General features: G+C 44.4%; 3 protein-coding genes across 6 annotated transcripts; 1 reads left to right on the top strand and 2 right to left on the bottom strand.

The window, feature by feature from the left end:
• Positions 1-25,436: 25,436 nt before the first annotated feature.
• MOGAT1 (monoacylglycerol O-acyltransferase 1) lies at positions 25,437-46,267 on the bottom strand. The gene is made up of 6 exons (XM_054207578.1): positions 46,039-46,267; positions 36,134-36,312; positions 35,517-35,718; positions 32,757-32,931; positions 28,879-29,078; positions 25,437-25,794 (listed from the first exon to the last, which is right to left on the bottom strand). Exons 1-6 carry the CDS (start codon positions 46,130-46,132, stop codon positions 25,640-25,642), a joined length of 1,005 nt encoding a protein of 334 aa, XP_054063553.1. The 5' UTR covers positions 46,133-46,267; the 3' UTR covers positions 25,437-25,639.
• An 822-nt stretch (positions 46,268-47,089) lies between these two features.
• On the top strand, positions 47,090-86,231 carry FARSB (phenylalanyl-tRNA synthetase subunit beta). 3 transcript variants are annotated; one of them, XR_008467241.1, is made up of 18 exons: positions 47,090-47,205; positions 48,060-48,115; positions 49,248-49,402; positions 49,948-50,020; positions 50,495-50,610; positions 50,941-51,091; positions 52,327-52,435; positions 54,614-54,684; positions 55,998-56,059; positions 56,144-56,195; positions 57,741-57,802; positions 58,223-58,430; positions 58,857-58,937; positions 61,843-61,935; positions 62,905-63,022; positions 69,641-69,793; positions 79,928-80,245; positions 85,958-86,069. XR_008467241.1 is itself a non-coding variant. In XM_054207576.1 (17 exons), the coding sequence occupies exons 1-17, from the start codon at positions 47,148-47,150 to the stop codon at positions 86,107-86,109; spliced, it is 1,770 nt and encodes a 589-aa protein (XP_054063551.1). In that variant the 5' UTR covers positions 47,090-47,147; the 3' UTR covers positions 86,110-86,231. The 3 variants fall into 3 exon arrangements, 2 of the variants coding, with proteins under 2 accessions (XP_054063551.1, XP_054063552.1); XM_054207576.1 differs by lacking the exon at positions 79,928-80,245 and having other exon boundaries at positions 85,958-86,231; XM_054207577.1 differs by lacking the exons at positions 79,928-80,245; positions 85,958-86,069 and adding an exon at positions 71,520-73,781.
• A 7,189-nt stretch (positions 86,232-93,420) lies between these two features.
• SGPP2 (sphingosine-1-phosphate phosphatase 2) lies at positions 93,421-130,767 on the bottom strand. 2 transcript variants are annotated; one of them, XM_054206555.1, is made up of 5 exons: positions 130,549-130,767; positions 116,393-116,551; positions 104,719-104,898; positions 101,668-101,757; positions 93,421-94,217 (listed from the first exon to the last, which is right to left on the bottom strand). In XM_054206555.1, exons 1-5 carry the CDS (start codon positions 130,765-130,767, stop codon positions 93,672-93,674), a joined length of 1,194 nt encoding a protein of 397 aa, XP_054062530.1. In that variant the 3' UTR covers positions 93,421-93,671. The 2 variants fall into 2 exon arrangements, with proteins under 2 accessions (XP_054062530.1, XP_054062531.1); XM_054206556.1 differs by lacking the exons at positions 116,393-116,551; positions 130,549-130,767 and adding an exon at positions 109,829-109,850 and having other exon boundaries at positions 104,719-104,894.
• Positions 130,768-134,643: the final 3,876 nt, after the last annotated feature.

Here is a 134,643-nt window from a genome sequence, read left to right as displayed (position 1 = left end):
GGGCACCCATGATGGTACAAGGCCGGGCTGTCACCAAGGCATCCATGGCGGTACAAGGCCGGACCCCATCCATGGTGATGGGGAGCTCCAGGGGACACAGGCCATGGCGAGGGAGATGTCCCTTCCCCTGTGCCAGGGAGAGATGTCCCCCTCCGCCAGCCTGTCTGCTCTGGGCCCTGGTTTAAAATCCAGAGCTGCTGCGAGGTTTTAAACAAAGGTGTCATTAGCGGCAGCTGCTTCCGAGGTTTGTGACGTGGATCTCTGCTGACAGAATGGAACGGAGACCGCGCATTTCACATCGGCTGTCATCAAAGCTGGCGTCACTTGGAGCAAGTTTTGGTTAGTACTGCTGGAGGCTAGGTTCCTATTTAACAATTACTGGGGGCCTCTTTTATCAATATTGACTCATCCAGATTCTGCAAATCTCTGTTCAGAATTAAAGGTTTTAATTTAACCAGCATAATACAATACTGAAAGACAAAATAAATGAGCACCTGCCGAAGATAAGCAAAATTAAAGCAACATATGGGAAAAAGGTTTCAAAGCCCAGAAGAAAGATTTAATTGCAGCGGTTTGTGTCTGCAGTGGTGGCAGCCACCGTTGCTCCAAGGGTTAGGTTTGTTTTTCCTCGGTACGTGCTCCTCTCGCGCAGCCCTCGGCGCTGGACAGCCCAGCGGTGTGAACTGCACAGCACAAGGGAGGGGTGCGCAGGGTGGAAAAACTCAGGACAGTAGTCCCAACACAACCTCACCTACAGATCATCAGGCAGTGAGTTACTTCATACCATTTATAGACACTGCAGCCAACCACCACGCACGGTGTATGTCCCACAAACAGTCCTTCCTCCTTCACCCTCACAGATAATGATGTTTCTGAGGACAAAGCAGTGGTTGCATCTATGGTCATCTGCAGAGTCCTCAGGTGGCGCTGACTCTTACTAGAAGCAAACTAACAGAGTACGTACTTCTAACCCAAAGACCAAGTCAGTCACCTCGGTTACTGGAAAAAACACTTCCAAGTGTTTAGAACTGGAACAGAAGAGATTGCCACCGGCAGTTCTGAAAAGCAGGAAAAACATTATCCACAGGAGTTATCTGAGCTATAAAGGTCATGAGCTACCCAAGCAAAAGTGATGCTAACTGAAATACAGGTAGGAGTATGGAGAACTTATATTTAAAATATTCATACTCACTAGAAGAAGTGAAAAAGGATAAGCACACTTGGAAGGAGGATAAAACTCATTTTTCAAAGATGGAAAATGTGGGCATTTCTGCACCAGGAGAGAATTCAGATGGCTTTCTGCCAAAGGATTTACTTACATCGGTAGAGACAGAGTAAACTTAATAAATATGATGTGAAAATTATCACAAGGAGAGGAGCCCTAGATTTGCGTCGTGCAACCTTTCACATTTCATTCAAGACAAGGAAGGTTCAGGATAAAACTAGAAAAGCAATTTTACGTAATAAATGGGAGATAAAGCACTGGACAGCACAGAGCTCATCTGCTCAGCATTGGATCTCATATTGAACTCCCTGTTCTTCTTTGCTCCTGGGTAATCACCGGCAACTGAGCAGTAAAATACCTTGGCAAAAGCCTCACTTTTGAGAAATGCATGGCATCCACAACTTGAAATTAAATGTGACCCTTATTAAACTGCTAGATCTGAATACTATCAAGTTTTATGAGCAGGAGATGCCAGAGAAATGTTAACTCCAAATATGGATTTTTTGTAAACTTTGTATTTCAGCCTTACCTTTATTACTGGTGCATCAATGTGCCTGCTTTAAGGTTGCCTGAACTTCCAAGTTATTTGAAATCCAAAAGCTAACTGTGTAACTAGCTATATTTATTCCAAATAGACACAGCTATTGGATGTATCCCCAATAGCCTTCAGGGTAAATAAGGAGTTCACGATGACATACCACCCAGCAAGATGTTTTTTTGAAAAATTGTAAGACCTTTGGTGTTGATGTTCCTCAGTTCTTACTGACTTTGTCTGGAGCGAAAGACCAGCTAAGTTATCCAAACTGGTACTCCATGCCTGTAAGTGAGGAGCTCGCAAGCTCCTTACAGGCACCAAAGCAGCTGAAGTACTTTCATTGCCCTGCAAATACCAACCATCCAACCTTGCCAGGATCTTCCTGCGTGCCGATCGTGAGTCAGACACTCATCACAAAGCATTTGTTATGTCCCAAGAAGCTGTCCAGCGCATGCCGTATTTTAAGATAATTTAGTTAGGAGTAAGCCATTCAAATAACAACAAAAATACTGAGAACTAACTAGTAAATCCTAACAGGTTTTGAAGCTTTCATTTATTAGTGTTTAAACCAATTTCTAAGGAGTTATGAATAAAAAGACTGAACTGTGTGCAGTCCATTAGTCTACAATGACATTTCTTAAACTGTCCCCTGTACCGCTTGGTGCTGGCGGCTGCTGGAAACAGTACTCCAGGCTGGATAGCCTCGTCCCTGGCAATCCCTGTGGCTCCTAATTCAGCTCAGCAGCAGAGATGAAAGATTATCTGCAGCCCACGCTGATTAAGCAATTTAAAATTTAGAGATACCTAAGGTTTAAAAATATATAGATGCATACACAACAACATACTGATTTAAACAGATTCCTACATGTATTCATTATTTTCTTGAGCTTTGTTAGAGGTTTCTGACATTTACATATAGCATAGGCAAAGCTTTTCATGGTATCAGAGATTTTACCACATCCTTTTGCTTAAATGTAGTTTCTTACAGAGCAGGGCTTTGGAAGATACTGGTGTAATGTGTTATTTACACTGTAACACTTTTCTTGTACAAGTCTATGTTGAGTATCCCATAAGGAAACCAAAGAATTTGGGGATTTATGGTAGACACAACAGTCACCTATACAATGATTGATAACCTATGTTTATAATTGGAAATTTGAACTGCACAAGACAAATACAATAGTGACTGTGGGAGACCTTTCCTACACAAGCTACACGCAATTATAGGAAATCACAAGTTAAAAGAGTAGCTGATTTATATTTTAAATAAAAAGGCACAATAGTACAATTACAGACAGGAAAGAAGTTCCTATATCACCCTAGAGCGTTCAGGCAGGGAAGCAGTATCTGTGAAAACATTCGTGGCTCCTACTAACCACATTCATGTATTCACAAATGCTTGTTTATTTTTTTAAAAAATTTCCAGAAGCAAAAGCTCATTAACTATTCTCACTTTCCATTTTAAAAAGTTTGAGGCATCCAGTCAAGGGGAAAAAAAACACTGCCATATGTTTTGATCAGCAACAGAGAATGAATAGCAAGTAGTAAATAGCAGGGAAAATTGCAAGTGATCTCATGAAAATAGTGATTTGGAAATACAGTCAGCTGACTCATCGGGAAAGAGAACAGAAAGCCAACGTTATATTTGGCCGATTCTAAGTAATATCCAAGGGGAATTAATAAAAACAAAACCACGAGCCATACTGAAAGAAGAGAGTCTATGAATGGGTAAATATGTGTGGAAAGTTGGCATTAATCTTTGATGAGGAGGCTGCTGCCTACTGATACTCGGGAGGAAGCAAGTGGGGAAAAAAAACCAACAGTGTCACAGATAGACCAGATGTGAGAGCTTTTAGCTAAAAATCCCTGGAGGAACACAAACAAAATTAAGTACTTCAAGAAGGTACATATGGTTAAACTAAAACCAAATTGACTTCTTATGTGAAATAAAAGAGACAATTAAAGACGGGCTTGGGTAGGACAAAACTCGTGGTCTGGATGGAATATATTTCATTGTAACCTTCAAACTTGTGAAAAATAAATGACTCTATAATTAGCAAACTTTCTCCATGACTCATTACATAATTGATCACTACAAATTAATACAGTATTACTCTAAATTAAATGAATTTTAACAAAAAAGAATGTAACGTTTTTAAACTGTGTACTTAGAACTTATTTTGCTTTAGCTACGACCAATAACCAGTTCAACAAAGGGACTTGTATCCATGGACATTTTTAATTAAACAATCAAACTGGCATTGTAATATTCTATTTCTAAAGATATCCTGCTAGTGTGGCATTTTGATGCCCTCTTAAAAGGTAGAGAGGTCTGAGCTGACACTGAAGGGGCAGGGAGAGCCAGCTGGGATGCGGGTGCTGGCAGCAGAAACAGCTTGTGTTCCCGAAGTGATCGTTCCCAGAGCTGTTAATTTGGGGGTGTTGTTTTAAAAGGTGGAAAAACATTGCTAGAGCAAGCAGTATGCGGTTTCGATGCTAAATAGTCTCCTTGTACATATCAGTACATTTGACTCATTTTTATCTGTGAAGCTTTTTGTTTCCAAATAAAGGAACGAATCAGTAAGTTGCTAAGATTAAATTGGAAAGCAGCAAACTCTGTCAACATCCCCCAAATGATTAATTATTTAGTAGAACATTTGGTAATGTGGGCATGCCCAGAGCTACTTTTCACAGAGAGAGATTGATGACATTAATAATAAGGTGATCAAAGATATAGTGTAAAATTTATCACCACTTGACACAGCTCAGCTTTGTTAATGCTTGAGTACTTCTTTAAATTCCTCGCTTCTATTTTCTCATACCACAGACACATTGCCGACCTACTGCGATAAATCAGAGTGCCATTCAAGTATTAATAGGTGACAACCCCCCAAAACTGAAATTTCCAACTAGGGGAAAGCATGTAAATGGATTAGGATCTGTAAAACAAGCTGCAAGGCACACTCTGCAACACTGCCACACGCTGGAACCGCCACGCTATGAGAAATTGTGTCACCCATGGAAGACCAGAGGCAGGATTAAAAATAGAATTTATTTCTGCTCTTGAAATTTCTTGCTCAAAAGCTGCCTGTCGTTTTCTAGGCCAACGAAACGTTACAGTGGAGCTGACAGCGTCAAAAGCAGCCAAGAGGAATCCGAAGCATCAGACAATGAACAGTGACTCGAGCGTGCAGGAACAAGGTGATCCTTATGGGCTCCCAAAGACAGCAATGTCCTGAGCGACCAGTGTCTTACAAAACAATTTAATCATCAAATAGACCATAAAAACATCCAAGCCCAGGTCCAAGGTCCATGTCTGAGCCCCCCAACTTGTACACCAGCGGCCACCCAGGCTGGGCTCCCTGGCATCTTGCTGGCTTTGCTCCATGGGCATGGATGCTTCGGATGCTTTGGGCGCAGCAGCCCAGTCCACCAACACCCCTTCCAGCCCTGGCTCTGCCGGGCACAGCACAGATTTAAGATTGCTTCTTCGTTAAAGCAGAACAAGCCACAGACCCTGTTTTTTCTTTTTAGACCGCCATAGTAAGACTCGCCAGATTTGTCTGGATTACCCTGTGTCAGCCTGATATTTGAGAAGGAAGAAGGAAAAAAAGCCACTTCCTAGGACAGACTTGCTTGCCTCTGCAATTCTGAACAAACAAACATGGTAAAGAAGTACTGTTACAGACAGAGCTGGTAGTTCTAAACTCTGTAATGTAACAGTAAGTGGCTAAAACAATCCAAGAGGACTTTCCTGCTGTAGCAGGTGAACACTGCAAAGGCTTCTGATATTTTACTTTTATTTAATGGGTTTTGTTTAGTTAACCACCGTGCAATGTTGTCATAAAACAACCGTCTGCTGCTTGGCACCTGCTTGGTGCTTGCAGTTAGTGCAGTGTGTCCATCACACTTCTGTAGGACACTTTGGAGATGCTGCACCTCCACAGCAGTGGAGTAGTAGACCCGAGACAGGCTGGTAGCGGATGGGAGAGGGGAAAAAGTTAACTATTTCCTTAAAGCCTCATTTATGACATTCGTACACATGTAAAAACAGGGATTATTCAGGGGCTTATGTGTCCATGGGTTCTTCTGGGCAATGCTGAGCAGAATGCCAGATCTGCTCAATTAGACATTTACATTGTTCCCTACTGATTGCATCAGACACTCCATACAGCTTAAGGGAACCTTCCGTCTTCAAGTTACTCCTCAGTAATGATAAGAGGAAGTTTATTTCAGTTTTCACTGATGGACATACTCCTTTGCTGCATAGCAATTACTTAGATAGAGAATATCTGGTATCAGAAACAGCAGGCAATGAAATAGAACTTCACTAGCAGCTAGATTTTATATGTCTAATAAAGAGTCATTGCAAAATTCAATACATTTTAAGGCCATCTCACTGCAATACCGGAGAAAGAGATCACTGGTTTAAAAACAAAGAAAAATAGATTCTAAATCAAATACTAATATACTTAAATACACACTAACATTCTATTCTATATTATAAAATCCTATTAGAAGACATTTTAGAAAGCATAAAAAGCATTAGAAAGCATATAGAACTTTGCACTCACAGTAGCAAGTAAAATCAGAAAATATACAGGGAATAAAAAGAAAATATGCAGAGAATAAAGACAGGAGGATTTAAGAGAAAGGTCTCATTCAAGAATTCATAGCTGGAGGTGCAATAATGAAAGTATGATTTTAAAATCCTCCTACGTCTTGGCATTATTCTGAAGTAAATCTAAGAAGGCATAAATAACTGAAGAGAGTGTGATCTCTTTGATGATTAAAGTGATACAACACTCTTGAGTTCAGACACAGGGTGGTTCGGGTTTAGGGAAAATCGGCCGGTAATATCTGGGAGCACATGGAGCGTTCATCCTCACCTGACACAGGAAAGGTCTAAGGATTAGAAGGATTAAGATTAAGGAAGACAGTTGGTGCGTGAGAAAGACTCTAACCACGCTTGCTTAACAGCACAGAGAGAGGACATCTGCGTACCGTGGTCTGCATCACTGCAAAATGTCTGCTTCGGCAGCTAATGGATCATACGCGTGTTCTTCAAAACACTGCATTCTGTACCTCTTCTCTCCCCTGATATGTCTAAGACACAAGCATTTCTAAGAACTGAAAGTAGAATACATGCAAATGTCTACAAAAATCAGGAACAACAAATACTTTGTATGTGCAGTGAATATTTTTAAGGGATTGTTCCCCTAAATCTTTCCCTTAGGAGACCAAAACTCTATCACATTTGCAGGAGAACATCATAATTCAGAGAAGTCTTAGGTCTTGAAAGGGTGATCCAGCTTAAACACGAGCGTATTTCCTCCTGCACGCTGTACGCTGGACCTTTCTGGAGACAGCCCATGCCAAGAAGTTCTAACCCCGGTCCAAATAGCCATTACCTTTGGCAAGGAGGCAAGGAACGTGAATTTATCCTCTCAAACTGTAAATAACTCACAAAATACATTTTGGGCTGGTCTTTGCTAGCCAATTAAGCATCAGAAGGCCACCGTGTGCTCAGTACTCAGTGCAGACATGGACCATCGCCTTCCTGTGAGGCAGCTGTCAGCTAACAGCACGATAGCATGGGTATTCACAGAGAACCCCTATAAACAAAAAAACATGTGTGGTTTTAATATATTAAGCTTTCACACTTATACCAGCTTGGGAAAAAATGGACATACTTTAGCTAGTGATCACCTAGTTAATCACTGTAAGATTTTTATACTGTATCTGCACATTGTTTAGTATTATTTGGGTTGTTTTTAAAGGTGTTTTGTCTCATCTATTCCTCTAGTTGAGACAAAAGCCTGGGATTTTAAATCATCATCATTAGCGCAGCTCACCCAAGGTCATGTTCCCACATAACCTGTTTTGCTCCTGGGAGACAGCGCTGAGAGCTGAATTGCAGGTACTGAGTCAGCTCCCCTTTTCTTCCAGGATGGGATGCTAACACAGGCAACAGCTTTATTTTCGCTTGTAGCAAGGTATTGCTGCTCACCATGGGAGGATCTGGCAATAATTGCTTCTTATGTAAACAACTAGAAATGAACGATGTTTTCTGGAGGCCTAAATAAAAGTCTTGTTAATTTACTGAAAACATGCATAGATGTAAAATCTTGCACCCGATACATATTAAGTCATTATACACTTAAAGTTCTATTTCACCTCTTAAGTTAAAGCAATAAGGGCAGTTAGTTTTGTAGCATGCTGATGTCTTAGAAATACCTGCAAACTATGGGGCTGGTTTAGCGTACAGTATTGTTAGAATAAATTAGAGCATTATTTTTTCCAAGATTTTAAGTCTGTAATAGACAACTAGGCTGCTCTGCTGACACTGTAATTAGGAGTGATGTAAATGTAATATGAATAATGAATGTAGTTACTGAAAGTATATTGTAGAATATCTAATCAATGTGTGAAATCTGGATGCCTTTAGGATATGATCAGCTGGAAGAACTGTCATTAGGTGTCATTTGCTTTGCTCCTGCTGAGGCAAAGAAAGCATGATACAGACCATTGAGAACTAATATTTATCAAGAAACTTATTTTTGAAAGCCCTAAACTCTCCTCATTGCCTCCTAATTTTTCTTGTGCAAGGTATACCAGATTTTATATTAAGTTTCCTCTGACTATCTCAAAGAACGGAACTCCTGGGAAAAAAGATGCTTAACTGACCCATCTTTATTTCTATCTTTAACAGTTTGCAACACCAATTCGTGAAGCCCTTTATACTTATTTATTACTCCATCTGTCTCCTCCTCGGTACACAGCACTGAAGGTAACAATCACCATCATAGTCATTACGCCGTGGAAAGAGGAGTTATTTTTTTAAGCGAGAAAAAAATCCAGCTTACAGTTTGATTTTAGAAATTCATCAGTACTAATCTGCAAACATACAAAGAATCATGCAGTGAGGAACAGATTACACCCCATCAACCTCATGTAATATTTTGATATGATATTTAGTAGTATCTTTTGCCTGGAGGAATACTAAATAGCCACGCTTTTAATTCTAAGGCACCAAATGATCTCCCAACCTGCTGAAAAGCATCGCTCCCAAAGTGCTGCTAGCCCTCACCGTCAGCCTTGGGGGAACATTTTCCTACATTTCATTTGCCAGAGTCACGTACAAAAGAAAAACTAGTCTTCATCTAGAAAAACCCTAGCAAATAAGACACCAGTGCTTGTATAAACAAAGCCTGAAATCTTGACAGGCTCCAAATCCAGAATGCAAAGGATGCAATCTTAGATTTGCTATTAACATTTCTTAGATTTTCTGTGGTGCAAGTAAAGATTTTATTTAAAAAATTTAGGCTTACAATGTGGCTTTCAAGAGACACTACCTATAGAACCCAGCCTTTGATTTAGGAAATATATATATGCTATGATATCATGGGAATTGGCTAACGTAAGTCCCAAAGAAGTCATGTTTGAAGTGCCGGCTGCGGAGCAGCCCAGCCGTGCGCTGCTGGAAACGCAGGCAGGAGAACTGCCACTGGCACGTCAAGAAGTGGGTGTTATATTTCAGCAACAGCTCTTTTAAAAGAGCACAACGAAACTGGTGCTGGGGAAGGAGAGGCCAACAGACAGGTAATCCTCCTGCTGAGCTAAACTTTTGGGTCCCCTCAAAATTCTGGGTTTTCCTTTCCTGCAAGAACTGTATTCCTCATGTACAACTTCATCTGGAGCAGGCTGTTCCCAGGACATAACTCACCTGCTCCGACTGAGCTCCCATAACCCCTGCTCTCCATCACCTTTGCCCTTTTTCTTCATCTTCACGGCTTGTTGTGGTACATGGAACATAGCCCTTGATCTTACAGCAGTTGCACTAGACTAGGATCAAAGTTTAGAGGCTGGCAAATGAGCATGGGAGACTCCAGCCACAAGGAAAAGGCCTTCTTATACTTCAAAAACAACATGCATACTCCTGCTGCCATGTAACTAAAAACATAGTTATGGTTAGACACATGATGATGAGTAACAAGGATACAGATTACTGGCTCTTGAGTGCATGGGGATGTGTTCACGCCATCCAAAATGCTGACACTGCCAGGATTCATCACTTGCTTTTAGTGACACCTCCCCCTCCGTGCTTTTATTTTTTCCATCATGAGCTAAAATTTCAGAATATGACAGTAAGAGCTAGTTATGGGTGTCCTGAACTGACAAACAAGTGGTTATCCACAGAAAGACGGATATATTTTTTTAAAAAAAAAGGGGGGGGGGAAGTTCATGCGTCTGTATCCCATCTCATCAGCACTAATTGTGGTAATAGCCCCCCTTCGTGACAGGTCTAATGATGATGTCTCAACAGCTGCATTCCCTGCCCCTTAGCTGGGCTAACTGCTGGCTGACCACTTGGGCTGACACGAGACAGGGAGGGGAGTTACAAACCGAACCCGGTTTTCCAGCTCTTGGCAGCTCTGAGCTGCTCTTGCTGTTGGTTTTCATTCGGTCCTTCAAAGGGTGACGGAAAAGACAGGATAGTGGGGCTTTGATGTCCTCCATGGTAACTCTGGGACCTGCAGCCGGTGTTGGCAGGAGGACAATTCTCACTGGGATCAGTGGAGGCACTGCTGCTCCCCAAAGCCAGTTATTTTAAGTCACATCTAAACGAGGAATTATCAGCTTAAGATCAACCTTTCTCCCCTGCAGCAGGTTCAATTAGATGCAATGCTTGGTAACTAAAAAGCAAAATTACATCCCTTGGCTTGAGCCAGACTCCTCTTGGCTTCCCGTGGGTGTTGTCTCCTGCTGAATGGAGGAATCCACAGCCTGGCCGGAGGTATGCGGGTAAATACCTGGGAGGGTGACGTGCCCCGTGCGCCTGTTCGCATAGCTGGACCCCAGCCAGGGAGGCAGGGCAGCCTCATTGCAGACGCTCCGTGCTAATTACCGCCATCCTTGCCCGCAGGAGGGTAGGTGACTCTGTACCACTTCTTGTACCACCTGCCTGGCACCCCCTTGCCTTCTCTCTAGCTCATCCCCCCAGCAAAAACAAGGAAACACACCACCAAAAACTATCGCCAGGCTCTCTACACCTCACAGCCTGCCCCCCCGCCCCAGTTTTTCTCCTTGCTCTCCGTACCCCGCATTTTCAGCGGGTATTTGGTGCTGTGGCCATCCTGCATTTAGTGGCAGCATACCCGCACCCGTGGCTGGCATCAGATACGCTGCTATGGCCCAAGCAGAGGCTAAAAGCCCATTGCAGACAACGTCTTAAAAACATGAAGAAACTTGCAATAAGGAAAACAAAACAAGACCAAATGCTCTTAACCACTGTGATTTTTTTCTATGAAGCTATTTTATGGCTGGGGTTTTTTTTAATCCATCACTAGGGCTCCTATACAGTGTTGTTGCCCATTAAATAAAAAGATTTACATACCAAAACAGAAAGACATACTAAAAGCATATTGTATTTCCTAACAACCAAATCCCAACATCTTTATTTTTGCCAGGCCCAGCTCAGGAAACCTCTTGCTGGGCTGAATGTCTAAGCACCAAACCAGGGCCTCAACAGACATCTATATTGGAGATACCACCAGACGGTGACGGCCAGCTCCAAAGAGTGAAGCCAGGCCCTCCTCTTCTCACCACTGAACTACAAAAAGCATGGGTGAATCCCCTTCCCCTCACAAGTCAGAGTATTTCTATTAACACCAGTCAGGTGAGGACTTCACTCTATGTCCAAATACCTCTGGAGTTCAGGCGGGCGCAGATCCAGGGCTGACACTCATGTCTTGTGGACATCCATGATGTTGCTCCTCAGCTTCACCGGCCCACATCTATGGCTGCGGCTCCATGGAGCATCTCCTGCGGCACACCAAGCCTGTCACCCTCAGCCCCAGCTAACCCCTCAGCTCCTCCAGCTCACTCTGCCCGTGTCCGTCTTCTCGACCAGATTTCTGAAATGATTCAGTTTAGGAAATAAACAAAAGGGAGCTTCCACCCCCCAGGGGAGAGGCACGAGCAGCAGGCGAGCAGCGAGAATGCCAGCAACCTGCCGTCACAGCCTCAGACTCCCATTACCTTACATTGCATATAATTAAGGCTGCGATTTAGCATCGCTGAATTAATTTGTTCAATCACCGCATTCAACTACATGTGGGCTTCGGCCGTGAAGGCGGGTTCCAGGTTTGCACTCTTCAAACTTAAAAGGAGAAAACTCCAGCCCAGACTCCTCTCTAGTTCTTTGTGCCTATTTCTTTACTTGCAAAGATTTCTTTGAAACTGATGATGAATTGGGAAACTTTTGAAGAATCTAACCAGAATGAAAATCCAGATGAATTTTGTGTACATATACATTTTGAAAGATTTCACTTAATTTCATCAATACTGCTGTACTAAGCACAATGCTTTTGAGAATCCAGGTATGCATTTCGTATAAAAAGGTAGAATAAGCCTAGGACTGATGGTGAGAGTGCTGGTGGAACTAACGCGCATTTAAAACATAAAACCCTTCCCTTCAGTACTAATTTGGTCCGGGATCTAGTAGAGCAATGGCAGCCATCAGGTTGCTTTATACACCAGTGAGTTAGGCTCCAAGTGCTTTACAAGAGAATTAAGAAAGCTCATGGCGAGAAAAACCATCATGCAAAATTTCTAAGAGCTATTAGGAGTGGAAATTAGCTGCAGAAAGTTCTATCATTTTATTGCATGCATGCACACACGTGTATACACATCCATGTATGTGGAACTGCTTATTTACGCATTAATTAACTTTTCACGCCTCCCATCCATGGTAGCTCCTTTGCTGCGAGCCTCCAACCAAAACCTAGGGGTGGCTGCAAAGCCCTTTTCAAATATTAATAGGACCTGGACATTATGTTCTAATTCTCTTTATTTAAAATGTTTATAGATTATTAAAATAGGAGACGTAGCTAACTGTGCTGTAGAGAAATCATGTTATACCTAAGCTCAGCCTGCCGTTTTAACAATACCACTTCTTTCAATAGCTGAGAAGTTAAAACGTATTGCCGGCAAACACGCAACAGAAAGTTATTTTTCTGTCGACAACTTAATTGAAAGTTATGCCAAGTAATAATGGAAAACCATAGCAGCATTGGCGTGACATCAAACGTCAGTCCTGGGGCATTAAAAATGTACCTCTCTACCTTTCGTGGTGAGAGAAAAGATTAAAGGATACAGAGGGTCGACTGGTGGGTTTTTAGTAAGTTCTGGCAACTGGGCCACGACTCTGGACAACGGCCAAGGGCACAGTTTTTACTTGCAATCAGGGCTATAGCTTAAAACAGAGAAGGAATCAACCCCCCCTCTCTGCAGTCAGGGCTGGGGAGGGCAAAGCCAGCAGGTGGTCACGGTGGAGCCCAGGAGCCATGACCGGGGATGGCTGTACGTTACACTCCAATTCATTTTCATATTGATTTTTTTTTTTTTAATGCAAGCGATTAAAAATCCAGCTGTCCATCTGCACTGCCCAATGACAGCTGGTTTTGCCTTCCCACAGATTAAGTCGAAGCCCATCGGTCTCCGCAAGCCATGGAGACCACTGCCCATTGATGTCAGTGCCTGGTCCAGCCCCGTTCTCCCTCCACCCATTGACTGCGAGCAATGGGTGACTCCAGCGGGCCACCGCCATGGCAAGTGCAATCTGGGTGCCTTGGTAGATAGGTCAGGCTGGGGAGGCTGTGCCCGACCGCTTCCCAGCCACCACGGGGCAGAGCAGCCCTCCCGCTGCGTAGATGAGGTCAAGAGCAGCATCAGGCCCAACAGGAATCGTGAATGAGGCTGAGAACGTCGTACCCAACAGCCTCGCCTTTGAGGAGCATCTTCGACCCCAGCACACCCCTAACGTTATGCCCTTTTACAAATACCGCTTTGCCTTAAGCAAAGGAGTTGCGTTTAGATGAGAAGGTGTCGCGAGGGTCCCGCAATACAAAACTTCACTGGGAGCAGAATCAGATTTCTTTTGATGCAACCGTGCAAGAAGCGCAATGGCGTGTGATTAGCAATTTTACATGGAAAGAGCCAATTTTATGCTCCTCCCTATTTTCTCCAGCTCGTACCATCTTGCGCCGTGAAATGCTACACAGCAAACATAGCAATATAGTCAAGAGATTATCAGAAGAATATCCTTCCAACGCTGAAAAGGATACATCACATACAATGTTAGCAAAAATGACAGTAATGCCATATAAATACTAAGCAGGTCAGCATGAATATCCAGCTGCCGCTGCAGAGGACTGTAGACAAATAGTGTAACAAACATTTTTAAAACTGGGGATTTCCATGCAGGTACCCAATCAGTAACCTTTTTCCCCAAAGGTGTAGAGTGCCAGGCTATCATCATACAAAATCAGATGAAGATATTCTTGTGGAAACAAGATACGGGGTTTAGGATTACAGTCAGTGAAACAATTAGTTGCACTTCAAAGTAATTTTATGTTGTTACATTCAGACTTTTGAGTTTCTTCTCTCAAGTGTGGCTCATTTTCTTACACACTTTTTTTTTTTACTAATGGTTTCACTATCAATAATGTGCCTGTTTCATTTTCTCATCTGTTATAGAAAAGATCAATCAAGGAGTTTATACCAGCTTTTAAAACAAAAATTATTGTCTAAAGGAGTAATCTAGGAACCGTTTCTTCTAAGATAAACTTCAATGCTTAAAAAGGAAGACCAAAGTTGGTGACAATATCACTTACTAGTTGTACCTCCACTGAGAGCGTGTCCAGGCTGAGATAAGGGCCAGAGCTTTTCACGCCCACCAGAGGTTTTCTCCAGAGGGCGAAGAGCTCAAGACACTCGTGGTAGGGCTCCTCCTCTTGCAGTGAGGGTCGCGTTTCCAGCGCTGGGTTTTGAGAGACAGGGAGATTTAGTGTTCACTGGGATCAGGCCATGAAAATACCTTACTCTCTTCTGCTTTTTACGCCCGTCTGTTATGGTTGGGTTACTGGAAGCAGGGGTCCCAGGTGCTGCAGGGGAGCAAGGGAAGCAGGGGGTGACTCTGCTTCCCTTCTTCATGGGAAGACATGGTTGTCTTCACAGAAGACTCTTCTTCTGTGATTCTGTGACCGAGCTGTACGCACCGGTACGTGCCAGCCAGTGCGGTGTCCAGTGATATGGCTAGCAGTTTGCAGCTGCGGACGCCTGGGAAGCAGTAACGATGCTGTGTCCAAAGAGGTAAACTGAGGCACAGAGGACGAGGACCTGGGCCGAATCCCACGGCAATCAATGAATGAACCCTGATTGTTTTATTACAAAATGCTCAGCCCTTTGTGAACCCGTTCGCTGTTTACCAACCCACCATCCTGACTTCTGGACCACATTTAGACTGCTGGATCAAACCCACTTTCACCTGGTTAAAAGGCCTGAGAAGCCAGCAGAAGATCTATTTCCCTATTTGAATTTGGTTTTAAACACATGAGGGAAGTTGTTGCACTGCCAGTACCTATAAGCAGAATCCTCTTGAGCTGATTATCCATGAGTAACTTCTCCCAAGGTTACTATGAGTTTTTAAGGCTGAATTAGGACCCTCTGTAGTGACTCATTCCCATAGGGTTTGTGGCATAGCGCTGAAGTCCATCATACCTAAGGTTTCTGTTTACTTCAGCAGTTCACATTCTCTCAACGCTTCCTAAGACATCTGGAGTGGTATAGGAGACTCTGGGCGATGAGAAAACTTCAAGGGCTTTGCTCTGAAACCTCCCGTCTCCGAAGACAACACTTCCTGAAAGGCAAAAAGGTCTTGAGAACGCATTCCCGCGAGGCTTGCAAGAGGACCCCAAGTCTGAAAGCCAAACAAACAAGAAGCCCACACGGTCTACAAGGCAGACGGCATCAGCCCTTTTTCCTTGAGCTTTGAAATCTTCATCTGACCCGCTGGTGACTCCTCGCTTTTGCCTCGTGTAAAACTGAAACAAGCTTCACGGATAAGACGCAGGATAACACGCTCTCTGCTGGGGGAGCGAAACCTTCTCACGTTTTCCTGCTGACTTCAAGACCTTTCCCCTGGCACCGTATGTTTTCAAAGAAAGAGAAAATGCTACAGCCAAATGCATCCCAGCCTCCCCTGCTTTTCGACTGATTCAAAGCAGATCTGAATTAGCCGCATCAGATATATTTAAGAGTTGCGGTACACCAGGGAAAAGACACCCTGCTTTGGACTTATTTCTGGAGTGCTTTTCGGGACGGACGCCTTAAAGGCTACATGATGCTTGGTCACTGAGCAAAATCCAGAACCTGAGGATTGCGGCTGGGGAAATTATTGACATGTCTGCACTAGCATTTTATTTCACCTTGGGGATGCGCGTTTGAACTGAATCTCCCAAACACAACAGTCAGAACTAGTTGAAGTTATGATTTGTGGTGAGTAAACACTACAGGAGTAAATTCCTAGGTACAGCTTCGCTCCTCACCCGGGAGCAACACTTAACGAGGGACTAGAAATGGAGCCACTTCTTCCCTAGTAGTTTGGGTTTGGTGAGAGCTGTGGATGCCCACACTGCCCTTTACGCACACCTGTGAGATACCCAGCATACCTTGACTCCTCAAAAATGACAACGCTTATTTAGGCTTGGCGGCGTGCGTTTTCTTTCTCCCTCTCACTGTAGTTTGCAGCTGAAATTTCAGCTTCGCTTTCTTCTCCCCAGCTTCCCCCCGCGCCGTCCTGTCCCCACCTTACAGAGGCTCTGCACTGCGAGATGCAGGACACGCTGCAAATTCAAAGGCCAAAAGTTGCTAAAGCGCTTATGCAAGTTAATTACTGTGCCTGTTTAATCCCACGTAATGCAGATTAGTGCTGTCAGCTACTGTAGGGAGAGCAGTTGATGTAACAGGCAGCAGGGAAACCACTCTCCTCAAGAGCGGCGGAGTCGCCTCAAGTGAGGAGACGCCGATCAGCGCCGGCAACTTCTCCCCAGTTGCTGTCAGGATGCAGGAGGTGGACACAAAAGCTGGATATGACAAACAGGCAGGTTTAAAGAAGGTATCGGACCCCTCATTTCCAGAGAAAATTGTCAGCTTTGACCCTGTGCCCCACTTCTGCACGTTCGAACGAAAAACTTCTAAGCTTCAGAGAACAGTCCCACGAAAGACATCCATAGGTCAAGACGTGAGCCAGAATGAAGTCAAGCCACTAGCCACTATTCTCATACCAAACTAAAAATCCTAACACATGTTTCTATGAAAAATGAACACCGATAGGCCAAAGAAAGTCAACCAGTTTGAACAGCAAGTCATTCCTACAGCAGGAGAAGGTGGAAACTTTTCCTGGGAACTTGAGCTTCTCACAACTCGAGTCCAATCTAATTGGATTAATTTGCAATCGTTACTCAGGTAAAATGCCCTTTGGCAGCAGCGTGTGTTTTCTTAGGCCCTGCCTATCCCCCAAAAGAGTGCAAACACAATGTGTTCAGATGGCTCATTCCAGAAGTTAATGGCATGTAATATTTCAGGATTTCCAACAATGCTCTTCCTGTTCTGGAGGGCTAAATAATAGTGGTTATCTTGATTTGTAAGGGGTAGCCAGGGCTACAGCATTTCATACAACACCACTGGTAACCCAGCTATGGCAATAACACCCACTTCCTCCACCCATGCGTTATATGACAGTTAAGCAAATATTTTCTACCTCAGCAGATTTTATGGTCAAATTACAGGCTTTTCTCTCTCTGCTTCACAGCTGACAGAACTTTGTTTGACGGAGATAGTAATGACAGAATATGTGATAAGGCTCTCTATCGCTCTCCACCACTGGCTGAGAATCAAGGCACAGGGCACTGAACTTCCACGTTTTTAAAAGCCTTTCTTATCCACGTAACACACAGATGCAGTAAAACTTTGAGCAGCCTGGTCTAGTGGGAGGTGTCCCTGCCCAGGGCAGGGGGGTCGGAACGAGATGATCTTTAAGGTCCCTTCCAACCCGAACCATTCTGTGATTCTGTGTAAAAACTGAAACATTATTTAGAAAAAAAAAAAGGCTAATTAAATGTAAATCACATAAAAAACTTTTTTACATTAGAGATCTAAATCTTTTGTATTCTAATAAATGAGATTTTGCAAGCAAAAGAGACATGGGATGAAAAGGTGAATGAGTGCCTAGCAACTGTTAATCTCACACCCAGCGTGCTTCAGCTGTTAGCTCTGATGCCTGAGGACAGACAAAAGTTCCTCTGAAACCTGCAGACATTTAACTCACAATGAAGCCTGTCCCCTTAACATCTCCCTGCTGGGACCCCCCATCTGTGGCATCGCAGTGATGCTCTCCCGGGATGGGATGCTGCTCGGGGGTGAATGCGCACGAGTCTCGGTTGCACCCAGAGCCGTTCCTGCCCACAGCTGCCTCTTCCTCACCCCTCTGCCACTTGCTGCCAGCCCGAGCTTCGGCGGTGGCCTGAGGTGAGATGCCAGGCTGAGATGCGGACGCACATCTTGTCCTACCAGCTCTGCTAAGGGAGTGCCGACGTCCCTCAGGGAGATGGGGCAGGCAGCAGAGGGGTGACGTCTCGGCCATCACGGCCAGACCTGCAGCAGCACAGGTACGAGACACCCCACGTCTCTCTGCTCGTCCCCAAGGACAGCATGAATCCAAAGGAAGAGGTGGGTTACCTCTGACTTCGCAGGAAGGGAAGGTGGGCAGATATATTCGTCAATCGTTAGCCAAGTACTCACTTCACACAGCACTGGAACAGAAAGTCACAAACGAGGGAGGGAAAAGCATCCTGCAGAGGGCAAGTACAGGACAACGGAGAGGCTCAAAAGGATGAACACACCAAAAGATAAATCCTAATAAAAAATAACCCCAAAAATAAGAAGTAAACAAGTTTCCAGTTTGAGAATATTAACTATTTTTTCACAAGGCCTTTTTTTTCTTTTTGCTGAAGATCAAAAAGCAACGATATACTTCAAATAGCTTCCAGACCAGCAACAGCTGTTTTCCGGGTTTTTTTGGTTTTTTTGTTTTGTTTTGTTTTTTTCTTTTTTTGCCTTCCTTCCATCTCCCGGCCTCAGGAACAAAAATCTCAAGCTACAAAGTCATAGAGAGAGAGAAATTTTTCAGGCAGAACATTGAACCAGAAGGAAAAAAGGCGGAAGAAGATGAGGTCGGAGCCGGGAATGAATGGATTCCAGCAGCAGCACCTTCCTCTGCACGGGAGCATCCTCCCCTCCCCTCCTCCTGTCGCTACCTGCCCTTGTCAGAAGTCTCTCCCCAGCTTTCTGCCCGCGAAGGGCCGCGTCCCCGCGATGAACACCGCGGGATGCTCGCACGTCCCTCGCTGCCCGGCTCCGACGGGCTCCCCACACCCCGCGGACAGCCCCCACGGCGTCCCCCGGTCCCCTCCGGTCCCCGCCGCCGGGACGCCCCGCTCCCCCCACCCAGCCCCGACGGGCCGCGGCGCAGCAGCGCCACCTGGCGGCGCGGACCGTGGGTGACACGCAGGTGCCCGCCCGCCCCCTGCACCGGCAGCGCCTGCCCTCGGCGTCACGGGCACCGGCAGAGCTTAAATGGGGAGAAATCCGCTGCTGTGTGACCACGGAAGGCTCCGGGGAGACCTTACAGTCCCTTCCAGTACCTACAGGGGCTACAGGAGAGATGGAGAGGGACTCCTGATCAGGGAGTGGAGCAATAGGACGAGGGGTAACGGTTTTAAACTGAACGAGGGGAGGTTTAGATTAGATATTAGGAAGAAATTCTTTACTGTGAGGGTGGTGAGACACTGGAACAGGCTGCCCAGAGAAGCTGTGGCTGCCCCATCCCTGGAGGTGTTCCAGGCCAGGCTGGATGGGGCTTTGAGCAGCCTGGTCTGGTTGAAAAGATCCCTGCCCATCACAGCGGGGCTGGAACTAGATGATCTTTAAGGTCCCTTCCAACCCAAACCATTCTATGATTCTATGACTTACAAAAAACCCCCACATTTAAACGATAGAGCCTCAGGCCTTCATTTATCAGGATGCATACATGTGGTGTATCAATCAAAGCCGATGGGTATCCGGGGGCGAGGGGGCAGGGTAAGGTTCACCAGGCACCACCCATGAAGCTGAGCCCTCTCCTGCAGCCAAAGGCAGCCTGGCACCCAGCTCCTCTGTGCTGGCTACCGGCACCATGGCCACCAGCTTCCACCCCCTGGGGTAGGGAGCAACATCCTCACCTGAAACATGTTCTTCCAGCACTGAACGGAGGTCATGCCGAAGTCACAAGCAGTGGGAAGTGATGCTCTGCGCAAGCAAAAGGGCACGGTCCGGCCCAGCCTGGCGCTCGGCTTCTGCAAGAACTACAGTGGCACAGAGTACCAGGATGCCTTGTTTTAGCTGGACTCTGGTTTCAATAGGCTGCTAACGGCCAGGAATAACATGGGAAAAATCATGAAAAAACACTTGCTTTAAATAGAAAAATTCGGTTTCCACCTTGCACATACGCAGCAGACAAATTTAGAGAAGCAGCACAAATTTTAGCAACAAATAAAACACCTAGGTTCTGCTTTAATGTGGACTCTTACTTCAGTGCATTTTAAAGCACACATACGATGTCCATATTATTATGCCTAAGAATTAGTCCTAAACAATTTCCCCAGGAATACACTATAATTCATGTCTTTACGGGACAGTCTCTGCCCTACAAATAGTTAGCGAGAATGCCAGTTTTCCAGCCAACAAACCGATTCTCTATATTTAAATATTGCTTGCTCACTGCAGAAGGAAAAGATTAGATGACTGCCGATTCATGTTAGCCAAGAAAAGCTCACGGCCAACGTGCCAGGCTCGCTCTTTGTCTGCTTATTAAATTTCATCATAGCCACTCAAAAAGCAACAGGGTTCCATTCCTATCAGCAGGAAATTTGACTGAGAATAAACTGCACGAACAGGAGGCGTTATTTGGATAACAGTTGTAACTGATACTGCTGTCCGAGACAGAAAAGAAGCCAGGTTAGATGTTGGCCAAACCAAGCACACACAGGCAACAAGTATTTCTGGATCCCAGCACGCTCTAAGGGCACCTCTTCCTCTTTGCAACGCCAAAGGCTCTGCCCAGGCTTGCGCTGTTTGTGAAACTTGCTGCTAGGCTATGGAAGGCAACCACAAAGCATAGGGTTCCTCACCTTTTTTTAGTTTCTTTTTTAGATGGATATATTTCTCTGGCATATGACTACATTAAGTGAACTAATTTCCTCCTTTTTCTCTTCTCCACTTCCTTTTCTACAGCTCTGTTCAGTCTGTCACACTGAGAAAAGGCGAGGGGGCTCCTGGGTCTGCAATACAGGCATGGCTCCAGCAGTTCAGCTGAGACAAAACTGGTAACAGCCTTAAGAAACATCAGCTGAAAAACCATCTACGTCCTTCCGTCCCCCTGATTCCCTTCAGAGTCAACTCCCTGGGTATGGGGATAACATCACTTACCTATCACAAGCAGTCGTGATCAGGATTAGTGTTGCCGCAGCACTTCAAGAAGCATGAAGATTGAGTTGCTCTCCATTCCTCATTCTTCTCCGCTTCTTGCTTTACCAGTATAACTGGCTTCTTTTTAGTATTTCAGCAAAAACAGGATGTGATGTTGATCCATTGATGAACCATGACACACCTCCCACTTACCGACACGCGGGTATTATGAGACTACTTCAAAGCAACCCGAGCCCACTTCACTTTTTATCCATTTTTCCCCTTTATAGTATACCGAGATGCACAGTGGGATCGTTCCATAAAGGAAGTATTAAAACGGTAACAAAACACAATTAGCCTTTCCCAGGCTTGGGAATTCATACCTGTCAGTGCCATACTTCTAAAAAACCCTGAAATACGTCATTGTTTTAAGATGGCTGGTTTTCCTCTTCACAACAAATACAACGCTTTCTTACTCCAGGCAGCAATTTAGTTCCCTGGTTCCTAGAGTTCAGCAGAGCCTCTGCTGAGCTTGTTCTTCTTTCTGGGCTACAGATATGAAGACTTGGACTCCTTGATGCAAGTTTCACTTAAAATTCAAACTTATCCTTAAACTTAAGTTGAATTCAAGTCCAAAAGCTATTATTTCACCAGTTCCTGAGAGGAGCCGCCCACTCTCCTGTGCTCTGGCTTCCCTGCTGCGTCCCCGCGTGGCGTTCCTGGCTGTGAGCTGCTGCAGCACGGCCCTTCCCTTCCGTGGATCCCTTCTTCCTCAGACCCTGCGGGCTGCCAGCAGGAACACGGCTCCAGATGAGCCCTCAGGAGACTGCAGCAAGCCATCCATCCATCTTCCCTGCCCCCCGATTTCTCAGCATGTTATGACCATGGCCTTCTAGCTAGTCTAATAGGACCTCTTCAGTCCAGCCAGGCTCCAAAGGTCCGGGGGATGAAGGCCTTACCCAACAGTGGTGATGTGTATTTGAATTCCAGTCAACACAAGCACACATTGGTACAAACCTTTATTATCTCACACCTCCTTGCCACAGCCACCATTGGAACAACTGACATTCATATCTCACAGGGACCATAAATACAAAGTGTAAAATATGCTTTGTAGTCCACAGTGTAAAAATTCCCGAGGACTGATGTGTGAAGAGTTTCTGTAAACAGAATTTGGCAGAGGGACGTTCACCCCCAAGGGAAGAGGCAGGCGCCGTCAGCTTGAGCCCACTGGAGAGGCAGCGTGTGCGTGGTGGAAGGCTGAGCTTGTTGATATCTACCTTATCTACCTTGTTGATAGATGACTAGCATCCCCGAGATTACCCGTGTCATTAAAAGGCACAAAGAGAAACACATCACAAAGCAGGCCCCAGTAAGTGTGGACATCCCATCCCACCAGAGATGTGAGCGCTACCTGACTCCTCTAATGGCAGCTGGCGGAGGGAAGCGTCACCATTCCTGTGAGCTGCTCGCTCTTGCTTTGTCCGGCACAAACGGCAACCGAGGAGTGCGCTGGTACTTACTCTAACGAGCACGGGCAGCCTCCTCATGGCTGCAGTGATGGTAGGGCTGGTGCCTGCACTAGCCACAGCTGGTCTACCTGCAGGGCTGTTTTACAAATCAATATACTAGCACAGAGGTAAATATTTCAGGTGACACCGTGCCAGTCAGGTTGAGAGACTGATATTCTATTTTAATAGTCCCAGATACACTAGACAATTTGTTAATAAAAGGTAGTTCAGAAGGACCATCATAAGCGATATGCAGAAGTTATTGAGCAACAATATACATTTAAGTAGCTTGGAGATTTTGTTTTCTTTTTTTCTCCATCTTCCTGTGTCACAAAGCAATGAAAATTTCAGTAGTCAGAGTAACACAATCCCTACTTGTTTTGCCTGTGCCAGTTATTGATGGTATTCAGAGCCCACAATAATTTCCGCATGGAATTCAGCCTGTTTGTAGGGTACCCTCTGGACCAGATATTGCCCCAGAATCAGTATCCACGTGTTCCCTATAAGTTTTGGTTAATTTGATCAACAACAATCCACTGTTACTTCCCATCCTCAACCCAACGCTAATGCTTTTAAATTTACATCCTGAGCTCCTATGTCATTGAGGTAATAGGTAAAGAGCAGGCTGCGAACGAGAGGAAATATCTCATTAGAGCAGATGACCTAGGAGAGAACAGTCTGACACAGACTCCAAATTCTTCTTTCATGAATAATCAGCGCTACTCATCAGGACAGGCAGCAAAATAACAAATTCAAAGGAAATTTCTCACAGCTGGCTAAGCAAAAATGACTACCCAGGGCTCATCACTTACTACAGTCCTCAGCACCCTACAGACCTCTTCCCGGGTATCAAACCTGCTGTCTTTGACCTCCCTAGACGCATGCCCTTCCAAGAGCCGAAACAATCCTGACCATAAGCTCGTGTTAAACACGCACAGTCACAGTCCTTCCTCTTCTCAGGCCCTGCTCCTAAAACCCATTTCTGCTGAACGATAAGCCACCACTCAATGTTTTCTATGCATACATAGTCCTTTCAGAGATCTTAACCTAGAGAAAGGTGGAGAGAGAGTGAAGAGGTAAGATGTCTACACCACAGTGGTCATCAGGTAGCAAAAGCCTGGGAAGGGAGGGCAAGCACACATGGCACCGAGAAAGCTCGAGTAGAGTAGAGGTGAACTGTGGGCACACTGACAGCAGTCTGTCAGGGAGGAGGGGGCTACTTCTTCAGGCATGACGAATTCCAGCCATGGCTCCCAGAAAGACATCTGCGTCCTAGAGAAAGCGAGAGCAGGATTTACTGCTCAGTGCTGGTCACCTCTGAACGACAGACAGGCACAGGAAGGAACAGCCCTCCTAAGGAAACCAACCTGTTGTTGGAGGTTCTTTTGGAGCACATCAGATCAATGTACATCCACTCTGTCCGGCAAATACTTACTCAGCTTCGGGGCTTTGGTTCATTAGGAGTCCACTCCTCGGGAGCCGAGATATTTCCAGCCTTTTCTTTAAAGGCCTTCATCTTGCTAAGATCTTTTCTTTCCAGAGTTTTACCTTTTTCCCAAAACCCCAACTGCGTTTCTTCTGAGGAGGCTGCAGCCCGGCAAGCACACAGTGTGCCCAGTGCCTCTGTGGGACCAGCGCTGCCGTCCCCGGGGCGCACCAGCGCCGAACTGTCCCGGCTGCAGTCAGCCCAGCCTGCCCTACAAGCCTGCCCGTGTCCAGTCAGAGCACGTAACTGGTGTAATTCAGGCACCAAAATTGCTTAAAGCAAATCAAACATTTTTCAATAAAACCAGATCTGCAAAATCCACGTGCAGATACAAAGCATTTACACATACAAGAATTTATCTTGTAAAAAAAAAAAAATGCAATAACGTACTATAATTCTCTTCACACACACCATCATCTCAAAGACCTAGGTATTTTTGCTGGAAAAGACGGTACACCATCTCTCAAATTTAGGCACTTGTTTGAACACAAAGCATCCTCTTAACCTGCTGCGCCCCGGAGCTGTGCGGACACTGCCTCAAGCACAGCCGTGTCGCGCTGCGGCACAGCGCGCCACAGACCGCCCCACATCTATCCGCGGAGCAGAAAAAGGCATGTATCAAGTATGCTTTCCTTGGGGAAGTTTCAGAACTAGACTGAACAAACCGAGCTCCCCTACCTTCTGTGGAAGTGCTTGGAATACCATCAATTAATCTGCCCAAGGTGCACAGTTCACATGATTCCCCCGCCAGCTCCCGCGGTACGCTTCTCCTGTCCGGTGCCTGCCGTCTCCTCTGAGGCTGGAACTACCAAACAAAGCCGCTTCATCTTCCCAACTGACAATCCAAAGCACAGCTTGTCCAAAACAAACAAAATCACTTCGCTCTCACCACACAGCATATACACGCTCACAGAAAACTCAACGTGCTGATCTTCCTCCAAAGGGAGGGTTTGCTCTGCTCCATTACTTGGACAAACCACCTTTGCTGATATCCTATTCAGGGCAGAAAGCTCCTATTTATTCTTAAATTCACACGTAAATGGCTTATAATAGCTGAAAACACATGCCTTCATTTCTACAGAAGAGCAGCGGGGTTTTTTGCTATTCAGAGAACAACCTGATGTCATGTTTAATATGTGCCAGTAAATCTCTCAAATTATAATCACGGACTTCTCAGGTTTTTACTTTTCTTGCTCGCGATCTCACGCTGGGACAATTTCCTCTGCTCAAGCTACGGTTAGGTACCATGGTGGTAAGAACACGCATGTTGAGTTTCTCATGAGCATTTCTGGTACGAATAAACCTAAAAGGACAACTCAAAACAGCTCACAGTTTCCAGGCTCACACCTTAAGGATTTATTTATTTTTTTTCCCCAAGAGTAAGATAAAAATCAATAAATCATCTAATAATCCCCTCTTAAAATTATTCCTTACACAAGGATAATTACAGATTGCAAAATACCGATTGCAGGAAAGACATCTTTCAGCATACGTTGTTTTTTTCCCCGAGATTTGGAGTTACGAATTATAATTCGCTACTCGAAGATGAGAGATTTATGCTCAGGGATCCCATAATTTCTTTTGTGTTCTTCAAACAATGTTCTTAGTTTCTGTAGGTACAGTGCATGTAGCTGTTCAATCTCTTCAGTGGTGGGGTTCAAGTTCTGTTTTACAGGGATGGGGCTTCCCACTGTAAATCAAACACAAGAGCAGCATTAGCTCCGTTGACATCTCTCTTCATGTAGAACTGCTCTCCTTCCGGTAACAGCTCCACCACCGCTCCCAGCCAGGCGGCAGAACCACGGCACAATTCTCCTGCCCCGGGGCCTGATCCTGCCTTTCACAAGCCTGAGCCCTGGCTCTGCTTCTCCACTTCCTTTTGCTCGAGTTCAGATCACGTGAATTTAAACACCCCCCCCCCCCATCATTTCAGTTTAGCAGCAAAATGAGGAGGGGGTTAAGCCCTTACTTGAAGGAGCAGGTCACAACTTCAACGTACAATCCTATGGGCCACGTGCTGTCTTGCCATCGGGGCAGTACTCCACAAGTTCAAAACAGCATTTAAAAAAAATGTACCTTCTCACCATCTTCTGCTCTGAAAGCTAACAGTATCCAGTGTGAGGGACATGCCTAAGAGGATAGTGGTGGCCTCAAGCACGCAGCCACATGAACAGGACTGAAGGAAATACAGATAGCCTCCGATTTATTCAGAATGGGTATCGCTGCACCAGCGCCAGAGATTATGTTGGCTACCTCAGCCTAGGAAGCGCATAAAACCCCCAGACCCTGGAAGGTCTCTCTGAACCATCCATCGCCCACCAGTCTCATCCAACTGAAGCGTCCTCCAGGCAAGAAGCACGGCACAAAGCCTGCGACCTGCTCTGTTGGAGTGAGAGGGAGAGGGAGCACGGGAGGTAATTCCCCAGCAGTCCAGAGGGCAGCCTCCTCCTCCGCAAAAAGCTACCACTTAAAAGCCTATGATAAGCTAAGAGAAGCTTCCCATGATCTCAGTCTTCCTTGCGTTGTTCAATCACCACAGATTTTGACACCTATTATTGCACTGGAGGCACTGAGAGCTTAATAGACCGACCAAGATTACAGAGGAAGTCTGTAGAGGAGCAGAGAGTTAAAAGCACCCCCCAGGAGCTTTTATAAAGGCACCCGAAAATCCCTTTCAGCAGATGTTGCGACTTCAAATTGGATGGTGTTGACTAACAGGAAGGGAAGTTAAGCCAGAACCGCAAAGGGGCTGATTCTGCATTTTCCTGCTGCAGCTCCAGCTGCCAACAGCTCTCGGGCCCTACATGGTGCTGGAATTCAGACATTAGGTGGCTACGGGTGAGAATGAGAACCCAGCCCTGCACTGAGCAATACCTTGGGGGGCGGGGGTGGGAAATCAATATACATCCAATACAGGATTTCCAGAAGCATTACTGGAAACATCAAACAACCCCCACCACCAAGCCCTTCTGCAGCGGTCTCTTCTCCTACGAGCAGAGACTTCTTGTGGAATTGGAAACTACACTCATCTCTAGTTTTATATGCAGCTTTAAGCAACCTGCTTAATTTAATATTTGAGAGTTGATTCTGTTTCTGAAGATTCAGAAAATTCAGTAATAATTTTCAGGAAAAACAAAAGTACTCCACTTGTCCAGCCCAAAACACCCAAACTTCATGGACCTTGGTTTTGCTGAATTGCACCTCCTTGCTTTAGGAACCACAGCTTCTGAACCAGGAGGAAACTCGCTGACACCCAGCCACGTTGTCAGCACGGGTAACCGGCTCAGGTGGAGCTCAGCGTGACTCTGCAGCTTTCAGGAGCTGAGCTAACACTTTCAGAACCGTGTTGAGCCATACCGAGACCCTCCCCAAGAATCCAAGAACACGCTGATAGCTTTCAAACATGAGGAAACAGAGACACCAAAGGTAGGGGATTTCTTGAGATCATATAAGTTCTGCTTCAAGATGTTGGTCTTGCTGATCTGAAGCACTCAAGTGCTTTAGCCATGGACCACCTCTGTCCTTGCAGTAAGCGTTACAATGATGAAGATTTGCCTCAAAGCGAAAGGCGTTTTAAGCTTCAGAACAGTCTCTATATCATCAGCCCAAGGAAAACTGCAGAAAATACGTTTCTCTCATTCCAGTGCTTTGAAAACTTTTTGGCTTTAAAATAAGTGGCATTTTTAGCCTGCCTGTGCGCAACGTGGGCTTCAAAAATTAAATCTTTTCTAAAACATTTAACTATATGCACTGATGAGACACAGAGCGACATGAAATTTAACATAAAAAGAGCTACATTTTTGCCTTAAACATTTTTGATTTGAGTTGTACTAACCATACTAAAAGGTGGGCCTTCTTAAATGTCCCTTGTGGAGTACCACTTGATGTACTTTTCTGTAGAAATAGGCTTCATTAGTTCACTCAGCTCAGAGCCTAAAAGTGTGGTTGCCAGTAGCACTAGTTAAAGCCATTCCAATAAAAAAAAAAAAAAAAAAAAAAAAAAAGAGAGACAGACATTCAGTCCTACACTCCAGTGAGAGCAAACAACCAGGGACGAAAGCTTTTGGGGAAAAATCTCTTCCCAACTGCCTGTCGACATGGCATGCATGCTCTCAATTAAACATGAAGGGATCTTTCCTTGGGGAAAAAAAAACAAAAGGGAAGGAAAGACTCTAGGGAGCTGCAATGCCATTGAAGCCGCAGCCTGCTGCAGGGCTGTGGCAGAGCTGCCACAAGGTGCCCTCTCCCTGACCTCCTCCGTCTCTCCCCAGTCCCCACGAGCACCGGGTCAGGGCTGCACCAGATCCTTCCTTGCTCTGGAGCACCACCACGGCGGCCACGCATCAGCTGAGACACCCAACCGCTGCTTCTCTGCAGGGCTGGGAAATTAAGGTGCCGGGCATCTTAATCACAGCGTCCAGAATCCGCAACAGCAGCTCCAGAGCTGTGGCAGCCCTCTGGGCTGGACAAACTCTTGGGTTCCCTTGAGGATTGCTGAGGATAGAAGCCTGTGAATAACTGCGAATGAAGAATAAAGTTTGGCCTAGGACAGAAAGGGGAAAGGGAGAAAAGAATCTCCCCTTTTAATTGGGGAAGGACAGGAATGTTTTTAAAAAAAGGAAATATTTATTTTAAACCCCACATCCTTGCTTTAGATGCACGGTAACCAATTGTTTCTGTTAGAACAGATTTATAAATTTGCACAGATATTAGTAGCACACTTACGTGTTTTTAAACATGTGCAAAAGCATTAGAAAAGGCACGGGGAACTTACCAACAGTATGAATAGGTTGCCTGTAAGGTATTAAGCCAAAACTGTATTGAAATACTCCTCTAGCATGAAACAGTGGTAAAGCAAAGCCCATTATCTTCTGCAGCTTCTCCTGCACGTTTCTGAGCCGTGAACCTTTGGGGTTTGCGACTTGCTTGAATAGTTCATTTTCCCCAAAGGAAAACACTGGGACCAGGTGAGCCCTGTAAAACAAGGAGCACACTGAGAATCCCGCATCAGCCCATGCTTCCACTGCGGTTCCCGTCGGCAGCATGGAAACGGTTTCACAATAACCAGCCCAGAAAGCGTCGGCAGCTCTAGACTTCATCAGTAACAGGCATTCAGCTCTTCGGATATGCAGCTGCTTCGGGGTTTAAAAAAAAAAACCAACACAAAAACCCCACAACACAAGTGACTGGCATATAACTAGCAACTAGCTTTCGGGCAGTATTTAGCTGGTTGGTACGCATCACAACTTTTTATGACTGTTCATAATCATAAAAATTAATAGTTGTATATATCATAATTACAATTATGATCTTATCCACCGCTATTTCAGCAAGTCCACCACAGCATTTTCTCCCTTGGCAAGCAAAGAAACATCATCGTTAACCTTATAATGCTCCCAGCTGGGTGGCATCAAAACCAGATCTTGGCTTTCTCCTGCCTTTTGACCGGGGTAATGCACGCACTTCATTTCAGCACAAAAACCGTGATAAAAACCAGACATCCTTACAGACAGGAGTGCAGTGCCAAATTCCCCTGCTGTCCAATTCCCAGTGAAATCCTGCTTCCTCCAGACTTCTTTGAAAACGCGAGCCTTAATCCATTATTACCAGAGGTCAAATCCTACCCACAGAAATTATACTAACTCACTTTGGCTCCTGCGCAGCCTAATGAATTCTCCTTCAGTTCATGAGTTGGCTTGGGAGGAAAGGCACTGACTAGCTCCGGGACAAACTGCTTAGGCGGACGGAATCACTGCAGTTGTCTCCAAAACCACCGCTATATTTAAAACCTTGACTGCAGTACGCTTTTTGATTAATGCTTAGTTTCGTTAAATCGTGTTCTACAGAGTTTAAGGAAAAAAAAGAGCAGGGTAATCCCGAGCAGTCTCTGAAGGATACAGAGGTGGTTTATTTGCTTTACTTAAGCCTGAGCTTCTATATCTTAGCTCAATTCAGCCCACACTATCTTTGAGAAAAACCTTACTGTAAAAGAGCTACATTGCTGTAATATTGTCAAGATGAATTGCTGCGGAGCTCTGAATGCTTGGGAAGGATGAGTTGAGCACAGAGCTGGCTGGAAAGTACTGTGGACAATCAAAATCCACCTGTACAGAAGAAACAAATGCTTCTGCAGCTTCTCAAGCCTGAGGAACCCCAAGGACTGTCATTCCCAGTCACTATTCTGATTGGCGTCTGCTCAAAGGTTCTTTCTCAAATACAGCATATATCACCCAGCCACCTGTAAAGGAAATATTAAAAGCCTGGTACATACTGTGGCTGTGCAAATACCCCACTTTTTACTACAACACTAAGACAAACAGGAACATCTTGTGGTGCAATAACACCCTGAGACTGTGGGATTTGTTTTAATCTGGTGAAGGCTTTTGCAAGATGCTATGTAGGAGGTTGAGACAGAGAAATAAGTAACTTACGATTGTGAAACTAAAGATAAGTCAGCTGATTCGTCATTTCTTTCATGTCTTTAGGATTTCTTCACTTCGCATCAGATAGCTGTACTACCTCGGACCAAAATGCCTCTTCCAGAAGCGCAGAGGACTTTTGCCGACATATTCAGACCACATTTGACAAGTTCCTAACTGAGGAACTGCAGCTTCTGTGCTGGCAGTACAGGAGCCAGGGCCAGAGGGCACAGGTCTCCTCACTGCCCCTGGTCCCCGCACCGCCCCTTCCTCTCTTGCTGTTTGATGCTGCAGATGATGAGCACCAGAAACACGTGGAGGCATCAACAGCAGGTGGTTCTTCTCACCCACCTCCCGCAAGCCTCCCTTGCCCTTTCACTTCCACGTGAATCGGAAGCTTGTTTCACATTTTGTTAGTTGTTAGAAACAAAACGTTAAAACCAGAAGCAATTACTGGATGCAGAGTTTTCGGCCAAGTTCAGGAGTGCCAGCAGTGCTGCAAGAGCTGCGAGGGCCGGAGTCATACTGCCCTACTGCCCCACAGCCCTGCTCCACAGAAATGAGGTCAGGATTCCTATGCTTCACACAGAAGTGGTTTTTCTTGCCAGTGTTTAGACCCAGACTGACTTGTAGCCGGGTGGTTAAGGTGACCATGTGCGAGGTGTTAGGTTTCAAGTCACAGGGGCAGAGACAGGCATTAGCACCCTAGTGGAGGGCTCTAGAGAACGAAGTCTCTTTCTTGAAAAAGGCTTTTAAGTTATCTAGAAAAAGTTATCTGTAGATCTTAAGTTATCTAAAAAGTTATCTAGAAAAGCCTCATCATGCCTTTCTGTTAAGAAAGAGGCTTAATTACCTAGAAAAGCCTCATCTTTAAGAAGAGCAGGAACATCATTTGAAACAAAGGACATCATTAGGAAAGAAGTGGCCATTCCTGTGTTTTGTAAGTGTCCTGATCTTGTTGTTGTGTGTTGGGGATGCTTTTGAAATCAAGGCCATGAGAGGCACAGGTGTATCTAGTTTCTCAATCCAAATCAGTTTAGATGAGAGATAAACACCAACCTTTGATCTGACAGATCAGATATACATGGACATGATGAAAAAAATGGCACCTAAATATTCTTCTAAACTTTATGGTTAAGAAATAAAGACTACTGATAGCGTTTAGGATCCCACTGGAGTAAAGACTCTTTTAGGCACTGAAGTCCCAATTTAAATACACAAGTGTTGATTTTGGGTGCAAATTAGACTAAAGTTTTACTTTCTATTGGAGAATAGGTCCTTTATGAGTCTCCTAGTGATAAGTATAAGAAACCGTCTTGGAATTTTGACACAGAATAGTTACTAGAAAAAATGGACCTCAGCATAGCGTGCAAAACCAGAAAGCTCTTCTTCTCAGACCACCTTTTTTACAGCTAATAGCTCAAAAAACTGTTACAGATTTCTCAAGGCTAATATTTTTTTTCTCATTGCTTCGCATGTCAATATGTCATCCTGGGAGCTGTTCAGAAAGATTTTGCAGGAACAAGTCATTGATTGCAATATTTCTAGTATACAAGACATCTAGACCAGCCCAGTGCAAATACAATAGCTTCTACTGTGTAAATCACTCACAAGATATTAATACCACCTCTGTTTATTACGCACTGATGGTTGTACAATAGTAAAACGTAAGCTAGATTTTCTTGAGATTTTCACCAAAAATTCCCAGAAACTTAGTTTTACAAATAATAATCTTCAAAAGAAAGTCTTTAGAATAAAGGTGAAACCAAATCCTCTTAGACCACCATTTTCAGTGATTTAATAAAACAGGGCCTAGCTTTCTAAGATTTATTTTGTTTGCTTAAAATGATAAGAAAATTTTATCTTAATATAACTTCAATTTACAGAACAGAAAGCAGAATGTCTGCTCCACTCAGCAATAATAGCCAAGGTTTACTAATATTGTTTCATAATTCTTACTCTTTGCTAGGGCAAAAAACAACTGAAACATAACACCAAGATATGCTAATAACACCTACTGCTTACAAATTATGAAAGTCAAAGGGAGTTTTCAACACTCCCAGATTGGATCTAGGTGGACAGACTGGCTCCTGTGCCAGACATCTGCATGTTCTTAGACAAGTAACTCTTTCAAATTCTAATTTTATGAGTTTACTATCTTTAATATGAACTATTTAAGAATCAATCCGTATTCAACACATGCTTACTACAGCAGCCCAGATGGGAAACCTACCCATGTTTCAAGGCCATTTTAATAAAGCCCTTCCTCTTGAGGATGTTCAAAGTTAAACTTCCAGGATGTGCATTCAGAGATTCCTCTGCTCCTCCGATCACAATGACGGATGCGTGGCCACCTCCTTTGTTATCCAGCACGTACGAGACGCTCTCCTTGGACGCAGAAACCATGCCTTCAGGAGCAAACATTACAAGAGTGACCGCTGGATCTTCATGTACAAGTACAGTGGTATTTAAGAAATATTTTTCAGTAGCTAAATGATGTTTCAAAATGATCACAGCACAGGTCAGGGTTCAAACCCCCTCACTCTGCAAGAGATTTGGTCTTAGGTAAGTCTTTTGCTTTCACCCTGATGAGCTAAATGCTGTTTGCCCGTCACAGGTGTTTTGAGATCTTGAGGGAAGAGCGTGCTCTTCTGCCAACTTAACTCCGCCTCAGAGAGATTCTGTGCCGAGAACAGAAGAGCTGAATGGCAGCAGACACTGTTGAGAGGCAGCAGCTAAAGCCATACAGCAGGTGCATACAAACACAGGCACAGAGGGTTTAACAGAATGAATAGAGGACTTGTTAGCTTAAACACGGGTCCACAGCGCCAAGCTGATCCCCTCCGCTCTTTTCAAAGCGATAAAGCAGCAGCCCCATCCAAGGCAATGACACGGCAGCATCAGAAGGAGCAGAAAAGGGTCACTTGTACCGCTCCCAATGACTGCAGCTCCTCATTGTCTAGCAACCAGGGCCTGGCACTCGTCAATCTATTTAGGATAAAATAGCAGAATATATGAAGCTTTCCTGGTACTCCTGCTAACTCTGATACTTCTAATCAGAGGGACACTGCTGTATGAGCCTTTAACCTCAACTTAGACCTTGCTCTGAACTTGGGGCTTCAAAAAAATCCGCTTTCTAACAGATATGCATCTGGCCCCTCCAGAGTCCTTTGGGCCATAAATTTTACTTCAAAGGCTCACAGTGGTACCATTTACACAGAAGCCACATTTAATTACATGGTGTTGAATTAATATAGCCTAAATTAGACCTAGAGATCAAGTCTAGTTCGCATTGTTGGTGGTCTTTTATAGGGTGACTATCAAGGTGTGGTCTTTTGGATGCTGCTAAGCAGAGACTTCATCTCCTGTGACCTGCTTGCTTTTTTTTTTTTCCTTATTAGGGACATTACAACATGGATTATGAAAAACTCACAAGAAAGGGAAGATGATTGTGACCTAGTTTTGCGAGCTGGCCACTGAGAGGAATAGCTTGCTACTGAAGCAAGCTCAGACCTCAGTAAAAAGCTACTTCCATTTGCCATATACATCTTCACAGTCATCGTTACTCTGAAAAATGCAGCTGACCTGAGACTCACAAATAATTTGAGTGATGCTTGTTCACCGGTCGGCGTGTGTTTTCTCTGGAAGAGAAAGCAAGAGCCGCTGTCTTTCCACAGGACGACTCTATCTGCCTGCTGCAGCCCAGATGCTGGCCCGCGCTCAGGGCACGGCTCCCGCTCACTCATGCAGCGGCTCGGGACCTCGACAAGGATGGCCGCAGCCCAGTAGGCTTCGGGGACAAAGGTGGTGAGATGAAACAATGTGCTAGCAGCACGGCTTTCAATACAGGGAAGATTTGGGAAGCATTTTGTTATACCAAAGGTATATCTGGTTTATCAGCTACGTACCTGTGAAGAATGAGCTACAGTTCTGGCTATTCTTCAGCATGCTTTTTACTCAAGTTATTTCTCATCCCTATGGGTCAAGATGCTAAAAACATGTATAGCTGACTTCCAGGCTAGGCAATGTTTAAAACTGCCATCTTCCACCACTGCCAATCCCAAGCCTGAAAGAATCCCCTCAGAAATAACACTTGCATGGAAGGGCATTCTCTGGTATGTTGAAGTGTATATGGATATACAATTCTGATTTTAATCTGAACAACATGCTGGGCGTGTTTCTACAAATGGAGCAGCTGAATAGTGTTTGTGTTGCAGTCAGGAATAAGAGCTGGATCTCTGTCTCCCAAACCTAGCTTTGTGCACCAGACCGTACTTACCCAAAAGCTCTAGTTTAATGAATTTAAGTAAAATAACTCCTGTATTAAACCACTGTGGGGGGAAACATTAGTCCTGATCTCATTATACAATCTTCTGCTCCCCAAACTTTATTGCTTGTTATTTTTATCTTTTATTACTGCAGTACCAGTCATTAATATCACCCCTTTACGACAAGTGCTACTCAGAACAGAGGAAAAAAAGGTTCCTGTCTTTAGAGTTTACATCTCCATTGAAATTACACAAATTTGCAATATGGAACCTCAGTCCAGTCCCTACCCCAGTAGGTAACTAACTTCTGACTAGAAAGATATTTGGAATGAGGAGTACTTTAAGCCTTTCAGGTAAGAGATTATCCTCAACTTGTTTTACAAGTGTCTGTGCAGTGACTAAGTAACATTATAAATTAATATGCCTGTCTCTTCTTGTAAATAACTGGTACTCAGTACTGCTGTCTCATGGTGGACAGGAAAACCAGCATTTTTTTTCAGAAAGATAAAAAGCTTAGTGATATAGTTTAACAAAACTATTGATAAAACCTTTCAAATTGTTTTGCAGACAATTTGTTCATCATAAAACAGAGGTTTAACTTAGCACCAAAGCTGATCCTTCTGAAATGAAATTACTTACCACTCACAGGTACAGGAATAGGACCCTACGTTTGAAGCAGAAGCTACAACACAGGCCAACAGCTGAGACATTCTGCTTTTACCTACCAGCGCTCATTATGTATTCTCTGAAGAAGGGACAGCTGAACCAGATGGGCATGATATGAAGATACGGAGTAAGCCCAGGAAATAAGTTTTTGAAACTTGAACTGGTACAAAAGTTTCCGAAGGCTCCAGCTACGAGGACGCCGTGAGGGTGAAAGCCAAGCAAGTAGTTGTGATTTGGACTCAGATCTGAAGTTTTTATAAGCTGAAAAACAGAGTCAAGGGAGGACATTAGAATACTTACCTCAGAAGGATTCTCAAAAACAAGTACAGAGATTGAACATTGACAAGACACAGAACTGATGAAAATTAATTTCCTTCTGAGCACTTTAAACCACTTTCCCATTTTACAGCTGAACAAAGTTAAATAGATGTGTCTGAAGATATCAAGTCTAGCACTTACTGTGCTGAGGCACTACCTTGTGATCCAACAGTCCCAGCGGAAAAATCAGCCACTGCCCCTTTTTGTCAATAAATCTCAGACTTCCCATGTTTTAAAAAGAAGTACACCCTGGAGTAAGTATTAGAATTTTACCAAAGATGAGTCTGAGACATCTATCCGTGCTCATGGCTATTCAAGCTGTCTTTTTCCAATGTTTACAGAGAAAACGTTTACTCACGTGAATGGGAAAGTATTCCCTAAAGTACTTCCAAACAGTCCAGTTTCTGACCCACTGGGACCGTCTGCCCCCTGTGCATGGCGTTTCCCAGTCGAGGTAGAGCCACAGTAGGTACAGGACAGCAAGGAACCAAAAGTTGCCCAGGATCAGGATCACGAAGAATCCACAGCAAAACTGTGCTACAAGAGACAAAAAAGGAACATGCAGAGAACATGGATCACACCTGTCTCCTTTTAAGACCTTGAATTCCCAGCCCTGACATTTTTTATGGATGTTACTCAAAATGCTTACAAATTGAAGTTAGCTTATCCCACATTGTGTGAATGTTGTTACACTGAGAGTGAAACACCTACAAGGGTGTACCACCTCAGTCTATAGTTCTTACTCTACTTCACAACTGGAGAAATAAGTCTAAGAGGATGATGATTTACTTTCATAAAGCAAAAGCATAAGGTGAGAACCAGCACATTTTGTCTTCTCCCCATGATGAGGGTGAACACTAACGTTTGGTAGAGAGCATCTGTTTTACCTAAGGCAGAATAAAAGGAGACAGCAAGAGCTGACACAGATGTGATGCTCCAGTGAGCGAGAAGGGGGGAGGAGAGCTAGGGAAGGACAGCAGGGAAAGGGAGCCACAGCAAGATCTCTTTTCTATTGGGAGTGGTGTCAGGCAATCATTTTCCCTTTCTGTTTCTTAACTTCTCTAGCTATAAAATAGGAACGGTAGTTCTACTCCCCTGTGAAAAGTGCTCTGTGACTGGCCAAGGAGATACACTAGACAAGACCAAAACATTAACAAGTTCCATTTCAGCCTCTAAACATGTCGCTGTAAGTGGTAACTCACTGTTGCTATGGGAAAACAACAGCAGTTTTAAGTCCCGACACTTTCAGACCCAGATTAGTAAGAACTGTAACATCCTATCACAATAACAATACATAGGCAGTGTATTATACACAACTCAAAAAGACAGAAAAAGTTGTTTGATTAAACAGAATGTGTTACTTTGGGGCTCAACCCTGAAATAATCACGCAGGGCAACTCCCTATGGAAACACTACCTTGGCAGGACCTGCAGAATTTCGCGCTCTTGCAGCAACTCGAGCAGCTCTGGCCAGCGCTGGCTGAAGTGCGGCAGAGCTGCAGCCGCTGCTCTCCCTGTCCCGTGAGCCAAACGCAGCGGGCTCACCTATCGGAGTAATTCAGCAGGTGCCAAGTTCCAGGTTTGCAAGGGGGCCAGGGCTTTAGCATCATGTATTTATAGAAAGGCAAGCAAAACAGGACATGGCTCTCGCTGGAAGTCTCAATAGGCAGATATAAAACAGGAGTTTTTCTGTGACATTTTACAAAGCAGAAGTGGTACTTTGTATGGCCCACAATCGACTGGATTTCATGAGGGCAACGTCCTGTTATGTCCTAAAAAGAGTTACACTGGTGAAACATGTTGAGCTAAACAAGTAAATAGAGCGAGAGTAAAAAAATAACAGAAGTACATCGGGCAATAATTTGCCTAACACAATGTAAATATTGACAGACCTGAAAACTCTGAAATAAGCAGATGGACCAAGAGTAAAAACCATTCATCCTAGTTAAGATCAGCTCCATTCGAGAGAGATTTCTTGGATGTTGAAAACTCACAGCAGATTCCTTAAGCAGGTTCCGAGCTGCTGAAATTCTGAGCTTAATTTGGCCTAGGAGCACTCTTGTGTTTCCTCCAACCTGAATACTTATTTTTTCTGAACTTCAGCCAACTTTCCCATGTGCCTAGTCTGACTGCACCTTCAGAGCAGAAATGGATATATCATCATGGAGTACCCGAGAACTACTGCAGAATCCAGAAGCAGACAGAGCAAGCAAGGCTGCTGGTTAGATTGAGTAGGAAAGAAAGGGATGAACATTCCCATTTCTGGCAGGGAATGAGCAGAAAAAGAAGGAATTGTATTTGTTCTGAGGAAGGAAGAAGGGAACAGCCATAAATAAAACCAGAAGCAGGATCACATCTACTGTTTTGAGGGATACTCTATTCTTCAGTACCATCAGGACAGAAGCTACTTCTTAAACAGACAACCCCGGTCTTGCACAGAGAAGCACCCCAGTAAAAGCCCTAGAAAAATACCAGAGCTAACTGAGGTCCACAGACATCCAAAGTCAGTGTGGGAAACTCCCAAAAGCTGCAACAAGTCCTGGGGAACATCATTAATGCAAGACAAGTAACAAAGTGTAGGATGACGCTCAATTCCACTGCTCCGGAGGGAGAAGTCACTGGGAAATCCATACCAGCAACACTTCAAAATAGGCACTGAAATATTTTGAGCAAGAGTCATTACCTGTTCTTTGAAGAAGAGATCCTGAAACTATAGAAATTTCTAGGAATGCTAATCTGGACAGGATGCCAAGGTTCACGGTCTAAGTTTGAATAAGTATGAGAAGCTTTTTAATTGCCATAAATCAATTAATTTCAAGTTGTTATGCAAAAGTTGGCAAGGATTTCTATTTCCTACCCTTCCTTTCAGAAGGACTTTTGGCTCAGTGCAAAATCACGTGGCTTTTTACTATCGGTTTCCTAGCCAAATACCCGAAATGTGCTTTGGATCAAAGTATCCTTGCCGTGAGAGCTAATTAAATCAGCAGTAGTAAGTGCCAGATAGCACTATTTAATACTTTTGAGACAAACAAACCTGAGATTGACAAGCTCACTGCTTTGCTTTAGCTAGAACACATTCCTGCGTGCATGTAAGGTATGGGGAGATAAGTACGCTGTCAGCACGTCCTGAGGGGAGTTCAGCATCTTGTAGGACTAAGCTGATTTAGTATTGCATTTGCAATGAGACACACAAAGCAAATTCCTTTTACCATACCTCCTTATTATTTCAATGCATTAAGAGCCTGCAAGATGAGTTAAACACTGGTGACTCAAAACCAATAAACCTATAAACACAAACCCAGTTGTTTTCTCCTTCAGAGAAGACAGCGAGTAAATAAATAGCAACCATTTTACATAAATTCATAAACAAATTCCAGGCAAAAGGTGAATAACTTGGAATTTGTCACCTTACTATATCATTGCCTCCTCGGATGTAGTTCCAGTGTTCACTGTAAGCATATTTTTTTGCTTAAACTTGAATTAAAGCTTTGAAAATACATCTGTGGTGTATTGGAACGGTGGGGACAAAAGGGAAGCAGTCTGAATTAAAAGGCAAATCACTGCCATGGGACTCTGAACATCTGGTTTGCCAGCCAACATTGGCGAGTCCCTTTTCCTTCATTTCCCTATTTACCACACATGGATGCTCATCTGTTGCAAGAAATGGATGAAAAATACCATATACAGTGTTAGTTAGCAGCACTGGCAGCTATCCTGCCCAATGATGTCCGAACACCTGATGCTTCGCTCATTACTTAGCCTCTAAGTTTGCAGAGGTGGGCACCAATTCGTAAAATGTTAAATGCCACAGAGATAGGAAGTAGGAAACCAACACATTGGGTGGGGAAATATGGGTGATCCCAGTAATTGGGAGCTCTGAATGCATTTGCAGTTACTAAGGAGTCAAAAATATTTGAGTAATATCTACCGTGAGGGCCACCACAGCTAAGATTGTCCACTAGAAGAAAAGCCTCCCATTACCGAGTGACGGCCTTAGTCATTTTGTTTAGTTTTAGGTAGTCCTGTGAGGAGCAGGGAGTTGGACTCGAGGATCCTTCTGTGTCCCTTCCAACTTGAGATATTCTATGATTTTATTATTCTATTCTCAGAGCAGTCACAAACGATGCCTGGCCAGCGCAGGTCTACCCTAGGTGGCCAGGGTGCTCATCTCAATCCAATGAGCACTGCTGTAGGACCCCATAAAGCCAAGCAAAGCAGTTTGCGCTGCTTTGGAACAGAACATTGGAGGGAACACACAAGAAGAATTGCACAGTAACGTTTCCATCCCTAATAAACATTTGCTAATATTCATCCCTAATAAACAAATAAAACCAGCCTTAATTCCTGGAAATACTTTGTAAATTATTCATAAATGGCAAAGAAAGGGATAGAAATGTAAATGAAATAACACGTACAGCAAATGAACTCTGACAGCGCTACCAAAAGAAGACCTGAGACAACAGACAGCACCCGTGAGGAGGCAATCTGCAAAGGCAACAGTAGGCAAGTTCATGCCTCTGCAGAGTACTCCTCTCCAGCTTTTACACAGAAAGTCTCTTTTCTTAAAAAAGTCATAATGTTAGTACTATCCTGCTTAGATCCTACTAGTCTGTGCAATTCTGTCAATATACAGATTCCCACCAGAACCAGGGGAACTTGCTGTGGCTTTCTACCCATGACATACAGGAACTGCCCAGCGAAAATTGTACCGCTAGCAAAGAACAAACCGGGACTTTATTTAAACTAACTGCACTGGAAAATTGTTAAAGTCCACAGGAATTTGGTAGCCATCCCCAGGACCAAGGTAGCAAGGAGGTCATTATTTGTTGAATAGCTATCAGTCTCTCCTGGCAGAGGTCCTTTCTCAATTTATTGGTCACAACTGGGAGGCCCACTCATAAGCTTTCCCATCAAAGGAGCTGTGTTTCAACACTACGATGATAACAAATGCAAACCCTCAGATGCCAAGGTTTGAAGGCTGGTTTATAGGCTGTTTACTCTGGAATTTGGTTGCAGTTCCCAAGCAAGCCAAGCAATTCCGTTGACAAATACTGATAAACTAGAGATACAGAGCATTAGGGACTATTGACTTGTAGAGTCGTCTGGATACAGTAAATCCTCGAGTTACTAATTACCAAATCCTGAGACAGCATGTCAAAAGTAGTCTACATATTTCCTGTTTCTTTTATTTCTCCTTACATATCCACTACCAGTTATGGTCACATACAGGTTGCCAAGCCAGGGCCTCTGGCCTGACGCAGCACAGCCATTTTTCTGTTCTTATTCTTCAGAGATACAAATATTCATGGACGCATGCTTAAATTCCCTCCCTAAGATATAAGTAACATAGGTAGAATTCCTAGAAATACTAGTCAGTCAAGCATCAGTAAATACCCTGTTATTCTCCGTGATTACACATTGGTCCCTGCCCGTGAGCCAGTAATCGGCTTCGGGGACAGATGAGCATGGGCTGACAAAACCAAGCAGCAATGCCAGCCAGCCTGCTAGGAAAGGCTCGCAGAGCTGAGCTGAGTTTTCTTAGGTATCAAAAGAGAGTTCTTTTTAAAAAGGCTCTGAGGAAGAATGAGACCCTTTTAGTTAGCCAGCTATAGCTGATGAATTAAATCAGCACCAGATAACAAAACACCATCACACGTTCAGGGAAAAGGCTATTTTTTGCTTTAGCACATTACACTGACACCTGCTTTCTCAACACTTAACTCACTTATTACTCCAGCAGCAATATTTTACTCTGTGGCAAACGTTTCATCATTTCTATTCTTTTGCGGAAGCCAGATCCACAACTCCAAACTGTCTCCTGCCAACTTCAATTAACAGAGCACTTCATCCTACATGCTACATGCACAGAAGTCTAATCACTAGAGAACAGGATGTACTTTAATATATGCTAATGTCTTTAGCATATTATTTTGTGGCTTCATGCATATTAAAGTACACCTTGAACTATGCACTAATTTCATATTATTATTTCGTAAATAAACAGAGGGGTGCATGCACAACAGTCACTTCCTAGGCCCCCAGTAAGGAGAAGACCAGCGTGCCACTGCTGGACCCAGAAAGTGAGCCACAGAAGATGCACCATCCTCCCTTACCACCACCTTGTCTCAAAATAAAATCCTGGTATCGTTGTCATAGGGTCAAACTCTCTCTCATTTCCATCTCTCCTTGCCCGGACCAAGACACCACCCCCTCCCCCCCCCAACTTACCTAGTTCTCTATTTGATTTTGTACACGCTCAAATCCCACTGTCCCTTTTCATATCAAATGCACAGAAGTTGGCAGAGGGGAAGCTTGCCCACTCACCTTCTGGCTTTGTTTTCTCCAAAACGCTGTCATTTGATTTGTATACATTAGAGGGGAAGAAAAACAAAAGGCTAAAGCACCCGCGAAGGGGCACTTAACGCAAATCTCATCGATTTTCTTTGTTTAAATTGTTTTGCCTTGAAACGAACCCTTTGATCTACCTCCGGCCCGGGTACTGATACAAACTGAACCTCCCTCCCAGAGGCACACAGCTCAGCCCCGCAGCACAGCGCGCTCACCTACCGAGGGGAAATCACTGCTCCCCGCTGTGCCAGAAACAGAAAACCTACACTAACAGAAGGATATCAGACATACTATTAACTGCAGCAAAATTAACTCAGTCAAAGTTCTTAAGAAAAAAATTTCCAAGCTTAAAAGCAAAGATTTCACGCTAAACACCAGCAGCGCTTACAGGCTTGGAGATTCCATTTCTGCAGGTGACTTTCTGCCTGGGGTTGGGCTGGACAATGGCACAGAGAGCCCACAAGCAGATATCAGCACACAGCTTCACAGGTGGACACAATGTAGGTGCCACAGCAGGTGGAAAGGGGCCAGACCTGCCCCGGGACCGTCATCAAGCTGATGAACCTCTAATAACAGTAATTACAGGTATAAAACTACATCTATCAAAATTGTCTGTTTCAACTTTTTTTCCCAAAGTAGGTACTCTGAAACTGCAAAACTTCATATATTTGCTGTTTCAGCACTGAAACGCTAATGACTTGAAATTATGCTTCAGCCTGAAGCTCTTTGGGATTTCTGCTTCTTTAAAAAGAAAGAATCCCATTTAAAACACTTTTTTTTTTTTTCGTGGAACTTTACCTAAACTGTTTTAGTCTGCTGTACTTACTACAGCACACAGGAAAGAAAACCTTACAGCAGTTTCAGCTGGCACAGGGTGGGAAACTGTTACATGGGCACTTCTCTCATCTAATCCAGAAGCTCTTAAACACAGATCACAGTATTTCCAAGCTCATTTTTGCTTCTGGTGTCATGCCCCTGGATAACTAACAGAAGAACTACTGCTACAATGAGAACTTGTCTTTTCTGTTTGAGGGTGAACTTTGGCAGCTCAGAGTACAAAGCAGGGAAGCAGAACAACTTATACCCGGAATTTTAAAGAGGTTCCTTTTGTACGTAATGAAATTCTGTGTGCATCTGTACAGCCTTTTTGGGGGCAGGCGCATGTTTATTCTGCCTACGCTCTACAGCAGAAGCAATGTATGTTTAGTGCAGAACCAGCCCAAGCCAGGACACTGTGCAAAGAAGCCGAACTTTCTTGTTTGTACCATGCTACTGCAGCTATTTGTTCAGTGTTTGACAACTGATCTGCTCTTTCTACAAGTGGTGATGAGATCCACAGTCTTCAACAACTATTGCATATACGTATTTCAGGCCAACTTGGGAGTCACCTTTAGTCCCACATGCAAGAGGGCACTTTCAATCATCAGTTCCATGGTCTCAGAAAACCACGCAGCATTACAACAAAGCTAGCCTGGAGAGACAGTGGCAAAGACTAACACAACACAACTGGCTTATAACATTAAATTCAGCTATTCTTAAGGGTCTCAGGGGAAGATAAAACCAATGCATCATTTTCAGAGTCTTCTATGCAAGTCATATTGTGTATTCCAAGTTGTAATAGACTCATGTTCCCCTTACAGCTTACTCTGGGTGCCAGATCATGTTTTCACATGTCACTCGCCAGATCTAAAGGATATCATTACCCAGTTCAGCTTTTGTCTTTCAGAGCACTAATTTTTAGAGTTCTCTTACTTTATCTGTTAGTCCTATCGGTACGTTTTATTAAGATATGGCACCTCACTGCATACCTAGATGGACAACTTTAGCAACTAAGCTAGTACCCCATTTATTCACTGCTCCAAACAGAATCCCTGTATCTACAATATGAGCCATTAGTTATTACATGGTGTTCATGCAGATATTTTTATATAAAAAAAAAAGACTGAATCTACATAAGAACTTGCTTGGTATAAACTAGTTCCAGCCACATACCCACCCCCAAACAACACCCACCCTTGCAACCTATGCTGCCATGACTTCACACAGTATTTTCACTTGTACTTTGGCATCCCCTACATGATTTGGAAGCGTCACTCTTGAATTCAAGAGCTTACAAACAAACAATGTTTCCATGCTTTGTCTGCTCAGGAGACAAGAAATAGAAGTCTGAAAAATCCAGACATAATGGCAATCCAGAACTTCAGAAACCAACCCATTTTTCCCTTCTTTAAGTCATTTAGGATTCAGCCATCTGAATTTTCCTGGAGCTAAGCGAAACTTTTCAGCCAGATCACTCCAACTGTCCTATGACCGAAAAGGTACGCCCACGAAGTTACAAGGTCACCTTGGATAGCTCTAAAGATCAACATCCCCATGAAAGCACAAGCAGCTTATTATTACTAAAATCAATTTGTCCACCAAAATGTAAGCATTCTTGCAAACATATTTTTTTCATGATGGCGTGCACTCACTGTATTCAACATAACCAGCCATAAGACGCCCTCCTTGTTGATTTTCCTTGACATTTATTCCCATGCAGCTCCAGCTGCGGAAGACAGCTGCCTGCTTCTCCCACTGAACTGCACCAACTGAGGATTTTCTGCAGCCCAATCACTTCTAGGAAGCAAAGAAGGACGGGATTTTCTGCACCAGCATTGTTACCAACCAACCTAGGATAAAAATTGTTTCCTTCCGCTGCCACTGAACTTCTACTGTGTTATCATTACACTGGACTAATGGATATGCCAAGTTCTAATTCAATAACAGTAGCACAGGCTATTTACAATGTTGCCACAAACATGAACTGTTTATAGTCTAACCACGTACAGTTTAGAGGTAACATAAAACAGCGAAGTGCTAAGGATAAACCTATGAAGGTGCTTCATACCCTCCATGCTTACCCCACACACCTGAATCACTTATGTGTGGGCTGACAACCTAAAAACAATTGTCTGAAAGACAAGAAACCACCAACTGAATGATACTGTATTTGCAAGATATACAAGGAAGATACGTGCACATTTTGTTTCTCCTTATATGTCCTAAAGCACACGCGATGGTAAAACATTCCAACATTTACAGTAACGCACAGGTAGCCAGTCGCTTCACACCTCAGATTCTGAGTTTTCTTCCACATAGACTATTCAATAACCTCTTGCCAATTTACACAATCCATGGATCCGGTCCCAGAGCGTTAAGGCTTAGCTTACCTTATCAAGTGACTCATTTTATCAAGTTCAAGATAACTACCCATGAGAGTAAGATCTGCTGCTGTGAATAAATGTTTAGTGATAGGAATCTATTAAGATATTAGGAAATTTCACTATAGAAGAATAATCAGACAAAAAAGTTTACCAAGAAAAATTGTTAGCAACGCTTTCTTAAAGCAAGTAAGGACATTTTTAATACAATTACAGAAGTGGCTGCCCTTAAGCCAGTTCACTGTTGATCCTTACTAATTTTCATCAGCTAGCTAAATGAGAATTTTATTGAACTACAGAATATAGAGTTATTTTACAAAATCAGTAATGAAAACAGCCATTAGTCACATGCCAGCCTTTATGACCATAAAGTTCAGTAAAAAGTTAAAAAGTTGGTAGTTGTCAGAAACCTAGTGGGCACCTCAATGAGAAGATGCGGTCACTAGCTTTTAAACATCATATTCGAAAAAGAACCCATAGAAAGAAATAGACCCCCCAAAAAAGAGAAAAAGCCATCCAAAGTTTTCAGAGAAGGCCCAAGCCCAGATGTGTGATGCTCTTGCCCGCCCAGGGGTAGCCGGGGAGCCACTCGCCACCTCTCATCCCAGGTGGAACCACAGGTGACACAGACCGATGCCCACGGTTGATGCTGGTTAAGGAAAAAGCTGACTTTTTCCCCCTTTTCTCTCCGGGGCAGGGAGAAGGAAGGCTGTTACCCAGCAGGAGGAAGGAGAAGATCCACTGCAGCACGGCGACGGTCTGGATCCTCCTCTTCAGGGGGACGTTGATGGGGGCAAACTCGACCTTCATGCCGGCGGCGGGAGAGAGCGCAGGGAGACACGGACCCGCCGGCTCCAGCCCCTCTCCCGGTCCCGGTCGCAGCCGGCCGCCGCGCCGCTCTGCCGCCGCCACCCGCGGCCCCCGGCTTGTGTGGCAGGGACGCGCCCCCTCCCGCCGCCGGCGCTGCCCACGGCCGCGGGGCCCGGGCGCGGCCCCAGCGGGCGGGGACGGGGAGGCGGCCGCCCCGCCGCAGCCCGCCCCGGACACCTTCCGCCCCCGCGCCCCGGCAAACCCGCTCCCCGCCGGCTCTCGGAAGGCCGCTTCCACCGCCCCGGCTCCAACAAACGGCGCCGGGGGAGCGGGGCGGGCCGCTTCTCCTCAGGGATAGGCGCCATTTCTGCCGTACCCCCTGCCCCCTTCCCGGGCACACCGTCGCCCCTCAGACTCTTACAGTGAACGCGCTTACGGCGGCTGGCTAAGAATGTAAGATTCCCGTGGCATTTGGGTTTAATCCTGTCCTTTTTAATTAAACCGGCGCGTGCACAGCCTCCTCCCGCCCCCGGCGCTTCACCTGTCAGTGACAGGTGTCAGCAATAAAAAAAAAATATCCAGTATGGAAAAAAAAACCCCACACCCCAAAACTTGCAGACGCGCCGTCCCGGCTGCGCCCCGTTTCCCCCGGGGGACAGCGGGATCGCGGCGGCTCGCAGCCCCGCTGCCACCGGCCCCGCACCGCCCACCTCAGGCCGCCGAGAGGGTACGGGGGCTCCCGCCCCTCTGATGTCACGGCCGGTAGCTGCCCGTCGCGCTGCCGGTGCTCGCCGCTCTGCCCGCCGCCTCCGTGAGGGCAAGAGACGGGTCGAGCCGCTCCACGGGAGGCCGGCGAGGCTGACCGCGCACCGCCGAGGCGGGGGACGAGGGGAGTGGGGGGAGCGGGCTGGGGGAAAGGCGGGCGGCCGTCAGGCAGCGCGGCGGGAGGCGCGGCGGGGGCCTGTCGGGGGCCTGTCGGTGGCGCAGGCGCGTCGCGGGCGAGGCGGCCGCAGCCATGCCGACTGTCAGCGTGAAGCGGGACCTGCTCTTCCAGGCGCTGGGCAGGACCTACAGTGAGTGGGGCGGGCGGGACGGGGCTGCGAGGGGCCGGCGGCCCAGGCTTCGGACCTGTGGTGGTGTCTGCATCGGGGGTACTCCCCAGCCCTCTGCCCTTCGCCAGCCCCCGGCCTGCCGGGCAAAGCCATGTGTCCTCCCTGCGCCCCGCTGGCCAGGCCCAGGTCCCTCAGGAAAGCAGAACCACGCGTTTCCAAATGGCGGTGTCTGGTGGGGGTGTCACGGTCTGTGACAGGAGCCGGTTAAATCGAAAAGGAGAGGGGAGAGGCGGGAGCAGGCAAAGCAGTCGATGAATTGCCGTGCTTTCATTCAGGCCTCCTTCCCCGGCCCTTTAGAAATGTGGCTTATGAACTGTCTGTTTGGCTGAAACAGCGTTTAGGGACGTGCAGCTCCACGCTGGGGTTGGCAGGCCCTTAAGACACATGGGTGTGAATCTCCCTTTTCTGATGGGGGCTGTGTTACTCACATGTCATAACACGGCTGATGCCACCTCGGTATGACAAGCCGACTGATTAAAAAAGTATCTGTTGGCAGAAGCTGTCCAGTTCCTCCCTCCTGTTTGCATTATCTGTTCAGGCCAGAGTTACCCTGACAAACTCGGCTGAGGAGCTGGTAGTGAAGCTCGGCTGCGGGGCTCAGAAGTCCTTGCTGTAAGAATAACGTGTGAATAAATGCAATATGTACTGAAGAAACTGCTACTCAGATGCAAATACAAGGAAAATTCTTTAAATTACTTTTCCCTTTTTTCAAAATAGCATTTGTTGCCTTGTTTGAAAACATTCAAAACAAAAAACAATTATTTTAAAAGTCTGAGGTCTGCTTATTAACCAAAATTCACCTTCTTTCTTCTAAGCTGATGAAGAATTTAATGACCTTTGCTTTGAGTTTGGTTTGGAGCTTGATGAAATTGTAAGTAACGTTTTTGCTACTTTTTCAGTAGATATGGTGTACTGGCAGCATTTATGTTTGGTAAGAGTTTGTACTGCATGATTTCCAGCGTATTCCCTGGTACAGTGTTGGCCGATGCCCTCTAGCTTGTACCAAGAAGAGGTATGGAGGATACCATGCCACAGGTATCCTCAAAAAGCAGTGTGGACAACACTTGAAGGTCCCCTCCATCTATAGAGCACTGCAGCAGGCTTTTCATCCTGAAATATCCTCATACATTTCCATACCACAGGGCTGAATATTAACACATACCTTTAAGTCGTTGTTATAAAATACTGTTGTAATGGACTGTCTTAGCACAGGTGTTTTGAATCTGAAAAAAACCCCAGACATTACCATCTTGGAAGCAAGAGACCCCAAGATGGTATATTGCTATACTTTGTGAAAGTCGGCAGTCTGTGCCACTTGGTCTTCAGTCTCTGGCCCCATTTTATTTAGCAGCATAAATGGGGCCACAGACCATGTATTGAACATATTTTACAAGATCTGTTTGGTCTTGTTTTGTATGCATTCCTCTGTGCAATAGCCACAAAAATGTATTTGTCCTGGACATTGTTACCTAAGCTGTATCTGATTTATATTTAAAGTTTTGATTTAGATTATGTACTTGTGAAAACTTGCCAGGCCTGATAACTGTATGCCTGTAAATCTTTTCAAGTAGACCTGCTTTGGTTTTGCTTTTTAATTTGAATTGATCTTTTAATGATGTTTATCAAAAGACATCTGAACATCATATGTTGAGTTTTATTTCAAAATAGACTTGATATGACAAGTCATTTGCCGATCTATTGCCAAAAATAAGGTCTCATTTCTGCTAGCATGGAAACTCTTGCTTCTATAATATCTTTTTTTAAAATTGCAGCTCTAACAGTGAATCGTTCTTTTGGTATACTGCATTACAATCTCTGAATCTGAGAAAGGTTTAGATTTTATGTCATTTCTGGTATTTGGTGTGTCCATTTGCTATATAAATCCAAACTACATTGTTAAACTTCTAGTTAATACAATTTTTCCTATTGTATTATCTTAACTATCATACTCCTGACAATGTTAAGATATTTCAGGTTAAAAACACATTTTTGCTTAATTTCAGACATCTGAGAAAGACATAATAAGTAAAGAGAAAGGTGAAGAAAAGGCAAAGGGTGCATCTGAAACCATTCTCTATAAAATTGATGTTCCTGCCAACCGTTATGATCTTCTTTGCCTTGAAGGGTTGGTCCGAGGATTGCAGGTCTTTAAAGAAAGGTAATGCAGAGTTATGATATTTTTGTGTGGTTTGTTATTTGTTTAAACACAAGTCCATTTCCGGCCCATAAACAAACTTGCCACTTGCTTGGATTTTGAGTATGATCACATACATAGATCAGATTCGTCAGATGTTCCTCTGGAGGAGGATCTATTTTTTTAGTATGTTTTTGGAAGACTAGACTAGAATGTTACTGGGTTTTGGATCTGTCCTAAAAAATTTTCAACTGCTGTTCCATTTGGGACTTATCCTGTAGAGAACTCCTGCAGACGAACTTCCTTGTGATTGTCTGTAATAAATGCCAAAACAAATTATTTATTTTGGTTTTCTGCTATGACTTTATCTTCTTGAGTCCTTCCTTTCTAGTTCAGTAATCTGTTTACCATCCCATAGGAAACAAGTTTTAAACAGTTAGCTAATTTACATGCCAAGAAATGTTACTAGGAAAGTTTTCTACATATAATTTTGCTACCTTTCTAAAGTGTCCTGCATTTGGGCAACTTTCCTTCCTTCAGTTACAGACTTATTTCTGTTTTTATTCTAGGATAAATCTCCCTAGGTATGAAAAAATAATACCACCTGAGGGTGAAGGTCAGAGGCTGATTATCACTGGAGAGGTAAAAGTGTTTACTGCACCTTTGTAAATTTATAGTAAGTTTCTGAACCAGCAAGACAGGTATCAGTACCAATTTTATAAGAACAGTGAGACTGGACATCTTATTTACAGAACAAAAGCTAAAGAAATTTAAATATCTCTACTCATTGTGATTTATTTTTAGGGAAGGGGAGGAAAAATAGACAAATTATTTTGGGTGAACCTAGTAGCAAATCAAATCAAAGTTTCAGATGCTCACAGTGCATTGACCTGGGTCATTACACAGTGTATTGGAAACCTTGTCTTTACCAGGCCTGGAGTGGGTTTGTTTGGGTTTTTTTCCCTTTTGGAATTCTGATGTCTTTCCATGAACTTTCCATTTGATTACTATTTTTCAAAAGAGGGTTTTATGAAGAGAAGTGCACATTTAATTAGTTTTAGTTTTGTGTATTTTGTGTACTTGAAATTTATAATGCGTTGCTGTTGTAAATTGCAGACTGTCCATGTCCGTCCTCATGCCGTAGCTGCAGTCCTTCGTAATATAACTTTTACCAAGGAACGTTATGATAGTTTCATTGACCTCCAAGAAAAACTACACCAAAATATTTGCAGGTTAGTGCTTAACTTGAAAGTAGTGTATAGTGTCTATGTGTATGATTTTTTCACATGGTAAGACTGCACATCCCTGTGGCAGAGAGGCTTTATATATATTTATATTTATATTTATGCTAAGGATTGGATTTTCCTTTGACTGCTGGGTGTGTTGTTAACATTTGTTAAAATGTTATTCGTGAAAATAATTTCTAGGCTTCTCAAAATTGCCCTTCTACTTTTTCAGTAAGCTCTATGAATTCCTAAGAGTATAGAGCATCATGAAATACTGTCTCAAAGGAACTCCAAATATTACTAGTAAAATTATTATTTTGCTTTCTATCTTTCTAGGAGAAGAGCGTTAGTAGCAATAGGTACCCATGACTTGGACACCATCTCTGGTCCATTTACTTTTACAGCTAAACCACCTTCTGAAATTAAATTCAAGCCCTTGAATCAATCCCAGGAGTACACAGCTTCACAAATTATGGATCTGTATAGGGTAAGTGGGATTTTTCAGACTTGTTGCACAAAATGCAGGAAGATAAATTTCCAAGCCTTAACTTCTCTCATATCCTTGTTATTAAGAGTTGTTCTTACACATAAACCACAGTTATCTTCTGTAGCTTCAGACAGTGATCGTTCCACATTTTGCTTGTTCATGAGAAATGCGTGGTAATGCTTTATGTTTATTGCCCAGGAAGGATACATCATGGTGTTTTGTGGCTAAGCATGACTCTTAGGATAGTGGGTTTGATATTAACCCTCTGGTTTATCAACACAAAGACTGCTTTTCATAATGCTCTTAATAAAACTGTAAAAGCGTTGCATATTTATCTACACTGGTAAGATACTCAGTGTGCAAAGCTGAGAAAAGCTTGGGGTAAATAATATCAGATTTTTAAATGTTACTTTAATTTGGCCAATTTACCTGGGGAAGATGTTGACTTATTTACCCAACTATGTATTAGGCAAGTGTAGCTGTGTAAAAGGCTCAAGTTAAGTCTGTCACTGCTCTTGACCCAGCATCCTGATGAAACCAGGTAAATGCTAGGAAAAGATTCTATCGAGTCTAATTTTACGACATTTGCATGGACCACTTTAAATGTCAGCATTTGAAAATGATAGTGTTATCACCATCATTACAATATACAGCCCTGCTGGAGCACACATACTGGTCATAGAGATAAATAAATTCTCAAAGATCTCTGACTGACAATGAGTAAGAGAGCTAGGAAACAAGGCGTATCAGAGAGACTAAAAGTAAATTATGGTTTTGGTACAGTGTATACCTATGCCATTGGAACAGATGTAAATTTTGAATCAAATTGAAGCATAAATGTGTCAGTATTCAGCAATTTATAATTAAAAGTATTGTAGTGCTAATTTCATCACTTCTAAGCAAAGTTCCTATAAGCTAAGGATGTCTCCCCATGGGTTCGGCAATGAAAGGTCTGCTGTGGTGAACAAGGGCATCATTTCGACAGCATGGCCTATGCATCTTTGAGAGAATCCTTAAAGAAATAATTTTTAACACTTCTGAAGCAAATCCAGGTCTCTCGTTTCAAAATTTTCCTGCTTCTGAGAGCAAACAGCTTTTGCTGCTGAAGTGCCTACCTCTAAGACCAATCCTTCCCTCTTTCAAAATTCCCTTTAATCTCTCAGCAAAGGATTGTGGCACTACGGAAGTTCACAAGTGAGCTAATGTGAAATTTACGTTGTGCTTTGTTTCTCCAGACTGACAGCCACCTTCGACACTATTTACACCTAATAGAAAACAAGCCACTTTATCCTGTCATTTATGACAGCAACGGTGTTGTTCTGTCCATGCCACCAATCATCAATGGTAAGATTACTTACGACTAGTTTATGTTGTCTCTACTATTTTGTGTGTGGGTCAGAATGTCTAACAGAAGCACTGATGTGTAAAAGTCCCACTGCAAACCTCTGCATTGAGCTTTTTGTACCATTCTAGAACTCAAGAAAGGTTCCTTGTGAGAGGAACCTTCATTCGGAAAGCATTTTGTTTGCATACATAAACATTGTTCATCAGACATTTAGCTAAAAGAAGCATGTAAGAAATTATTTTTTAAACTGATAACTGTAACAGTCTGCTTTGTACTCCATTTTATGTGGTCACAGTACGGGACTTTTCACCTAGGTCTTAAGCCCAGTGTATTTATCAGCAGTGTAAACCAGTTCTTGTGGATCCTTTTGCTATCACACAAGTGAGTCCAGAAGACTTTAATCGCTTAAAAAGAATAAATTGATCTAGACTTTTTTGCATTGTTTCTAAACATGGGTTTCCTCTGAATGCAAAAGAAACTATGTGTGATTTTTGAGAACAATGTTAACTGAAGCCACTTAATGATATGGCAAGAATTACTCCTTTAACAAAGATATTTCAGTATACCTATATATTCACTTCAAGAATCAGTAACTTGCCCTACACTAACTGATAAAATCTGTAGTGATAATTTCTATACATGTATTTTTCCTGGTCGACGTTATCCAGATCTTAAACAGCTAGCCCAAATCTTTATTAAAGGCAGCTCAAACTCTGTGGCAGGGACTGGTAAGAACCAACTGTTCTGAACTGAAGGTGGTGGTCAACTGCTGATGTTAGGCTCATGCCAACTTTGGAGTGTTCCATGTATAAGCACTGCATATTGTTTATATTTTAGCAACTTAAAAGGTTGAGCTAAATTTAATATGTGCTCTGTTTTGAAGAAGAGTATTTGAGAGAAGCTTCCAAGTTAAAGGTTCTTTTTAAACAGATAATGAAAGGTAAACATTTTTATTGGTTTTTTTTGATTATCTACAAGCACTTAAGTGCAAAGTTATATTTGCTTTGAAGTAAGTCCAGAAATGCTGAATACATTGCATCTGCAAAGAGGTACAGCGCAGCAAAGGGAGGGGAATATACGATCCCTCGATCTTAAGACCTTCAGTGCACCAAACTTTCAGTTTAGCTGTGACCTAGTTTCTCAGGTAGGAAACTAAAACACAGAAGCTGAACAACTTGCTCAGTGTCAAACAAAGGAAGCAAGAATGCCCATGGTATCCAAGTGTGTGCTTCCCTTTGCCTCCTGTGGGGCGCATCTACCTCAGGAATGGTGCGATGAAAGGCAAGAAGGACAAAGAGGTTGGATTTGGCACGGTCCCATACAATCCCAGGACTGTGTATGTCCATGCTGCAGAGTTACCGGCAAGGAAATTCATTCAAGCTATTCGCTGCACATCTATACCTAACAGGCAACATGAAGCAGATTTCTTTACAGCTGCTCTAGATCGCTCGTGGCTTACTAACAGAACACCACTTTTGTAGGCAACCAACTCCTGGGGGACTTCGCATCCAATTTGCAAGAGAGATGCTTTAGGTGATGTCCCTAAGTGTATGTTCTACCTTGCTTTTTCCAGATGAGAAACAGTGCCCAGTACAGACACAAAGCAAGTTCATGCCGAAAAGGAACCCACACTAGGACCTGAATCGCTAACGTAGACAAACCCATAGTGTATCAGCAGACAGTGTCAAGAGATCTTGGTTATTCACAGAAGTAGCTATGGATATTCATCAGTCTAAATCACTTTTCTAAAAACCATTTAATTCTTTCCTGTCCAAGGCTGCTGTCTTATGCACATCACACATCAAATGCAAATGTGTTACTAAAGCCAGGGGAGATACTCTGGAGGTGCAGAACCACTTTGCAACCAGCAGATGGCCACTATTCCACTAGTTTGCTTTTTCAACTGCATACTGAGATACCTGTAGATTTGTCTTTCAGTGTAAAGCATAACCCAGTCAGGGGGCCCAGTCTGTCTTTTCCCTCTTTTTGATTCATAAATTTAAAATTAAAAAGCGCTGCTGTTCTGGTAAGAATTGTGAATGTTGATGCAGTAGACAGTGGCTTTTTAAGCTGCAGATGACAATGATCTTTCTGAATCATAAAAGGAGTCAATATTAGTGTCATTGCAAGAAAAGTAATAACATTTCTTGACATGTTTTTGTCTTCACGTGTTTTAGGAGATCATACAAAAATAAGCGTAAAAACCAGAAATGTGTTTATTGAATGTACGGCCACAGATATTACAAAGGTAAATTAATCTTTCCTGCTTTTGATATGCTGTAATATCATTGTTTTCCCTTTGGGTGATAGGGCTGCAATACAAAGAGCCACAATAGCCAGGCACTTACTTTATGGAGCCAACCTCCCATTTCAAAAGGACAGGGTAAGTTGTAGGACTCATTAGGCTTGCTGTATAGGCAGTGTTGTATTTTCATGGGATTTTGTTTTTACTGTGTCTTTACATTGACACTAAGTGTTTGGTTTGTATGAGAAAGTAATTTAAGTCAATTAGGGGCTTTTTTTGTTGTTGAGCATTTTTTCTAAATCTGAAAGGTTTCAAAAACAGTAAAATTCACTAAGACTGCCTATTTTGCCAGAATACTCTTTGTAAAGAATCACTTTGTCTCCTGCTTAAAATTTGGGCTGAGAGAAGGAAGAAGACACTTTTTCTTCTTAGTTATCTTTTTCAAGCAGGGATGCTGTGCAAATAATTCTCAAATTGAAGCCTTCCGTATGCTAATTCTGTAACTCAAAGCTGAAGCATGAAAGCCTAGCAGTTACAATTGCCTGTTCTTGAATATAGGTTGTGCATTCACTGTTGTTTTCCCTAAAGTATGTATCTTGATGCTTAAGAGCAAAAACATTTTTAACATTCCCTACTACACAATACGTTAACGACATAAATAAATTTGCACGTTGGGGAGTGGCTTCTAAGCAAACTTAATAAATAACTGCTTCTTGCTACTGCTTGTCTTGATAGTAAAACCAAAGATAGTGCTGTTCTATGTACATGAAGGAAATTATACTGTGAGGCATCAAAAAAACCCCAACACTTGTAGATTGAGAAGTTGATCTGAATCTCATTATTATGTTCTGTTATACTAATCTCTTAAAATATTCACTGTAAAACAAAAGACGTTGCAGATGAGGTTATTTGATAAGATATTACTAGACAACGCACAGTCCTTCAGCCTCTACGTTCTCACTTGAATTTCAGTGAAACAACTGATTAGACTAAAGGTTGGGAAGACCCAGTTCCAACTGGTAATAAAGACCCTGTGTGCCTTTAGAACAGAGTTTAGCAAAGATACACAAACGCTTCAGAACCTTGAAAACCAAAGCTTTCACGTTTTTGCATAAATGTCTTTGCAGCAGAAGAAAAACATTTTTTAAAATTCAATCTGATATTCTAGACTGCTAGGATTTTGGTTGTTATTCTATTTAGAATAGAATGAAGAGAGCGTAAGACAAGATTTTTTCCCCATTTTTTGTTAAGATATTTTGTCTACTTAACACAAGTAGATGACAGATTTCAATGTGATTATTATCTTTATTTTGTAGGCAAAAATTGTTCTTGATATTATAGTCACGATGTTTAGTGAATATTGCGAGAAGCCATTCAGGTGAGTATAAATCTCTAGTCAGAGAGACATTACATTTGGGCCACACGTTAAAAACATTTTTACTTCTGTTTTTCTGTCTCTCAGTGTTGAAGCAGCAGAAGTCGTTTATCCTAATGGGAAGACCCACATCTATCCGGTAAGCATAGTGATACGATGTCTCAGTATCCTCGGGGAAAGGATTTTATTTACACAAAGTCTGGCAAGAGTGACATTGTCATCTTTTTCTGCAGAGGCAGTATACACTTGTTCTGAGATACAGTGTAAAAGCTCATCTTGGCACTATCTGTATATTAATGAGTCAGGACCTTCTCTAGCTCCACAAAAAATAAGTTCAGCTCCAGCTTCCCCTTATCTACGAAACTCATTCTGAAGCTCCACTAATTTATGATACAGCTAAAAACACAGTCTCGCTGTGCCCGATACTCCAAAAAGAAGGGTAGGGTTTAAAGTTACGAGTGGTAATCACTATTGTCGTTTGGAGTTCATGTGATATGAACTTTTTCAGGAACAAGTAAAGATTACAATCGAAGGTCATAATCTGTGTCTAAAGCCTTTAAAACCTATGTGTTCCAAATCAGGAAAAATGAATGCAGGAAGAGGTCCTTCAGGCTTAAACCAGTGGACAACTGAAATCAGCCTCGGCATAACTTTCTTATCAGATCTGGAAGCTGTAATGCCCTTCAGTTAAAGTAACCTTGTAACACTGGCTTTTTCAGTCTTTCACTTTATAGATTTCAACTATATAAAGGTCTATAAGGCAGGATGTTGACTTCAAGTGCAGGTTTGCCTGCATTCAGAGTCCCAGACAGACCTCTCCGCAGTAACGTAGTCTTACTTTTTTGGTCTCTTAATAAGTGTAAAGAGAGAAATTCCTCCCATTTCCTGAAGGTAACTGAAGACAAACAGAGATCTGGTTGAGTTCATAAAAATCAGATTTATCAAGCAAGTACGAACTGTTTAGAGGGAAAGAAACATATTTTTACTGAGAGCTTTTCTAGTGGTATTTCAGCTTTTAGCGATCTCAGCTTTACTCAACAGAGGAAAGACCTAGAATCCTGAAGAGATATCCAACGAAACAGAAATCTCTGCAGTAACCAAAGTAGCTTCCCTAGATAAAATGGAGAAAAAAATCCTGAAAGTTTAAGATGAAGTTTAGAAACACCTAAGTAAATACATACAAAGTAACTTTCTTAAAACATGTTGCAAACTTTCTAAGTAATATACCCGTAGATATTTCTGTGCCAATATGGAAATAGAAAGTTTTCTTTCCTTTTCCTCCTAAAAGTCATTTGATCTGTACTAGACCATGAGCTCTCATGCATGACTATTCACTGCTTTAGGGCTTTGACTTAGGATGAACTGGTGACTAGAAACTTTTAGCAACTCTGTTACTTGCATATATCAGAAATTATCAGAAGTTTCAATAACAGGGATTTCACGCTGCATTCAACCTTTTAGCTTAACCGAGAACGGCTTTTGCATCGTGTACTATAATATGTTTCCAAGAATCGTGTTACCTTAAAACATTTAGTTTAACCTAATATTCCACACTTGTCTTCTGTGGATGTCATTTTAGTATTGTAATTAGAAGAAGCTAGATTACCAAGATGTCAAAATTGAATCCTCTTAGGTAGTAATGGCAGGCATTGTGCATGCTGAAAAGCTTTGTCTTTCTTTTTAGGAACTGGCTTACCGAAAAGAGAAGGTGAAACCAGAACTTATTAACAAGAAAATAGGCATCAGGTGTGTTATTGCAAATGAAAACATAGTTTTCATTAATCATGAAAAAGGTACTAGAAAACATTGATTATTGCATTGTTTTAAAAATGTTTACACTATGTGATTATTTTTTTTTTTTTAGTTTATCAAAATTCAGGGGTTATCTTAGGTAATCAGACTGACTCTGTAAGACTTCTTCCCCTGTTTTCAAGGAAAGTGAATTATTCTTTACGGCCTCACAAGTGTTCTAAGTAAAGAAAAATGACCATCTCAAGAGTCAGAATCTGAGCTCGTTCTGGTGGAATGCTAAGCCTATGTACAGTCCATAACGCACTTGGAGATTCTTCAGGATATAAGGCGATGCAGCAAAAACATTAATTACTTTAAAAAGACAGTCCGTATAGTACAAGATCCGTAAATTACTACTCTCTTGTTTTGTTTCAGTGAGACTCCATCAAGCCTTGCAAAGCTGCTGACTAGGATGTGTTTGAAGTCACACGTCATAGGGAATGGGAACAATATAGAGATTGAAATCCCTCCTACCAGAGCGGACATTATCCATGCATGTGATATCGTAGAAGATGCAGCAATAGCTTATGGTTATAACAACATTCAGATGACTATTCCGAAAACGTACACCATAGCTAATCAAGTAAGATTGCCCCTTCAAATAAACGCTCTGTTGTCAGTAAATGACTAGTGCATGCCAGAAGGGCTTTGGGGAAAACAGAACCTAGGAATTAAATATTTTGACATGCTTTGCCTTGAGAAGTATTTACCATGGATAGGATACAAAACAGATGCCCCACTGATTTGAATAAGTCCAAGACCAGTGGTTGCTGGTACTTGAAAAAAGACAGGGTTTAAGTAGGGAGCCCATATTAAATCTCTAATTGGGAGATTCATTTCCTCAGGCAAGCCTAAAGGCAGCTGGCTCACGCTTTCAAAAATTTTAAGCACACAAGCCTAGTACCTCCCTAGTGAATTCACCGTAACGTAACAGACAGAATCACCTCAAGAAAGAATAGAAAAAGTGTTTTTAGATGGAAGTTGAAAACTGTTTTTTGTTTCATTTTAGCTCCCCCTCAATAAGCTCACAGAACTTCTGAGACTGGACTTGGCAGCTGCTGGATTCACTGAAGCACTCACTTTTGCCCTGGTATACTATATTGATTTCATATTTTTCTTAGTTGCGTGTTGGAACAGCGATGCAGCCAAAACTGCAGAGGATGGTCTGAGGATATGCTGTTGTATAAATGTACCAGTATTAACCGTTACTGTTTTGGCAGGTGATTGTTTGCTAGTGCTTTGGAATTACAGTATAGTATTTTGTGAGTTTGTAGGTCAGAGAAATTGAATGAGTCACTGTTAATGTGGCACGTAATTCTAAATATAGAGACAAAAGTAACTGCCGAAGAACTGTTTTTAGTTTAACTTCATAGGATGAAATTGTGAGACAGCAAGTCTCTCTTGAGACTTTGGTCACCAGATGTGAAATTCACCATTGTTTGATAATCTGGAAAACAAACATAAAAATTGAGTACTTTCTGGTGGATATTACTAGAGTTTAGAGATTACTCTGTTTCTATTTGTCTCTTTTCAGTATTGTTGCTTGCCCGTGATTCCTTGCATTACATACCAAGCTGATATGTAGTTATTCAGTCAGCAAGAAGTTTATTTTAAGAACACCTGTAAAAAAGTTTTAATGCACACTGAGAGGACACAAATTCCTCTGTAAATTTCACCACAGGTGGGGTTTTTTTGCATGGAAAAACAAATAGAACTATAGTAATTGTCATTACCACTGCTTGCAGGTACTATTTATATTATTTGTTATGGCCGTGCCAGTAGTCTTTTTACCAAGAATTAGGACTCTGCAGCAGCACATGCCACTCCAGTACTAACAGCTGGCATAATTTCTAATACTGAATTTTTGCAGCAGCATTGTTTTATTGAAATAAAATCTTCAATAGGAAACACCATCTTGGTCATGGCCACTTGTTCATACCCCTTTGCCATAGCTGTGAACTGGATCAGAGAACCCGATCTACTATTATTTAAAAAAAACAACAAACAAACAAAGTTAAGTGCACCCCCATGCCCTCCAAATGTATATGGTAACTGTCCATTTGTGGACATTGGCATAGTCAGCTATTGAAAATACACTATACATTTTAGAAAATCCTTTCTGTTACAAGATCTACTCAAAGCCTTTGCCTTAAAGTGCAATTTGTGGACATTTTAGCATATGGGGAGCTACCATCACATATTCTGTTAAAACCTCTGTGGAATTTCTCAACCTTTTCCTGAACTTAAAACTCACTAAATGCCAGAAGTATATATCCCTGAAAGTACGCAACCTTTTAAGAGACAGTTATCTGATCACAGATTATTTTTTGATAACTTACTCAAGGATTTTAAGATACAGTGATGCAGGCTCCTAAAACACTTCCACGCATTTGAAAAGTTCAGGTATTGCAACCAAAGTTGGTAATCCAAATGAATAAAATTTTAACACCTTCAGATTTCATGGAGGTTCAAAAGCAAAATTTGGACTAATTTTGAAGTCTGAAAAACACATTCCAGTTTTAATATTTTGTTATTAACTCATTTAAGTAACCAGGACAATAACTAGTATTACTTCCTGCAGTGCTAGTATTTGACAAAGATATTCAGACTACCTGTGGTAGTACCATGTTGGGGAAATAATAGGTATAACATGATCAAGCTGTTATAGATTTCCTTATTAATTAATAAATATAATTCATTTTTTCAGCACTGAATAGGTAAGATGCTTAAAAACATTGAATATGTTACATTGCTACTACCGAGGACCTTTATGAACTGCAAGAGCAGAATTTGTAAGATCATGCAGTATGTCATGTTATCACATTACATATTTATATTTCTGCTGTGGCACGATGAAACCCTGCAGTCTGCTGTGTCATCAACACTTTATTAAAACGTCAATGTGAGCCCTATGGCTGTGACAAATATCATATATGCTACAACATTCTGTAGCCCAGTGTTATGTGACAAACACTGCTTATGTATTTGTGCATACAGTCTGTTTCTTGGTTTGAGCCCCAAATTATACTTGTACACAATAACATTGCTTTCTGTGGGGAGCTCCAATTTAGCCAAAACGCATTTAGTTAAGTCACAGTAACATACTGTAGTTTAGATACACATCTGAAAACTGTTTAACACAGTTTTCTCCTCCAAAGGTCAGCATTCATTTAAGATTTTTTTTTTTTTTTTATTCCATAATCCACTTTTTCAGATGGTATCATCTGCTCATTTTCCTCACATTTGGTCTATCTACTTTTCGGAGTGCTGCCAGTGCAAAGGGAATGCTTCTGGGAGACTGCAGCGTACTAGCAAATCCTCAATTACATGCCTAGTCTGCTATTGGTTTCTTTAATACATTAATAAAGCTATAAATTCTGGAAATCTGTAGCGTGGATCTTATCAGTAGCATCTGTTGCTGTATGTGCCCAGATATCATCTGAGCCTGATAAAGTGCAAGTGTATTGCTTTACTGACTAGCTTAAAAATACAGCTTGAGAGTAAGGGCTTTAAATACTCCGATGCAAAAATTATGAGAACAACAACAATGAACTATGAGAATCCTGTGCAGCTATGAAAATTGCAGGCTTGGCCATATGACCCGAGAAGCTCGGGTGCCATTCCCCTTACAAGTGCTGTTTTCAGAATAAAATACTTTACCCACTGCAAGTCAGGGGGCAGAATCTGAGCCTCTCGTTTTTAAAACAGATGACAGCATTCCATGATAGAAGCTTAAATAAACACTTGCTTTTTTTTTTTTTTTAATAGGTTTATTTTGGTTAGTAATTAACATTTGTAGGTAAACCAGTTTGCCTACTTAGTCTTAAGACTGGGGCTTAATTTTTATTGTGAGTGGGTATTGCACATGACAGCATATATTATGGGGCCTCAAAACAAGTGCTACAATTGCATTGTTCATTCTTGATATCAAATTTCCTTGACTTACTGTCTGTTCTGACTACTTGACCTTGGTGGGTTTTGTCTCTTCCTCTCAGTGTTCTCAGGAAGACATTGCAGATAAACTTGGCATGGATATCTCTGCAACAAAAGCAGTGCGCATAGCAAACCCCAAAACTGCAGAATTTCAGGTGAGAGAATTCAGGTCAAATTTTGACAGCAACATTGTCACAGATTCTATATTTAAAGAGGAAAGAAAAGAACCAACAGGAAATAAAATTTATAAACTGTAGAGCTACTTTTCCTGCATTACAGAGGATGTGCATATTTATGTGCTAAACTTGCTAGCAGTCATTTTCTGTTACCCCTTCACTGAGAAATACCTTATTTGGTGTGAAATAGTATTAGCGTTTTGATAAAGTAAAATACCATGCTCTGTATGACAGCATGTGGCAAAATTGAGCTGTCTCATTACAGAAAAATCCCAGATAATTGTTCAACTCCCACATTTAGAAAAGCCATTCAATATAAATGGAACTACTAGACCCGGCAATCTCTAAACTTACTGAGCTCTGGATAGGAAATGTTTTTTTAAAAATTATTAAATTATTAATCATTATTACTTTTCTTTTTTTTTTTTTGTAATTCTATGTTGCTCTAAGTATTTTAATACCCATTTCTAGATCCACAACTGCAATCTGAGTATATCCGTTTCTGTTACTTACGTTCTGCCTGCATCATTGATATCAGGAGCTATCAAGATAATATTCAGATACAATTTAATATTTCCAAAATAGCACTTAGTATTTACCTTTTGCATAAGTGAGATTGAATTTGTGGGAAATTTTTTGCACTTCTTTCTGCATTGTTTGTTTTCCAACCCTGCACTGCAGCTCAAGCATCTGCGAGATGATAACCTATTCTTAACCTCACGTACACGCTCTTTCAGAAAATGCAGTATAAAGAACATGCAGAGAACATACGTTTTCAGGTTTAATAACTCTAAAACAAAGTTGCTCAAACATAAAGAGATCAGTGCACTATTTGCATCTGACTACTTTTAAACTCTTGTTACAAGTGAGCAAAACAAAAAATTAAAAAAAAATCTAACAGCTGTTTTGGAAGGTTTTTCACTTGCAGCAACCATGTTTGTCCTGCAGGTGGCACGTACAACCCTCCTTCCTGGGCTCCTGAAAACTATTGCTGCTAACCGAAAGATGCCCTTGCCTCTGAAACTCTTTGAGATCTCTGACATTGTAGTAAAAGATCCTAATACAGGTAAGAGAACGTTTCTCAAAGTCTTCGATAATGGAAATATATGCTTACATACTAAATGGTAATAGTAAGTAGATCTGTATTTCTTTAAAAATCTGATAACCGTTACAGACTACATTCTGTTTTTTAATTTACATGCAAGAGTTAAGAGGCTAGCATAACATGTTAGATTTTAGCGTGCCTAGAGATACAATTCTCAGAAGTGCAAGTGGGTACCTTGTAAATATTTTTAGGCATCAAAATCTCCATTAAAATCTGTCAAGAATCCTGCAAGACTCTAAGGATAAATAAATGCAAGACAGTTTTGCACCAAAAAAGAACCTGCTCTAAATTGCTGATGTTGATGCACCCATTTTTGCTTACTCTTAATCTAGTGCTTCTTTGCATTCTTATCAGGGCTGTAACTCGTGAGAGAAACTCCCTGCTGGCAATGTTTTCAAGTGGCACAAACCTTGGAAAGTAGCAAATATCGAAGGCACACTGCTATTGCAGTGCTAGAACCTGTTTAAACTGCTGCAGTCTCAAAGACGTGCGGCGCTGTGCCATCTGAAAAGCAGTATGTCCCAAGCCTGTGAAGAGTGGGTTGCACTTGCAGACTCATTCTATTCTGGAGAGCTGTAACTCAGAAGAAAATATTGGGGTCACTGTGTCTCAGCGTGAATCCCTTTTCCATCCTCTTTAAACAGGATCGCTTGTATTCGTTCTCCAAAACTATCTTCTGGAAAACGGACAACCAATATGAAGAATTAGATTTGTAGCACAGATACAGGCGAAAGAATGGAGCAAGTCTGTGTATAAAAATAAATAAAAAGCTCAACAGTATAATATTTCCCCTCTCATCTATAAAAGGGTTTTCCTTATCTTTCCACTTCATCCAACTATGCTAAGAAAGCGTGTCTGCCTTTGAATTGTTCTGTAACCTTAATTGTTTTACGTGAAACAGCCAAAGCAGCCAGTTCACTTTTCAAAAGCTTCAGTGAAACCTTCCCTGCGTGGTGGGGCCTCTTTGCACCGATTTCACTGGACAGGATCAAAATTTCAAATTATCTTTTTTGTCTGGAAAAATGTATCAAAGTAAAACAAACTGTAAGCATGGATTTTCAGAACCTTAACAAACATTTTTCTAAAATTTACTGATTCATTTCTTTTTACTTGGTATATTGGGCAAAAGGAGGGCACAGCTACATCTTGCAGGAGGAAACTTTGTATGCTGAATTACAACTCCAAATGAAGTTTTGCCTCTCAGTGAAAAAGGCTGACATTACTTTAAATTCAGCAGCAGAAATCATTCTGTTTCGTTATCTGGTTTCAGATTTTAGTGGTTGTGTTTAAGGTATCTGGGATCTGCAAAACAAAGATTTATATAAGGCATAAACAAAATGGCAAGTAAATTGCTTTGGTGATGAATTTAATTTGTAGATTACTTTTATTTTTTTTAAGAAAAAAAAGTCTTGCCAAGCAAAATAAGCAGTTCTAGCAAGCCACGTAGACTTTTTTATTAAATACAGGCAGTTTGGTGGTGCAGCTCATTCCTTGTTGGGCATGCAGTTAGCTAGAAAGCAAAAAGACTTGGTACAGATGGCAGAATACATCAGCATTCCTCAGAACCAAGAGGGGGGCTGTTTATCTTAGTCTACGGAGTGCTTTTATTCTGGCTTATAAAATTTGCAAGCTAAATTGTTACTTTTATTTTGTGTGTGTTAACTGTAGCTCGTGAAACCTTTTATTTACGTGGATGGCTGCTTAACGGTTTTATAAAGACTGATTTCGTAGTGTACTGCGTTTTGGTGGGAATCACTGCAACGCATGAAAGATAACGATTTCTGAGGCAGTAGCTTTGTACCCCATGCTCCTGGACAGCCCTCTCATGGGTTGAGCGCTTGCAGGCTACGAACAGTGGCTTTTAATGTTGTGTTTAGAATAGCTATTGTCTTTTTCCCAAATTTACTTCCAAAATTAAACTTGGCTAATAAACAGTTTGAAAGGGGAGGGGAGAAAGAAATAACTAGTAACTCTGCAAACACTGAAAAATGCAGGGTTGTCCTCTCACATATGGAATGAGATTTCCTGCAGAAGGCTTATGTCATCAGACTGACTAATTTAATTTTATTATTTCATGATTTTGGCATGCAGAATTTCCAATTAATAATTTAAAAAGTATGGGTCAAAAGAGTACTGACATTAACTGTATTTGAAATGGCATCTTGTAGTCATTCATGTGTGAATGAACCTAGCTCTTTTAAACGCACTGGTTTTTAATAAAATACCTTCTTACACGGAACTCGTGCTTACCAAGGTGAACTGAACTCATTTCTCTTCAGACATATCTGGCAGAAAGGTTTGACGTACTAAATTAGCAAAACGTGTGCCAGATTTAATATAACTAAATGAAACCAAATCTGAGCAGAAATGTTTCTTCTCAAGGCAGGAGGAAATGCGCTGATTTTGAGTATGTTACACAGTATTTGTGTGGTTAGCTTGTAACACTAGATAACCACTTCTGGTAGGATAGTTACACTAGTTCAGCGTTTAAATCACCACTTTACACCAGCAGTCCTAACAGAGAATAGCCTTTCTCTCCCTTACCGCAACAAAAGAAATGAATCCATTAGAAAATCACCTCTGAGCAGTGATCTTGGGGAATCTGGCAAGCTTATGGTAGCACACATTTAGCACAATTTACATCATTTGCGAGTACAGCCGCTGCCACGCTTTGGAGCATTTTCCAAACTGTCTGGAAGTGTTAGTTATATGCAGAAACTCGTTTGGGATTTTTGTGAGGCTGAGAGACGAGTTTAAATGAGCAGGTGCCCCCTTTCAGATCACCAAGTCATTTTTCTGAAGCATCTCTAATTTGGAAGGGGGCAGTGCACAACACTGCTTTATCTTCCTCTGCACTCTTTTGGCTCACATATTCCTAACCAGCTGCCCATCCTTCGGATTGTTTTTCAACAGCATCCCCAGGAAGTGCTTTGAAGTCTCAGAAATATATATATATATAATTTAGGTTGACATACTTGGCAGGCTCATTTAAAAAATAGAATTGTTTCATGGCATGACACAAGAGATCTCTTAAGTGAGTTATAAAGAACTGAAGCATTTCTAACATCCGCCAGCTTTTGCCTACAGTTCCTAATACTTCCTTTTTTTCTTCCTATCGCCTGTGAATGTGAATGAACTTCTTGTGTTGTAATATAACTCCGTAAAGGACTAAGTTTCATAACACAGCTTTTTGGAATGCTTGAAAAAACATCCTTTCCCTTACCAAGGATTTCTACAGTTGAAAACACGAGGTATAAAAATTGTTGTGTATATTTATTTCTGATGCTTTAGTTAAGAATAATGATCTGAAGACACCGTTGACCTTCTGAATAATAATGAAATTAAAATTCAGATGGTTGTCACAAATTCTGCTAGCATAATGACTCACAGGAAAAAAAAATGAAATAGTTCTGCTGAATGTCTAGCCCCAAAGAATGTGCTGTCTTAGGCAAGGGAAAAACATTTTCTTCTTTTCTGTGGCTCAATACAACGCGAAAATAAATTATTCTCCATTCAGGACTATATTACTGATTGGAATCTTAGTAGAGCTGGGAAACAGAGATAGATAACGATGGCACTGAGCAGCCAGTGTACTCAAACCAGAAATCAGGTGTTGCATTTACTGATGTGTTCTCTGTAGCCTTTACTTTTCTGTGTTGCCATTTCAGCTTGAGTTCGATTCTCCAGTGTTACTTAACACTGCAAATTATTGTAATGACAGGAAAAAGATCCTGAGTGACAAAACGCAGACTTACTGCTGCAGTAAGTTCAGCTTTCAGTGACTGCTGAGAGAACTTGCAGCTGTATTGCCAAGTTGCTGCCTTAGAAGTGTTGAATGACTTCTGGCTCAAAAAGGCTGTGCTTTCAATCCTTGGTGCAGCCTCTTGCTCCTGTATTTTGCAGCCCTTTTTAATCTGTGTGTTTCTGGTCACTTGGTAAATGTTTTCCTGTTTAGTTTTTGACAGACTTTTTTGTTACTAAATGGTTCGTTGGAGCAAATAAACAAGAGGTAAATTTAATTTAAAAAAAAGTCTCTAATTTCTTATGTGGTAGGGATTAACAGTTCAGGGAACTCTCAACAACCGCTAGAGTTTCTGCTTGTATTTCAGCTCACTGTACATCAAGCACAAAGATCAGCTGTGGTGGGTCAGACCAAAGGCTCTTTTAGCCCAATAACCTGTCTGTAACACTAGCTAAAAGTGTGTGTCAGGGGAAAAGCATGAGAGGGGGTAGGCATATGTAGTATTGCCAGAGTGCTCCCCTGTTCTCTGGCCACAAGTAGCTCAGGGACTTCCTGACTCACAACATGGTTCTTGGTCTGCAGTAACAAGTAATAGGCTTATCTTCTATGAACTTCCTCTGCCTCCTCAGAGCCATGTAAACTTCCAGCATCCACAAAAATCCCATGGGGAAAAAGTTTCACTATTTAACTCTATGCTGCCTGAAGAACCCATTCCTTTTCTTGTTCTGATCTTGGCTCCTGTTGAGTTTGATGTGCCTCATTTCTTGTATTGAATGCAGCAGCAGACAACTGATGCCTGTAGAGGAGAACCGTCTGAGGTGCTCGGTTCTGACACTTATATCCAGAACTACCTGGAAATACAATTCAGACCGTAGGTGCAGCTGTAACTCCCATGAAGTCACTAACCATACAGGGATCTTTAACTGCACTCTTTCTATGAGCAGTACGCAGTGCAGTGCCTTTTTTTCTAGGAACACTAAGTCCAGCTGAGATGTTTCATGACCAGACCTGCTCCCTGTGAACACAGGTTGACTGTGTAAAGAATGTAATTCACCCTGGCATGTATCAGAGTCCAGATGCCTTTCTTTTGGGTAATTTTTGGAAAGAAATATGAAAACCCAACACATGCAACTATGCCACATGGTGCTGCCCTACATTAACTTGCAGACCAGACAGACTTGCTCTTTTTACTCATTCATTCCTTCACTGCTGAAGAAGTTCTTACTCCCTCTTTCCCCTCAGTATTTGTAGATCAGAAGGATTTTTTTAAGGGAATGCAACTGCTGTCAGTAAATACATTTCCTCCCTAAATCTAATCACCATTAAGTGGAAGAGAAAGATGAGAATGTCCGTCTAGACATGAGCAACTAGAAGACTACAAAAGCCAGAGGACTCTCTAGAAAGGGATGAAATAGATGCATGAAAATCTGTCTATAACTTGTTGTGCTATATGCCAATATTACGAAGCAGTGCAGCACAGAAGATCAGCTGATGACTCGCGGTCCATGCTATATGTCCTTTTGACTAGCTTTAGTCTGATTGTGTGTGCTGAATGCCCTGGAGTGGTTGAAGCTATTTAGGTGCCCTTCTGGAACACTCGTCCTACTGAGTTGCAACTGAAAGGAGTCTGGTTTATATGCCACAGGGTTGCTTTACAGCGTGAACAGAAGCACCTTAAGTGGGGATGATCAGGAGATCTCCTTCAGAAGTACAGGTCTGGCCCAGACTGAAATGCAATGTATATACTTAAGATGCTTTCAAAGTATCTGAAAGTCCAGAAAGAGAGGACAACCACATTAAGAGTTCTTCCCTGGTTTCAGCAAACTTTGCCCTTGCATACGCCAACCTTGCTGAACACACGCTTGCACTTTAACCTTGAGAAGGTAAAGACCTGAAGGCAATAAACAGGTTCACTACATTAATCAGTGTTTTGAATTTCACTGCTACTAATTGGCCAGTTGGCACAACAGACTTGTTACTCTGTTCCTAGATGGTTCCTCTCAAAAAGTGAAAACAGTGAAACCCACAGTGAGTAAAGCTGTGAAGTAGGCCACAGGATTCCTACAGAGAGTATATTGCAATGGTGTAGCCTAAATGTACAAGTGTAACAATATACTACTACATACTAAGTTTGAAAGTTTAAAAAAAAAAAAGTATTTTGATGAAATCAATAATGTAAGAAAACTTAGAGCAGGGAGGAGGCAGAGTTTTGACTTAAGGAACTGTCCTAAGTGGGGGACACTCATGTCAGTCTTGAGTTAGTGAAGTGTAGCACATTTTTCATAGGCACTTGGTTTCAGGGATGTCCAAGATGACAATGAAAAGCATCAGTTGCTATTTAGAAGCCTGTGTGAATTTAGATCTTTTCATAAATCACCATGCTAACATTATTACTCGTTTCAAGTTGTGGGCTAGTTGTTTTGTACTGGTAGTTATTGTGCAGCTGAGTTATATAAATATCTAGTTTTTCCACCAGCATCACAAGTTTCCTGATGCTTACCGAGTATTTGCATTTTGGATAGTCTGCTTTTAATTTCTTTAACACTTAACTTGGTACCTGTCACTGTGTGGAAGATACTTGTATTTAAGAATCCAGTTTTCTGCCCAAGGCATTGGATACTTTAAATCTTTCTTTAGAGGGGAGTCCAGTGCGTTAAAGAAATCCCATTATTTCCTCAGATTATACAACAGCTGTGTCAGAGAAGCCATTTTACATACTCATTTCTCCTTTCAGCCACAGGTACCTCACAGTTGCATCAGTTTTCTTCTGATAGAAAGACAACGTTGAAAGTGTGATAAAGTTTCCCAGATAACACAATTTTTTCCTTCTTCTTTAGATGTAGGTGCAAGAAACTACAGGCATTTCTGTGCAGTTTATTACAACAAGAGCCCTGGGTTTGAGATTATCCACGGTTTGCTGGACAGGGTCATGCAGCTTCTTGAAGTACCACCAAGTGAAGAGAATGGCTACACAATCAAGGCAACTGAAGGTAAGGAAGACAGAGCTGCAATGCACAGCAGAAGTTGTTCTGGAGCTTAGATGTTCCCCTACCATCTGAGGTGAATTTTTGGTTGTTCTCAGCAGTAGGCATAAAGAATTAATATTATTCTATATGCTATCATACTGCAGTATAAGTGAAAAGGCATTAACTGCATTTACTGATTGTAAAATGGGACTGCTGTCTTTCTGTGAGCTATTCCGAGTAGTTTTATATAAATTGCAAGTTGACAGCCTTTTAAGGAGACTTATAGTAAAGCGTATGCCATGAGCTTCATGGACTGTTTATAACGAATTAATCTGCTGGTTGCCAGGGTAGGTTGAAATTCACTGAAATGAATAATATGCCAGATAGCCAAAGAGAATACAGTGGTTAACAGTGCCTGGAAAAGTCAACTCCTTACACCTGATCTTTTAGTTTATAGCTTTATCTATAGTTTTATTCGTAAGTACCTTTTACTTATATATTCATATGAAGATATATGCCTTATATATCTCTTATTCAAAGACCTGCTGTCTTTGAGACTGAACCTGCTGCTTAGACAAGCAGTTGTATAACAGCACTCTTCCTTCTCCATACAGGCTGAGTTGCACATGAATTAAAAATAACATCCTTAAGTGCAAAATCTCCTCTGTGTATATGCATATGCACGTAAGAGAGAAAGCAAGCAGGTTGACCCCATTACTTCATTGAGAGCGTGTAGGTTGATGCAGGACGGGAAGCATCAGCAACTAATCTGTTCTGCTACCTAAAATAATAGCGTAGTAAACACAGTATAGAAAAGCAAGACTGCGGGGATAGCAGCTATGATTCTACATATACATCATGCATTGGTGCTCAGAGATATGAGACACTGACTCAGCTTGAAAAAGTGCCTCCATTCTGCACATACTGGAACAAGCAGCACTGACAGTGTGTCCCTGACAGCCTGACCGAGCTTGCCTATTCATAGAACTTTAATGAAAAACTGTTAGATGTCTCCCTGTTTTGCAATGTACTGCCAAGACACCAAACACTTCAACTAAGTGGCCTCCTAATGCTTCAGTGCACATTTCTGTCATATTGATGTTTTTTTCCCCTCCTGTTTTTTGACAAAGTAGTATTTTGCTCAGTATTATTTAGTCAGACTTTAAAAGGGTTTATTAGAATATTGTTAATAGGATTCCCAGGTTGACCAGAAGAATGTTTAAACAATTGTACTTCTAGTTCTAATTCTACCAAGCACAGAACAGGTGATAGCAAAGCTTCTGATTTGGAAGGGGAGGTTAGAAGAGCCTGGAGGAGCTAGGTACTCAGCTGTCACTGAAGTCAAACTGAACCATTAGATTCCTTTCCAAAACTCTTCTGTAGCTTGTTTTTGAATAGACGTATCAAGAGTTTGCTTTAGTACTGAAAATATTTGCAAGTGTTTTCTATCCTGTACTGTAGCATTTCAATGATGTATGGCTGGCTCCAAGAAAGTGGAAAAGAGATCTCAAAAAATAATCCTAACGCAGTGAAGAAGTTATTTCTAGATACTAGTGCTGCTTAGTATTCCTGGTACCGAGGGATTTGTAATGCCCATTCAAAATCCTTGCATTCCCATGACATTATTCCACAACGCATTTAGTGTAAAGGATGGATTATGCCTTGTCATAGCAATATATTACAAGCAGTTTGTGGCTTTCGGCTATGGACACGCACACAAAAAAAAGCCTACTACTTTCTGTTTCACCAGCATTTCAGAAGCTCTCCCGGGATGGCATGGAGATTCCTTGCAGTTCTGACATTGGAATTTAACCTTGGTAACAATGCAGATGGCAGATACTCTAGTGCCATAGCGAATGCAGTGTCACTGCACCAACTTACTTAAAAGACCTTGACTGCAGAGATTGTTGGAAGTCAAAGTAGTTTGGGGGATTTTGTTTGGTTTTTTTGTTGTTTTGTGTTTTTTAAACTTGCTTCGCCAACTGTCAGTTAGGCACGTGTGAGAGAGAAAAATGTCAGCAGATGACAGAGTAAGGTCAATTGCTGAGTGAGAGAGAGATATCCCGTAACATCGTAAGAGACTGCAGCATACCAGAATAATTCAGAGGAACAGTGCAAGTTACTTCAGAAGTTTTAAATCACGACATTACACATGGCATGGATTTTTAGATGCATCTGTATGGAGCACTTTTTTTTTTTTATTGCCTGTGCAAAATTAAAATTTATACAGTGAGAAATGGGTTTATCCTATGACTCTGATTTAGAAAGATCCCAGATACTTTTTCCGTATGTGATCTCCAGCAAAAATTCAGACTAGTAAGCAACACAGTGTAAAGGGTCTGGTCCGGGTTTTTTTGTTCCTTGTGTAACTGATTAAAATAGTTCCAGTGATTGTTGGAAAACAATGCAGGGGGTAAAAGTGTTGTTTTAAATAAGCAACAAAGAAAAGAGAGAGATGTATTGGGCACATAATTGTCTCTTTCCCAAATTCACTTCAGAAAATGAAATGCCTGTACTATAGTCCTGTTTGGTCCATATGTGCAAATCATGGTTATTTAAGCTCCTTCTGTTCTACCAACACCTAAGTGCCCTGTGATTTGACCTTAAGGTCAGAGCCTTTTTGCCTTTATAGCAACACCTGTGAAAAAAGTACAGATGCTGGCAAATATGGGTGAAATTGTGATGTTCCCCTGGCCTTTGCACTACGCTTTGGTGTAACCTGAGCTAGGTAATAAATGGAGAAGAGCTGCTTAGAGCAGCCTTAAGGAAGAGAGGGGTTTGAGTGACTGAATTCAAGGATTTCAACATATATTTGGCACTCAGTGCTTTTCATTTTCTAAAGTTACTAATGGAACCATTTTTTTTTATTATTATTACCACTAAATATACTAAATTATAAAGTTTGAAAGACAGAACTCTGAAATGCTACCCATTGTTCTAAAATATACAGAATGGACTTTTTGATATATTAGTGAATCCTACAATTAGTGTCCTAGAAAAGCATTTTAGGTGGGTTTTTTTCCTCTTTGTTTTATAGCATAGGCATCCATAATCAAACATAGCTTGAAAAGAGTACAATTATTGCATCAATCCTCAAATTTGTATGTGCTCCATAATAAAAGATTTTGCATAAAAACCCTTGAAATTTTAGCCAGTTCTGTACCATTAATAAAATACAAAGATCAGTATGGATGTGTATGATTAGGAGGTAAACAAAATAAAAATGAAACTTTTTAAAAGAATAAATTATGGGTAGAAAGAGCCCACAAATTTTGTCATATATTGTCAGGTAATTTAATACAATTATTTATTTTTTTAGTTCACTTTCACTGGTTTCAGTTCCCTTGAATTCAAAGCCGCAGGCATTCTGATAATTATATCCAAAGGCATTCTTAATTTCAAGTTTTAATCTCTGCAGGAATGGGTATGTCTTCTGCACCACTTTGGTCATCTTGTGACCATCCGAGATGACTATTTTCTTCCAGAACTCAGGACCACGATCACAGGAGGTGATGTTAATTATGGGATTTGGGTCCATAGTAAAGTCTTACTTAGGTTAAAAAGAATAGAACAGGCTTAGTAAATACTGATTCTGTATCGTGGTCTTCAAAGGAGTGGTGTGAAGTATAAGGTATAATTATCTTCACTCACATTATAACATTTAGAATGACTGTCCATGTTTTAGGAAAGAAACCCTATTTTTGCAGTACCTCTGAGAGCCTCTGTGCTTTGCAAATGGAAGTTAATTGGGCACAGCCTGTTTGAAAGGGAAAATAATTTTCATATTTTATGAGAATGAAGCAATTTGACAGGTTCACAGAAAGTGAATGGTAAATCTGTGCATCGATACTGCTTCGCGGTCTGCCCTGCTGCCTTCTGTGACAAAAGTGATATTTGATGAAATAGCATTCATTCATGTGAAAACAAACAATCCCCCAATAGTGTGAGCTTGTGAAATGAGCTACTTTTTTGTAGGTTACTGAGTCTTGTGAATTTCAGTTAACTCTTGGAGATTTTTTTCCCTTTTTTTTTTTTTTTTTTTTTTTTTTTTTTAAAGCAAGTGTTAGTGCCATTCATTCTTTTAGGGTAATCAACAGCTTAGTAAAGCTGGGAAGTCTTCCCATTTATGTTCAGTATAAACATGTACTTAATAAGCGCATACTAAGTCTTGCTTCCTTCAGTAATTGACAGTTGTCTTTCAAAAGAAAAAAAAGAAACTGCACTCCCTTCTTTTACTGCCCTTATTTAATTAAATGAAAGGTGTGGTAAAGTGTAGAAAATTTTAATTCCACAGTAAATCATAGCGATAGCTTCTCATTTAGCAAGGTTTAGCTGTGAAATTAGAGGTGTAATAGTTATCTCCATAACTAAGAACATCAATAAACATTTGCTTTTATAATAATAATTATAAAACAAACCACAGTCTAAGTCTTCTTTTAAAGTTAACCTCAATTCACAAGACAAGAGGAGGGAAGTCTGGGACTAATTCCGAGTCACGCGTATAGACCTGAACCCCAGCCCTATCTCTGCTGATCAGGTTAGATGGAGAGACTCCAGTATACACGGATATTTAGTACCTGTGTTGAAGTTGGCATTATTAATACCTGTTTTATTTTAAGGAACTGTAACTTGATTGCTCTTGATGGCAATCCTAGCCTTTCAGTTGCCTGTCTTGGCAGCCATTGCCTTGTTCATGGATGTCAATAATTGTCTATTTACTCGTAGATAACTAAAGGATGTATGCCAATTTTACTATGAAGCCTCCCAATATCATTTGTGACATACTAGAAGACAACAGTCAATTCTTTATCCATTTAATTGGCAAAAATAGATACTTTATAGGTGCTATTGTGTCCTTGTAATTTTATTTATCTACCAAATGTGTCATTTGAAAGACTATAATCAGATTTGACAACATCCATTTTCAATAAAAACATATCAGCTGGTAATTGACTGTATTCAAGTCCTCCAAACTTCACATTTGCCAATTCCCAAATAACTTTTTCTGTCACCCAGGATCACTCTAGATCATCCACCTTGGAACACCGACACCACAGTAACATTTTTCTAGTACTACAGAATTCCCAGTATTGCTACTACAGGGTAACAGCAGCAGGCAGCGTATTTGCTTTGAGAATTGCACCGTAGTTCTGGTGCCTAGGACTCCAAACATCTCAGAAACATCCTAGTCCTGGTAGACATAACCAAACATATCCTTCATTTTTTCAGTGGACTGGAAGACACCTTATTATATTCAGGAATATTCTTTCCCCCCTTCACCCCCCCGCCCCCTGATGAAAAGAAATATTTATTAAAAACATACACATTTCTGTCTCACATAAGAAGTTCAGCCAGACTTTTTAGCAGATTAAAGTATCTCTCCCTACAATTAGTTTCCACTATTCTTAAAAATCTTTCTAATACTGTCTTTATTGCCGCCAGACATTAATCATTCCTACTTTATTCATTTTCCTTGATGAATTTTCAGCCACTGTTATAAATCATATTTTATGATTTGCGATTTTATTTCTCTTATTTTTGTCTGCAAGTGACTTTTCTGATTTTGGGCCACTTTCACTCCAGCACTAAATACAGATAGGGTTTTAGCCAAAAATCTTCCCAGTTTTTGTTGTGAAACTAGTACTACCCGTTTATCAAATAAATTGTTCTTGGAGATACTCCTATTTTTCTAGTTAGTTCCGCCCACCCCCACCATAGTCACCTTCATGAATTAACAACACTAAGAGGTAAGGACAGGGTGGTGTTTTGTTTTGTGTTTTTTTCAAATCTGACTGATTTTAGTACTTTTAAACGTATTACCCTAATTCTGCCAGTGGTTTCAGGAGTTCCAGCACCAATCATTACAACGGCTTAATTAAAAGTCATTTTGCAAAATTACGTGTTTGTCACTAGTTCTTGTGGCTTTCCCAGTATTGGCCACTACTCTGAGATCTAATTAATTTCTCATTCTTTTCTCTTGAGCAATTTTTCCCTACGGCATCAAGGGAGCTTAGTTAGGTGAAGAACTACAGTTCTAACACCTCAAAATTAAATTATCTCATAAAATGGGTGCAGCTGATCACTTCATGTCCCTTTAATCCTCTTTTATCTCCGATCTTTATTTCCTTCCTGTAAATACAGGACTTTGGATTTATAGGAACTAAATCCTTACAAATTTAGGCCATGTTTATTTCTGTCTTACCAAGTATCTTTCCACACCAGTGTTGATGCCTCAAATTTGGTTGTAACTGTTTTAACACCCAAGAAACACCTGGCAAAGACATGAACCAGACGAGCTGCTTATATTTTTTAATTAGCCAAAGTGGGAGTCTTACAGTATCTGGAGTTTCTCCAGACAAACCTGATTTATCAAAATTTGACAGCCCGCTGTACCATCGGACATCTCAGAGATGTTGTGCTGTTGCAAGTTGCTGCAGTTACGGAAAGAAACACTGAAAGTTTGTGGCAAACCCCATTGTTTCTAGAAATAAGTCTCATTTCATTATCTTTGTGTCATACAATTGATCTTGATTATGAAAAGAGGCTATCAGAACGGAGACCGAGGAGGGCTTTTTCCATTCCTATCGTCATTTCAGCTCCTGATCTGGAGGTTTTTGAATGTTCCTTCCCAATATCCTTCAAATATAATCTGTTTGCACAAACCTTAACTCTCACCCACACACACAAAAAAAAAGATGTATCAGGTTGAGGAAAAGTACGTTATTTTAGCACTGCACAGGATAATACAAGACTTGACAGGCTTAGACTTCTGTCTTTCAAACTTTCATCATCAAATTATGTTTGACACGCTTTTTCCCCCCACATAAAAAATTAAAAAGTTCAGGAAGAGAACAAAGAAAATATTCGTTTCTCAAATTTGGAATATTACTTCAGAAGAGAAACTCCTTTGAATTGACTCATTTGGAAGTAAGTTTCCTATAGTATAACAGTGGGAGGAAAAAAATGGTAACTACAGAAATATTCTGGGGAGGGGCGTCAAGTCAACTTGTGAAGAGACACAAGCTAACTTCTCTTCCTCTTTTTGTGAGTACTAACTAATAAAAATTACAATATTTTTCCTCCCATCCCTTTTTATTCTGACAGATTAGGGATGCTCCAAGAAGTAGTAGCATTTCTCCTGACAAACTTTTCATTTTCTACCGGTTTTTGTCAACTCCCAGAACCACTTAAAACATTGGCATTTGTCTTCCTGAGCTCAAGCTTTTAATTTCTTCTCCCTGACATTAAGTTCCTTTACTAAGAAGGCCTCTTCAGAGTTTAATTCTTTTTGCCTCCCCAAAGGCAACTTATCTTTTTTAATCATACATCATGACAAGTCTAGCATAAAAATCTTCCTTGCATCGAGAGTTTTAACTGTCAGGCACAGCTTACGTTGTATAATAGAGAATTCGGGCGCTTCCATTTTTTCCTGTCTCCTTACATTAAGAAATAACTTTCTATTTCAAAATGATAAAATGTATTTTCAATGTTGCAAAGTCTTCTCTAGAGAAGAGACGATTCGTAGAGGCCAGCAGCAGAAATAGCAGCACATCTCCTGCCTGAGCGAAGGAGGGAAGAGATCTAAGGGGCCAGGGTCAGGGCGCGCGTCTGGTTGCACCAGCTCCTGGGGTGAAGTGCCACAACTTCATCCTTGGGCTCTGCTTTCACCTCCTGCACAGCTTGCTGCGGCTAGAGGCCAACTAAGTGTCTGTATGCTTTCATTTTCACTACAATATTAATGTTAACGCTAGCAATGGTGATCACGTTGAGTTTATAGCTCATAGTTAAGCGGTTCTCTCATCTGTTTTGATTTTTGAACTGTGATAGGGAGGCAGAGGGGCAGTACTTCAAATTTAACCTTGCATACGTTTTCTAACATTTACCTATGCAATAAAGTTTTAAATAGGGATTTGCAAGATTTCAGCTCAAACTTTTGGATCAATGTGAACGCAGGATCTTAAGATCAGTGTTTCTGTTGCCCATGGAGGAGGAATTGACTTTACCTTTTACCTTTGCTTGTGGTGTATGTGTTAGAAAATAGTAGATAGCAAAGAAATGCTGAGCTAGTGCCAACTCAACCCGGTACGCGTGCTGGGCACAGACCCTCCTCCTCTGGGTGCAGAAGCCATGTTTATTGCAGACCCAGGATTATTTCTGGTCCTGGGCTAGCTCGCGTTTGGACAGTTCAAGCACTTCTGTCCCTAGTGGTGCAACCTCCTGCTTCAGCCACAAGGCATTGGTTTGCAACAGGAATCTTCTTAGTTGCTAAAACTAAGTGATTAACAGTTCCAGTGACTGCCGAGATTCATCATTTAATTATGTGTTATTCCATGCTAGTTTGTTGAGTGATTTTCTAAAAGGCATGAAATGTGGTGGCTGTGAAAGCGTAACATCAGGTGGCTGTTATTTATCTCAGCCAGGAATGTCAAGTCATCGGGAGGGGAGGACGGCGTGGTCTAGGACATGAAGTGAATAAACAACATGCAAACTAAATATGACATACTGCAGTAGACTTGCAGAATTACTCAGTGCTGGTTCTTGTTATTCTCTAACACTTGTATGAAAGCAGAGCCTAAAAGCTAAAATCTGCTGCCTTACTGTGCATACATAGTTATACCCCCTATCATAAAGAATATAGTTTATTGTTTCCTAGTTTCTGATGTTTGCAAGGATGAATTTTTCCTTTAAATATCTAAAGGGGGATAAAACTAGTCATGGAACAGAAAGAAATTAAGTTTTTTAACATTCAAAGCTTTGAGTTCTCTAAAGCAAAATAGCAAGACATCTCAAAAAAAAAAAAACAACTTTATTTGGGATTAGGAATTCTCTAGTTTTCTAAATAGCTGTGACACAGGATCACCTTAGGTTTGTGACTTTTAGATGGGACGAAGTATAACATTTCAGATAAATCAGATAAAACTGGCCTAAAAGCAAAGATAGCTGTGTAATGGTAACTGCAGTGCAGCTAAACTCCAGTGTAGAATTGCTGTTTCTCACAACTGCCACACATATACAAATTTATTGAGCTTTATATGCAAATACTGATTTCTAGAACAATACACGGAATTTGATAGATTTCTTTCTAGGTTTCCTACGTAAGTTTTTCTGTATGTGTTATTTAAGCGACCACCCTGGTACTCCAGCAGCGAATATGTGAAATCCTGTTACCTGGATCAGTGACCCAAAACGTCTGCTTTCCTTAGCCTCAGCATCCATCCAAGTATTACGTTCCATTAGGAAAGGCAGGAACACAGTGATTTTACCCAAGTAATCTGAAGTGTCTGACACTGCTGTAATCATGAGAATAAGAGGTGAATAAAAAGGAGCTCCAAACCTATTACATTCTTGAACCACTTCCTGACATCCAGCAACACCAGACATTGTCTGTTAAAGTTCCTGGGGCTCTCTATGGCAAGAATGAAAAATAAATCTAGCCTAAAAGCCTGTGTTGGTTTCTGTTCTCAAGGCAAGTGAAGGAAAGAGGTTGCCAACTACACCAGTCCCCAGTTCATCACTGCAACGCGCTTCAACATGACTAACAACGGTTGACTCTGCACCCAGGCAGTATTATGATTATTTCCGCGCTGCTTACTTAAGTTTGTGTTTGTAAAACAGTATCATTAATCCCTAAATAGTCTTAAATATAGTCAAATACAGAATAGAATATATCTAGTTGTAGAGCTGTATATGAGGGTTCTTAGGAGATAGAGGAGTCAGTTTTCCCTCACATCCTCCCCGAGATACACATTAATAAAAATGCAGCTGTTGAGTTAGTTGTAACACGAGAAGATTAAATGACTGACCTCTGCAAATTTGTGGATGACTCTCCATATTCCCTAGCCTCATTGTCTGCACAAGGACTCTAATACTCAAGTCTATTTTTGGATATCCAGTGTACCAGTCCAGGTACATAACTGATTGTCCCTTTACCCTCTTCTGCTACGCCCTGGAATTTGAAGAGACATAGGAAGAAATCAGAATGAAAGATGTTCTTTAGTCAAGGTTGTTCTGGCATGGCTTTAGTCAGGAGTTAAAACTCAGGAAACTAAAGTTAATAAATATCCCACTGATCCCAAAGTATGGTTTTTCTGGACATAAGAGTATATGGGGGAAGAACTGACGATGCCATGCAACTTAAAAGAGCAATTTGTCTCTTAGTATGTTCCAGAACTCATGCAAGACTTGAGATGTGCATGATTTTGAAAACTGGCTGAAGGTATATCACCTCATGACAAAGTAGGATTTTGAGGATGCCATTGCGTCGCATCAGGTGCTGGGAGCCTGACTGCACTGTGCACACGGGCAAGAAAAGGGAGCCGCCTTTTAAAATACTGACTGGTCTGATACCGGCCTGGAACTTTGCATTTGAGCGTATCTGACCAAAGAAGGAATTAATCAAAAACGTGAAGAACCTGATCCTAACGAGAAAAACAACCGCTAGCCTCACAAAACTAAATGCCATCCAATGTAGCACAGGTGAGTGAGGATGAGGTAGTGAAAGGGCAGCTGGAATGACCAAGGGGCTGGAGAATGAAGATGAAAGACTCTCCAGGCCAGATGAGCTCTGCTCTATTACCTTCTTAAGCTTCAGCTTCCGATGTGCCTTCAAATTATGGGAACAAATGAGTGGGTTTGAAGGCTTAATGCAACTGTAGGCCTGTAATACTACTTTAATCTATTTCTTTTTGAAAAGGAGGGAGAGTAAGGCAGAGAAAAGAAACTGTGCAAGGTGTTTGACAACAAAGAGTGCAGGGGACTCTGAGCTCTTTGAGGGTCAATTAGCCAGAAAACGTGCTAAAGACTACATGCTCTATTGGATTATCGGGCAAAGAATTACCCCAAAGCAATCAAAGTGGCCCTGTTGCCTGAATACAGAGAGGCAATTACAGATTTTGAGGACATGCTACAGAAGCTTTAATTAAAGGTATTATTTCTACATCACTGAACATTGGAAATTAAATTCTTACTTGCAGCCACGAGAAGCAGCTTTTGTCTTTTGCTTGCGTGTAGTATGTCAGCATAAGACATGACTGGCTTTGGCATCTCCTCTTTAGGAACGCGTATTGTGTTTCACCCCACCCCTTCTCGTAACTACCAATTATGATGTTGACATATTAAGAGGTGGGTTTCCATTGCTAGACCTTCTGGCTTCCTCTGGTATTGTGCAGGTCTCTATCAGCAAGGACAATATGAGCTCTGACTAGATTTCAAGGTGAAGTTTATGGAGTACTATTTGCATGCAGAGCAGAAAGGATTAGCTATAGCAACAGTGATAAATTTATTATCTTTAAGGTAGATGGTATAGTAAATTGAAGTTTTTTTAATTAATTCTGGCTGTCTAGGTACTTGATCGCACAACCAACCAGACTACGAGAGCAACTTTTCTGTATAATTGGACCAGCAGCAAGCACAGCCCCTTTCTAACACACTTAATGGTAGCAGTGCCTCCAGGTGCACATTGATGACTAATTAAAGCTTTCTTTAAGAAGACCATTCTCTTCACAACCATCCAGTTCTTGACAGTGTTACATATACAGATAGGGCAACAAACACTATTGTCAACTTTTACCTTCTGCTCCAAAGTCGGAGGTCACTACCACTTACTTTCCTGGGAAGGCACCCTTTAGACTCCTTTTGGCATCAAGACTTTACTGAAGCTTAAGAGCACTGGACTTCAGCTTATGGTGCTTTTTTTTTTCAAGCAAAATAATAGTCTGTGCATTTTTTGCTGCTCTCCATACATACAAATAGCGTAACTACATGTCTTTCACGCAGACTGGACTCTCATTCTCAAGTTTTATACTTGACTTCATAAGCTGACATGATAATCCAGTCCATAACCCAAGCTTTGCTAGAAGTCTAGAACACCACTACTATTTACTCAGTAATGCAAGAAACACGCAAACCAGGTAAAAAAAAAATATTTACCTTTGTTTCCTGGTTAGTTTGATGCATCCTCAGGTTTGCTGTCCTGCTTCTTGGGTTGGTCAGGTCCTCCTGCAACCCACGGCTTGTTCTCAGCACAGTGAGGTTCCTTCAGCTCAAGTTTCCTTTTCTAGTCATGGTTGATCCCGCAGTCAAAGCACTCCCCCCGGCTGCAAAATGCTAGCTTCTCTTTCCCCCCTTTCTGCTCAGATTTTTGCATGTTTCTTATGAGTTTTGTCCTTTTTTTTTTTTGTCTTTTTTTTTTTAAGTACTTTCCTTTCAATATCTGAATTTTTTTATCTGAAGTTTACATTTGCTTCAAATTCAGGTGCCCTTGCAGAGATAGATGGACCAACAACACCCAGTCTCAGGCACGAGCCAACTTCCTTCCCTTACCTGTACGTGGGCAATGGGGGAGTCACTCAAATGAAGAAGACTTTAAATCCCCCATCTGTGGGATGTGGTCTGGGGGCCCTTTTGGCAGGCAGGAATATACTTTGAAGCATTCTGTAGTGGAGCCAGTTATCATAATAATAGTTTCATTATTAACCAGAGTTCATAAACTCTCTGTAAACCTACTCCTCAGCTCATGTTTCTTTGGTGCAAGAGCCAAGTGTTAGCTGGACAGATGGGGACCCTAAAGCTTTTAACAGGTTCTTTTGGTTTTATTCGCTTATTGTCTGATCTTTTCAGTCACGGAATAATGCCCCGCAAGCGCCGTGCCTGCAAAGCACCAGGCACACCAGCGAGCGCGCTGTGAAGTAACCAGCATTCCAGGGTTAGCTGAACTAGAAATGAAAGGCATTTCAAGGGCCTGCTTTCTGCTCCCCTTTGGGGAGCTAAGCGTTCCCCCTGGATATTAATTACATATTTACCCCTTCACTGCAAGGAAGTGCAGAGTAAAATAAATACCACCATGGTCCAGCATTGGCTGCTGCGTGTGAGACAGAATCACAGAATAATGGGGGTTGGAAGGGACCTCTGGAGACCATCTAGTGCAACCCCCCTGCCAGAGCAGGGTCACCCAGAGCAGGTTGCACAGGAACATGTCCAGAGAAGGAGATTCCACGACCTCTCTGGGCAGCCTGTGCCAGTGCTCTACCACCCTTAAAGTAAAGAAGTTCCTCCTCGTGCTTAGATGGAACTTCCTGTGTTCAAGTTTGTGCCCGTTACCTCTTGTCCTGTCACTGGGCACCACTGAAAAGAGCCTGGCCCCATCCTCCTGACACCCACCCTTTAAGTATTTATAAGCATTGATTAAGACCCCCCCCCCCCAGTCATCTTTTTTCCAGCCTAAAAAGACCCAAATCCCTCAGCCTTTCTTCATAAGAGAGGTGTTCCAGTCCCCTAATCATCTTGGTAGCCCTTTGCTGCACCCTCTCCAGTAGTTCCCTGTCCTTCTTGAACCAGGGAGCCCAGAACTGGACAAGAAAACATGGCTGAACGTGAAATGCATGGCCTGGTTTCATAGTAGAGGCTGCAGCTCAATCAAGAACTTATCCCACCCTCCTCCCCTTGCCAGGTGAAGAGCCACCACCTCCTTTTGGGTGGCAGTGATTCACTGATTCAGTTCACCTGTAACAGGAAGCTGTGCTGCAAGCTCAAAGTAAGGAGGGATAAATTTTGTTGGTGTTAAGGTTCTAGATAACACAACACTTGACTCCATAATCATTAAGCCATTTCATTGTTTCCGACCTAATATGAATTGTGATCAGTTTTCAAAATTTATCACAAATGCATATCATTTAGTTAAATGCAAGGGAACTTCTACTGAAGTTTACCTTCTAGGGAAGATCAATAGTGGTGGATGTGAAGGTTGGGCAAGGCTTCAAGAGCCCCCACCGCCTGTCCACCTTCTCCTGACCGGGAGACGGCCAGCTGGTGATGCCTGGGTGTAGCAGAGCATTCCCTGTGCCTGAAAACATACCATTGTTTCACACAATGGGAAGCAGCACAGATCTGGGAAGCTGCCTCGGATAGATTGCCTGAGTGCAGTATTATTTTAGACCCCCTCCAGATGTCCAAAACAAGTTTAAAAACAGTTAAGTCTCATGATATAATTGGGTCTAGATGTGCAAGAAGATAAAGTAACTTTCCCAAGGCTACACACAAGGCAGCTCAGAAGAACAGACAAGTCAGACTCACAGCTCTTTAACTAACCATATTATCAAAGTCTTTTTTTTCCTATAATTTTATAGCGGGGTACCATGCCAACATTATTAACTTCTGCTTGGTTCTTGCGCTTGTGCCAGTGTAAGCTTTCAGTCAAGTTTCTAAAAGAACGTCCCTGTGTACTGCTCGCATCCGTGGTACAATGCCAGCTTTATTCACAAATGGGAAAGCCTTTACTGCTGACTACAAGGGTACTTTATTTTTAGGTTATGTTTTCACTCACGATCTGCAGAGTGATCTGTACGTGTGGCCTTTGTTTCTTTTCTATATTTGCTTCATCGAGTTTTATTTTAACACTTGTTTTGGGTAGCGCAGCTTTGGCAGTGGCAAGTGTCTGTTTGGCCAGAGTCACATGTGGTCGCACCCAGGGGCGAGAGAATGGCACTTTTTTTACATCCAGTGTAAACGCAGTTGGTTTGCGCTTGTAGCTCAGACTGGAACTGGGTGTTTTAAAAGATACTGGTTCTGAATGGTTTTTAAACCAGCCTTTACATAATGTTACTGTGAGCGTTTACTGCCGCCGTCAGATTTCACAAGGCGGCCAAAATTGAAGTACGCATTTAAGTTAATTTGTACATGCAACAAGTTGGACAAGAAAAAGGCCTAATTGCTGTTCTTATGCTTGTAGCTGCAAGTTATGACAACAAACCTCACAGGAGACGCTTCTTAAATGAACTATTTCCATTGGGGAGCTAACAAAGAGTGTATCTCTGGGCTTGACCACAGGCCATCAGAGTGTCGTGAAAATGTTCCTGAAGTTTGAGGTTAATTTGGCCCTTTGTGGCCTTTTTTAAATAGCTGCTTGTAAACGTGCTAAAATGTCCTGGGCTGATCCTGAACCTTTAAATAGCACTTGGAGCAACCAGAAGGTAAGTTGCCATGAGGCAGTTCTTGCGGTCTTTAGCAGGATGCAGAGGACGCCGCAGGGCTGCGTGCGGTGCCGGTAGCAGGCAGGGGGAAGGGCTGGAGGCAGCTCCTCGGCTGTTGTCTTCATACCGGTGCGGAAGCAAGCGGAGCAGGGGTATTTCTCGTCTGCACGGGTGCAACCTCACACCTACCCAGTCACCAGCTCTTCTGGTAGAAGGTGCTTTGTTGGATTTTAGGTTATTGAGAAAAAGATGCACAGCAAGGGGTGAGAGCAGGGGAGCCCAGTGGTCCCCGATGCTGTCCCTGCCCGCTTGTTTAACTTCTGGGTGGAAATCTAGTAAAGAGCCCTTCCCTCTCTGCAAGGGCAGTGCCATTACAAACACGGCGGAGGCAGCTTTCCACAGGAGGATCTGTCGGATTCGTTGGCCTTGTTTCATCCTCTCCCCTTTCCTCCTTTGAGTTCACAGCATTGTCTGCAGCACTACTCGCTGGAGGTCCCGCGCTCTGTGCCTTGCTTCCGTGCACTTGTTGTGAAAGAGGTGGCTTCAGATGGAGCAGCTTGGTGATTTGGCCCGCTTTTGTCTTTTGAAGGGCTATCAGGTCAAAATGCCACTCGCCTCAGGACAGAGACACAAAATAATGCAAGCGTAGATGCTGTAGACGAGCTTGAATGTATTGCTGGTGTAGCCACCACGCACAAATAACTTCCTTTGGGTTGGTCATTGTTCCACAGTTTTACAGAGCATATGAAACTGCTTAAAAGCTCTTCTCCAGATGAGGAATGTAGGTTGTTTCTAATTATGTGACATGTAATCAAGCATGACATGCCTACTTACCCATTAGATGACAGCAAGCTTCGTTTCCTTAAACAGAGTAAGGTGGGAAACGTACAGGTGTTAAATAGCCTACAGCCTGCAAAAGTTCTTCATTTCATCCCTCTGACACGACTGATCTGTGCTAATTTCTGTTACAGGAGTAACTTAGTCAAAACAACTGGCGTGTGAAAAATGCCCACGCTTTGGGCTTCACGTTTTATTTTTAACTCAAAGCGTTTCCTCGTTCCCTATCAATCACGACAACTGTTAATGCAAGAAAGTGAGAGCCCCTTCTTAGCATCGCAGCACAGAGAAGGGCTTAATACTGAGAGCTTTGTTCTCCACGATAAATGCCTATTGACTTCTTTGGCCCGGAGAAATATTGATTTTTCTCTCATTTTCTTCACAGGCTCTGCTTTCTTTCCTGGTCGCTGCGCCGAGATCTTTGCCAAAGGTCAAAGCATTGGGAAACTTGGAGTCCTACACCCCGATGTTATCACCAAGTTTGAGCTCACCATGCCGTGCTCTGCCCTAGAGATCAATATTGAGCCCTTTGTGTGAAGATGGGACTTGTCTCCTCCGACAGCCATCCACTGTCACATGCAGCACCCTCTGCTCTTTTGTCGTTCTCTGTGGGGGACATCCGCTTGTGCTTTTATATTCCAATAAACTAGAAAAACAGATCCTGGCTCCCTGGGTAAATATGTTCCGTAGAGTGCAGTTTGGCTAGCTTCTGCAGGGTAAGAATGTGGCATCTCGGGACTAGACCATGCCCTCAGTATTTTTAAAGAGGAGGAAGAAACAAGTTGGGTAAAAGCCCAGTGTTTTACAAGAGAAATGTAATGGCAGAGCACATGATTAGTTTTCAAAATCAGAAATGTTCCACAGACACAGCTTCATACTGTAACTGATTATGGCTGCATAACAGGAATCTCATTCTTTTCTTATTCCATGAAATAAGATAATTGATTAGAGCAAATGTTGAGTGAATGTGAGCAGAACTAAGGAGTTGAGCTTTTCTTCTGTACGGTTGTCATGTGCTCATCAATGGCTGGGGGAGGAAAATAAACTTGTTTCATGAAAACCAGAGCTATTTTGTAAGCAAGATGTGTGTAATATCTGCTTCCCTACTCCAGGCATAACTGTTGATCCTTTATCATTCTAAATGCAGAAAGGGGAGGGGGTGGAATTAATTTTTTTCATGGGCAATGTAAGCCTAGTGGTTTTTGAAGCTCCAAACCAAATTGAGGAAATGCATTTAAAAGCATATGCCAGTGGTCTTTTGCATGAGGAGCTGAGAAATATCAAAGTCTTTGTCCGACTGAGGCTGGCGTATTTGTCTGCAAGAGCGAGTGTGGTCCTTGCAGTCGCGCAGCTCCGCCAGTGGCTTCCTGGAACCCAGCTGCACAGCAGGGACCTCGCGGCTCTTGGACAGCTTTGGCTTTCCTTGCAGTCTTGCCCCTGACAATACGTGAAAGCCACTCGCGGGTCAGGCTTGTCCTCGAGGTGCTCTCTGGCAGCGGTTGTGCCACAGCCTGGCACGGTGTGCCTCTGCTCTCCGGGAAACGGAACCTCCATCCTGCCCAGCGATGCCCGAGACATCCCTCCCGGTGCAATGTCACCGAGTGGGTGGCCAGTACTCTTCAGCAGGCTCTTTACCGGATTGCTAACGGAGCCGGCTATCCCTCGTTTGCAATATTACAACCATCGCTAATGTTGCGTGCTGACTACAGCGAGTATTTTGCATTAGGCCAATACGCTGTGGCTTGGTTCCTTTGTGAGAGCCCTGGATCCTGGGAGGGGACCGTCCAAGGGTGAACACCTGGAACGTTACAGCTCAAGAAGAGAGATGTGTGATGCTGAGGGTGAGGTAAGCCCGTAGCGATATGAGCTGCAGGTCTGCGCAGACCCCTATCGCTGGACCCACGATGGCTTTTCGGTGGTAGCCCTGTCGGTAATCTTAACAGGTGGGAGGGCAACAGGCAGGGCATTTTGGTGCAAGTGTTAATCCAGTATGAAAAACGCACTACAGTTACCCATCTGGAAACCCTGCGGTTCCCCTCAGATGGAAGTGTAGATTTTAATTATCTCTGCATGACAGAGGTGAAATGAGACTACAGCTATCGCCATACGTTGCACGACTGACTCCAGCGCCCGCAGCGAGTGAGAAAAACTGCAGCTCACATTTTAATGTCTCCCAAGGGATTAGCCAGCTTGTCGTTTGCGGGATATATCTCCCCGTGATGCCTACACAACTGTAACCAAGCGAGCTCGCAGTGTGGGAAGCAGCCTGTAACGCAGATGGTAAGTATTAACCCCCCCTGTTTATTAGTGTGTCATGCATGGGGATTAGGACGACAATAAGGCAGATTTGCATTTCAGCAGAGCGCAGGCATATTTGTGTGCACTAAATATATTTCTCTACACAAGCTTTGCTGACTCTTTGGGTGTCCCAATTCTCCTGTGAATTTACTGTCCTTTGAGTGTAAAGACGAGATTAGGCTGGGGCTAAGGGCTTGGGCTGCAGCGGTATGTGTTGCGAGGCTTTTAGGGATCACTTCTTTTCCAAACCATTTGCCCATGCGTCGGCAGCCAAGTGCTCCACAAGCGGGACATCAGCTCCATCCCGGGGAGGCAGCGTTACTTGCTAAAAGTAGAGGAAGAGGATGGAGAGAAAGGTTGAAAAGCCTCTGCAGAGCCACCGGCCCCTCTCGCAGCTAGCCGCGGGGCTACCAGCCTCGCACAGCCTGCCGTAGCTCTGAAATCTGAGCTTCGCTGTCATGCCGTGCTCGGGATTAGCTGGGAATCCTGATGAGTGGGATGCTCCATGCAAGTCTAGCATATTTATGGCAGGCCGTTGTCTTTCATAGCCCCAAACCAATTATCTGATATTTACAGCTTGCTCATAGCTGTATCCAATAATCGAGGTGTCCAACACACAGCTTTGCGCGAGAGCGAGCCACCGTGAGCATTGCAATTTTGCTTTTACCCTTTGCTGTAGCGACGGCCTCTGGCAAAGGAAATATTGCCTGCTGATGGTGGGGACTTTTGAGCAATTTTTGAACATCTTTTGAAGTTTGAGTGTTTCTTTAAGGAAGAGTTGGAAGTTAGATTTTTTTCACTAGTGGTCCCCAATTATGAACAACTTCTGGCTTGCTCCTGCTGGCTGTGGGGCCTGGGTCATCTCTTGAGATCTGATCATGAGCGTACAAGGCTGGAGGACTGGTGACAGAGAGGGTAAAGCCCATTTTAACGTCCTGTCTGGGTGACTGCTGGGTTCATTTCAGCTGGACGGAAAGACTGACTTCTGGGTTTGTCCTTGCTGTCCTTTGGTGCTGCAAAGATGCTTTTCAGAAGAGCAGGAACCCCTAGGGCCTGGCCGCAGGTCCCAGCCGCCCATCTCTGTGCGGCAGGTTGCTGTGGCTTCTGCCTGGGAGTGTTTATGCAAAGGTAACGCTTGGGACTGCTGCCATCTCCGGCTGGTAGCCTCCTTGCTTGCAATTTAAATCATTCGCCGTTTGGCAGGCGATACAGAATACGCTGAGCACAAGCAGCGGGCGCTGCCGTGGGGGGTCACGGCCATGGGCACACACGACACCTCTGACCGCCCAGCGACCTTGAAACCGAGCCCGGCATGAGTGTGGCAGCAGGGACAGTGGGACGGCGGTGGCCACGGGCCGTGCGTGGTCCCACACAGGAGGTGACACGCTCTGTCAGGAGCGGGAGCCGGGTGGCAGCACACGAGGGTCCTGCTTGAGCATGTTTTAGTACATGTGCCAGATCCCACCCGCTGCTGACCGCGCTTCCACCCCCTTGGGAGGTGTGGCACAGTTCCCAACTTCTACTGGCAGCCAGCACTTGAAGGGTTAACACTGAGACTGAAACCATTTTCTGTTCTTCTGTCCCAATCACCTGTATCCAGAAAAGCAACCAACCTCCACGCTGACTCGCAGTTTTTACACAGAAATTTGAATGGATCAGGAGACTGGGGTCATGACAAAGTTACTGCTGGAAAATTCAAATAGGCGCATTCAGTGCTTGCTGGGTGGGTTTTAATCCCTTCGGAGGGGTGCAACGACAGGTGGACACTGCCAGAGCAGCTGGTTCTGTGCCGGGGGATGGGCACACAGAGGTGCCCTGTGCCAGGAGGAAGCCCCGTTGGGCATCACGCACCCAGGAAGGGGTTTGCCGAGCGAGCACCTCGGGGTGGGGGCAGCCTGAAGGCAGGACAGAGTGGACTAAGCTAAGGGTGAGATGCTGCTGCATCCCTCTTGGCAGCAGAACAAAGGAAATTTAGAAGAAGGTTGCCTTGGCGCCACCCCTCTGGCTGAAGAAGGTGTTGGGATGGAGAGCTGTAGCGGCTGGACCAGGTTGTACAGGACAGTACCGGGGAGAAATCAACAGCCCAGGCTCCAAGGCTGGTGCATCCGTAGCTGGAAGTTATCTCCTACCTCATTCACATGAAAAGCAGTGTTTGCTTTAAAAAAATAAGCTCAAGAGGATCCAGCTGATGTCTTTGTGTTACTGAGTAGAGAACACGACCAACAAACCGGCAACAAAACCTCATTTTCTGCCATCAGGCTGGAGATGCAGAGGCACCCAAACTGCAGAGATGAAGAGGCAAGGAGCATTTCACAGAATCACAGAATGGTTTGGGTTGGAAGGGACCTTAAAGATCATCTAGTTCCAACCCCCCTGCCCTGGGCAGGGACACCTCCCACTAGACCAGGCTGCTCACAGCCCCATCCAGCCTGGCCTGGAACACCTCCAGGGATGGGGCATCCACAGCTTCTCTGGGCAGCCTGTTCCAGTGTCTCACCACCCTCACAGGAAAGAATTTCTTCCTAATATAGAATCTAAATCTCCACTCTTCCAGTTTAAAACTGTTACCCCTCCTCCTATCACTACACTCCCTGATAAAGAGTCCCTCCCCATCCTTCCTGTAGGCCCTTCAGGTACTGGAAGGCCGCTATAAGGTCTCCCCGGAGCCTTCTCTTCTCCAGGCTGAACAACCCCAACTCTCTCAGCCTGTCAAAGGTATTTCCAAAGGCAGGAAAGACACACGTAGGTTTGCTGGAGGACCTGGTGCTTCGGGTTAATGAAACACAGGAAGGTTGACTTGTCCTACCTTGTCAGAGGACTTGCCTCTCCACGCCTAGCCCTGCAGGAGCAGCTGTGGTCCTGGGAGCATCCCACAAGCGCAGCCTCAGCACGAAGCCCAGCTGAAACCCGTGCCTGGTCCCGGCAGCCCAGAGATGCTGCAGCAATCGGGGCTCACCACAATCAGCTGTGGGCACTTGGGGTCCACGGGCACGCCGCTTCCAGGCGGGACATGATGCTGAGGGGAGGACACGGCCCTGCCTGCTTTCAAACACACACATCCTTGACAAGAAAATCTTGTTAGGCTCCTCAATGAACATGAAATATTCTGTGGTTTATGGGTCATCATGCTATAATTGGGTATGTTAATTTAAAATCACAGTTAGCTTCCACTTAACTGCTTAGTCTATTAGAGGTAGATGTTGCAGGTGAAGGAGATTCCAGATGCCGAAGTGTCCCCCATCACTAACAACACAGCAACTCACAAATTTCCATTTGCAAAGGATGTAATAGATACTTGTGAGTAGATCAGTAGTTGTTTTTGTATGTATTTAAAAAAGCAGGCTGTGGTTGCTGAGCCCGGGGCAGCCGAAGGTCGCAGCTGGAGCGAGCAGGGGACAAGGGACCGCAAGCGGGACGGCTGGGGAAGGGAGTTGGGCGGCTGCACTTGGGAAGCTTCCTAAACCGCGACTCATTCCCCTTATATCAGTCATGTACAAGTAGCAACAGAGGACACAAATGAACAGAGAAACGCCAAATTTTCCAAAATATGCATATTTTAAAATTTGAAACAAGTACAGGTTGCATGTATTGCATGAGTCACATGCAGGTGAATACTATAAAAGATAAAAATACTTGTGCGCATACTTTATAAATCTAAGCATTTCTATATCATTTATAAAATCTTCATTAAGCGTAAAATAGCTGTGATTCAGAACAGAAATTTTACACATAAAACTGCAGGAATGTCCCCGTCAAACCATGCCTTTCTTGGGACTAACTGGTCCCACCCCACAGCTTAAACAGCGTGCTGTCAAGTTTTTTTCCCAATTTTGGTCCCATTTTCCCAATTTCAGCTCTGCCCTGCAGCTGTACATCATAAAGCACTCTTAACAGAAGGTATTTTAAAGGTGGTTTAAAGCCTGATGGCGGTGCTTCTGTGGTGTGTGGGCAGGATGGAGATGGAGGACGGGTCACTGTGGCTTTGGTGGCCCAAGCCCAGTGCTCCCCAAAGCCCAGGTGTGAGCGGGTACGTGCCCTGCTGAAAGACTGGCTGAAGCTCTTTGCATGCATGGGTAAAGTCCTAATTTAAAATAGTTTATCCGCAGCCTGGGCAAATCTGAAAAATGGTTAAAATTTCCACCTGCATTTCTTCTGGAGACTACCGACCCGGTTTTAAAACTCCCAGCTTACATTTTTGGAACTGGATTACATTTCTCCAAGCGGTCAACTGACAGCAAAGCACCTGCTTTACTTTCTTCAGCTTAATTTTTCTTGCAGCCAAGAAGTCGAGCGGACATGGTTAAAAAGCTGTCTTTCACTGTACATTCTGGCAGGGAAAGGCACAGGGGCCATGCTTGAAGCTCCATGGTTATGGTGTACTACATTTTTCTAGCCAAGCAGACCACATTCACCGCTGTATTTCTCAACAGCTCATCGGTCCAACAGTTGATATACACATTGTTTTTTAAAATAAGCAGCCTGAGTTACAGCGACAACCCTCCTATGAACATTCATCAACTGCTATTCTACAAGTGTACACACGGTATTGCAAGATGCATGGAAGACCAACTGTAATGCTGTGCAGCACCAGAAAATGACGGCATCTTATCATCGCCACACGTCGTAGTCACCAGAGTCACCACTCAGCTCCTTCCACAACGCGGTTTAAGGACACTATTTGTCACCCCTGCACGATAGGAAGGACTTTGTCCCATCCCCTAGACAGGAAAGCTAAATCAGAGTTAAACAGTTTGAACACAAGTCTCAACATTGCGGTAACAACTCTGCTCAGTTGTATGCAGGCAAAGGACCTTTTACTGGAGGCTACCTTATTAATATCCAAGATAAATTTGTTACAAATTACTTAAAGTGTTTTGTGTTGGATTTTTCTTTCTTCTGTTTCACTTCTTTGTTTGTTTTTTTTTTATTGTTGGGGTTTTTTGGTGGTGGGTTGGGTGGGTTTTTTTTTTAGGGATTGCAGTGGGTAAAACCATACACACAGAACTAGCCAGGTCTGGCAGTGCCATCAGAAGACACTATGACAAGCGACAAGTACAATAATCACCAGATTTCATTAGGGAAATGCTCAGCTATACCCAAGCGTGGCCGTCTCTGATCTCTGCTGACGCTGGCTGCTGAAGAAAACTGCTGGTCTTGGCCAGCAGGACGCTCCCACCAAACCCCGACAGCGGGAAGGTGCCAGCACTTGAAGAGCATCCACCTCCACATCACCTTCCCTCGTTCAGCCACTCTCTCTTCACCCCCGGTCCCCAGGGGATAGCGGGATGCAGACAGGGCTCTGCATGCCCCAAGGACGGCACTTCACTCTTGGCTGGTTGCCTCTTCGCCCACCCCACCAGCCGCTTGCTCCCCCATGCCCCAAACACAAGCCCTGCCTTGGCTTGCTCTCCTTCTTCAACAGGAGCAACCCTATGGCCGGGCAAGCAGTTTTGCAGCCCAGGGAGCCCCGGGGCTGGTGTTCCCGAGGCACAGCCATGGCTCCCAACACCCCCAGCAAAACCAGCCACTGCTGACGCTCCGGCAGGGACTTTGGCTTTGTACTCTTTGCTTGTCACCTTTAGTCATCTGGGCGAGGGGTCTCTAATTATGGGACAAAGTATGGGTCGACACTTTCTAACCCAAAGTTATTTGTGTACAGCGATTCCCGTGACTCTTCCGAATCGGGTATTTTAGGCCAGTGCAGAAAGGCACAAAACACTTCTTGGTCAAGTTACCAGCCTTGGTTGACTCAGCTCTGAAATGGTGGTGCCACACATGACATTGTAAGGAAGGCGCCACACTCACATCAGTCCTAACAGCCCATGCAACAGCGGCACAAGCACGGTAGCACTGAAGCCAACTGAGGAGTACGTTATAAATTTATACGGCACTTCAACTTCCAGTCGTCTCCGGGCTTCCAGGTCGCCGATGGGAAACTTGTACCGATAGCCCAGCATGCCAAGGACCACGCTCTTCATGAGCCGGCGCGTCAGTAGAACAATAAAGATGCCTACAAAGAACCTGGCTAGCACGACTACCAGCATTTTACTGGTGATCAGAGGAAATCCAAGCTGAAAATTTTCGCTGGTGTAGGCTGGCGTGGCGTACTGGTTATTTAACCAAAATCCCACAGTTGCTCCAGCTCCTGCTCCTAAGATAGTAGTGGTGTCTCCCCTGGTAGGGCTGTAATAGTCTAGTTTGGGGTAGTTGTAACATAAGACAAGAGGCACAACTATGGAAAGCAGTGGACAGAAGGGACTGGTCAACAGCAAGTGATCTATCGTGTCCCACGCAGGATACAAGAGCACGAGCAGCACAGCTGAAATTAGCGCTCCGCCGATCACGTCCTGCAAAGAGATCAAGTTAAAAAGCTTTGTGAGACATGGCAGGCAAAACAGAAATTTTCAGGTGATGGGTAAAAGACCAACATGTGCACCCGTGAGCACGCAGCCCAGGAGGAATGCCCCAAATTCACAGCGATGGCATTGTCCCTGCAACAGGGACAACTTGAAGGCTGCGCTAAACAGAACGTGACAATCTGTGAACCCAACCTTGTCCTTGTGAGCATATCTATTAAATCACATCTTCCCCTCACCTGCTTCCATGTTTTCAGGGCACTCTCCACCTACAACCTCAGTGGCAAAGGCACACGCGCAACTCCATCTCAGGGACGGTATCACGGCAAGCTGCCTTCATACAAACCCTTCCTCTCCCATAATCCTACAAGTAATTTCATCAGATCAATAGGATTATCGCTTCCTTGCTTTGCATGAGTGGGAAGATGCTGTCTTTTGTCAGAGACAACCACCCAGCCCAGAAACACGGGCTCCGGGGCAGAAAAGCCGCAGAGCCGCGGGACGTGGTGTGTGCGCGCCACGATTCCTGCCGACCGCGGGGAGAGGCAGGCACCGCCGGGCAGGAATACACCACAGAGAAATTTGTTGCCCAAGACTCTGAAATCTGGCTTGTAGTTAAGCGCCCGAGGCAAGCACATAGTTAAAACCTAATTTATTAACAGAGGCAAATAAGGTGTTTTGAGAACTTGATTGTTGTCGGCCCCACGGCTGGGAAGGGAGACAAGAGGTAACCCTGAACAAAAGCCGTCTGTATGACAGCAGCCAGGTAAAAAGCAACATAACAAGTTTCCCTGCGCCGCTCTCCCGACGTGGCTCAGGAGGCGGCAGAATTTGCATTCTGACCGTGAAAAACCCTGCAAAAGCTAGAGTTAATCACAGGCAGAAACATCCCCTTCTCAGGATTGTATCTTTTTCACTGAGTCATGACAGTTGACTACTACCATGCTTGGTCACAGTCTGAAATGAATTATTTATGAGAACTTCATTTATGGTGAGGCAGGAACGAGGGGACTTTTTCACAACAGAAATATTTAATGACTTTCTGGTAAATGCATTACTCCAGTATGGCTGAACTTTAGCTGTTTACAACTTCCAGACAAGAGATTCGCAGCACATTTGGTTTTAAGCAACTCCCAGAGCCATTTTGCATATTCCTAATACAAATTCCCCCTTACTTTTATTCCCTCATCCATGACATGAGCATAGCCATGGAAATACACAAAGTTTTTCACAGATGCCTAATACGTAAAATACCATTAGGAGCCAATATTTCCCAACAGCATAATAATCCATCTTTTGATACCCATTTTTAGATGATAACTTTACACACAAAGGCACGTTCTGGCCCAACACTAACGGCATCAACACAAAAGAGCTGGGGGTTGCTCCCAGCACTGACGCCCAGAAATCCCATCACCACTTTGTGCCTCCATTTCCCACACTGCTATTTGTCCACCTCATATTAGAAGAAAAAGTCCTGACATCTCAATTAAGGAGTGAAACCCAAAAGCTGTTGACGTGTTTTTCTGTTCCAATGAAAGACATTTGACCAAATGCTTTACTCAGATTTACCCAGTTGACTCCAGCAGTTCCCGGCCGGGGCGCAGGTGGCCTCTATTTATGGACCTGATTAAGGTTTTCTGAATTTTATTCTCCTCCCGTCCAGCCCCAGTACAGTGACATGGCTCCTGTAGTTTTCAAGTAGGACCCAGACAACCAGCTCTGCTCCCGACCACTGGCTTATACCAGTGGTCTCCAAAGTCGGCATCCAAGGCAACCCACTGGGCCGTGGGAAGAAAATGCTTTTTGCACCACTAATAAGTAAAATAAAATATATATATATTTCTTTTAAAAGTAGTGCTTATTTCATCCTTTCTCATCCTTCTTAAATTTCTAATTTTTGTGTATGTTTTATAACGTACGTAGCAGCATAGTAGGACATGTATATAATTCATAAGTAAATATACATATATTTGGGCTGCATGCTCAACAATTTTTTACTGGCAGGGGTGCACAATCAAAGAAGTCTGGATACCGGCAGTTTATTCTGTTTTTTCCCCCGTCCACCAATATAGGGGCTTCTCATTTTGGAGACTCCTTACTAGAAGCCGCTGGAGAGCGTGGGACATACCCAGCTGCGGCCGTCATCAGTGACTCCCTTTGGTTCTGGTAGGCACGGGCAGAGGTTTAATTTTCTGAACAGCCAGAAGGGGTGGGCGAATTCAAGACCAACACTTTACAAAGACATTTAGCAGACCAGAATTTATGATTTCCTCCCCCCTCGCCTGTTGAAATAAGGAGAAGATGGGAAGAAGAGGGATGGCTCTGATTTCTGTGAGAAAAACTGCTGTTCTGGACTCTCCCTACTGCGCATGCAGGAGCGGGACCTTAGCTTTTCCCGGCGGTGGAGCTGCTGTTAGCACTCCCAGGAAGCACATTCTTGCCTGTCTGCCTGTGTAAACAGATTAGCTTCTCGCCAAACCCGCAATTATAAAGGAATTTTTAAATGAGGGCAGGCACAAATTTTGCTCAAGGTGCAGCACTACTGGCAAAGCTTAAAACCCCACATTTCCCTGCTGGGACGCTCCAGCTCCCTTTGGCACAAACAACTCCTCCACAGTCTCCATCCCTCCCAAAAAAGCTCCCCCCCACCGCTCGGCCCCACTCCCGCACAGCATCCCCCTGCCTCCCCACAGCCACCAGCATCTCCCCAGCTTCCACACAAGGGAGGCCTTGCTTCTATCGATTTTAGCTAGAGAGCCGTCATTTGGTTTTGCTGCCTAAAGAATGGGCCAGTATCAGGTTTCTAATGCTGCAAGACCTTCAGGTTATTTTCCTGAGCTACAGACACATAAGCAGAAACAATGGAGGTGAACATCCAGCTGCAGGCAATGGCTGGGATGCAGGGAAGGATGCTTTCTTCCCATCACCAAGGCAGCATGCTCCATGGGTACTGGCACCTCCGCTGCCCTTCTTATGCTGGGATGGTTTTTTTTTGTTTCCCAAGGTCTTAGAGCATGATTTATGGTTTTTTAGGATTGCAAAAGCATGTGGTCTGGCTTTCTGAAGGCAAGACCCTCCTATGCTCCTCCCATTGAAACTACGGTTGGAATGGCACACGGTCACAAAATACCCCCAGAATATTGAACCAGCACCCCAAACACGGTGGCACTCGAGCATCTTCCCTGTGATTGCCAATCAAAGCAAAAATAACACTTTTCCTATTCTGTCTTGTATATGGTCACTTACTGCACGAATTCCCTTCACACTTCCATTTCATGTGAGGTGGTTGAGGCACCACCCCTGGAGGTATTTAAAAGATGAGTAGACATAGTGCTTAAAGATATGGTTTAGTGGTGGTTTTGTCAGAGTTAGGTTGATGGTTGGACTAGATGATCTGAAAGGTCCCTTCCAACCTAGGCGATTCTATGATTCTATGCTACTCGCTCTCCTCAACAGAAATCTCTTACTTGCCTTCCACTCCTGAAGGCTACTCTGCTTCATCCCGCCAGGACTGTACTGCCACTGTGCGTAAAGTGATGCCAATACGCTGTTCGGTTATCAGCTTTAAAATATTTAGGATAATTTCAGGATTAATGGTGGTGTTAAAAAACCCGAGATGCAGCAAAGGAGGAGGGTGGGGGTTACAGAGCACCCTTCCCTGAGGGTGCTGTGATCAGCAATAAACGCATCAGCACTGAGTTGATATAACTCAGGGGAAAAAAAAAACCAAAACAATTTACTTTTAGAGAAAAAACTTTCAGGTTTCTTTGTGGTCATAAAAAGTGATCTTTTGATTTCTCCCTATATCCTACTGCCCACACTGGCCGGCACAGGGCATCATTGCTTCTGGCTCGGGGCAGCCCCGGTGGGAAGCTGCGGTACCAATAAGCCTGTCACAAGGTCGGCTGTGGCTCTGGAGTGACATCCCCAAGCCCCTGCCGCTGGCTGGACACAGGGGACACCCTCTTCTGCTGCCGCCACAGTGAGTGCCAAACCCATCCGCTTGGTGCATTAAGAAATTCTGACTGCTGAAGGGTTAAAAGAAGGCTAAAAGCCTCCCCTCCTGCCCCTGCTCTGGGGGCGGCCCTCGGCTGGTGAAGTTCTTCCCAACAGGATTTGTGATGACCTTGCTCACATCTTTTTGGAATACTGGGTACTCATATGAACACCGTCGGTCATCGTTTCAAATACGAGATGAACCAGACATGCTTCAGCAGCGGGGGGACAGAAAAACTTGTTAATCTCACTGAGGCAATGATCAAAAACTGGGCCAAAGTTTTAGAATGTGGAGTAAAAATACAATTATCTGGGGAAAAAAAAACAAACAACAAAAAAGCCCGGTCCCAGTGTCTCCAATTGCTTCTTGTTCCTTAAAAATAACCCCTAAAATGTTACAGGTTCTCTGCTTCAAGACATGTCCAAATTTTTGCTTTGCCCTTTCCAAGTAACTCCAGATTCTTTCTTCACCACCTCCTCAGACTCCATCATTTAAGACCTAAAAGGAAGAACCCTGCCTTCCTCCTGCTTCTCCACAAACATGGGATATTCTTCTGTCACGGTGGTGAAGGCGGTTTGCTGTAATTAAATTATCTCTCAGCAGTGCAAGTGCTTCCATCACTTTCTCCGGCTGGGTGACGCTCTCCTGGTAACAGCCCAGGCAACGGGTGTTTATTCCCTTTTCCCTAATCACAGTATTCATTCTGATCCGGCTGTAACGATGCAGATAGCTCTCGTACCAGCTCAGTGCATCTCCAGAAGGTCTTTAATTGTAACGTCTCTTCTACTGACACGACTGTGCTTTTTGAGGCGGCTCCTGATGCAGAAGCAACGCCCACAGCGCCGAAATACAGACTGATTTGTAGAGCTGGGGCTACAGAAGACGAGTCCCCGCAGCGGAGCTCCAGCTGCAGCAGAGCACGGTGCAGCCACCCTGCCACCCTTCTCTGCTTCCTCGAACAGGAAAAATTCAGTTACGTTAATTCGGTGGATGTATTTTACCTGTTCATTTGCTTTACTAAAATATTATGATCGTTTAATACGTAATTATATCCTGTCGGTATTCATTTTCTATTAAGACCTCGGTTAAGAATTCATTAGCCAGAGGCCATTTTGGTTGGTGCTTGGCTGAGAGGGCACTGCGCCTGGGCCCTGCGGCAGCTCGGGCAGCTCAGGGAGGGAGCCATCCCTCGAAGTGCGGCAAACGGCTCCGAACCGCCCTTCTTCCCCAGGGAGAACCCTGTCACTGCAGGTGGGACACCAGAACCTGTCCCTGCAGGTGGGAGGGAGGGTGCCGCAGAGAGCGGGGTTGTGTTTGGGCACCACCGTGATCACAGCCGTGATCACCAGGCATCTCCCCAGCTCCGTCCCCACCGTGGCAGGCACGGGGTGAAGACCCCACCGAAGCCCCTTTGCCCTTTTGAAAGGCAGCATTGCTCACAGTTCAACTACAGAGCTTTTTTTTTTTTAATTTTGTTTTAAAGCCCTTTCTTATCGTGTCAAAGGTACAAAGGGCTTTTTCTTCTTTACCCTAAAATCCATCTAAATTTAGAGGAGTCTTTCATTGCAATGGAGCAGCAAGGGAAGTATGTGAAGAATTTTTACAGATTGACTTAAGGTCACTAGCCAAGAAAGGGTGTCTCCAGCTTCCATTTAAGATACTGTTTTGATCCACTAGGCCTGGAAGGAAAGGTCAAGCTATATTTTATAGCTAACCTTAATCTCATAGGAGCTCCCTTTCTTACATTCATCAAGCCTCCTTATTATAACAAACATAATTATTACTTAGTAAAAAAATGCAATTATTTGTGCATGTGCAACCAACCAACAATGTGTATCAAATTCCTGGGGGGAAGTAGCCGGGAGATTTTATCCGTACTTGGGAAGCTGGACCACCCCCTCTCACCTCTCTGTGGAGCAGATCAACAGCGTTTCCTCTTGTCGGGAAGGAACCAGCTACTGCCTGATCAGAGCCACGCTGAAATCTGTTCTTCAAGCAGGGCTGGCATCTCTAAACAATCCTCATTATCAATACAGGCTGGGGGATGACGTGATAGAGAGCAGCCCTGTGGAAAAGGACTTGGGGGTACTCGTGGATGAAAAGCTGGACATGAGACAACAATGTGCACTTGCAGCCCAGAAGGCCAATCGCATCCTGGGCTGCATCAAAAGAAGCGTGGCCAGCAGACCCAGAGAGGTGATTCTCCCCCTCTGCTCTGCTCTCGTGAGACCCCACCTGGAGTGCTGTGTCCAGCTCTGGAGCCCTCAGCACAAGAAGGACATGGACCTGCTGGAGAGGGTCCAGAGGAGGCCATGAAGATGATCCAAGGGCTGGAGCACCTCTGCTATGAGGACAGGCTGAGAGAGTCGGGGTTGTTCAGCCTGGAGAAGAGAAGGCTCCAGGGAGACCTTACAGCAGCCTTCCAGTACCTGGAGGGGGCCTACAGGAAGGATGGGGAGGGGCTGTTTGCAAGGGCATGTAGCGATAGGACGAGGGGCAATGGTTTTAAACTAGAGCAGAGTAGGTTTAGATTAGACGTTAGGAAGAAGTTCTTTACAATGAGGGTGGTGAGACACTAGCACAGTTGCCCAGAGAGGTGGTGGAGGCCCCATCCCTGGAGACATTCAAGGCCAGGCTGGATGAGGCTCTGAGCAACCTGATCTAGTTGAAGATGTCCCTGCTGACTGCAGGGGGGTTGGACTAGATGGCCTTTAAAGGTCCCTCCCAACCCAACACATTCTATGATTCGATGAAACAACTGTGCCCAATGAGTCCGTCATATAAAGTCACTGATATTTTACTATTAGTTTCAGATGAAGTATTCATGCATCTCAATCCTTTAAGAACGAATTTCCCACCAGCTGAAAACAAGCAGCTTGTCATAATATATTTTTTTTAAGTGCCACATCCCTGGATGGTAACATGAGCCTCGCTGTCCCCCAAGGGCAGCTCACTTGTCAGGTTTTACCTTCTCCTCCCCTCTCCGCTGGCCGTCGCTGTGACTCACCAACCTGCTATTCCTCCCCTGACACTCCCAGGCTGAACCAGCCTGGAATATTTCTCACTGACAACAGTGATACTATTGCACAAAAGGCTTAGCTAAGGAGCAGCAGTCAGTTGCCCAAGTGCATTCCTCGCAATTAAAATTTCAAAACAGAGAACTACAATTCAGATGCCACACTGACCTCACCCGGCTCCTCAACCCACGCGCGCCGCCGCTTCCCTAGTGGTATAAATAATTCCCCTGCAGACTTAAATAGCAATAGCCTGAGGGTTTCCTCACAGCTGCCTTTGAATGTACAGCCTGAAATTTAGTGGCATGACTCCTATATTCCGGCGGTGGCACAGCCAAGGCAGGACGTGCATCACTTGAAGAGCGGGAAATGGGAATGGCTGCAGGTCAGTGGAGCTGGAGGCACGAGTGGCGCCGGGCATCCTTACCAGGACTGTGTGCATCCCCGTGTAGAGCCTGCTGAGACACACCAGCGTCGAAAACACAAACGCCGCTACCAGGCCTAGTTCGAACGGATACTGTGAAAAAGGGGAAAAAAATTAAATACACACATTACACCATTATCCACTTTAAGATCAGTATATATGTGAAATAAAACATCCAAGCAGACAGGCCGATGTAAGGATATTGCGTTGGGAAGTGGCTCCTGAGCCGTGCTTTCCCAAAGAGATTAACATGACCCGAGACTCACATGGACTACGTGCAATCCTGCTGGAAGGTCGTTTTGTTATCTGTGGTGCCCACTTTTGTGAAGGTCTAGTCTTAGTGTGGGGAAACCTGGCAAACAGACGGTATTTGCAGCGTTTTTCCCCCACAACGCCCACCTGCAAAACCCGTGTTAGTGCTAAAGACCTTACAGAAGAAAAGGCACAGCACGTTGTGCAAGTGACGCCCGAGGCTGAACTGCAGCCTCAGGTCACCGGAGGGGAAGGCGACAGCCGCAGAACCTGACCAGAGGCGGGATCGATAGACCTGAGCAGCGGGCTGGGACCGGGAAATCAACGTCTGGGCTGGAACCGCAGCCCAGCCATTAGAGCTGTCAGGACCGCTCTTCCCTGTGACACTTCAGGTTTAATCATCTTCTCGCGAAGCTGCTTTTGCTTAATTCCCTCTCTGAGGAGGCTATGAACATGGAAAGAAGCACTGAAATAAATCAACATTTAAAAAGGAAAAAAAAAACAACCCAACACGCATTTGGTGAAGAATAAGCTTAACGTATTAGCCCTTAATCCACTCATTCAAATCCTGGAACTGAGCGGGCTGGTGGGCTCCTTTCAGTCTGCAAAGGACGTTTTTCTGAAAAAAAATAAACCGACCCAAAATGTAAATAAATGAAATTCATTCACTCGATATGACACAAAGACTCCATCTGCTGCCAAGAGGCTGACGACCAACCAGCGCAAAAATGCTTCTGGGGAAACGTTAAGCGTAACAACGCGCTCCTGACCCTTTTTCCCCGGCCCCCAAAACAGAGAGCTCAGACCCAGCTGCAGATGTCACCCCCAGTTCATAAAACACTATTTTTTCCTCAATTCTCTAAGCCTTTGGAGGATTTACGCCTGCTTTATTGCCCCCTCAGCAGCAGCCTGGGAGCTAGTCCAGATCGGTAATTGATGACTAGGGCAGCTTTAGAAGATAGCAGCATAATGTACTGGTAGATTTTTCCTTCTTAATAGAGGCAATTAAATCATTTAATTATTTTACAGCAGCTTTATTGTTTCATGGCTGTTTCCAAGAAGCATGAGACAGCCCGTGAAGAGCTGCGTGTCCCACTGGGAGCTTATCGACGGAGGAGGAGGAGAAAGTGCCACTGACCAGGTCGTTTTGGCAGATCTGACACATGGGATGGATCCGGCCTTCCAGGGATGACAAATATCCCGTCCCATGGCTCCTCCTCCCCATCCCAGTGCCAAGCTGCACCGACCAGTTACCATACCATTACCAGGGAGCAGGAGGCTGTCGGCGCAGCTTTGGGCACCACCAACCTGCTCACCCATCCCTGCGCTGCGGGCAGGAGCAAAGCCCACCACTTCACGGCCAGGACCGGAGGAGTCTGGAAGTTAAATTAACCCAGAGATCCGGATGTAATTCTGAGATCTCCACTTCTATGAGTTGCAGCCCCGGGACGCAGCACCAACTGTCAAACGGGTGGCCACCTTCTGTCCCCGCACACACACTGGCACCGTGGGGAGGACACTATGGGACACTGTGACAGTGAAACCCCCCCAGCCGTACTGCGAGCCCTCTTGGTTACATGGGTTTATTGTTGAAATACGCTTCAGGAGGCTGAGAAACACGCTTAAATACGATGCAGCCAGGAAGTTATTACTGCTAGAGTACAGGAAATATGTGTTTGGATTCATAAAATGAAATGAAAATCATCATGGAGAGATGAGTTTCCAGGAAACAAACCTTCTAGAAAGATAAAAGGCTGAAGATTTGGGGAAAATAATTATAAGATCTCCCCAGGCAGCCTACAGCTCCAGTGCAGTGAAACTGCTGTTACTTGTCTGACAAACGGGCTCTCGAACTGTGTGGCATGCCCTCAGTCGGACACAGGCTAGGGCCAGGGGATTTCCAAGGATGCTTTTCCTGCATCATACGGGCTACGAAGATGATTAAGGGACTGGAACACCTCTCTTATGAGGAAAGGCTGAGGGATTTGGGTCTCTTCAGTCTGGAAAAAAGACAACTGAGGGGGGACCTTATCAACACTTATAAATACTTAAAGGGTGGGTGTCAGGAGGATGGGGCCAGGCTCTTTTCAGTGGTGCCCGGGGACAGGACAAGAGGTAATGGGCACAAACTTGAGCATAGGAAGTTCACCTAAACATGAGAAGGAACTTCTTTACTTTGAGGGTGGCAGAGCACTGGAACAGGCTGCCCAGAAAGGTGGTGGAGTCTCCATCTCTGGCGACATTCCAAACCCACCTGGACGCGTTCCTGTGCAACCTGCTCTGGGTGACCCTGCTCTGGCAGGGGGTTGGACTAGGTAATCTCCAGAGGTCCCTTCCAACCCTACCATTCTGTGGTTCTGTGATACAAAAGCCAGCCGACACAGAGCTCCTTTGGTTTCCCTGGGAGCCGGCGTTTCCCGACACGCAGCGTTGGCTTGGCAGGCACATGACGAGCACAAAACGCTGACACTGGGCACCTCCCGCAGCAGCACTGCGGCTCCCCCGGGGTCACCCGAAAACACAGGGAACCCTCCAGGCCAGGGCAGGGCAACCTGTGGCAGCTCTCAGCCAGGCTCATGCTAAAGAACAGAGATTTCCCCTAAATTTCTTCTTGGATTTATTATTGGCCATCTATGGGCAACAACAGGGAAAAATAAGCGTCTGAGAAAAGAAATACAGAGCTCCTCTGGAAGCGGCAACAGCTTTGAATTTTCTAGTTTTTTGTAGCTTGCTGGAAGCAGATACATGCTTTTTTAAAATTTTCTTTCTTTTCTTTTTCCGTCCTCTTTTTGTGTCCCCTACCTTGTACTGGTTCGTGGTTGCAATGAGGAAGGAGAAGGAGATGGCAGTGGCTGCCATGGCGTGGGTGGAAGGCATCCCGTACTCCGCGTCCGTCCTCATTTCCAGCTTGACGACAGGTGGCGAGAGGGGTCGAGGCCACTTCAGGATGTCCTTGGAGACCTGCCCTATGTACATCACTATCTGGGGAGAAGAAAGGCCACAGGGCTGTCAGTTGGCGCGGGCAATCCCCGCTCAGCCCACCCGAGAACCATCTCTATTTCTGCCCTTTTTCCTGCAAAATCCACCACCCCAAGCACAGAATTTATCCCCTGAATTATTAAAGGGGTTTCCATTATCCCAGTTAGCGAAGGAAGCAGCGGTTTTACAGCACCATGTTGTAATCTGATCAGAAATGGGACCAAAAAGGAGGGTTTGCTGCCGAGATGCATCGATAGAGGATGGCGTGAGACAGACAGCTGGCTCCCAGCCCACACCAAAGAACTTTAAGTTTCCTCCCTGTCCCTTACAAGCCCTCTCCTGCAGAGCAAAGAGCTATAAGCGAAATTTTTCCACCAGTAGCGTCAAATCACTGCCTTGCCCAGTCGCATCCCTCCCAGCGCCGCGCTGCAGCTCTCCCAGGGCAGCACCCACTCCCCGCAGCTCCCACCCACCGCACAGGGTGCCGTGGGCACCCCATGGGGATGCACCGGCAGCGCGGTTATTAAATAATAACATTGGCATCCTCCGGGAGGCAGCAGAGAGAGAACTGGACGAGCAACATGAAGTACCAGTTCTCCTGCCTAACTCCCCAGCAACAAAGGGTTTTTGTGCCCTGCTTGGGACACCAGAGGTTTAAGCAAGGACTAAATTAATTAGTTATTGAGCACTGCAATGCAGTGATTTGGGGGGGGGAAATGTTGCATTCTGGGGTCACTGCAGGCAGCAGCGGCGGGAAGCAGAGGCGAGAGGCAAAGTTGCCCAGCATCCCCGAGGGATGCAGCCCAGCCAGCAGCGCCCAGGGCAGCCGCCGAGCTGACACCCTCTGCTCCTCAGCACCCCCTTCCCAAAGGCAATGGGCTCTCCGCATCCACAGCGAGAAGGATGCGAACAAAAATCACCCAGGCTGTCCCTGGAGGATGTGTTTGCTTTCTATTGCCACCCTCCTCCCTTTGGTTAGTGCAGCCAGATGTAAGCAAAGCAAGTTCTACAAAACAAGGCAAACCTTCTTTCTTTTTTTTTTTTAAAAAAACCCCACAAAAATCAAGTTAACTGATGTCTGCCATGAAAGCTCAGTTGCTGTGCGAGACGGCTCACTGTTCTGCTTCTCGCGCTTCCACTTTATTCCACTTAAAATAACATCCTCCCCATGCCGGTGTTAGCCATATGCCAGAACAGCAACATGACCATCCGCTGCCACAGTTGTCACCAGCCACATTGCATCCCTCTCTCTCCCACCAGCCGTTTAAAAAAAAAAAAATGGGTTCACATTAAAAGAAAGACGTCAGGATTCAGGATTCACAAATCAGAACCAGGGAAAAGCCCAGAAGTCACGTTCTTCCATCCCCCCTCTCTCCAGCAAAGGGCACACTGGGGGAGCGCTGGGCTTACAGCCAGCACCAGAGCCTGGAAAAGTGACTGCTGGTGCCTTTGCATGGTTTATCCCTCATCACATGAATCACATCACCGCCTGATTACCGGCACCACCTATGGCACGCCTGGCTGCTCCCACTGCACCCTGATAGATGGGGCATAGGGCAGGCAGCAAACACCCTGCCCCGACCACTCACCATAAACAAAGGCTCAAGGAACAAGTCTCTTAAAGAAGCCACAACGTGGGTTTATTTGGTTAATGCCACCAGTTTCCAAATGGATGCAGGCACATCTTTGGGAGTTAATTAAATTCCAGGCTTGAAAGCAAAATTATTCTCTCCGACAGGACATAAAACACCGAGGCTACCATTTGTGATAGCATCTGAGAGGCAAGGTAGGACGAGCTAGTTTATCAGCAGTCCTCTATAATAATGACTTCCACTTGTAGAATTATTATTAGTACTAGTACGTAAGTCCCCCCCACAGAAAGGGAAATGAGTCATCTTTGAAATGAAGGCTATGCTAGGACTCCTCTGATGGTGAAAAACAGGCTGAATGCTGGAGGTGGTATGGGTAAGCAAAAATACCAGGCATCCTCCCAACACCTTCCCTCCCAGCATTCCAGATTAAATTCTGACCCTTCTGTTTTTTAAAAACACGTATTGTACAGACACGTAGGGTAATGAGAAGTGAGACAACCTCCATGAAGGGGAGTCCGGAATACACTGCGCTCTGAAGCACCAACCTTTGCCTTTAGCTTATCTGGGTGCCGTGCACATGGTTTTACATGCAATATCCCGGATTATTTGGCAGAAGCGGCAGTTATGGGTGTGAAAAAACATCCGCCATCAGCCGAACTGGCAGCCTTCCCCGAGCAGGTGAAAGATGACAAGCGCACCGTTGCCAAACGCCACCCAGCAAAGGTGCTGCTCTGCTTCGCCCGCCGCCCCACGTGCTGCTCACAAGCGGCTGGAGGAGCACGGGACCGCCTGGGCTCTGCGCGGGCTCTTGGGCTTGCAGCACAGCAAAGCAAGTGGCCCGGAGCTCCTGCCAGTGTCAGGCAGTGGGTTGCCCTCCCCAGGGGATGCCCAGAGCATTAGCCAGCCCTGCCGGGGACCACCACAGGGCTGGCCACCGAGCGCAGTACCCCTGTGAGCATACCAGGCACAAACTCCCAGAGTTCAGCCACAAATAGTAAAAAAAAAAAAAAAAAAAAAAACAACAACAAAAAAACCAAAACAAAAACCAAAAAAACCAACCCAAACACAAAAAACCAAGCAAGAGGCCACTGCAGATGCGGTCACTACGTGACAAGTGTTGTGCAGAAACACACTTACAGCATTATATTTAATTGCAGGATATATCCGAACGGCACTCTACTGCAGCTCTCATCTTCTGAGGAAGGTAGGTATCTGCCTTGGTTAAGTGGCATACTCTCTCTCAAGCCACATTTCATTATTTCCTGACCTGATTTCTCTGTCATTTTGGATTTACTCACTAACAGCCCTGGGAAAGAAAGTTTTGAGCTATTATCAGCTTTTTTCAACCTAGCAGATGAGAAAACCCCCATAATACACATTGCAAACCATAAGCACTGGAAGGGAGGAGAAGATGGAGAGATGAGCATGGGGGACAGGCTGCAGATCAACACTGAGCTAAACCTCACCCGCACTTGACTTGAACCACCTATTTGCACAATGCCAAAAAACCTTTGATGGCCCTGGAAATAAATTTAGCATGGGCAGAAATTACCCCAAATCTGGAGCAGCGGGTAACTTGGGATGGCTTAGGGCACAAAGCCAAGATCCCGGGACCGGGGGATTTTGCCATGACGTCCAGCCAAACAGCACACTCGCAATGGCTTGGGACAAAGAGGGGAGGGCAGGTTAAGGGCTGGCCCAGGAGCGTGTCACCCTGGAGCTGCTGATGGGCAGCAGGTTTCTGCGTTTCCAAGTGTAAGGCTTCACCCAGCTCCCCTTCCTTCACAAGGTCTGGGAATGGTTACGGAGGAAGGCGGGGGCTAGGCTGAAATCATACTGATCTAAGTTTTAAATAAAACCCATTCCAAAAGTCTTTATGAACTCATGAGCTTTTCCACCTGGTGGGTGCCCAGGCCCAAAGCTGAACCTTAGAGACAGAAACGGGAACAACAGACCCTTGAACACAGAGCGAACAAACACAGTTTGCAATGGCATAGGCGCAGCCAAGAAGAGAAACCTTGAAGCAAATAATTTCTTCATGCTTTATTGTTCTGTCTGCTTCTTCCCTACGTTACTGGCATTTTTTGCCTACCTAGAGTGCAATATTATGGCTCTTGTTGCTGTTCTTCTGTTTATTTCTAGCACAGGCTCTCTTCCTCTCTGAGTGACGCAGATCAACCAAATTTTCTGCCATTCTGGTGGAAAATGGTTTGCAAACATTTCACCATACATAATTTTAATTTGCACAATAATAAGCACCTCTGTCTCTGCGTGGGGGAATTTGGAGACTTCTCCATTACCGAAGCAACAAAGTCAAAGCCGTGATGGGTTGTGTAGGACACAATTAGCCCGAGAAGATAACTACACAGGAATGCACGGGAATTTAGTGGAGATTTCACAGAAGTTGATGGGATGGGCATGGCTAATTCCCTTTACTCTGAGAGCTGACAGCAGCAGCTCTAACTACCATGTACCTCAGACCGCTCAAACTTCCCAAAAACGAAACTTAACCGTTTCACACCTGAGTTACAAAGATGTGTTGTCAAAGAGGGGGGCTGCTCGGGCTGGCAGGGATGGGGGGGAGCTGGGATTCAAGGATGGGAAAGCAAAAAGCACCGGAGATGAACAGCAGAGGTGAGCACCACAGCCTGCCCAGGTCACTAGACACCCACAAGCAGGGCCCGATCCTGGGCAGAAGGTGAAACGCTGCTCTTGGGCAGGTCCGTACGGGGAGCCCTCGCTCCCAGACCCTCACCACAGTTTCCCACAGGAGTGCTCCATTAGGGGAGGCAAAGGGACTCTGTGTGTGCAAGTCCTACAAAGCTACAGGTGTGACAAATGCCATGATGCGAGTCCTTAATAAAGGAATGATGGCAAAAGCAAGGTGGATGGACGATGGCACGGGAGCAGAGATGCGGTGGAGGGGTCACTAGCAACAACCACACACACACATGATGTGGGGAAAAGCTGCTTTCCCTTCTGTATTGAGGCGAAACACAAACCGGGCGCTTTGTTTCTGTGTCTGAACCCATGAGCTGCCTTCGGAGGTGCAGGAGAGCCCAGGGCTAGGCGAGACAGGCTTTTCCTCCCGAGGGCTCCTGCCCTGCACTGCAAGGGAATATATTACCCACATCTTGTTCTGCTCCACGGTGAAGCAGTAAGCAGCCTGGCTCACTGATCCATGCTTAAAATCCAGGGTATGGCTACCCTCATCTGTTCACAGTTGAAGCAGCCGCCACCGTTTCTGCAGCGCCAGGTGACACTGCATCAGCTGGGCACGCTGCGGCCGTGCCAGGAACGTGATGCGGCACAGACCATGCCGAAGCCGCTGTGTTTCTAACCACCAGCCCACACCACCAGCATTCAGCTTGGGATTTTCTGAATTTCCACTGCACTGCAGACAACTCTGAAGCCTTCAGAATGAAATCCTTACAACAAATGCAAGAAGCATTTAAAAATTATTTCACAGAATGGTTTGGGTTGGAAGGGACCTTAAAGATCACCTAGTTCCAACCCCCCTGCCCTGGGCAGGGACACCTCCCACTAGACCAGGCTGCTCAAAGCCCCATCCAGCCTGGCCTGGAACACCTCCAGGGATGGGGCAGCCACAGCTGCTCTGGGCAACCTGTTCCAGTGCCTCACCACCCTCACAGGAAAGAATTTCTTCCTGAAATTCTTTACTTGGGTAAAGCCTTCTTACTTGTTGTACACGCTTGTTCCCCTCTCAAAGGGCTCTTCTGTACTGCTGTAAGCAATTTAAAAACAAGACTTTCCTCAAACCCTGGTGCCTACCAGTACTGCTGGGGCAGCCCGGGCTGCATGAAGGGAACAGCAATCCTTTCCAGGCAAGGTATCAGGTGAAGGAAAGGCAAAGCTTTATTGCCACTATGGGTCAACAGCATTACATTTTACTACATGAATGCAATTAGCGGTTGCTATAGCAGCACAACAGCCTTTTTCTGAGGGTTTCCTCTGAGTCATCTATATGACCCATCACCAAAATTACATCCTCACCTGGGGCTTCGCACTGGGGTAAACAAGATGAATCTATCTTTGTGTTTTAACAGACCTTGCTTTAATGAACAGCGATGAATCAAGCTCAAGGCATCGGCATCCACATAAGTCCAGGTGCCAACGCATTTGTCCCAACGGCTGCAGGCGTTCTCTCTGGGGTGAGGGGCTGCTCCTCGCCCTTTGGGCATCAGAATCCCATAAAGGGACCTGGCTCCTTGACATTCGCGTAATCCTGGTTTTGCTTCAATAATTGAAGAGGTGGTTTTGCTCACCTGCAGGTGTTGCCTGGCACTTTCAGTGGTTTTCCCTCACTACCCTCGCCATGGCAGGAAGCAGGAGAGCTGCCCGTATTCAGCACGGCAGCACAGACGCAGAACCACAGATGGTTTGGGTTGGACGGGACCTTAGGCATGTATGAAGGCAGACAGACAAACACAGCCGAGCCAGCTCTGTACGCACAGGCACGGGACTGGTGCCTCAGGTCGCAATTTCCCCTCTGGAACATTTACACCGCAGGCGCCCAGATGCCGAGCTGGGCAGGTTTTAGGAACCAGGCAGAGTGCTGCAGGAGCTCTGTGTGGGGCACATCCTCCTCGCACGCCGGCCACCTCTCCCTGCCACAACCTCTACATGGGGACACACACCTGCGACCATCCCCAAAGGCCTGCGAAGGTCAGGAGGAGTGATTCTTTTTGCACTCTGTAATATTTCAGCTAACAAAGGTGAACCTGAACATATTTATTTTCAACTTCTGATTTCACAGCTCTGCCATCTGCACTATTGATCTATTAAAAGGACAAGATGAAATTCTAGAGAAGACCCGGGGGTCAAATAGCATTGGCGACTCCTTCCCTGAGGCTCACACTGTGGCAGCCTGACTTTGAACCTGCTGGTTTGGCTCCCAAACAGAAATTCTATAACCTGGCTCTAGAAGCCCTGCAATAGTATTTGTCATCTTCCCAGAAAGAAAATTTACAGTTTGAAAATATTATTGCTTTTGTTTTTATCATGCTCTGTGCCGATAGCAGTGACAGAGCACATCAGGAACACTGGAAAGAGGGGGGAAAAAATAAGGACGCACTATTAATAAACTGGCATTTGCAGATTAGTCAAGCAGAAGCAAAGACTGTATCCTGAAAGTGCCAGCTATTTTTCGTGGTTGTCAAGGCAGGCGTGACTTCAGCTCACCATACAGAAATTAAACCAAGCACCCAGTCTGCACTGTTCACAGCTTCTATTCTCAGCATCCCCAACTAAGGCTTAAGGGAACAGATAACACTGCGACAGAGAATAGCCATGACCGTGCCCCTTGAGCATCACTTGGTTCACAGTGAAAGAGAAGCAGAGCGAGGAAGAGTATGTTCTTCTTGAGATGCTCCTCCTACCCCCAAGTCAATGCCAAGAACTAAGGTTTGGCTTCAGGGAAATAACTGTGAAAGTCACTGAGCCGCACTGCCAGCCTTGTGGCCTGGTGGCAGCCCAGGTGGAGGAGGCCCTGCAGAATTCTAGGCACCCCAAGTAACCCTTTGATCGCATCCCGCTCCCCATGTCCTCCCCAAGCCACCTGGATGCTGCCCATAGGCAGAGAGTCAACAGAAACCAGGAGGCTGGGCATCTCCATGAGGCACCTGTGCCTTATGGGAGAAGGCAGCTGTCTTGGGGAGCTCGAGAATCTGCCATCTCCAACATGGTCATTATTTTCCAGAAAACACATCAATCTTGTGCAGACTGCGCAGGAACTTTACACAACATTTGCCAAGGATTTGGTCAGGTGCAATGGGATGTTCAAGGTCACATTGAGCTGGTGGGATACTCCAGCACTTGCGTTATTCCATCCATGAGGTGAGCAGCACCTCCGCAAGGAAGGTCTCCAGCCCACCACAAGCAGTGCCGCGCGCATGTCATGGCAAAGGGCAGCAGGGGACAGAAGGGAAGGGACAGCACAAATAGCTTCTTAAAAATACATATATCTGTACAGGAGGGAGGACTTCAGCAACGCAAAACCAGAAAAAGACCAAGAGAACTTTGTGCCTCCAGAACTACAACTGACCAACATCCTAGGTTGTTCACTGTCTTAAAAAGAGCCTTCAGACAAAAACTATAAGGTATTTGACTATCTTATGATGGGTTTAAATAACAGAAGTTTGGGGCCCATATTCTGGTAGCAGGAAAAGCTACTGTCACATTGATCTGGTTTATCATCTAACACCTAAAACTGGGAAACTGCTACACTTAGGAGTTCTAGTGAAACACAAAAGGTTTCCAATTTAAACTTCACCTTAGATTTATTCCCAGCAGTTCTCAGTTATGAAAGTCTCACTTCTTCTTCAAGGGTAGACTATAGCTACCAGCACAGACAAAACTCTCTTACAATCAACACTTTATCATCTTGCACATAGCATTTTCTTTTATGGACCATTTATTTCTGTGTTTTGACATTTTGTAGTTACTTAAATGCCTGAATTCAGTCTTACATGTTCTTACACAATGTAACATATAGCACTTTTAAGAGTTTGGTTTGCGAGTGACTGTTTATCAGCTGTTCCAAGCTTGTTTTGGTGAAATGTTGCAAAAACACAACAACATTTTGGTGAAATGTTGCAAAAGCACAAAAACTAACAAACACATAAGAAACGTTACATCCAAAGTTTGCTGCAAAGTGAGTTCTCAAAGCAGCATCCTGGGGTTCAACCACGGCACAGCAATGTCAGTGGCATCTTGACTGCAGGTAAATTCCTGCTGGTCACCCTCAGAGCCCAAGTTTGGGGATCATCATTCCCACGTAACTACATGCCGTCAGCCTTTGGAAAACTATTTGTCTGAAAAGCAAGATGGGAAACTAAATTGCCATGGATTCAGACCTTTTTAGACTTGCTGAAGCTGCCTGCACCCAGCGCTGCTCGAGGAGCCTGCTGGGTGCACCGTCAGCCACCCAAACTCTGCCTTCCTTCCGAGACGCCACCTTCACCTGAGCCAGCAGCTATCGCTGTCACACACCAACAGCTTCCACACCTGCCCTGACTACATCCACGCTGACCAGTGAATGTAGGATACAATACTTAGATTGTATAAATTAAAGTTCTCTCAAGAGAAGCAGGGATACATTTTACATCCAAGCACTCTGAAAAAAATAACTGGAAAAAAAAAGTTCCAAGCACGCTGAATAGCAAGCAGAAACTGGAAGGATTTCTCTACCTTCCTTCTGAAATTCCACATCAAAATAAAACTTTCAACCCTGAAGTGGTGCAGAGATTTAAAAAAAAAAAAAAACCAACCCAAACTGAGCTTTCACCTCTTGAGCCGAGATATGCAGTAAATTTAAAGTACATTTGGGGACTGGTTGATGTGAAGTTATCTTTCATCTCTGCACTTCCTGGTTGAAGGACCAAGAGTCACAGGCACCAAAGCCTCGTCTGCGCAGATTCAAGAGCATTTACTTCAAATTGCTGGAGAAGGGAAGCAGAGGCAGCAGGGCACCTTCAGCACTCACCCAGCATCTTGCTCAGAGGCTTCAGGCAGCTATTTCCCTTGTCTACCCACAAAGAGAAAGATAAAGCCTACACATATACTATGAATCCTCAGAGGAAAGGCACCTTGGAAGCACAATGTCCTGCTTTAAGCTTCTAAAGCGCCTGGATGTGACCACAGATCCATCCAGCTAAACAGAAAAGCACAAGCAGCTGGTTTTGGGGACCCAGGACTGGAGAAGACATCCCAGGGCACCAAGCCCACTCCCTTGCTGCTGCTGATATAAACTCCCTTCATAATTTTTTCTTACCATCCTTTGCCCTTCTAGAACTATTTCACAACCTTTGGCTTCAACTTAGTTTATTTACGACTGCCTTATGCACGTTCCTTCTTGTGACTGTACTTTCATCTTAAGAAGCTCCTTCCTTCTCCTGGTGTTTACAGCCTGCCCCGTTCCCTCTCCGACTTCATTTTGTTAGGGACTTATCTAAGCTTTCAGTCTCCGCTCAGGAAATATCCTGTTCCCTAATCATTCCTGGCCCCGCTCCAGTTCGAATTTATCTTTCTCAAATGTGGGTGACTGGCTCTGCATAAACTATGACAGATAAGGTGGCAGGAAGACCTTGTAAACAGCATTAATACTGCTTTAATTTTTAAGGGAAGAAACTCCCCTGGTTCATCCTGCAACCCCGACACTGTCATTTCCAACTTGCAGCAGAAACTCGCAGGTTTAAGACCCCAACAGCAGAAAATGAAGTACCACACTCAGCACCGTGTCTGTGTCTCCACTGAGGTGTCCAAGACAGACCGGCGCTGCTCACAGCGCCATGAACGCCGATTCCCGTTTCCAGACGGCAAACGAGCTGGCCAGCTCAGCTTGCCATAACATTAACACATAGCCTGCACGGACATTTTTAGCCATTTCACAATTACATGTAATTAAAGTGTTTTTAAAACTACAGATTGTCACAGGCCTGTGTATTTCAAACAGCTTCTTTTCAGTGTAAAATGCAAGTCCAGAACACCCTAAGCCAAAGAGTAATGTTAATAATCACAATATCCCATGCTTGAATACTCTAATTAAACCAGCCTAGATCTGGCCGGTACTCAGATGGACTCCTTGCAAGGCAAAGGCAAGGCAAGTCTGCAGGAAGGCACGCGAGGAGCTCTAAAGAGTCATTTTTTGAGCAATATGCAAACCCAGAAGGCAGTGACTACCAATTATCATCTTCTGTGGCACGTTTCCAGAAGCAGTAGGTGTACTTCTGGCCAAAGCCCAACTCTAATTATACGGTGTCCACCTACTTCTAAATTTTATCTGCAATTTATTTTTCATGTTCTCCTTATAAAATGTATTGACTAGGATTACTGGCAAGGAACAAGAGATGCCTTCTGTCCAAGACCGGGTGCATTTGAAGTGTATGACCCAATTCAAATTGTTTTTATTATTTCTCATCATATTATTTGGACAAAAGGCAGAATACTATTAACCAGAATTGACTAAGCCAAGGGGAAGCTTCACTGTAAAGAAACAAAGCTAGATATCACATCCCAGTTTTTACCAAGCTTCAATTTCTTAAATCAATGTAGATTGACAGCTAAACATCCAGGGTCTGTCATCTGCCAGAGATGCTTCCTACCTCCCTTCTTTGCTCTAAAACGGTCTTATTTGGGCAGCAAAGATCTGATCAATACCAAGACAAGCAATGGCAGTGACAAAACAACAGCCATTCCTAGGCTGAAGTGCTCAGTTATCTTCTGGTTTTCAGTGCCAGAATGGAAATACTTTCTTCTGAATACCCAAGAACCACGTTCATAAAGCCTGAAGCAATGCTGAAGCCAGTTAATTTGAGAATGCTCCGGTGTTAACAAAAGTCAATGCTTTTAAGTCTTAGCCTTCAACAGAGAGTCTGATTTATTTCCCCCTCTGCCCTCAAGTGACCGCAGAAACACCTTGTTTATTCCGCTGCAGCCTGCAACCCCCCTTCCTATTACATTTATCCTGATTTCAACTGAGACAGAACTATACGAACAGACTGTCCAGAAGAAATCAGGGTAAGAGAAAAATTTCCTACAAGTGACAAAGAAGGATTCTTAAAATACCACGATACATTGGGAAGGAAGTGTTTTCCCAACTGTTCTGTGCAAACCCTATCAAAAGCAGCTCAGTCAGTCATTAAGCCGAAAAAAGTAAGTCAGTGCAAGACATAAGGGAGATGAAGAGTCACCCTGCGTCAGCCAACACCTCTCGCCCCCTCTCTCAGCGTTGCAATGCCTCCGCTTCCTGAACACCCGACTTACACCTATAAATAATGTTGGCTTTTTTGTTGTTGTTCGAAGGGACATTCTTACTCTTAAGTATTCATTTGCTACAGTTACAGGATTAACCACTACATGTTGAAATAAGTCACAGAAATACTTACAGACCAAATAATTATCATTCTTCTAGACACAGAGTGATCTATGTTCCAGTAGATAAACGGGAGGAAAGTGATATAAAAAATCTCTTCGCCCAAAGCAGCTGAGAACTTGAACAAGTAGTAGTAGAAGTAGTTCTTCACAATATACTTCTGCGCGCAACCCTGGAAATTAGAGGATTTTAGAAAGTTTTAGTGAATTAGAAAATTATATCAAACATTTAAGATATTTTAACTGTTACGGTTCCCAGCTCTTAAACCAAATAATTTGCTGGAACAAGGATCAAGAAGTTAAGTTCAATTTTTATAATAAAATGAAGACTATAACAATAGCTCAATTACATTCCCTGCAGATAAAAAAAGATTTATTCAAACTAATTAAGGGTAGTCTTTCCTCCAGGGAAACCAAGGATATTTAAGAAAAGGTACTGGTGCTTAATTTTGAAGTTTCTACATCTGTAGACAAAGAGAGCCACCACTGCTTTTGCTGGAAATGCGTTTTGAGATGAAAAAAGTAAATTGCAATTACTGAACCATTTCATTTAAAACTTGCCTCATTACGGCAGCTTATAGCGAGATATATTAGCTTATAGCGCTTGCAGTGGCATTACAGCAGCCCTTACGCGCGCGTTGGCTCAGTAATCGCGGCTGCGTGAGCTGGTCCAGGGGAAAACAAGGCTGCGAGCGGGCGGAGAGAAGAGCTGCCCCTGTCACCAACAGATTTTTCTCTCCAATATCTTTAAGTAACAACAACCAGGATGTCTCTCTAACCAGTACCAGGAGATATATCGCAAGCAGTATCAGGTGACGCCGCTTAGAACTTTAGTCATTTTATTAAGCTACAGATTTCACTGCTGTCTGGATTTGGCAGCTAGATGATTTCATCAGATGTACCCCACCTAACATACTCGTTTTCTCTCTTCTAAAAGGCTGCACCCAGCCTGCCGGAGCTGGGAAGCCACGCAACAGTGTATATTATTAAGGCCATGACTTCGGTCACTTGTGGCAAGGTTTGCTGCCCTTGTTGCTGTTTGGGACTAGAACACCACTAAGAAGCCTCCCACCCTGTTAGCAGGAGCAACATGCGAGTGAATCACGTTTTATACAAACATCTGTATGCTTCAGAAAAGAGCAGAGATAGGAAGAGGATTTTTGATTTGGGGGCAGGAGGAAGGGAGCCCATCTAGTCTCTCTCCATCTCCCCAAAAAGAAAAAAAATAAAATATGGAAGTTGGCTGTGTAAATATGAGATGAAAGAACTTCCTGAAGATGAGAGATGAGAAGGCATCATGAAGGTTTCAGCAGAGACACACTTAGTTAAGGTATAGCTTTGGCATAAGCTCCTAAAACTCTTCTAAGAGGAAAGCTATTACACTTGGACTTGACTGTGTAACTAATCTACCAGAGAGTACGTCTCATCCTATGTGCTAGTGCAAAAATGTAAAAATCATCTAAGGAGTCTAGACATGCAACTGTGACTCATTGTAAAAGCCATTAGAAGTTCCAGTCCCTTAATCTGCTTTCAATATGGAGATGAGGCAAACCGCATGAAGACAACAAAGGCAAGACGGAAAGAAGGTGCATCCATTCATCTATCACAGAAAAAAAAAAAACCCAAAACCCGACAACTTAAGTTGATTTTTGCACCAATAAACAGAAAAGATGAGTCAGTGCTTTTGAAACACTGGGGTCGCAGGAGTGTTCTCCCATGCATTAGTAATAGAGGCCACAGATCAGCTGCCGGCATCCCTCTAAGGTCATGCAGCAGTGTGCTACAGCTGGCCAAATGATGGAGCAGTCAGTCCGAGTGTCTCGAGCCTCATACGCCACTTAGAAAACACCCCCAGTGCCATTAGCAACTCTGGTGCTTCTGTCTGACATCCTGAAACTGTATTTGGTCATACTTACATGGCCCCAGAGAAAGCTCTCTCCTGGCATCGCTAATTCCTCAATTAAGCATCAGTCTCCAATGTATTAGGAATTACGTGCTCATGTGCTTTAGACCAAAAATGATCAGACATATCCCTAAGGTAACTCTTTTATGCTTAGAGCCTCATGGGATGAGGGATAAAACTCTCTAATTCCAGTAATCTGTTTTGCGGGGTCAGGGGGGAATAATTTTTCAGCTTCTAAAATAAATCTGGAGTTAAAAAACATTTCCAGGCAGAAGGCAGGGCCAAGTCCTTCCACATGATTTTAAAAAAATTTTCTTTTTCTTCTTTTCCTTTTGTACCAGAAATCACTCCCCACTTGGGATTTTAGTTTGGTTGGGGTTTTTTAACAAATTTTTTTTTTTTTTGAAGCACTGCAGCAGCAGTTGTGGACAGCCCCGCGTGCGAGGCAGGGGACAAACAGCTCATGCCTGTGACACAGGATGGTAACAGCCCCACGCTGCGTGTGCAAGGTATCACAGAATCGCTCCACTTGATTGTAGGTAGCATACAGTAATAAAAAAAAAAACACAATTTTTTAGCTCCTTGTGATCCTAAAGCATTGTATGTGCAGAAAGTCTGCTCCATGCACCTTTGCACCCTGGGCCATGAGGGGTCCGTGGCCGGTTGCAGCCATTACCTCACATTTACTATTTATAGCCATTATTTCTGCAGAAAACAAAGACTGCTGTGCTTTGTGAAGCGCCTCCCCCTTTTACTCTCATTCTAACCCCAGTGCAGGAAAAAGCCATTACAACTATTTATGTGAAGGTTTAGCATCTCCTAACACTCTCAGAAGTTTATTCCATCTCTACTTTTAAATAACTCTGATCTTTAGGCCTGTTTATATTTAACGTACTGAAGTGACCTGATGCCTTCCCACAATCTCTGAAGCACTTTCGGTGATTCGGCCCCTCCATGTCCATTGCTATTTGCTCTGGATCAGAGAAGTTTTAATGGGCAGTAATTAAGACCGTAGAGAAAGTCAGCATTTTAAGAGCATTTCAGAAGCAAGAAGCCACGACATTCACAGACACAGAAGACAGGTAATTTCACACAAACAACCCTTCTTACCAACTATAAAATACCTATTTGGAAAAAAAAATAGATTTAACTGCTTAAATTACAAGAGATTCACATGTTCATGTGAGTATCCGTGAATTAAATACTCACCTGAAGTATTGGCACAGAAAATGGCTACTGTAGGTCATCCTAATTTCGCAATCTCTGCACACTGCTCTCAGGTGGGCGACGCACGCCAGGGCTCCCAGCGCAGCACCCGCCGAGGCGTAGCACCCACCCAGCCTCCCCCGGGGCACGGGAGCATCCCCACGGCCTCCCTACGGAGCCGTAGAGACAGGGCCAGCAGAACGGTCACCACCACGGTGACTCCTGGGAGACACTAACACAATGACACAGTGCAGCAGGAATCCCTAATTTTAGGCAGGATGCACATAAAGAATATTTAGCCTTTAGAGCTGAAGGAGCAGCAGCTGAACCACTAATGAAGTGGATTTAAAACATATTTTTAGGCTGAGGTATACATCCCCATAAGACAAAAAAAAAAAAAAAAGCAGTTGTGTAAAGATACCACTCCTTCCAATTCCCATAGGATTTCTCTCATCAAAGCACTCAAGAGGCAGCAGCTTTCCCTGCCCTCTCTCCGGAGACGAGCTTTGCAGCATCAGACATCTGAGGCTCAGAGCCTGACCCAGAGATACCATTAACCAACATTTTGTTCTCAGCTCTCAATTACTTCGGATCTTTCAGAAGACGTGCATGTTTAATTAACGCTCCTGAAGTCCCTTGCTTCCCTTCCAATGGAATTGCCTTGCAGAAGATCAGGAATTTCCCTCCCAAAGCCCCTAGTTAATACATTGCGATATTTCTTACTTAATGGATAGTGGGGTTTTTTTATGCTGCAAAAAGGCACAAAATTTAAAGAAGCCACCAAAGACCAGGCACAAGAATAAAAAGCCAAAAAATTCCCATCTAAATGCCACTCCCCATGGAGACAATGGAAATCAGACAATCCACTCCCGCAGTGCAGTACTGAATGGAGTATAACCAGTGGGAAAAAAAGCCTTCTGTATTGCAGTATCCTGTATAAGCAGTCAGTTTTAGGTCAGTTCTATGTTTATGAACTCTACCCAGTCAATAGAACAACCTGTCACGTCACAGCCAAAAATTAGGTATTGATCAGATTTTGGAAAATAAGAAAGAGCAAAAAACATGACATCAAAGGCTTCAGCTCCTCCACCCATCTGCGCAACCCATGAGCCCCTGCAGGGATGGGTTGAGGGGCACAGGGCTGGCAAGGGAAGAGGCAGCAGAGGAGGGATACAGACACATGAAGAAATCGCAGAGGTGTCAAAGACAGCAGAGGGGAAGGCAGTAGCTCACACAGCCTGCAAAATGTATGTTAGGGAGACCCAAGGCATGAAAAGCTTACCTAATCAAGCTCATATACATGTGCAGCTTCCCACTCTGTTCAAACTTTTAATCACGTAACTGTTTTCTTTTTCTCCCCCCTCTACCCGCTCCAGAATGTGATGCGGCCAGTTAACAAGAGTTGTCCAAGTTTATATAGTGTCCTTGTTCTTGGAGAGACCCCCAGAGCTAACAAACCTGAGAAAGGTGGGGATGGAGACAAACAGAAATCACAAGAAAACTCTCTCTCCTTCAACGCTATGAAGTTCTGACCAGCTCTGCTATTAGCAGAAAGGGCTTGTTGACTACCACACCAATAGGCGAGGTCCAATTGGCAGCTGTTGCAAAAGCATTTATAGTGGCATGCGCTAATGGCATAATGATTAGGGACATGGCCTTGAATCATCTTTTGATGCAGAAGCAAGACAATCTCTGCGTGAGAAGTAACAACGTGTGAGATTCAAGCCAGACAACCATAATGCTTTCAGCGGTCTCAGGCAAAGAACAAGCAAGGAGCCTAAAAGTCAGGCAGGACTTCTGGTAGCATTTCAGGAGTCTCTCCATTAATCCAAAGAACTAAAAAGGCCATTATGTAAAGCTCTCAGCAAGGTACTTCAGCAGAGCCATGCTGCATGGCACCAGGGACTGCTGGAAGCTGTTAGGCTAAAATGGGCCAGGCCTTGCAGGACCAAAGGCTGGGACCAGTCAAGAGGGAAAAAGGAATCATAGAATGGTTCAGGTTGGAAGGGACCTTAAAGATCATCTAGTTCCAACCCCCCTGCCCTGGGCAGGGACACCTCCCACTAGACCAGGCTGCTCACAGCCCCATCCAGCCTGGCCTGGAACACCTCCAGAGATGGGGCAGCCACACCTGGAAAGGTGTGCCCAGGATGCCCACCAGTGCTGCCATGCTGGGCACAACACTCACCCAGTAGGTGTCACACCATTTGTCACATCTTACATCAGTGCATCTTCATCCAAAGTCTCCCCTTCAGTCTGTACAGGATGGTCAGCTGGGACAGACACACGCACCTGCACGACCAACACACGCCCAGCACGTGGCAGCTAGGATGGGCCCAGGACATAGTTAAGACACCTTCATTTATCCCTGAAGACTTCATTTTTTTTAATCTTCAGATTATTTTCCCTTCCACTCTGATTAGTACTCAGGAGGTAGACTGAATTACAGGTTATATTTCTATACATTGCTCTTGAAGTAACATAATTAGCCCTCCTTCCTTCTGTTGAAAGAACACAGGTAGATGTAACAGGATCTGCCAAGACATTTAAATATAAAGGGGAATAAAGTAAGACCAGAGTTCACAGAGCACTTGCTTAGGCAATTAATAGGAAGAATTAATGAAGGAAAAAATAGATGATGTAATCTTCCTAAAAGAAAGACTTCCTAATTAAAAGAAAAAAAAAAGGGAAAAAGAAAAGTGCCTAAGTGTCTTTCAGAGACATAGGGGAATGGCTGCCAATGAGACGGAGATGCTCGTGAAGGACTATGCCTGCAGTCGGCTGGAAGGACAGCCCCCTGTTTCCAAAAAGACAGCCTCCCCGAAGTCTAGTCCTGCTCGTCCACCAAGGACGGATGGTTTACACTCCTATCACTCTGACAGAAGTCTGTCTAACCTGTGCTTACTGACGCCAATGGTGGAGGCTCCACTGCTTGCTCCAGGCCATCTCTGTGTGCTTTGCTCTCCCTGACACGCAGCCTGAAACTTTTTCACTGAAATTTAAACCTATGACAATTTTCTTATCTACTGCAGACAAGGAACAAATTGTTTCCTTCCTCTGAAGGCTGACATGGGAGAAGCTTGTTACCAGCCTTCAAAAAGGACATAACTGTCCTCTCTTCCACTGCTTAATTGCCTGGTATTTCTTACAGAAGATATTTAGTGTTTTTCAAACACGGCACTTAACATGCCCGCCTTGAATTACGGTGCCCAAAGATCAGACATGACACAGCAATGCTGAAGGAATAGTCCTGCATAGTTTCATTCAATTTGCAGGCTGTTTTCAGAACAGCATTCCACCACTGAAGCGTGCTCAACCTGTGATCTCCTCTAATATTTTTTTCTCCACAAAAGCACTACCAAGCCTATTGCTTCCCATTCTGTAGTTGGGTATTTATTACACCTGCTTGTTCAATAGGTATCTGCACCTATTGAATAAAGTCAGTTTTCAACCATACCTCCAACTTGACAAGACTATTTGATTTCTCTTCTTGTCCTCCAGCCTATCCACATCTCCTCCTAAGTTCGTCTCACAGGCAGCATGCCTCTCACACCTACATTTCCAGCTAGTTACTTCCACATGGCTCTGAAACCTATTCTGAAGAGACTCATTGTACTCCTTGCTTTACATCAAAAGGTGTTCTTCGTGGCACTCAAACTCACAGGCCATTCGACTTCATATATTCCTTTCTTAGCAGATGCCTGGAGAGTTGACATCCATGACTCCTACCAGCTCATATGCTTTGGAGCTTGTCCTAGTTGCTAATAAAAAAAGTAAGATCACCTGATCTTCTCCACAGTGGTCTCATGGTATCAGAATGATGTTTCAGCCCTTTTCTTCCAATATCATTCAGGGAAACCCAAAGAGGTCTACCTTCCACCACAGACTCGTAAGCAAACACCTACGGGCATATCCCTGACATGAGGGATAATGCCTTGATCTTTATTTCCTTGCACACTCTTCATAGAAAGTTGTCCCACTCATGGCCATTCCAGTTGCCTGAGTAACTCCTCAGACGTCCAGTTCTTATGCTTTTATTTTTAATCGCCGACGAGTGTCAACAGCAGTTCCCTGCCAAGAAAGCCGCACAACGCCAGCATAAGCAGGGCTAAAGGCATCTGCTTCTTGGTGAGCTCTGTGAAGGCAGCTCACCTCCTCCATCCTCTCAGCAAGAGACCAGCCCTGCTTTGCCAGCCAGAGGTTAGGCAGGTTGGACATCCACATTTCAGGTGCCCCTGACAAAAGTGGTGGGTGAGCTTCCCATGAGCTTCAGCATCCTCCCATGTTCCAGGAAGAACTGGCTGATTTGTACAATAAGGAAGTAACAGGGCAAGAGAGAGGCGGGAGAGGGAAGGGCAGAAGGAAAAGGCTTCCTTCCTCCCCGATTTACAGTGGGAGAACAGGTTTGTTTAATTGCATTTTAATTTGGGAGAATTAGATTGCAATTTTGTGAGGTGCACCACAGAGCCTACGCCTGAAAGTGTCTGAGGAAGTCATTTTGAGGGTTAGGTAGCTGCAATGTCTGTGGACAGAGGAGGGAAAAAAATTGAGTTAAGAACCAGAGAAAGTAAATTACAGAGAGCTCAGAAGGAGAGAAACTCCTGCTTTGAAATGGAGATCAAAAAAATTCCTCTGAAACTCAACGATATTTCATATCTCCAAAGGTTAAGTGTTACTAAAAGTGGTTTTGGATAGAAGAAGGATGCGTCACACAACAACAGTTTTCAAACTGCACAGCATTAGACGGCCACCCTGCCCACACGCCAGCTCCCTGCGAGCACCACCACCTCTTTTCTTTGACTTCCTGCCAGAACGCATGAGTCAGAGCGTCACTAGGACCTGCGTAGCTGCTAGATACCCAGGCTGCTCTCCAGAGATCTGGAGAAAGAAGAATGTGAAGCCCCTCAATCTGCTTTTCCCCCAGCATGCCTGGGTTTGGGGACCTCCCAGCTGACAGCAGCCTAACCCAACAGAAGCATAGAGGGACGGCCCAATGACCAAGGACTTCAATATTCTGTTTCTTTTCAGAGCAAAAAGCTTGTTCTCATCTTAAATCTTGGTTTTAGAAATTAACTATAGCCCGGGAATTTTACACCATAGATTAGTCACATATTTCTACCCAGCAGCATCATGAGCCCAGCCAGCCTGCTTCTGCATAAAGATCGTTTCTAAGGTAGAGGTCTATTTTGAGAGGCACAGAGCAGCAAGGCTTCTGGCAAATAAATGGGCAGAGTAACACCATGCCATTTTCAGACAACTAAATTATTATTATTATTTTTAATCTGTTATAATCAGGCAACAGCACAGGGAGAAGTGGCTGTTTCCCCAGCAGACAGTCCCAGGATTCAAGTCAAAGGGCAGTTTTCTAAGGTTGCACCAAATAAGGCTTCAGGTTAACTATCATTACAAATGTGCCAGTCCCAGGTAGATGGGCTCCTGGAAGGCAGAGGCCACTGTTAACAGGAAGGGACATGGTGTTCAAACAGCAGCCGTGACTGTAGAGAGGCCAGCTGGGCGACACCTCAGCAGCCAGCCAGCCCCTGGGGATGAGAACCATAGATAAGATGTTCTCAATTCACTTGCTGCCTCATTACGAGTTGCAATTAGTGCAGGCCACGCTGATGCCAGCACTGTTTCTGATGGGGAAAGACATAAGGACACCAATGGGTGACCCAGTGTCACCAACAAGTGCCATTCAAGCAGATGGACCATCCTGGTCCAAGGGCCTCATATTTGTCAGGGAACAGGTTCCTCGCTGCTAATGCCTCCGAGCCCTTTGCCATGCAAACATTTGGTCTTTGTGGCATGACTGAGGTGTCTGACACTCTCCTGGAAAACACAGCATCTCAACGCACAGAGAAACGTCAATAGGGAACACCAAAGGCGATATACCTAATTAAACTGGTTAGCATAAGTAAGCAGTTATAATTATGTCAAGCCGAGCTAGCTGCAAAGGGAATAACAACAACCCGGTCTGATGTTACAGAATGACCACACAGCTTCATGGGTACCAGCACTGGCAGGCTCAGGGAACTCCATTAGAAGCAGTTTACAGCAGCCAGTTGTCTTCAAAAAGAAGAATTAAACATAATTTTTTTTTTAAATTTTTACACCCAGTAATAAATATTCACCAATATAGTAATTAATTTGCATGGTAACCCTTACTAAAGCATTCACATACCTCTAAATCTAGACCAATAGCCTTGGACCAACCTTGGAAAAATAAATTACAGGTGCTAACTACACTGCACTGATATGAAGCCCTATAAAGCAAGAACCTGAATAACCATTTTAAATAAAAATCACATGGTTTAGACAATACTACCAGTACATTCTAGACCTCAGATTTACTTGCCATAGCAGTCAACAGTCACCTTCCATTGCCCAGATGACCCATAAGTATTCCCTGCAGAGCATACACGGGAGGTAAAGTAAAAGACTGGCTGTTGAAAGGAATTTTCCAGGGAGAACAGATTTTCTCTGGCTCCTCGCCCATTAAACCTACCCCTGCTCTTCAGAGACCCGAAGGAGAAAAATGACAGCAGATGAGCTTTTATTCTTCTGGTTGATATCTGAACTAATGGCCTAAGACATTCAGCAGAATTATAAAACAGCAAGTGGCTCACCTCCAAGTACTGGAATTAATCCTAGGATCCTGACAGCTCCTCACTATGAGGTACAGCAGCCTCCAAAAAGATGACTCAGGCTGCAAGCTGGGAAGCGCTTAGTCACCGAGCACCTAATCATCAGCACAACAACTTGGGCTCCTGGTGTGGCCCCTCGCACACCCCCTGCACCACCACCACCACCCACCTCACCAGCAGCAGGATACCTATTACAATCAGCAAGTGAAGTTTCACAAACTTTTATCAGCATCAGGTGTTTCTGCAGGAAGGTCTAGAAGGTGACTAGCCACTGGTAATGAACAGCATGGGCCTAGCTTTGCTGCCTGTTCTCCAGAGAGGACACTAGCAGCAAGAAAAGCCAGCACTTACAGATCTACACAGGGTGGCCGCACGCTACTTGAATCCTGGATGCAACTCTACTATCATCTTCTAAAGGACCATCACTCACAGGGCTGGCCAAAACCACCCATGAAACCATCTCTTTCATACACACTAACAATGTCCCTTACCAACAGCTTTCCATGGGAACCTTAAACCAAAAATTGGACACGTGCAAGACAGGCAAGCTCCCTCAGCCACCACACCGGTTAGGGGAGAGCTGGACATGAAGTACCAGAGCCTCAGGAGCGATGCTGAGGAACATGAGCCTCCTGCTCAGCCCATCGAAACAAGAGACTGGATCTCATGTTTCTCCAGTTGTAGCTTCAAAACGAGGAATGTCCAAAAGTTCAGCTATATCCTCTAGGAGGACAAAGCCCTAGCACTTGAGGCAGAAATGCCTTGCTGCCACCTCTCCTAATGGTGCTCATGGGCTTTTCTCACGAGGGCGTGTCTCACATGCTGAACCTACCTCAGCTACTGTCAACTTAACTGCTGCATGGAAAGGGAAACAATGTGAAACCAAGCCAGTAATATGATTCAAAAAGGAAAAGCAAGACTCTGAGGCTGATGCAAAAAATCTATTGCAAGGGAACACCACAGGAGAGAGAATTTGACTCAAGGTCTAAAGCGAGTCTCCTTCAAGTCACCAGACATCCCATCACAGCAAAAGCAGTGCTGTCATCTATGTCTTGCCAGTAATTAACTACATTTTGGGGGACTGTAATACATCTGAGATGGATGTGCAGTTTTTACCCACCCTTTCCGTTCTTGTTCCCATCACCTTGCTGCTATCCTGGCTATTAGCCTCCTCATCTAAGGCTCGAGCAAGAACTATACAATCACTAAATGTGATGGGGAAGTCTGTAAACGTTGCACCAGTTCGGAGCAGTTTTGACAGTTAAGGTATAACTACAGAGTAAACACACACTGTGATCTTTCAAAGGCAGAAAGAGAGATCTCAACAGATGATAAAGCATCTGGGAAAAGGAAGAGTGGAGAAAAACAAACAAAACTCTACATAGAACTTTGAATAAGAGATTATTTTCTTCTTTGTTCCCTTTAATGCAGGCTATCAATTTCAGGAGCAAAAGTCCATCAAGAGGTTACAGATAAGCAGGGCTCTACTTTTTAAATATACGTAACATTTATTTGGCCACTAACTAAAACACCGGACAAGTCTCCAGAAAGTTAGTATTTTTAAGCATGCAACTCAAGGACTTCATACAGAGCATCAGCAAAAGATAATCTTCCAAGCAGTTTCAGAAAGAAATTGCCTGCAAAGCAAACTAATATTAGGAAGGAGTACAGAAAACAAAGAATTATTAGCTAGAGACAAGATAACTACAAGAAGTTACTGTCTTGTCTTCCATAGTAATAAAACCCAACAATTCCTTCACTAAAAGCCCATGGGTTCAATATTAAGTCCAAGCCAGGGCATAAATCCAGATAGCGTGTTGGACTAGCACCATTTTGTATCATCTCGGATACCTGAATTTTCACTTGAAGTATTAAAAAGTGTTTCTATCTGATCTGGTAAGCAAGGGAACATCAAGAACATGAGCTAGGCAATGGCTTCAATATTTAAGAAACACATGCAGCCCTCGCTGTCGCATCTAAGCATTTATTTCCTTGTCATCTCAGGGCAGCTCCTGTGGGACAGACAGGACTGAATTACAAAGACTCAGAAATACAGCACTCATTGCGCTGCTGACCACTCTAATGAGGCCTTGCTGACTTTAAAAAAAAACAAACCACAAATAAAAAAGCCAAACCAGAAACAAACACATATAATCTGCAGGTTATACTTAAAAGACGACACTGATACATCACGAGTAGCACTGCTGGCAACAAATGCACACAGGTAATTAAAGGCCACCTCCTCCCAGATCATGAGCTGTCCTGTCCCATCACCCTCCTGAGGGATCCCACCTTCTCTCCATGCAGTATGGCGTTCATCCCTAGCAGGGCTGTCCACCCCCTCCCAAAGCACCACCAGCTGCGAGCCCTCAGCTCCTTTTCCCCCAAGTCCCTCCAGCTGGGCCAGCTTCAGCACATGGGCCAGCCCACATCAGATCCCGGGGGTCTGAGAGCTGGCACAGAAGAAAGGGGAACGTCCTGGGGAGATGGAGCTATGGCAGCCCCATCTGGCCAACCCTTCACATCTTCTTCACTCAAGTACTCAATTATATACTCTGTTTTTGCAGGTATAACCTACTGATCATTCAAGAACTTACACAGGAGAACCTGGGAGCTTTTAAGGCTACTGCCTTGTGACAGTAAAGACAAAGTAACTGTCTTTGTCTCATAGAAAACTTCTGACCTGATAATACAGACTTTGAAAGCCCCAAGCTTCAGAAAGGGATGCTCCAGCTGAGCACAAGGTCACTGGGAGTGGGATGGAGGGGCAGTGCTTAAGCACCTTTCTGCAAATGACTGCAGCCAAGAGCAAGAAACCACCACTGTCCGTAGAGAGTTTATGGTCGAAGACTTTGCTCTCTGGATTAGACGACTCCACTTCTTTGCAGACACACCAGGGCAATCCCAGTTCACTTAGCAACAGAGCAGTGAGTATGGTTTTTGGCATAAGGAAGATCCAAATTCACTTTCTGCATCTCCTGGCAGGTTACAGAAGACCCTCTTTGAATAAATGGATCTTCACAGGAGCATGTCTTTAATTCTAGCACTTCATTGAAACATTGGTCAAGTTATTATTCCCACCTCCGTGTTCTTTGGATTAGAACCCAACTTCCACATGCTTCAGAAGTGAGTGTCCTGATTATATGGAAACAAACTCTTCTGCTTTTATCTCCAAGTCTCATGAGGTCTCACCCAGGACATGTTCACCCTTCAGTAAAGGTAGCTGTTTCTTATTTTGTGAAATGCAAGACAATTGCTCCAAGCGAAGTGAATGGCTCTGTTCGTGGAGCATTAACTTGGATAGTATTTTAATATCAATACTGTTATATTAATCACATCTCCGTTCAAAAGCAAGTACTAAAAATAAATCCTTTAGTGAATTATCTGCATAATTGACTGAAAATAGTTTACTATTTTTCAGAAGTGAACAAACTGAAGGACTACCCCAATTTTCCTTATCTTCTAATTGAGAAAGAATCAAACAGCGCCTGATGAAGAGTTTTAGATGCTTGAAATAGGAAACGAAGTATTAGATGTAGAACAGGGAAGGGTAAGATCGTATGAGAGGGGAGGGGTGGCAGAGTTGTGGCGTTCACAGCTGGCACGTGTTTATTTTGCAGGTAGAGTTTGGAAGACCATTATCACACCTCCTTTCCAAAAGGCACCACGAAGTGATCTGCTAATGAATTCAAGCCATTACAGTAAGAGAAAAAGCAGGTCATCCAACCTGTACGCATGGGTTGCGTCATGCCCTTCCCTGTTCCCTTCAGATACACAACTGAATTACAGACCGGGCCACGGAACGCCGGGACCTGCTCGGCCCGGACGAAGCGCAGAGAGCGCGGCCGAGCCCCCGCCGCAACCGGCAGCCTCAACCCGCACAGCCCCGGCCGCAGCCCCGAGCCCGGGCCGAGCCGAACCGAGCCCCGTGGAGACCCGCCGGGAGCCGCGGGTCGGCGGAGCACCGCCGCCACTGCCCCCCGGCTGGGCAGAGACCCGCGGGAAACGGCACCCCGCTCCCAGACGCTACCCACGGGAAAACGCGCGTCCCGAGGCGGGTGAGGGGGGTTTCAGCGCTGGTGCGGACCTTCCCCGGGCCCCGCTGCAGGCAGATCCCCGCGCACACCCATTACCCCATTTCGGGGGCGCCAGCGATGGCGGGGGGGGTAAGGGGAGAACCCAAGAAACACCCCCCCGGCGGGGCCGGGATGATGCCGGTCAGTCTGCGGCCCCACGCAGCGCTCCGCGGCGCCGGCGCCCCCTCGCAGCCCGGCCCCTCCATCTCTCCTCCCGGTCCCCCGCCCGGGCAGGCGGCGGGATGACAAGGGGTGTCGCCCGGGGAGCCCCGGCGCGCACGGCCGCGGGGGGCGGCTCTGCTGAGTCACGGCCGGGCCCGGCCGCCCCCCGCGGCACTCACCTGCGGGCCGCGGCCACTCCGCATCCCGTTGCGGGGGCCGCGGCCGGCGGCTACCGGGCGGCGCTGCGCGGCCGTGCCGTTGCAGACGCCGCTTTCACCGGCCCCTTCCGCGGGGTCGCCGCCGCCGCTGCCCTCCTCGCCGGCGGGGAAGAGCCCGCAGCAGCGCTGGAAGCGCGCCACGGGCTGGGAGCTGCGCAGGGTGCCCAGCAGGCGGGACATGCTGCCAGCAACCTCCGCGCTCCGCGCAGCCCCGACCCGCGCAGCGCCCCGCCGGCCGCGGGGCCGCGGGCAGGTGAGCCCCGCCCCGCCAGGTGCGCCCGGCCACGCCCCACCAGGCCACGCCCTCCCGGCCACGCCACGCCCACACGCACAGGTGCGGCGCCCCGCCCCGGAGCGCCCCCTGCCGGCCGGGTGAGAGACACCCCAGCACCCCGGCGGCAGGAGGAAACTGGGCCAGTTCCTCCTTTTTTGTCGTTTTTCCTCCCATGGAGGCTCTCATAAAAAAAATGAATGTAATGTGGCATGAGATAAGCTCCACCCGCTCTCCTGACCTAGGGGTGAAATGCCCTGAAGCTCGCCAGGAGCTTCGGGATTCCCCTAGAAAATGGATCCTCTAGTTCCGCCCCCCTGCGCTGGGCAGGGACACCTCCCACTAGACCAGGCTGCTCACAGCCCCATCCAGCCTGGCCTTGAACACCTCCAGGGATGGGGCAGCCACAGCTTCTCTGGGCAGCCTGTTCCAGTGCCTCACCACCCTCACAGGAAAGAATTTCTTCCTACTATCCAATCTAAATCACCCCTCTTTCAGTTTAAAACTGTTACCCCTTGTCTTATCACTACACTCCCTGATAAAGAATCCCTCCTCATCCTTCCGGTAGCCCTTTAGGTACTGGAAGGGGCTCTAAGGTCTCCTTGGAGCCTTCTCTTCTCCAGGCTGAACAACCCCAACTCTCTCAGCCTGTCCTCACAGCAGAGGTGCTCCAGCCTCTGATCATCTCCATGGCCTCCTCTGGACTCGCTCCAACAGGTCTATGTCCTTCTTGTGCTGGGAGCCCCAGAGCTGGACGCAGTACTCCAGGTGGGGTCTCAGCAGAGTGGAGCAGAGGGGGAGAATGCCCCCCCTCGCCCTGCTGCCCACGCTGGTTTTGACGCTGCCCAGGATGCAGTTGGCTTTCTGGGCTGCAAGCGCACATTGCCAGCTCATGTTGAGCTTCTCATCCACCAACACCTTCACGTCCTTCTCCTCAGGGCTGCTCTCCATTCAATGGGTGCCGCGAAAAGGCAGGCTGGGAGGGACTGCAGGGGAGAGCCCCTTCCCCTCCCTGCGCGAGCACTCCCACCTCCGCTCCTCCAGGCGGAGGGGTTCCCTGAGGTCCTCTCCCATCGAGCCCCCTCTCAGGTGTGAAGTGTACCCTGGACTCATCCCCCTTTCATCTTGTCCCATCTTGGAGCCAAGATCTATTTTTCCTCCTGAATATTTCCACATCTATGTTGTACACATTCATGTGGACGCATACACCCATAAGCACACACCTCTAAGTGTTTTCTCCCTTAAAAACAGCTGTGGAGCTTCCCACAGAAAGGGAGGAGTTATCACTCGGAAGATACACCTTGAGGTCTGGGGCTGCAAAACTTGACATGGAGGACACTTGCTGATTTCTGCTCCTGAAACATTAAGGTGTGTTTTGTTGGTGTGTTTGATTTTCTGGAACAGCCAATTTCTATGGCCAGAAATATATTTTGTGCAAAGACTGCAAAATCATCATTCGCTCAATGTAGGCACATTGCAAATTTGTTACTTCCCCACCGTCAAATACTCCAAATTATCCAGGATTACACCCAGGCTTTTTTTTCTAGAGCCATTGAAAACCAAAGCCAGGCTCCTTTGCTTTTTAGAAAGACGGTTTGTCCCTGTGCCATTGTTTGTGCCGACTGTGGGAGATGTTTGCCCAGCCTCTGCGAGCGTTGGCGCTCTCGAGGTGACAGGGTCACCTCCTCGCCCAGCTTCTGTGAGTGCCGGTGCTCTTGAAGTGGCAAGGTCATCTCCTCGCCCAGCCTCTGCGAGCGTCGGCGCTCTCAAGGTGGCAGGGCCACCTCCTCGCCCAGCCCCAGTGAGTGCCAGCGCTCTCAAGGTGGCAGAGTCATCTCCTCGCCCAGCCCCAGTGAGTGCCGGCGCTCTCGAGGTGGCAGGGTCATCTCCTCACCCAGCCCCAGCGAGTGCCAGCGCTCTCGAGGTGGCAGGGTCATCTCCTCACCCAGCCCCAGCCGTGGCGAGGCCAGCTCCACAGCCATGGGCAGGGTGGCCTCCACAGCGAACTAGAGGGTCAGGTCTCCTTCACTCCCGCCCTGGCTCTAGGGCAGACTCTGTAGATCCCATCTAATTGTTTCGTTTGATTCATTTTCTTTTATCTTCTCAAAATGTAATCTTCTATCGCTTGAGGTTTGCCCAACCACAGCTCCAGGTGACATCATGTTCCAAGTGCTTCCCTCGCTGCTCGTGGGCGCACGCCCTCATCCGCGGTGTGATGACAGGGCTGCAGCTGGGTTGTCGGCAGAACCAGTTGATGCGGGCTGAGGAGGGAGGCTGCCCGCTCCGCCTTGCTTACATGTTGATGTTGTTTACTTGCAGGAATTATTCATTGTTTGCGTCTGGTTTTGTTTTTTCAATGGCGGTATAATTTATTAGGTGCATTCATAAGTATCCGGGAAGCTTTTCTGTTCTTTTTGCTGTTTCTCAGATATGTGAAACATCCACGAGTGTGGAATTGCAATTAGAAATTGCTTTTATATTGCTTAATTCCTTCTACACAGACTGACTTCAGTAGAGCTGGATGAGTTCGGTCCACAGTTCCTTCGCGAAGGTTATTTTCATCGTATTACAGAAAGAGCCTTCGAAATGATTTCATTCTTATTTTATCCACCTATAGGACGATGCGTACAAGAGGTTTTGGCATGTTAATTTGAAGAGTAAAATGACAGCCCTGGTGGTGCAGCTGGGAGTTTTGCCGCTGAGGCCGCTGAGATAGGAGCTCATCCAGAGACACAGAGTGGGGCAGGAAAGCAGGAACGAAAGTGCGTGGCTGGGGCCAGCACTCGGTAGGTATTTTAAAACATCTCTTTGTCAACCACAAGTCAATATTTATCTGATCTGCCTACATACTTGTGTCTCCCCATTGTCATTATAATACTTCCCAAGTATTAAAATAGAACTAACAATTGGTGGCCAGCTTCTGTCTAATTCTTCTCCAGGCAGACGCTTGGGTTAGTGGGAGTGCGCCTCAGTGAGGATGTCAGCATCCCGCTGGTAAGAATTCAGGATGACCGGGATATTTTTTTCCAAACTGACTCTAAATCTAATAGAGAAAAAAAAATTAAAAAAAGAATGGGGGGGGGGAGGTTCTACCAATTGTTAATTTTGACCTGCCTTGTCCATGCCTTTGAGCACTGCAGCTCTTAGTTTGTCTTTATTCACTAAGGCTTCTGAGAAAGCCACAGAGGGTGTGGGGGAATCAACTTGCTTTAAATTTACCATTTTCTTGCCATTAGCTTAATACAGCTGTGACTTTAGATTGCGTTAGTAGATTATTTTAGCAGAGGCATTCAGGCAGAACAACTGCATGGGGTTTTACCCCCGTATTTCCTTATGCTAGCTTGAGTGGCGAAGCATTAGACACTCAATGTCTGAGAGACCTTCTTACTGCTGCCTGGAATGGGAACACCAGCCCAAGCCAGCCCTCCCGCCGTGCGGAGGAATCATCCCGCAGGCGCGGACCAGCAGGGAATGAATGGGAGGAAAAGCAAGGCCAGAATTACAGCATCAATGAAAACAAATGCAAACCAGGTCTGGAGCGTGCCAGATCTGAAGGAACTTTGAGCATCCCTTCAGTCAAGACCGCAGTGACCCTCCGCCCCTGCAAAATCAGGCTGCATGTGGAAAGGATGCTGCCTGTCATTTCTAGCTAAGAAATTAGCTGGCCCTAATTAGGTTGGAGGTGTTGGGGGCATTTTACAAAGGTGCTTGGGGGCCCAGGGGTGCAAATATCCAGCAAAAGGGATTTGTGGGGATGCCTGGAGAGGCCAGGCACCTAACACCCA

The sequence above is a fragment of the Rissa tridactyla genome, chromosome 6 (genome assembly GCF_028500815.1).
Source record: "Rissa tridactyla isolate bRisTri1 chromosome 6, bRisTri1.patW.cur.20221130, whole genome shotgun sequence".
Lineage (NCBI taxonomy): Eukaryota > Metazoa > Chordata > Aves > Charadriiformes > Laridae > Rissa > Rissa tridactyla.
The sequence above is the reverse complement of the archived record's forward strand: the minus strand, read 5'-3'. Positions and strand labels throughout refer to the sequence as shown.

Bases quoted from the DNA above. Each gene is read 5' to 3' on its own strand.
- SGPP2 (XM_054206555.1), bottom strand. From the start codon at position 130,767: ATGTCCCGCCTGCTGGGCACCCTGCGCAGCTCCCAGCCCGTGGCGCGC. The intron at 104,899-116,392 runs GTAAGTATTTCT...TCTTCTCCCCAG, and splicing joins GAATGATAATTATTTGGTCT to ATAGTGATGTACATAGGGCA. The intron at 94,218-101,667 runs GTAAGGATGCCC...ATCTCTTTGCAG, and splicing joins CGGGGATGCACACAGTCCTG to GACGTGATCGGCGGAGCGCT.
- MOGAT1 (XM_054207578.1), bottom strand. From the start codon at position 46,132: ATGAAGGTCGAGTTTGCCCCCATCAACGTCCCCCTGAAGAGGAGGATC. The intron at 36,313-46,038 runs GTAACAGCCTTC...TGTCTCTTGTAG, and splicing joins CTTCTCCTTCCTCCTGCTGG to CACAGTTTTGCTGTGGATTC. The intron at 32,932-35,516 runs GTAGGTAAAAGC...TTGCTCCTGAAG, and splicing joins AGAATACATAATGAGCGCTG to GCATGGTTTCTGCGTCCAAG.
- FARSB (XM_054207576.1), top strand. From the start codon at position 47,148: ATGCCGACTGTCAGCGTGAAGCGGGACCTGCTCTTCCAGGCGCTGGGC. The intron at 50,611-50,940 runs GTTAGTGCTTAA...CTATCTTTCTAG, and splicing joins CTACACCAAAATATTTGCAG to GAGAAGAGCGTTAGTAGCAA. The intron at 52,436-54,613 runs GTAAGATTACTT...CACGTGTTTTAG, and splicing joins CATGCCACCAATCATCAATG to GAGATCATACAAAAATAAGC.